Source organism: Mauremys mutica, chromosome 2 (assembly GCF_020497125.1).
Source record: "Mauremys mutica isolate MM-2020 ecotype Southern chromosome 2, ASM2049712v1, whole genome shotgun sequence".
NCBI lineage: Eukaryota > Metazoa > Chordata > Testudines > Geoemydidae > Mauremys > Mauremys mutica.
Genome location: NC_059073.1, coordinates 71,498,920 through 71,637,701, shown reverse-complemented (window position 1 = coordinate 71,637,701; position 138,782 = coordinate 71,498,920). Strand labels below are relative to the sequence as shown.

Below are 138,782 nucleotides of genomic sequence, written 5' to 3'. Positions count from 1 at the left end.
AAAATTGCTAAAACAGACAATAAAAGTACAACAAAAGTGCAACAGAGACATCTTATTGAGTAAGTTTCCGTATAGTGCTTGCCAGAGAAGCTCACACTATTGGAGAAATGCTTATCAAGCCTTTCACGAAAGATATTGTAACGTGTATGTTGAGCGAGCAGTCTGGTAAAAAAATTGATGCTATACAGTTGTCAAATAATACCGTTGCACGCCATATTAAAGATCTTGCCGATGACATAGAAAAAGAGCTAGTTTGCCAACTGAAAATTTGCCATGAGTATTCATTGCAGCTAGATGAGTCCAATGACGTTTCAGGACTTGCTGTGCTACTAGTATTTGTCTGATATAGATTTAATAATATTATTGAAGAGGACCTGCTCTTATGTGAATCTCGGCAAAGCAACACAACTGGAGAAGAAATAGTCAACTGCATCAACGATTTTATCAGAAAGCATGAAATTAGCTGGGGAAAATGTATTGATGTATGTACTGACGGTGCTCAAGCAATGATCGGGAAGATGAAGGGAGCTGTAATGCGAATCATAAGTGTGGTTCCAGAAAGCACTAAGAGCCATTGTGTTCTACACAGACAAGCACTTACAGTTAAAAAAAATACCAGCATATCTGAAAACTGTGCTTGATGAAGCAGTACAGATTATCAATTTTGTCAAATCTCGACCACTTCAATCCAGGTTATTTAAAATTTTGTGTGAGGAAATGGGTAGTCAGCACAAAGCACTTCTTTTACAGGAGTGGCTATCCAGAGGAAAAGTGCTTGTGAGGCTTTTTGAGCTTTGTAGTGAACTACTGGTATTCTTCACTTCAGATAATTCAGGATGAAAATTTAATGACTGTCTGACAAATTCCTCATGGCTAATGAGACTTGTGTATCTTGCAGATATTTTTGCAAAATTAAATGAAACTAATCTGTCGCTGCAAGGAAAGAATGTGACCATTTTTACTACATGGATAAAATTTCGTTGTTAAAAAACTGGAATTCTTCTGTAGAATTCTTCTGCATCTTCTGTAGAACAGAATAACTTCAACTGCTTCCCTACAGTACATGAACTTCTGACCGAAATAAATTCTACAGTCCACGAAGAAGTTTCCAGCACCATTTTACAGCACTTACGTGACTTGCAGGCCTCTTTTTTAGAATATTTTCCTACAACTACTGATGATAATGCTTGGGTTCAAAATCCGTTTGTAATTACAACCAGTTGGCTTTCCTGCGCATGATTGTGAAAGCCTAATTGACTTAATTTCTGAGTCTGATTTGAAACAAAAGTTTAAGGATCTTCCGCTGAATAATTTTTGGAGCAGCCTAATAGAAGAGTACCCTATTGTGGCTAAACGTGCAGTTCAAGTGCTCCTTCCTTTTGCTACAACTTATTTGTGTGAGATGGGATTTTCATATTATACTGCAACAAAAACCAAATATAGGAATAGACTTGATGCTGCGCCTGACATGAGGATTCAATTTTCCAGCATTATTCCTAATATTAAGCGAATTTGTGATAGAAAAATGCAGAAACACCAATCCCATTAAATCCAAATTTGTATTTCTGTTTATTAAAATAGATTTTCCTAGTAAAAATCTAATTTGTTTGGTGTTTGTGTATGTATAAAAACAGGTTTTTTTAAGTAGAACACTGTTTTTAATTTTGACTCTTGCACTTGATTTTTGTACTACTTTATACACGCTTTCCAGTTAGAAATTGTTAGTTCAAGTTATTTTAAATTTGTGTTTTTGCTTTGTTTTAAAAAATAAAATATATTTGAGCATAAATAACGCAATTTTTTATTTGAAAACCAAACAACTACAAAATAATATGTGTTCCGTAATAGACTAAAAAGTGTTCCGTGGACAAAAAAGTTTGGGAAACGCTGCCTTAGTGTATACATGGACACTGCCTTGCCCTAACTACACCAGCGTAAACCCATTGCCTCTCGTGGAGGTGGAGTTATTTTGTCATTTTGGTGGTGTAGTAGGGCACTTACATCAGTGGGAGCAACGCTGTAGTGTAGACACTGACATAATTAGGTTGATGTAAGCTGCCTTACATTGACCTAATTCTGTAGTATTGACCAAACCTGAGGCTGGAGCTTGTGTCCACACTAGTCTGGAAATTGCCAACCTTAGCTCTTGTGTAGACTGGCCACATGGTGTTTTAACTCTCCTCTTGTCCATAGCTGCATAGAGGGCCTTCTCTACACTACAAAGTTAGGTCGACACAAGGCATCTTACATCAACCTAGTTGTGCATGTACACTTAAATTGGTCTCCCTCCCACCCATGTAAGTGCCCCCTTACTCCAACATAGTAACAGCATCTCCCCAAGCAGCATAAAGCCACAATCAACGTACTTAGGTGGATGCAATGCAAGCATAGACACTGCGTTATTTATTTTGACTCTAAGGCCTTGGCTACACTGGAGAGAGTTGCAGCGCTGGTAGTTGCTTTACAGCGCTGCAACTTACTCCCCATCCACACTGGCAAGGCACATACAGCGCTGTATCTCCCTGGCTACAGCACTGGCTGTACTCCACATCGGCCTGGGGAATAACGACTGCAGCGCTGGTGCTGCAGCGCTGGAGTGCCAGTGTATACAGTGATTAATCTTACTACACTGTAACTGACCTCTGGAATTTTCCCATAATGCTTTTAACTAAAGAACTCTCTTTGTTTTGTTATGATGCCTCTCTTTGTTTTGTTTTGAGCTGCTTATCTAAAAAACAAACACAGCTACTGTTTGCTGTGAATGAGGCAGGCAGGGGGATGAATGTCCACAGCTAGTGTTTGCTTGAGGAGAGAAACAGCACGGCGGGGCGGGGGAGGGGCGAAAGGGAGTCCGTCGGAGCAGCTGCTTATCTGGTCTGAAGGCTATTTGCATTTAAGAGTGAATGAGGGGTGGGGGAAGTGGTCGGAATTTGCAAGGCAGGGAGCTGACACAGTGTCAGCTCCAAAAATCCACTCTCTCTCTCTCCCCCCAACCCCCTCTTTTGAAAAGCATGTTGCAGCCACTTGAACACTGGGATAGCTGCCCATAATGCACCACTCCCAACACCGCTGCAAATGCTGCAAATGTGGCCACACTGCAGCGCTTTCCCTACACAGCTGTACGAAGTCAGCTTTAACTTCCAGCGCTGTACAGCTGCAAGTATAGCCAAACCCTAACTGTTCTCTACAGCTTTCCCACAGTGCCTCACATGAACTGCTCTGGTCATCAATGTGAATTCCATTGCTCAGGGGTCATGGAGACCAGAATTACCCCTGCCTCTTTAAAGCTCCACAAATTTTTGAAAGTCCTTTTTCCTGATTGCCCAGCTTGGCAAGCGCACCTAGCAACTCTCCATTGTTGAGTGCAACTGCCCAGCTGATTATGCTGGCTACACACTCTAGTCACACTCATGTCTGGAGTAGACATGCGATGTTGGATTTTCTGGGCCTGTGGGGAGAGGAGGCTATGAAGGCACAGTTCCAAACCAGCCTAAAAATGTCAACATCTGTGAGCAGATTGTTCAGCAGATGCAGGTAAAGGGGTACAACAGGGACTAGCAGCAGTATCGCCAAAGAGCTGCAGCAGGCATACCAGAAGGCCAGGGAGGACAACAAATGGATGTGATACCAAGCTGCAGACCTGCCACTTTTACTACGTGTGTCGTGCTGCATGCTATACTCAGCAGAGACACCACCCCCAACCCTCACAGCAGCATGGATACCTCCAAGAAGCCTGAGTCACAGATGCCTGCTGTGAACAGGGAGGAGGAGGAGGTGGTAGTCAGGGCTGATGCAACCATTTAGGTGACCTAGGCGGTCACCTAGGGCACTAGGATTGGGGGGGGGCGGCATTTTCTTCGGCAGCGTCTGCAACGGCCGGATCTTCGGCTGCCCCAGTCGCCGCCGGCATTTAGGCAGAGGGAGCTGGGGCAGGGCAGCGTGGGGAGGACCACCTGCATCAAGTAAGGGGGGAGGCAGCATGCAGGGGAACTCCCCGCCCCAGCTCCTCCCTGCCCCACCTCCTCCCTGAGCATGCCGTAGCTGCTTCACTTCTCCCGCCTCCCAGGCTTGCGGCACCTAAGCTGATTGGCACCGCAAGCCTGGGAGGCGGGAGAAGTGAAGTAGTGACGGCGTGCTTGGGGAGGAGGCGAAGCAGGGGTGAGCTGCTTCACTTCTCCCGCCTCCCAGGCTTATGGTGCCAATCAGCTTAGGTGCTGCAAGCCTGGGAGGCGGGAGAAGTGAAGCAGCGATGGCGTGTTTGGGGTGCAGGAGGAGCAGGGGTAAGCTGGGGGGGTGTCTCAGGGCGGAGGGAGGGAGCTGCCGCTGGGGGGTGCCTCAGGGCGGGAGCTCGGGGATGGGGGAGGGCGCAAGGTGGAAGTTTCGCCTAGGGCACAAAACATCCTTGCACCGGCCCTGGTGGTAGTGGATGAGGGCAGTGATGAGCTGCCAAAATCTTAGGAACCGGTTCCCTACCAGGTCTTCGGCGGCACGGCTCCGGCGGGTGAAGGACCTGCCACCGAATACCTGGTAGGGAACCGCCGGTGAGTACACCTCCCGCCCATGTCCTGCCCCCCTCAGAAACTGCAACTCATACCCCACCTGCTCCTTGTCCCCTGACCACTCCTTCCTGAGACCCCCAACCCTAACTGCCCCCCAGGACTCCACCCCTTGCCCAACTCACCCTGCTCCCTGTCCCCTGACTGTCCCAACCCCATCCACCAACACCCCGACAGACCCCCAGAACTCCCACGCAGCGCCTACCCAACCCCCCACTTCCCCATCCCCTGACCGCTCCCCAAGAGCCTCTGCCCGATCGAACCCACCCCCACTCCCTGTCCCTGCCTTATCCAACCCCCCCAACCCTGGCCTCTTACCCCCACCGGGGCTGGAGCCGCGCCGCGCAGCTGGAGTCGGGGCTGGGGACTGGAGTCGGGGCCCGGCCCGAGCCAGAGCCGCGTGGCCGGAGCCAGAGTCGGGGCCTGGGCCGAGGCCCAGCCCGGCCCGGAGTTATGCCGCACGGCCGGAGTCTGGCCGGGCGGCGCCTAGAGCTCGCCTCGTGCCCCACCCCTACCTCAGTTCACCTGCAGGAAGCCCTGCTTCCTGTGAATCAACTGATTTGCGGGAAGCAGGGGAGGGGGAGGAGAAGCTGGGGGGAGCGTCAGGGGAGGAGGTGGAGCTAGTTGAGCTGGGGCCAGTGGCAGGGCAGGGAGCTGGCACAGATTTTGTTAAATTTAAAAGGCTTTTTAGAACCGGGACAACCGGTTCTAAAAAGGCTTCTAAATTTAACAACTGGTTCCTGCGAACCCGTGGGAACCGGCCCCAGCTCACCACTGGATGAGGGGAAGGAGAATGGGAGACAGGTGACCAGGGGATCCTGGTACACAGAAAGCCAGGATCTGTTCTTAACCCCACTGCAGTTTAGCCAGTTCACCGGTCAAGCCCAATGCAAGGGAAGGGTAAGTATGTAGATAGATTTTCAGTTACAGAGATAACATTCCCAAAGTAGCAGGATACATCTTTTGACCTTTTATTTTGCTAGAAAAGGTAGTGGTACATTCAAGAGAGGTAGAGTTGCTATCTGCTTCTCATTCCCTTGTAGGTTTCAGCATGGGGTGACCATGTGGAGAAAATATTGTGACATTGCACCCCTTATTCATCATGGGGGTATGAGTATGATACAATATGATTATGATGAGCCATGTGAGCTATCATTGGAAAAGTTGATTTGCTGAATATGATTGTCCTATTCATGTGCATGTATCATTTTTGTATCTGAAGTTATGAAGTTATTAATATTGACTATATGTATGTACTGTAACTCCTCACTTAAAGTCGTCCCGGTTAATGTTGTTTCGTTGTTACTTTGCTGATCAAATAGGGAACATGGTCATTTAAAGTTGTGCAATGCTCCCTTCTAATGTCGTTTGGCAGCCGCCTGCTTTGTCCACTGCTTGCAGGAAGAGCAGCCCGCTGCAGCTAGCTGGTGGGGGCTTGGAACCAGTGTGGACCAGCAGCCCCCCATCAGCTCCCCGATCCCCTAAGTTCCCTGTGCAGCAGCTGCCCAGCAAGCTATCAATTGCAGCTCTCCCTCCCCCCATTGCCATGTGCTGCTCCTGCCCTCTGCCTTGGAGCTGCTCCCCGAGACTCCTGCTTGCTGTGCAGGCAGGGGAAAGGAGGAAGAGGGGGGCTGTCAGGTGGCCCCCTCCCCTCTGCTCCTGCACCCTGATTACCCCATCTTCCGTAGAGAACGGGGGACACATGACAGGGCTCAGGACGGAGGGAGCTTGCTGGCAGCAGCTGCAGTCTCAGCAAGCTGATCTAATTAACAAGGCAGTGTACTTAAAGGGAAAATATCTCTCTAACACACACACACATAGTGTGTGTCTCTGTTTCTGTCTGCGATGCTGTCTCCCCTCTATCCATTCCTGCTGCCTTGTAGAGTGTGCGTTAACCCTTGAGGGCTCAGCCAATTGCTAATTCATCATTTAGCAGTAAGGCATTACCTGGGAAATATCCTACCCTCTGACTCCTCCACCTCAACCAAGCTTCACAATCATCATCACTGTGTACCAGAATTAAATTGTTTAAAACTTAGTGTGTGTGTGTGTGTGTGTGTATATATATATAAAATATAGTCTTTTGTCTGGTTACAAAAATTTCCCTGGAACCTAACCCTCTCATTTACATTAATTCTTATGGGGAAATTGGATTTGCTTAACATCGTTTTGCTTAAAGTCGCATTTTTCAGGAACTTAACTACAACGTTAAGTGAGGAGTTACTGTATCTGTATTTCAAGTGTGCTTACTCTGAGTAACACGCACAGCTAGCCTTTCAGGTACAACAATGAAGAAGCTAGAGAGTGTTGATGGCCCATCAGCAAAGACAATGGGCTATGGAAGTGTTTAGCCTTTCTGTAAACAGTTCAGCGAACCTATAAGTAACAGGGCCGCCCAGAGGATTCAGGGGGCCTGAGGTCTTCAGCGGCGGGGGGCCCCCGCTTTGGCGGTAATCGGCGGCAGGGGGTCCTTCTGCTCCGGGACCCGCCGCCGAAGTGCCCCGAAGACCTGCGGTGGGGGCCCCTCGCTGCCGAATTACCACCGAAGACCCGGCACTTCGGCAGCGGGTCCCACTTCAGCGGTAATTTAGTGGTGGGGGGTCCTTCCGCCCCAGGGCGGAAGGACCCCCCGCCGCCGAAGACCCGGAGCGGAAGAAGCTCCTGGGGCCCAGGCCCCGTGAGAGTTTTCCGGGGCCCCCAGAGCGAGTGAAGGACCCCGCTCCTGGGGCCCTGAAAAACTCTCGTGGGGGCCCTTGTGTGGCCTGGGGCAAATTGCCCCACTTGCCCCCCCCCCCGCTCCCCTCTGGGTGGCCCTGATAAGTAATGGCTGCTATGACTCAGCAAGAGCATATGACCAGACCCCATAACACTGAACTTCATTTTGGATACCTGTATTTTTTCACAAATTGTGCTGGGAACTGTTTTTGGAACAAAGGGTTCCCACCATATGTTAAAACTATATAAGGTAGGGTGTGAAATCATCTAGGGCAGTGATTCTCAAACTGTGGGTCAGGACTCCAAAGCGGGGTTAGGACCCCAAAGTGGGCTGACTTAGACGTGCTAGGGCCCAGGGCTGACACCCAAGCCCCACTGCCCGAGGCTGAAGCAGAAGCCCAAGGGCTTCAGCCTTGGGTGGCGGGACTCTAAACTAGTGTGCCTTTGTGTGAAGTGTCTGGGAGAAAATCTCAACTCTGTGAGCAAAGGCTGTTGCATATTCCTCTCCACATCCAGAGTGGGGTGAACTGAGTAGTACCCACAGATAACCCCCGCGATGTGCACTTAGTGTGGATGCAGCTTATATCTGCTGTGAGCTCCCTCATGTGAAATAAGCTGCCCTGCTAAAACTGCACTTTTTTGCCACTATATCTTTTTTGCCTATACGAGGGGCTCCTGCCAGCCCGGCTGAGTCGGTCAGAGATCGCACCCCTGACCAACGTGGGGATGCTGGCAGGAGTCTGTTGTGTCAGTCTGGCCTGAATGACCCTGAGCCGTGAATTGTGCATGCTGGGCTGTCAAACTGGCCCCTTTTGCAGTGTTAAGCTCACACTTAATATACACTATACTGAAATATATGGTAGGGGGTGGCTAATTGTTAGGATGATAGATACCGGCCCATTGTGAGTGTCTGGAGTCTTGCACCCCAGCATTAGGAAGCATTTGGATCCAGGACTTATGTCTTGGCAGAGTTCGGATCTGGACTGCCGCCAACCCAGAGGTTGTGAAAGTTTGGGGTTATACAGAGACCCAAAGGAATTGAGCCCAACTCTCCTGCCTCTTACCAGTGAATCGGTGGTGTCTTGTGGGTTTGTTGTGGGTCAGGAGTGGGCCTGCAGTGTGTCTGCCCAACCTCAGGAGGAGCAGAGGATCTCATGGAGTCAGCAGCCTCTTCCCACAGTTGCTATCTTAGTTATCAGACAGCAAGATGCCTAGACGTGAAACCTAGTGTCCCAGGGAGGCTGTGTGTGAAGCCATGGCAGACTTCACTCCAAGGCCTCTTAGGCATCATAACATGATAGCACCAGTTGGGAGCAACTGCCTGGAAATATCTGCTATTCGACATGACCCATGAGCCCTGGAGGTTTTTCACCGCCCTGAAGGTTTTTCGCCTTCCTCTGCAGCAGGGGGCACGGGTCACTTGCTGGAGGATTCTCGGCACCTTGAGGTCTTCAAACCACGATTTCAGGTCTTCAATAGCTCAAACATAGGTTAGGGGTTTGTTACAGGAGTGGGTGGGTGAGATTCTGTGGCCTGCATTGTGCAGGTCAGACTAGATGATGATAATGGTCCCTTCTGACGTTAAAGTCTATGAGTAATAAATTCATCCAGGTTGGGGTTTTGACCAGGGCAGGACGGTACTGCTCTGGGGTCTTAGGCTGGGAAACTGGTGGTTATTTTGGCTGTAGCCTCTCTCTTGTTGGTTCATGCAGTGGTTGACCAGAGCCTGCATGCAAGTGCAGCTGGGTGTGGCCCTGGGAGTGTAAAACTGGGAGCGGTCTGAAGTTTGTCACACGAACACAGTGTGAGAGGAAACCCATGCTAGTGAGTTGGAGGGTTCAGTGGTACCCCAGTTCCAGGTGGAATCCCAGGAGGAACCCATCACACATGTAAAAAGGCACTTTCCAAGACCATAAATCTTAATCTTGTCCAAGAAAAAGTTTGCATGGTGGTAAATTCCATGATCTGGGAACATACGACTAGTCAGAAGCAGATAACCTTCTCTCATGCACCTACAGAGGGGGCAGGACAGAGACTTTCTTTAAATCTCAGAAATAGCAGCAATTTAGGTTCATCAAACCAAAGACTCTAACCCTCTACCCTGAATCAACTCTGGTTCTTTGTTCCTCCTAGTAGCCACAATCCTCCCATGGGGGAAGGTGGGGTGAGTAGGTAGCTTGCTAATTTTTTACCTGCTGCACTTTCTCAGTAATTTCTGTAGTATGCTGTTTGTTAGTGGCTATATCTATTATACCTCAGGAGAGGCACTTTCAGTTTCATGTAACTCAAACACACCCTACAATCAAGGATTCTGCAGGGCTTGTGTCACTTTCAATCTGTTTATACTAGGTTAGCTAGTTCATTCAACAGAATTTAGGTTCTGTTTTTACTATACCATTTTATAATCTGTAAGAATGCTACTAATTAATATATTTTCCTTTGAAATCTCCTAGAATAGCAGCTGTAACAAATTTGGAAATGTAATTTTTAATAGAAAATATATAACTAGCTCTGGAAGGGCAACAATTTAATCATTACTTGCCATGCCATGATCATGTGTCCCACCCTTCCTTACTGCAGCAGCTAATGTCATGGATTCTCCATTGCAATGAATTGTGTGTGTGTGATGCAGCTGCTTTAGCATTTGGAAGTTGGTTTAAATTTAAACAGTGAATGTGTGTATAATCTTCTTGGCAACTATATAAAATAATAAATGAAGCCTTACTATTTGCTTTGATATGCTAGTAAATGACACAGCAGATTCACTTGTAAAGCTGAAGTACTGGGCAAGTTACCTGGTCATGTAGCTTTATTCCAGAGTACCTCTCTCCCTCTTTATTTTGAAATATTGGCTTCATATGCAGTTACTGTATATTGGATAGGAGTCAACAGTGTGCCCTTGTTGTCAAGAAGGCTAACGGGATTTTGGGCTGTATAAGTAGGGGCATTGCTGGCACATCGAGGGACGTGATCATTCCCCTCTATTCGGCATTGGTGAGGCCTCATCTGGAGTACTGTGTCCAGTTTTGGGCCCCACACTACAAGAAGGATGTGGAAAAATTAGAAGGAATCTAGCAAAAGGCAACAAAAAGGATTAGGGGGCTGGAGCACATGACTTATGAGGAAAGACTGAGGGAACTGGGATTGTTTAGTCTGCAGAAGAGAAGAATGAGGGGGGATTTGATTGCTGCTTTCAACTACCTGAAAGGGGGTTCCAAAGAGGATGGATTTAGACTGTTCTCAGTGGTAGCAGATGACAGAACAAGGAGTAATGGTCTCAAGTTGCAGTAGGGGAGGTTTAGGTTGGATATTAGGAAAAACTTTTTCACTAGGAGGGTGGTGAAGCACTGGAATGGGTTCCCTAGGGAGGTGGTGGAATCTCCTTCCTTAGAGATTTTTAAGATTGGGCTTGGCAAAGCCCTGGCTGGGATGATTTAGTTGGGGATTGGTCCTGGTTTGAGCAGGGGGTTGGAATAGATGACCTCCTGAGGTCCCTTCCAACACAGTCTATGATTATTTATTTTAAAGATTTTATGCCCTTCTAAAGAGGTTAAGAGCTGAGCACAATAAATGAGCAAGTGTGGTGGAAACAATGTGTTATATGAAAGATTATTTAAGAAAACAGCTGCTATAGGTATATTTTAGATTTGCTAGAAGGCCAATGTTAAAGTTTAATGAAAAGCTGCATTGAAATATCAGACAGTGTAGTCAAGAATTACAGTATACTTTTATGTTAGTACCTGTTAGTAAATATTAATACTTCTAGTTTTCCTTCTGTATTTGATTATTAATTTTTATATATAAATATAAAAACTATTCTTTAGAATCTTTATCCTCAACAAAGAGTATGTCTGAATTCTAGGGCCCAGACCACTGGTCCTTGACTGATAACTAACCCTATTCAGGAATTTATATTTTAACAATGTTGGATGCCTTCGTGTCTATACAACTCTAGATACTCTTGGAAATCATCTCCTTAATTTACAGATATACCCCTCTACCCCTATATAACATGACCCAATATAACACAGGTTCCCATACAATGTACTAAAGCTCTGACACACTGCTCTGAGCAGCGTGTTAAGGCTGCTGGGCCAGGCCGGTGCTGAGGGGTTGAATAAGGGGCAGAGGGTCTCGGGGGTGGTCAGGGACCCCCTCCTCCCAGGATCTGGGGGGCAGGAGCTGTGGGAGGACACTTTTGGGGGCCCCGCAGTCCCAGAGCGGCCTGGGGGATTAGCAGGGAGCTGGGAGCAGCCTGCTCTGCTTCCCTCGCTCCGGCCCCAGCCGTGTCGCTGGGGGGAGGGGGCTTGGGGGAAGGGATCCCCCCTGCAGTCACCAGCAGCGGCGGAAGCAGAGCAGCCCGGCCCCAGCCCGCTCCACTCCGCCAGCTCCCAGCCGCAGCGCTCCGCTTCCCGCCACCGCCGGTGAGTGCAGAGGGTGACCTTTCCCCAACCTCCCCACACTCACCGGCAGCGGGAAGTGGAGCAGCCCAGCCCCAGCCAGCTCCACTCTGCCAGTTCCCAGCCGTGGTGCTCCACTTCCCGCCAGGTAGGTGAGTGCAGGACCTTTCCTCAGCCGCCCCCCAGCAACATGGCTGGGGCCAGGGCAAGGAAAGCGGAGTGGGCTGGGGCCACGTCACTCCACTTCCCACCGCCAGTGAGTGCGGGGGGTGACCTTTCCCCAACCTCCCCGCACTCACCGGCAGCGGGAAGCGGAGCGCCATGGCTGGGAGGTGGCGGAGTAGAGCCGACTGGGGCCAGGCTGCTCCGCTTCCTGCTGCTGCCAGTGCATGCCTGTCAGGGGGCAGGACGAGTGGTGGATAGGGGTCAGAGCAATCAGGGGATGGGGGGTTGGGGTCCTGGGGGTGATTAGGGATGGGGGTCCCTGGAGGGGGCAGTCAGGGAACAAAGAAAGGGCAAAGCAAGTTTGATATAACATGGTCTCACCTATAACACGGTGAGATTTTTTTGTCTCCTGAGGACCACGTAATATCAGGGTAGAGGTGTACACACACACACACACACACACACACACACATAATGTTGACATAAGTATATACAGACTAATAAGGTATGATTGTTACAGCAGATGTTTCCTGTTGGGGAATCATCATAGAAGAATGATGGTGGGGTAAGGACCCATTGAGAGAGACTATATTGAATGGTTTGTTCTCCCAGCTGTAAATACTCATACCCCCTCACATAAATCAGATAAACTGAGAAAGTATCGAAATGACATCATAACATATGTTTCTGGGTGAATATTCTTGGCAACGAGTTTCTTTGGTCTGAAATCCTATATAATGATACTGATACGGGAACTTAGCTGAAGGAATGAAAACTGTGCAGCCCTTCCAGATGCAGGAGAACACCTATCAGGCTCTTAGTCTGACAACAAAGGGTGGTAATGTATCTCTTACTTTCTGTATGGTGCTGTACTAATCTGATTGATAATCTTAGATTAAATAATTCCAATTGAGCCTGTTATTTCTACAATCTTCAGTCATTAAGTGTTGTACATCTGAGTTAAATACATCACTAAACTTTAAGTATCAAATACAACAGAAAAACAGGAAGCCAGCACTGTGGCAAGTTGAAGACAGCTGAACACTTGGGTCGATGAGATTTTCAAAGCTTTTTAAAAACTGCAAGTCCAATATCCAATACTATACATGTATAACCTTTACTCTATAACTAACCTGGATGATGGATTAACATTTCCCCTACATAGACTACATTGAGGATGTCAGGGTTTAGAATCCTATTCAACTGACAAGTGATGCTTCTGTAATGCTTTTTTATAAGAGCACAAAACTAAGTGTTTAATCAATCTCAAGCTGCACCTTTTTTTTTTTTTTGCCATTACTAGACATAATATACCTACTCACATTTTTACAGAAATGGCATGATCACCCACTTCTGAATTATCATAAACTTACTGTAAATGGGACAGTAGAAGTCACATCTCTTCTCAAAGAAGGAATAGGCATATTGTCCAAGGAATTTTCCAAATGAACACTTTTTCTTTAGCTCCAGGAGACCCAGCAAGTCAATTTTTAAGGTAGAATTAATAGTTTTATCCCTGCCCCTCTTTACTTTTTCTTTTGTAACTGAATGAAGTATCACAACCACTTTTTGGATAATGAAGTACTCTAAAATTAGCTGACAGCTAACATCTGAAGGCTTAAAAATAATAAATATTAAAAAAAAAAAAAGACTTCATGTCAGAGATCATCTTCAGCGATTAGCCTTGCCTTTGAGGGTTACCCAAGGCAGTATTGCCTTTAGGGAAAGAGAAGATGTTGGGTCTCATTCAATACCTTTTTTAGATTTATTCTTAAATAGGAAGCTGAGAGACTTTGTTTTAAGAGGCAATTTAGTACTGAATGCTGGAAAGGGGTGTAACATCCACTACATACCCAAGTAGTGCTTTAAGCACAGTATTTGCATTCAGTACAACAGAGATCAGCACTTACATCTAAGTGTTGTAATTTAAAAAAAAAATTGTGTAAGCAATCTATATTCAAAGTTAAAAAATGTTTAAACACACATACAACTGTATTGTCACTGCTAGCTATTCCTACACTCATAGCTTCTATTGGGTATCTGAGTCCAAAAAGGCAGATTTGTCACATCCTAATGTTGAATGCTCCAAACAAAACAAAAACATTCCATACATTTTGAACTTTATCTTTTATTTTTTTCAGTTTGTCTCATCACAGCCTCCCTCCCTATGACTACCCAACTTTCCTTCATGTAATGCAGGGGTAGGCAACCTATGGCACTCACACTGCCTGGGTCCTGGCCACCGGTCCGGGGGACTCTGGATTTTAATTTAATTTTAAATGAAGCTTCTTAAGCATTTTAAAAACCTTATTTACTTTACATACAATAATAGTTTAGTTATATATTATAGACTTATAAACAGAGACCTTCTAAAAACGTTAAATATATTACTGGCAGGCAAAACCTTAAATTAAAGTGAATAAATGAAGACTCGGCACACCACTCCTGAAAGGTTGCCGACCCCTGATGTAATGTCTTATGATATAGTAATAACATGGTATGTACATCACTGAACAGTCAAAGACTAGAGCCAGCTGCTATGATCACATACAACCTCTTACTTTGCAGTTTTCTTTTCTTTTCTTTTTTTTTTTAAGTGAAAATACTAATTGCAACTGTTAAGGATGTTGAAAACTGTATTACTGAAAAAATGCCTGCCCTAAAGCAGAGAAGTGCCTGGAGAAAGTTGTGCCAATACAGCAGGTTGAGGAAGACAAGTTCTTGTTAGCTAGTCAAAAGCCAGACAGATAAGCAACATAATTCTCACGGCATTTAAAAAAATTACTTTGTTTCATTTTCTGTCAGTTTCCTTCCTGGGAGTGTGAAGATGAAAAAGTTAGATTATATCTCAGAACTAAAGTGACAGAAATATATAAGTTGTTGATGACTGACAGTTTTTCCTTCCAAGTAGAGGGAAACAGCAAATCCTTTGTCTGATGGGGAGTGCAAATTATACTTATTAAAAAAAAAATCCCCCACATCCTTGAAGTGACTGCTGTTACACACTGTTAATGAAAGCTGGCCTTCTAAAGACTATTACCACACAACTGTTATCTGAAAGTACTTTTTCCAAACACTGACTGTTTGAAGTTTATTTCACAATTATAGAAACAAAGATTTTTACACTTTCCCACTATAGAAGTCATTTCAACAAAACTCAAGGTTTACCACCATAAATGAGTAAACTAATCTTGATTTTTTATATTAAATAACATCCGCTTATATTCAACATAAAGGAAAGCGAAGCGTTAAAATGATTGTTTATAAAATTTAAGATACCCAGGCCTTAAACATATGGCTTCATTATCAACATTCTATACAATACGTTTTTAAAATTATATCCATTATGCATCAAGTAGCGCCTATATATAAAAGATGCATTTTAACAGTTTAATGAAGTGCAATACACTTCATAGAGAGAACACATTTAACAACTCTAATATACTAATTACAGTATATAGTATTTTTCAGCAATCCACTGTGTTGTAATCATACAATAATACTTACAAGGTCGGAGGTAAAGACCAAGTCTTCCAGCCCTCACTATGGCAATGTTCCCAGTGGAATCAATAGTTTTGCCTCAGTAATGGATGTAGGATTTGGCCAAAAATGCACAACCCAATTTGTGCTTATGAACAAACTGAATGTATTCAAATAGCAGGTCCAAGGCTTCCAGCTGAACACAACATTGAATACCAGTCAAATTTTTGGTTTGAACAAAAAAATTAGGCATGTGTTTGAAATTAATTCGTGTCCGGAAACTACATAACTAAAGTCATGGCAAAAATGTAGGTCTCTATTTCTTGGGGGTAAAATGCAGACAAGAAAAAACATTTTGTTTTCAGTAGCTTAGCAGTGTTTGTAGATGTCTTTCCTCTGTCTGGGTAAGAAGAATAAAATCTAAGGAAACAAAATGAATTCTAAGAACGTGCAGTACTGATTTCAAATGTGCAATCTTGATATTTACTATCCCATAGGTTTAACTTCTATCCCTTAGTAAAATAATGGAACAAATATTGAGAAAAATCACTTGTCTGGGTTCATATTCAACCTAGCACATATGCTAATCCTGGCAGGAATTCTGAGTAGCCATGTCTGCCAGTGAAGAGGCTCTGGCTGCAAAAACATCCACACAACCTCCCTTCAATCTGAGAGGGTACAAAGGTCCAGCACAGCCCAAGAAGCATGTTGCACTAACTGGGGAGATGTGTTGATTCAAAGGAATCCTTGAAGTAATTTCGAGCATCAAGCTCCTATTGATCCCCATTGCAACTTAGCAGTCCTCCTTGGTGGAAAAACCTGAAGGAAGGATCTCTTCCTGGAGCACAGTGGGCCAGACTGATGCAAGGTGTAATAGTTTACATTTATTTGCACCAGATTTGGTGAATCTAGCTCCTAAAGCAGTGGTCTCCAACCTTTTTATGCACAAGCTAACTTCTTGAGTTTAAGTGCAACCCAGGATCTAATCCGCCCCTTCCCCGAAGTCCCTCTCATTCCATCTCCACCTCCCTCCGTCGCTTGCTCTCTCGCACCTTCGCTCATTTTCACTAAATTGGGGCATGGGGTTGGGGTTCAGTAGGGGGTGTGGCTTTGGGCTGGGCCTGAGGGGTTCCGAGCGTAGGAGGGGGCTTTGGGCTGAGTCTGGGGCAGGGGGTGAGGAGTGCAGGAGAAGATATGTGGTGCTGGCTTCGGGAGGGGGCTCAGGGCTGGGGCAAGAGCTTGGGGTGCAGGAGGAGGTATGGGGTACTGGCTCTGGGAGCAGGGAGCAGGAGTTTGGGATGCAGAACAGGTTATGGGGTGCTGACTCTGGGAGAGCGCTTAGGGCTGGGGTGTGGGCTCCCGCCAGGCATCACTTACCTCAGGCGGCTCCCGATTGGTGGCGCAGTGGGGCTAAGGCAGGCTTCCTGCCTGCCCCAGCCCCACGCTGCTCCCGGAACATGCCCCTGTGGCCCCAGGGAGGGGAGGGTGGGGGTGCGCACATGGCTCCACGTGCTGCCCCTCTCTGCAGGCACTGCCCCTGCAGCTCTCATTGACCACAGTTCCCCATTCCCGGACAATGGGAGCTGTGGGGGTGGTGCTTGCAGGCAGGAGCAGCGCACGGAGATCCCTGCCCTCCCCTCAGCTGCGGGGGCATGCTGGCTGAATCCGGGAGCGGCATGGAGCCAGGGCAAGGAGGGAGCCTGCGTTAGCGGCAGCCCCACTCCACCACCAGACTTTCAACAGCCAGAGATCGCGATCAACTGGGAGAGTCTCCAGGATTGACCAGTTGATCGTGATCTACGGGTTGGTGTCCACTGCCCTAAATGGTAACAAGCAGCAGTGTAGCATTACTGCATAAAGATAAATCTGGTTAGATATGACTGGATATTTGGACAAAATTAGCACACAATGCAGTAGATCCAATATTAGTATTCAGTTTTAGTAGAGCATTTGATAGTGACAATGTGTTTTAATGGAAAATTAATTCAAGCTGACTTGTACACTTGAGGACAACAAACTGGCTACACATTGTAAACAAAAGTTAACAGTGGACCGTAATGTATAAAGTTGGGGAAAACACTGTGGGATACAACAGGGAACAGAGCTAAAACTAGTCTAATTTTAATATCTTTGTTAATGAAGTTAACAGCTACTAAACCAGAGGCACTGCAAGTGGTACAGGAAATAACAGGAAAGGACTTGGAGATTAGAAATGTGCACAGACAATTTTGGAAGAGACAAGTTTATACTGAGAAGAAATCATTCAACACACATGACAGAGAAAGGGTCAAGAAGCAGGAATAATGGAAGAACTAGGGATTACAGTGGTAAGCAAGCTAAATATGAGTTTGCAATGTGAAACGATTGTAAAAGGAGCAAATGCAGTTTTGGGATCATGTTTCTGAGCTAGGAAGTACAATATTACAATTTGGGGGAGACCAAAACAGGAATATTGTACTCTTCTGGGCACCACACTACCAGAAAGATGAATTGGAGGATGTCTAGAGAAGAATAGTTGGGGGAGGAAGAGTGACTTATGAGCAAGCATTAAAGTTAAAATATATGTATATATTGGCTAAGAAGGGGGCATGAGAGTCTCCAAATAGCTGAAGTGTGCAAACATTAAATGGAGAAATATCCTATTTAGTTTGATATGCTGAGAAGTATGTAGTTACTGGGGTGATGGGATGAAATTAAAAGGAAAATTCAGGCTATCTGGAAATAATTTCCCAAAATAAGATGTATTAGGTACCCCACAACATCAGACACTTAAAACTTGATTGAACAAAATACTATAAAGTAAGTTAGGAAGGAATCCTATATTGATCATCCATTTCATCTTTCTGCCAAAATTATCTCTTTCATCTCTAGTTTTCTATTTGCGGGACACCATTTCAGCATAGTTATTCTATTGCTGAACTTGTATCATCAGTTTCTATTATACCATGAATTCTCAAAATTGCAACTTCCATGAGATATAGAAGTCCTTCTGTTTCAAAGGTTTGACAGGACCCATTTTCATATTCCTAGAATATTCTAGGGCATGTGTGGAAAGTCATACATGTCATATTTTCTTTTTAGACAGAAGCTGACATCCCATGATGAACATGCAATCAAAGTAAAGAAAAAACAGTTGGCAGTTTCTCACTATAATGACTAAGTTATTACAATTCCATATTACATTCATACTGCAGCACTTAGGAAATAAAAAGTAGTTAATACCAGTGTTGTAGATGAGTCTGCAACAATACCCATAATTTGTGTGCAATATCTGCATTGCTTTTCCAGTTGATTATTCTGGAGCAAAGCAGAAAAATAAAACAAGACACTTGAATTGCCCATGTAAAATACATTGTCAATATTTCTAAAAAAATTTAGCAAGCTACACAAGACAAAACCCATGAGGGTTCCAGTGTGGGAAAAATATGCAACATGAAAACAAGAATTTTAAAATGGAAATGTTTTATGTATTTTTTTTTTTAAACCTCAGTTTCATGAGTCGGCATCTGAGATCAATTTACACTAATAAACGTGAGCTACCACCAAATTGTGATGAGTGGAAAACACAGGTCTAGTGACAAACAGCTGAGTCCCCTTAGTTTCTGTGATGCCAACCCATTTTTGGAGGGAGAGGGTGTATGAGATAGCAAGTGTTTTCTTTCCTGACACTATTTCTAAGGTTAAAAACTACACTGGAATAAATGCTATAACTAGTCTTATTGATATGTATTCATTTGTAGATAAGAGAACCACCCTTTTCACATGCAGTAGCAATGTTTAAACCATTAACATTTAAAGCTTTATCCTCACTAATACTCATTCCCCCATCACATGCCTCTTGTGTTTTACATGTTGCATATTTTATGTACAAGATATATATATCAGGATATCTTAATATACTTTCAACAAGTATTAGAAATACATCATATCCCAAGCATACCAATCTGGTCATGTTTAAACAGCTCATTTAACCAAAATGAGTTTAATTAGCCATATGACTGCTTTAAAAATGGTGCAATCAAATAAAAAACATCTTAAAATTGTATTCTCAGATACATTCTGACACACTATCTAGCTGTCTCATTCCCTATAATCCCACCAGTGTATGATTTACTTGAAAGATTACTGTTTCTTGTGAAATATACTACTTAGTCCTTGTACTTGGTATACATTTGCAACACAATAGGTGTAGAAATAATGCTTTTGAACTGGGCATGTGAAAAGATTAACACATTCTACCAAAGTTGATGCTGGTGTTTTTATACAGAAGGCATCTCAAATCTTGTCAATCAACTGGCGGTAGGTGTTTGTCAACGAACTGCTTTACATCCATCATCTCCTGTTCAAGAACAAAATTATGCATTAGACAAGTGTTCAACTAAGATATTTTTCAGCAATTAGCTATCTTACTAAATTAGTATTTCAATACTGCAGTTACTACAAGCAACTGAGCTACAAATTGAGCATATAATTAGATTTCTTATACCTCAATGTAATACTTATCCCTCTGCAGAATTCAACTAACTGGGACAGATTAGTTTATCAAGAGCATAATACTCTTTGAATTACTTTACTCAGAGGAGGCAAATAAAGAGTCAAGGACGAGAGAAAGCTCCTCTCTCCATAAAGTGCTGAGAGAATCTAGCTATCCAGTGTGGTTATAGAGATCCACGTGACCTGAAGAATGCCACACACTGTTACTCATTAATTAATCCACCATAACAAAGAGAACCTTGATTAGTGAAAGTTTCCATCATCGAGAGCTGAAATAATTAATATTGTGCTCCCCACTGGCCTGTTGGGGAGCTGTAGCAACCAGAGCCAGAGGGGCCAGAGAAGCAGCCCAGGGAACTGAAGGCAGAGCAGCAGCAGCAACTGTTTGGAGCAGTCCGGAGCTGGGTGTGGTGAGCAGCTGGGGAGGGTGAGGGGGACCCTGGGCAGAGTGCCCAGCACAGGGAGATGCCTCAGCCAAGAGGCTCCGCAGGCCAGACTTGGAGGGGGATCGTAACCCGGACAGGGTGGGGGCGACCCTGGGAAGAAGGGTCCTGCTGCTTAGAGCCTGAGAGCGTGTGGCCACCGCCAGAGCAAGTGTCCAACCCGCAGCATCCCTGCGGCACAGCCAGGGCCTGAGAAGGAGGCCTGGGACCTACAAGGAACAGACTGAACTGCCCTGACATTCCAGAGACACAGTTTGTGATGTTCCCTGCCACAGAGCGGGGTGATGTGTTTCTTTAACCTGTCCCATTTTTCCTTATTCTTTTTTTAAATTAATTGTTAAACAACTAGTATTTGCTTTAAATTGTATTAAATGATCAGTGGGTCAGGGAGGTGCCCAGTGCAGAGAGAGTACCCTGGAGTAGGGACACCCTAGCCCCTGTCCTAGGTGACCACAGAAGGGTTGGGGGTCGAGCCCCCCAGGAATCCTGGGCCCAGCCTTGTCAGGGTTACAAGGACTCTGCAAGACAGGAGAGTGGAAGGGGAGTCCTCAAGGGCAGGGAGGCCTCTGGGTAAAGGAAGTGGGAGCAAGGACTCGGATCCTTTCGCTAGCCCACCTCACCAGGGTAGTGCAGAAGCCAGAAAAGTTCTCCACAACAGCGGGACCATTTCCCCGCTTACATGAGTTTCTGTTGCTGGGAAGTAGGGCAGACTCCGTGACCTTGTGGCAGCTCTGCTTCTGCCACTGAGTCAAAAAAGAATTAGTAGTAGCCTGAACAGAGCAGTAAAAGCCTTTAGAAAGACTACCTCTTTTCTGCTTTTTTCATTTTTGTTTTGTAGTTAACATCTTTTGATTTATTACTCTTAATTCCTTCTATCCCTCCTACGCCAACTCCCTGAATGGAGGCCAGCAAGGTTTTTTCTCCCAGAATAATTAATACATAGTGTTTACATTGTGAGAATTCAAACCCCTCTTCCAATTCACTTGAAACAATGTAAACAAATATTCTGCAATCACTCTGGGAAGAAAAATCCTGCTCACCTGCAGGAAAGGAGAAGGAGGAAGAACTCAAAAAGGCCCATGAGGTTTTTGTTTTTTTTTTAAATCTTGACTGTAGGGAATTTAACAACTCATTTTGTTTCCTGTAGTTTTCATTTTTTTCCATTAAATGAAAAACAAGAGTATTTTAATAAATTCATTATAAGAACTGACTAGTGTGGACAATATTTTTGAAAGAAATTTATGTTAACTAATAAACAATCCTGGCCTCATGGTTTGTTCAGCCCAGGGTAATTATTAATTATAGCAGCATCCTCAAATTATTAGTCACTCAAAAACATTTGTTTTCCTTGAAAATGAGCATTGTGGTTCACCTTTTTTCCTGCTTTGAGGGAACATTTAAAGGAAGAATTCTCTGAAAACAATTCCTGTTTTCATTTAGAACATTACCTCAATACATGAGCTATGCATCATGCCCGAATAAGTCTTGAAGGTTACAGTGACTGGATTTATCAGACTCTTTAGCTTCTCAAAAGTGAGGGAACCAAACATCAGAGGAACCAAAGGGTCACAGTCCCCATGGCACTGAAGAATAGGAATATCTTTGTTTACACCACTGATAGCACCCTGTCCAAAAAATAAGGGGGGGGGGAGGGGCATGAAATTGCATAAGATTAGTTCATTCAAGGTAAAATGAGGCTATAGAACAAACAATATAATGATACTGAGCAGAGTTTGGACAGAAAAAAGAAACACTGAATGGTCTGCAAGTTCATGTTATTCTAAATTTTATATCTATTATCTACTATGTAATAAAATAGAATAATTACAAATATGTTAGTACTATTTTTAAATAATCATTTAATTGATTACAGAATTAGAATTCTTTTAAAGCACAATTTCTGGGAAAGTAAAACATCTTCTAGAACTCAAAGGCAGAAATTGTGTATAGAATAAGTTAATGGACTACAGGAAGAGAATGGGTGGTAAGGAAGTTCATTTCCTAGACGAACTTGGTTCTATCCTACAGGCTTAACTTATGACACTGGGAAAGTGATTTAAAATCAGAATTTTTGTAGGTGGCACTAACTGTGCATTCCTTATTTCCCAAGTGCCCACCTAGACACAACCAAGGACCAATTTTTAGAATTATAGAGTAGTCAACTGCCACTGAAATCGACAGCCACTGAGGATGTTCAGCAACTCTAGCAGCAATTGTCTGGAGGAATGAACACTGAGTTGGGAGTCAGGAGGTCTTGAGTTGTTCTGAATCTGCTGATTAGCCACTATGCAAGACCACACACAGTGAATATCTTTCTGTCTCAGTTTCCCATCTGTAAAATGGGGATAATACTGTATCTCACAAAGGAAGTAAGGTATATTTGTGAGGCACTCCGATACTACTGAGTGCTCAGCTTCCCCCTCCCCCCTTCAGGAAGTTGTTTACGATGGGTATTGTATGCACTAACACTGATAACACTATGACAACACCAAACTTTCCAGTCTATCTTTGAATTAATGTAATTACAACAGGGATAACGTATTCCATTTACACACTGCTTCCTCCATGCCCCCAAAATATTCTGTACTAGAAGGAATTCAAACAAAATACATACCACTTGAAATGTTTGCACAAAACTATTTTAGGCTATAAATACCGTTATTTGAAATGTAAATTAAGTAGTGAATTAAGTAACAGCTTTAAAAAGAATGTTTAGCAAAAATATTTAATATAAGCAAAACTAAATTGTTCTCAAATGCTGACATAGGGCAAGCATCTTCTGGATTGATACCAATATATCCGACGTATTATTACTCATTACCAATGCAATTTTGGCTCTTGAAGCTTAAACTAGTAGCCACCTCATCTGGTAAAGGTTATTTAAACATTCACATGCCATTCAATTTTTATAGACTAGAAGCATACTAAAGAGAATATCTCCTCTCCTGCCTGCCCCCATTCATAGACTCAGACTTTAAGGTCAGAAGGGACCATTATGGTAATCTAGTCTGACCTCCTGCACAATGCAGGCCACAGAATCTCACCCACCCACTCCTGTAACAAACCCCTAACCTATGTCTGAGTTACTGAAGTCCTCAAATTGTGGTTTGAAGACCTCAAGCTGCAGAGAATCCTCCAGCAAGTGACCTGTGCCCCATGCTGCAGAGAAAGGCGAAAAACCTCCAGGGCCTCTGCCAATCTGCCCTGGAGGAAAATTCCTTCCTGACCCCAAATATAGCCATGAGTTAAACCCTGAGCATGTGGGCAAGACTCACCAGCCAGCACCCACGAAAGAATTCTCTGTAGTAAGTCAGATCCCACCCCAATCTAACATCCCATCCAGACCACTGGCCATACTTACCTGCTGATAATCAAAGATCAATTGCCAAAATTAGGCTATCCCATCATACCATCCCCTCCATAAACTTATCAAGCTTAGTCTTGAAGCCAGATATGTCTTTTGCCCCCACTACTCCCCTTGGAAGGCTGTTCCAGAACTTCACTCCTCTAATGGTTAGAAACCTTCGTCTAATTTCAAGTCTAAACTTCCTAGTGTCCAGTTTATATCCATTTGTTCTTGTGTCCACATTGGTACTAAGCTTAAATAATTCCTCTCCCTCTCTAATATTTATCCCTCTGATATTTATAAAGAGCAATCATATCCCCTATAAACCTTTTGGTTAGGCTAAACAAACCAAGCTATTTGAGTCTCCTTTCATAAGATAGGTTTTCCATTCCTCGGATCATCCTAGCCCTTCTCTGTACCTGTTCCAGTTTGAATTCATCCTTCTTAAACATGGGAGACTAGAACTGCACACAGTATTTCAGATGAGGTCTTGCCAGTAACGGTACTAACACCTCCTTATCTTTGCTGGAAATACCTCGCCTGATGCATCCTAAAACCACATTAGCTTTTTTTAATGGCCATATCACATTGGCGGCTCATAGTCATCCTGTGATCAACCAATACTCCGAGGTCCTTCTCCTTCTCTGTTAATTCCAACTGATGTGTCCCCAATTTGTAACTAAAATTCTTGTTATTCATCCGTAAATGCATGATCTTGCACTTTTCACTATTAAATTTCATCCTATTACTATTACTCCAGTTTACAAGGTCATCCAGATCTTCCTGTATGATATCCCGGTCCTTCTCTGTGTTAGCAATACCTCCCAGCTTTGCGTCATCCGCAAACTTTATTAGCACATTCTCACTTCTTGTGCCAAGATCAGTAATAAAAAGATTAAACAAGATTGGTCCCAAAACTGATCCCTGAGGAACTCCACTGGTAACCTCCTTCCAGCCTGACAGTTCACCTTTCAATATGACCCATTGTAGTCTTCCCTTTAACCAGTTCCTTATCCACCTTTCAATTTTCATATTGATCCGCATCTTTTCCAATTTAACTAATAATTCCCCACGTGGAATCGTATCAAATGCCTTACTGAAATCGAGGTAAATTAGATCCACTGCGTTTCCTTTGTCTAAAAAATCTGTTACCCTCTCAAAGAAGGATATCAGGTTGGTTTGGCACGATGTACCTTTTGTAAAACCATGTTGTATTTTGTCCCAATTACCATTGACCTCAATGTCCTTAACTACTTTCTCCTTCAAAATTTTTTCCAAGACCTTACATACTACAGATGTCAAACTAACAGGCCTATAGTTACTCGGATCACTTTTTTTCCCTTTCTTAAGAATAGGAACTATGTTAGTAATTCTCCAGTCGTATGGTACAACCCCTGAGTTTACTGATTCATTAAAAATTCTTGCTACTGGGCTTGCAATTTCATGTGCCAGTTCCTTTAATATTCTTGGATGAAGATTATCTGGGCCCTCCGATTTTGTCCCATTAAGCTGTTTGAGTTTGGCTTCTACCGTGGATGTGGTAATATCTACCTCCATATCCTCATTCCCGTTTGTCATCCTACCATTATTCCTAAGCTCCTCATTAAAGACTGAGGCAAAGTATTTGTTTAGACATTGGGCCATGCCTAGATTATCCTTAACCTCCATTCCATCCTCAGTGTTTAGCAGTCCCACTTCTTATTTATATGGCTATAGAACCTTTTACTATTGGTTTTAATTCCCTTTGCAAGGTCCAACTCTACATAGCTTTTGGCCTTTCTCACTTTATCCCTACATATTCTGACCTCAATAAGGTAGCTTTCCTTGCTAATCCCTCCCATCTTCCACTCCTTGTAGGCTTTCTGCTTTTTCTTAATCACCTCTCTGAGATGCTTGCTCATCCAGCTTGGTCTACAACTCCTGCCTATGATTTTTTCCCCCTTTCTTGGGATGCAGGCTTCTGACAGTTTCTGCAACTTTGACTTGAAGTAATTCCAGGCCTTCTCCGCCTTTAGATCCACAAGTTCTTCAGTCCAACCCACTTCCCTAACTAATTTCCTTAATTCTTTAAAGTTAGCCCTTTTGAAATAAAAAACCCTAGTCCCAGATCTATTTTTGTTTATCTTCCATCTAGTCTATTCCAAGACTGCTACTGAGGTGACAGGAGATGGTAGTGGTATTTTTAATCCCAAAAAGTTGCAAGAGTTAGGGGAGGTGACCAGATATGTCAGCCAGCAAACACACAAAAATTTAACGAAGGAGTAAAGGAAACTGCTAAACAAAAGGACCCTTGAGGATGCATGTAAAATTTAACCCCCTGCTGGAATGGATGTTGGGTTAGCATGTTTGATGCACCAACAACTTCAGGAGAATGGAATCTCCCATATATCTGCTCCACAGCCATCTGGAGCACTGGAGCAGACGAGGTGGATAGAAAGATGGCTACATCATTGGTTCAATGGGTGGTGATCAATGGCTCCAGGTCTAGTTGGCAGCCGGTATCAAGCAGAGTGCCCCAAAGGTCGGTCCTGAGGCCGGTTTTGTTCAATATCTTTATTAATGATCTGGAGGATGGTGTGGACTGCACTCTCAGCAAATTTGCAGATGACACTAAACTGAGAGGAATGGTAAATACACTGGAGGGTAGGGATAGGATTCAGAGGGACCTAGACAAATCAGAGGACTGGGCCAAAAGAAATTTGATGAGGTTCAACAAGGACAAGTGCAGAATACTGCACTTAGAAAGGAAGAATCCCATGCACTACTACAGACTAGGGACCGAGTGGCTAGGCAGCAGTTCTGCAGAAAAGGACCTAGGGGTTACAGTGGACGAGAAGCTGGATATGAGTCAACACTGTGCTCTTGTTGCCAAGGCTAATGGCATTTTGGGCTGTATAAGTAGGAGCACTGCCAGCAGATTGAGGACATGATCATTCTCCTCTATTCAGCATTGGTGAGGCCTCATCTGGAGTACTGTATCCAGTTTTGGACCCCACACTACAAGAAAGATGTGGAAAAATTAGGAGTCCGGCGGAGGGCAACAAAAAGGATTAGGGGGCTGGGGCACATGATTTATGAGGAGAGGCTGAGGGAACTGGGATTATTTAGTTTGCAGAAGAGAATAATGAGTGGGGATTTGATAGCTGCTTTCAACTACCTGAAAGGGGGTTCCAAAGAGGATGGCTCTAGCCTTTTCTCAGTGGTAGCAGATGATAGAACAAGGAATAATGGTCTCAAGTTGCAGTGGGGGTGGTTTAGGTTGGATATTAGGAAAACACTTTCACTAAGAGGGTGGTGAAGCACTGGAATGGGTTACCTAGGGAGGTGGTGGAATCTCCTTTCTTAGAGGTTTTTAAGGTCAGGCTTGACAAAGCCCTGGCTGGGATGATTTAGTTGGGAATTGGTCCTGCTTTGAGCAGGGGGTTGGACTAGATGACCTCCTGAGGTCCCTTCGAATCCTATGATTGCTCATTTAATGTTGTAGTTATGTTCCTGAAAAATGTGAATTCATGCGAAACGATGTTAAGTGAATCCAATTTCCCTATAAGAATTAATGTAAATGGGGAGGGGGGGCTAGGTCCAAGGGAAAAAAATTTTGCCGGACAAAAGACATTATATACATGTACAGTATAAGTTTTAAACAATTTTAAACAAACAATTTAATATTGTACACAGCAATGAATGATTGCGAAGCTTGGTTGAGGTGGTGGAGTCAGAGAGTGGAATATTTCCCAGGGAATGCCTTGCTGCTAAATGATGAACTAGCACTCGGCTGAGCCCTCAAGGGTTAATACGCTGTTGTTAATGTAGCCTCACACTCTACAAGGCAACATGGACTGAGGCAAGAGGGCGGAAACACAAAAGATGCAGGGCAGTGGCTGCAAACACTTCCCTGCAAAAACTGAACATGATGATGAGCCCACGCTATCCAGCTGGAGCGCACCACTCCCTCCTCCTGACAGCACATGCAGGGCTGACTTTCCAAAGTGCTCTGTGTGTGTGTGCGCGCATGAGTGAGAGAGAGACAGAGAGAAAGAGAGAGACGTGCATTGCCCCTGTAAGTACACTGACCCCACTTCAAGTATGTTGCCCTTTTAAGCAGATCACCCAGTTCAGATGGGAAGCAACAGCTTCCAGCAAGCTCCCTCCTTTCTGTCCCAGAGCCCTGTCCCCACTCCTCCGCTTTGTGGAGACGGGTTGGGGGGGGGAGGGCAGAGGGACATCCTGATATCAGCACTTCTCTCCCCTCCTCCCCCAGCAAGCAGGAAGCTCCAGGGAGCAGCTCCAAGGAAGAGGGCAGGGCAGGAGCAGCACGACAGTGTGGGGAGGGACAGCTGAACTGCTGCTGGGCAGCTGCTGAGACACATACCTTACAGGGAATTTATGGGAGCTGAACGGGGAGGAGGGGGTTGCCAGACACCCTGCCCAGTTCTAATCCCCACAAGGAGGGGCTGTTCTTCCAGAGAATCCTGCAAGCAGTGGACAAAGCAGGCAGCTGCCAAATGACATTATAAGTGAGCATTGCGCAACTTTAAACAAGCATGTTCCCCAATTGTTCAGCGACATAACAACGAAACAACAACGTTAACCGGGACGACTAAGTGAGGAGTTACTGTACTATAGACCTTACAATGGCACTGCTGCAGCTGCACCACTGTAAGTAGCTGCTATATGCCGGCGGGAGAGCTCTCCCGCAGACATAGCGCTGTCCACACTGGCACTTTTATCTTAAACTTACATCAGTCAAGGGTGCATTTTTTCACACCCCTGAGACACAAAAGTTTTGCTGAAAAAAATGCTGGTGTAGACAAAACCTTAGTCTATGGACATATTTAAAGAATTGTTTACGTAATTACCGTACGTAATTTCTATCTAGTGGGGGATGGGGGTGGGAGGGGTTAGTCTGTGGCTACAGTGTAATGAAAGTGAAAAAATATGTTCCAATGTTCAACTTCAATTAGCTCACTGAAGACTGAGTTATGTTTAAGAAAGTAGTACAAATACCTGTGGAAAAGAGGTCCGTAGTGGAAGCCAACTACTGAGTGCTATGACTCCTGCTAATTTCTGATGTGTTGTAAGAGCTGAATACAATGACAAGGCACCTCCCTAATCAAGAAATGTAAAAACTATTACAATGGTAAAGTTAAACATTTAAATTAAATAGTTATCACCATTACTTCAGGATTTGTGGCCTCTTATATTTACAAACAATATTTTCCAATTTCAACTGATGGCTCTGAAAAGTACTTCTAAAAATAATCAGGTGACTCCATCCTTATTGTGTTTCAATTATTCTAGATCAAATCTGTTCAGTTTACAAGTAAAATGACAGCACTGTTCTGATAATTGCAAACTAAATCTGAAATCTTGTATTCTTCCTGATTTGTGGCAGCATCATTTTTGTTGTTGTTTTAAAAGGAGACTACAGAACAAATTTGTTTAATTCCCTTGATGATATGCAAGCCAAAAGAAAATTTCACTTCCCATGACGACAGTTCTCTCTTTCCTAGTCATTTGTCTGACCCAGCCACTTTAAAACCATATAATGCAATAAGGTACATGACAGTAGTTAACACTTTCATTCCTCTACCTGTTAGCATCTGAAGGCAAATGAAAAGGAAAAGCAGGATAGGAGCTTTGTTCACATTAGTTTTTGTATATTCTTATTAACCAGTTTATCACAGGACAACAAAAAGTCTACCGCAGACCTTTGACAACTCATTCAGGAAATAATAATTCCTTCCTTCTGAAGTTCAGATCTTCTATTAACTACATAAAATAGAGACTCAGATTAAAATTTATTTCTGGAAAAAAAAAAAGCAGATGCCTTACAGAATCAAAATGACATGGAAATTTTAGAACTAATCCCTGCAGTTACTATTCATCTTAAACTTAAATTATTTTAATATTACTTTAAATAGTAGTTTTGTAGTATGTAAACTCATTTTTCACTAAGTTGATTTTTAGAGTCGGAAAATAATTACTTTTGTGGCCTTTTGGAAGTAAGTAGAAACTAAAGGCCTTATTTTCAGAAATGACTACCACCATCTGCTCGTTAACAGGATTTCCCAGTTCCAAGGAGACAACTTCAACTTCCCTCCAACAAAGAAACTGAAACTCCCTTCCTGACAAGTACCTTACCTGAGAAAAGCCTCCCAAAATTATTCTGTTAGAAGGAATTCCATTCTTCACTTCCTGATCTATCAGTACTTTAACTGCAAGTCAAATGAAGTCCAGTAATTAATACATAGCAGTTCTGAGGGGAGTTCAGAAAAAGAGGTGGTATAAGGCAGTATTAATCTCCCCTGTGTCAAGGGAAAGCTGGCAGAAGGGAAGTTGATGGAGTATTGCCCAAGCAAAACACTCTGGACCAAAAGTTCAAGGTCAAGAATTCTGGTGCTATAGACACCAGCAGTTCATGCAAGGTCAGAAGTGCTGGTACCAAAATAGAAACTGTTGGGTCAGAGTCACATGAAAGTCCAAGTGCAGAATCGGTGGTGACCTTTGAGCATTTGGAGTCATAAGCATGCTTGTGTGGCTTCAGTGGGCTGTACTTTCTAGAAGGTTCCTAATTTAGTGGGCAATAGGCATGCATGTGGGAATACAAAGACTAATAAATGAGCCACTAAATTCACCCACACAATTTAAGAAACTTAAAATTATTTATTTAACAAAACAGACAATATACTATCAGCGACTTCACCATTTTAAATCATCATTTAATGTCAGTTTCTAACTTGGCTAATGAGAAAACAACTGAAAATGAAGTCGTTTCATATATGTACACATTTTATACATTATATCTATCATCTGGCAAAAACCCATTTAAAAAAATTGGAAGATACATTAAAAATACTCATAAATGTACCATGCTCTGCTGCCTGCTTGATCCCAGCTTCATCTTCCTGTGCGTCTGGAGAGAGTCCAATAATATCAAACCTTAAAAGAAAAAGAACACAATTATATAACGTTTTTTCACGAGGGAACTAACACACCTTTGTACACTGACATAACCATTCAAACAGTAATGAGAAGATTTACTAATGATCACTTTTTACACACATCATTTTATTATTCTACAGATTATTAAGAATAGGCTCAACCTTGTGTTAAGCTATAGGCTCAATCAGTTTACACCTTGTAAACAGTAGTTATACAAATACTCACATATCAGAGCCCAGAAATGACTGATCTTAAGAGTTTAAGCATATTTAATTTGATTTAATCTAATGGTTTATGGCACAAGGAATTAGATGCTCAACTATACAATTTTTATTTTAGTTGCTGCACTATATGGTAGAGCTGCACCTGTAATTTATACTAAACATATTGAGAAATCTTTTAGTGGGAATTAAAAAAAACCTTCAACTTCTCAACCAACTATAATCTCTTAAGAATTTTGCCCTCTTCTACCTTGTCAAAATAAAACAGTTCAGCATTTTGATATTTAAGAGGCAGGCAATATATTCTTTGTAATACTTTTGTCCAAATATTAGCAGGCATATGCTGAGAATTAAACAATTCTTTCAGCTAATATAGAAAAGCTAAAAAAAAATTGAAGAAAAAAATCAAGAGGGGGAAGATTTACATAACAATTCACATCCTCACTTTAAAGTAAAAAAATATGGGTTTCAATACGATTTTCTATTGGAGCTTCCATTCTAAAAGAAATCAGAAACCACTTTTTTAAACAGTTAATTGTCCACAAAACAATACCACCCATTACTAGTAGTAAATACACCTCTACCTCGATATAACACTGTCCTTGGGAGCCAAAAAAATCTTACCGCGTTATAGGTAAAACCGTGATATACTGAACTTGCTTTGATCCACCAAAGCGCGCAGCCCCGCCCCCCTGGAGCACTGCTTTACCGCGTTATATCCAAATTCGTATTATATTGGGTGGCATTATATTGAGGTAGCGGTGTAATAATTCCAGGGATTTTTGTTCCTGTTTTCACAACAAATAATTAAAGGAAAATTACTTACTTTTAGTAACTGGAGTATGAGCTGTGGTGTTTACATGTGTTCCATTTCTGATGTGTATGCACTCCATGTGCTGGAGGTTGGAACATTTTAATCAACAAAGTCCATTGGCGGCATCTACTCCTTTGATGACATCAAGCCCTGTCCCCTCTCCCCAGTACAGAAAGCAGGCAGAGCAAACAACCAAACCTCACTTCCCATGCCACTCTCAAGCCCAGGCTATAAGACTCAGCAGTAGTGGGGAAAGGAAGGTCGGTCATGGAACACACAAACACATCTCAAAGAACTCCGGTTACTAAAGGTAAGTAACTTTCCTTTATAGTTTGACTGCTTGTTTGTGTGTGTTCTACTTCTGGTGACTCCCAAACAGTATATAATAAATAAATTCTAGTGCTCTCCTCTAATAAAATAAAAACTGCAACATAGCCCTCTCAAATGGGGCATCTGAACAAGGTACCTGAATGAAAAAGTAATCACTAGGGAATGTATGTATAATATTCCAAATAGAAGCTCTACATATATCAGCTATGGGTATTCCCCCTAGAAGAGGCTCCAGAAGTGGTCTGTGGTAGAATATGAGCTAACATGACCTGAGTTCTAAATTGACCACCCCATAAAGTAACTTTATGCAGTGTCACACCCAATTAGAAATTCTCTGAGTTGAGACTGCCTGACCACTGAAGCTCTTGACAACAGACAGACAGATTATGGGAGTGCCTGAATGGTCTTGTTAGAGTTAAATAAAAGGAAAAAGCATAGAGGACATCCAAAATCTGGAACAGCCTTGCCCTTGGATGAGGCTTTGAGGACACAAATTAATGGACTTATTTAAATGAAAATTAAGGGATTACTCTGAGTAGAGATGTAGGGTGAGGCTAACGTGCAATTTTATCCCTGTGAGAAGTCATATACTGTGGTCCTGGCATGACAGCTTGCAATTCAGACCCTGAGTGTCAATGTGATTGCAAACAGAAATTCAGTCTTCAGACAAATGGAATAACGAGCACAAGGCTAATGGTTCAAATGGAGGATGGAACTGTTTTAATAAAAAGAAATCCCCTTAAACCTTTCACAAAAACTTTTAAACTGAAGGATGAACAAGCTGTATGGATTCTGATGGTGAATGCTGTGCTGAGATATCAGCCAAATGAACATGGAATAAACTTAACAACTAACCAGAGTTTAAGTATAACAGATACTCAAAGAGATGAGGGATTGATGTCTCTTGGAGAAAGATTATATTGGTAAACCCAGAATGAAAAACACCTCCATTTTGCAGTACAAGTTGTCCTCAGACTGCTTTCTGCTCTGAATCAATATGCTCTGTACATCAGCAGAACAATTATTCAACTCTGTTACCCGACAGTTCCCATTTTATGAAGTGTAGTGATGACACATCTGAATGAATAGTTGTCCTGTTGTTCTGGGTAATTAAGTCTGGTAGAAGAGGTAGAGATACTGAAGGTGTTACCAAGAGATTTCTTATTACCGTGAACCAGTACTGCCTGGGCAAATCTGGTGCTACTAAGATGAATGTGGCCTTGTTCTGTCTTCTTTAAACATAAGATCAGAGGATTTGCGGGATAAGCATATAACAGGCACTGAGTCCAAGGGATTCGGAAATTGTCTCCTTGAGATCGCAGACTGTCCTCCCTTGGAAGAAAACACTTTGCATTTCATGTTCTGTTCAGTTGCAGACAGATCCATAAGGGGAGCACCCCATTGATGACAGAATCCTTTATGAACCATAAGTGATTCTGAGAAAAATGCATATTTAGATATCTGTTGGCGTGTTGTGTAGGACTGGAAGATCAAGGTGCAGATAGCTATATATTTTGCCTTCAGATTCCATAGAAGGATTGCTTTCCTGCATGAGCACATTGATCTGGTTCCCCCTTGTTTATGTAAGAACTGACAACAATACCATGTTCTTTTTGTAAACTCTGAACTTTGTTATGAAATAGAAAGGACATGCAGACAAGCTGTGTCAGTCTGAGCTGTAGGGCACTTATATGAAGCCAACCCTCTCTGAGACCTCTGACCCTGTACTATCAAGTTGTCAAGATGGGCTCCCCAACCGAACAACAAAGCATCGGTCACTGTTGACTTTGTGAGAAGTGCTAGGGAGAACAAAATTCCTTTGCAGACCTGATGTGGATCTTTCAATAAGGGAGTTCAAAACTTCTTGAAGGATGCATACCCCTATATCTATTTTGTGAACAGCCAGGCAATAAGCTATCCCTAACCATCCCTGAAGACAATAAGGATGCAGTCTGCTGAATGGGGTCAGAATACATGAAGCTGTCTTTGGCTTTTAGGTCGCATGTCCTTGCTGTGGTACATGGATTGTTTCCCCACTTGGTTTATCCTCTCTAGTATGGTGTCAAACTTGGTCTGCAGCAGGTATGTGTAAGCCATCATGGAATCGATTAGCACCCCAATAAAGTCTACCTTTTGTGTTGGATTAAAAGAGACTTTCACATTCACACTCAACTCCACTGTGCACAACAGACATATGACATACTGAACACTGTTTATCTATCTGAAAACAATCCTCCTGCCAAACAATCATTAAGATATGGGTAAAAACATTTCTCTTTCTGCAATGTGCTGCTACCATGGCCAGACAATTTAGTGAAAGTTCTCGGGGCCTTAAACAAACCACAAGGCAGCATTTTGTACTGGTTATGTGTGTTGCCCACTACAAAGCACAGGTATTTCCTATGTGCTGGATGGAAATACGCATTTTGTAGGTCTACAGCTGCAAACCAATCTAGAAGATCTGGGGAAGGAAGTGTGAAGGACAGTGTTACCATTAGGAATTTGAACTGGCAAACAAAGAAATGCAGATCTCAGATCCAATGTTGGACACCAATCTCCCAATTTGAGGGGGACTAGAAAATATCACAAATAGAACCCTTTCCCCCCCCCAACTGTGGGCGGAAATCTCCTTTCTATCACAAAGAGCCAAAAGAAACAGACTCTGTTGTTGAAGGGCACTCATATGAGTGGAGTCCCTAAAAAGATATGGGGAAGATGAGTTGGGGATGGAAATGTCTTGGAATTGACTAGAGTAATCTTTGGAATTATTTCCAGTACTCCACCTGTCGCTGGTGATACTGTTCCATGTTCCCTAAAATATTGCAAACGGTACCCAAAGAGGTAGGGAAGGTATAAAGATCCTCTAAGATTGGTTGGCAGCTCTCGATATACACATCAAAAAGACTATTGAGCCAGCCTTCGCAGCATTTGAAGTCGATGAAGGTCTCTTTCTATGTATATATTGTTTCTTCTTAGAGAAATCTGATGTTCTCTTATAAAGATGATAGAGTAGTGGCAGTCTGTTTCACTTGAGTATGATATCAAGACTGCTTCTTGTAATGGGAAGAAAAAAGCAGCCAGACCCCTGGAGGTTAAGGCAGTTACCAGGACATTTTTCACTGAGGATTGTCCCAGACTGGGTGATTCTATATTCCACCTGCTTCAGAGACCGGCCTCCTATTTTTCTCAAAATAGAACAACTTCATCCTGTTGTCCTAGATGTAGCTGCCCTCTTGGCGAGGGTATTACAATCCTTATGTTTTTCTTTTACATATCTGGAACCTAAAAAGTAAAGACAACTTAAATGTGTGTCATGCATGAGCATACCAGCCCCACAGGGGGTTTCTGTCCTGACATAATATCAGATCCCCCTTTAAAGGGCAGAAAATAAATCTAAACAAAGCTAAAACTACTAAAAACACTACACTAAATACCTAGTCTAAATAACTATTTACACAATCCTAATAAAATAGGTGACTGATAAAGGGAGTGGGGACACTGCTATTTGGGTCCACCTCATAGCCAGGAGCAGCTGAAAGGAAATGAATGTCAGTTGCTTGTTCCACCCCCTTTCTACCCTCGGGGAGCAGGGCTCAAGGTCATCAAAGGAACAGGTACGACCAAAAGATAGAGCTGACTAAAGCATTCCCAGCTACAGCCAGGGGCGGCTCTAGAAAGTAGGCTGCCCCAAGCAGCGCGGTGCGCTGCGCCGCCCTTCCCCGGTCCCGCGGCGGGTCCCCTCTTCCCGCGGCTCCGGTTGAGCTCCCGCTGGCATGCCTGCGGCAGGTCCACCGGAGCCCGGGACGAGCGGACCTGCCGCAGTCATGCCTGCGGGAGCTCAACCGGAGCCGCGGGAAGAGGGGACCCGCCGCAGTCATACCTGCGGCAGGTCCGCTCGTCCCGGGCTCCGGTGGACCTGCCGCAGGCATGCCGGCGGGAGCTCAACCGGAGCCAAATGCCGCCCCCCCGGGAAAGGGCCGCCCCACGCGCCTGCTTGGCGCGCTGGGGTCTTGAGCCGCCCCTGGCTACAGCACATGCACACCAGAAGTGGAACATAAGTAAACAAGCACACAAAGAATACAAACTTTCAAGCAGATTGAAGACTATTATGTATATTATACATTTGAGGTTTTCAAATTTTAACAAGTTGCCTTTTCCCTGTCTGATGACTTCTCTTTCTTCTCAGAGCTAGTATTTCTTTTTTGCTTCTGATGAGACAGTTTGACACTATTAATGAGAAACCTGTTAGAACATTTGTTCTGCATTTACAGTTGATTAAAGCTAGCAATTCAAGCTCATCCTTAAGTCCAATCAATATAAACACTTCGGACTTTATATATGATTATTTCTAATTCAGAAAGTACTTACCAAGATGGCATGGCCATATTCATGTTCAGAGAAACTGGCATAACTGGCCTAGAAATTGAGAAATAATATTGGTATAATTTAATACAAAGGTTTGTTGACATAACACCACACAGATAACTATTTCTGCATCGCTGCAAGATTTCAGGTTAAGTTGTAAAGCTAGATGTTTCCTATATTTTCATCCCATTTTTAAAGCATGACCCGTGTCAGCTCTCTCATTTTTAAAACAGAAGGTAAACACGAGTGAGACCAATTTTGGTCTTTTAGCAGAACTACAATGGGTTTTGAGGCAGCAGATGAAAATAATTAGTTGACTTCCTTGAGAACAGAATGAAAGCCCTGAGAGACTATGAAAAGCACAGACAATAGAATCATATGAATGGTACAGAGAAAAATTGGCTACTTTTATTTACATGCTCTCATGAAAAGAATGGGCACGTAGAGCAGATATTCAGACGCCACAATGTCAAAGGACCTCAATTATTTGTACAAGTAACTATTGGCCTCTGCTCATTCAGACTTATGGGAGTCTAGCAAACAGCAGAAGCCCAAGAAAAGTGATTTAAAAGTTCTAATTAAATATATTCATAGATCCTTGCAAATGCGGATATCCACGAGATCATTTTTGTGGACTGGATGCGGATACAAATTTTGTATCTGTGCAGGGCTCTACAGATTTAGTATCCCAAAGCAAACATCAGATCTAGATCCAATTTGAGAGCAGTGATGTATAAAGGGATGTACAGAATTCCACACAGTAGCCCTGCTAGTAGTTTACGATGGAAACATTATGGAGGCACATCATTGATACTTTTGTCCTAAAATATTGAGTTTTAAGACCCTGAGGCACTCTCACCCTAGCTGAATCATAACAGGACTCATTGTACAACCTGTTCCACTTTGCAACTCCTAAAGTGGAAATGGCATTTTCTTTATGCTACAAGAAGTCTGACTTCCTAAAGTCTTCAGTTCTAGCTATCTATATCTATAGATATATCTATATCTATATATCTTAAAAAAAAAACTCAAAACCCCCTTTACATGGGGGGTGTTGAGCCTTGTTTCCTCCAGAAAATAATGAAGTTTTGGAAAGAACTATGAAATTGTCTGATTCACACAGAAATCTCCATTTTTTCTATATATTTGAAATGAATTTGTAAGAAGATTATCTCTGAAGAATATGGTGAAAATAGGATCAATTATTAAAACTCGTGCAACTCTCTCCTCACAGAGGTAGTCATGCTGTCTTTAGTAAAAGATTTTAAGGGCTCAAACATGAGTCCATCAGCTATGTTAATAACAAATTAAGATTCCATCAAGGAACTGGTTCTCTGATCCACTGGAAGAAGTTAGGATACCTGAAAGGTCTGGGCTGCAATAGTGCGACACCTGAGAGACAAGCTGAGATGGCAGGTAGATTCATTTACTTGAACACAAACTGATGGCCCTCCTCCAAGTGAAAAGTTCAGCAACAGCAAGGGAGCAGCTGCAATAGTCTGTTCCAAGAATACAATCCTTTTTGGTGCCAAGAAATTCTCCAGCCTCAATAGGTCAATAGATGCTTGATTATTACCAGGTTTTTTAGACACCTAGCAATCTCCAGCCATTGAACAAAGACATAGACCAAAGAGTACCTTAGAAGCCAAAATCAGCGTAACTATTAATGAAATTCTAGCACCAAAAAGCTCAATTCTTGGCCTCAATGAAATCTTCCACCTGTAAGAGTAAGCAAGCCACCAACCCCCATCTGGTACAGAATTCTCCAGTGCTGGGGTTGCATCTAACTTGCCTGGCAGCATACTCTCTTCCAGTGCAAGGGTAGATAGCCAGTCATAGGTCAGATCCAAGGATTGGATACTCAGAACTCATCAGCTAAGGCCCAGGGCCTCTGCTGCCAATTGGTGCAGGAATGATGTGTGAAGGTCCTACTTCCAAACAGTAGTATGAGGAATGGGCTTGCCCAGCCTAAAAGAGAGTTGGTGTGTATCTCCACCTCTGTTTACATGGAGAAGCACAATATACCAAGTTTAAATCCCATTCTTGATCAACTCCCTGGAAGCCTGTTTGGCTAACAGCAAAGCGCCCAGAAGAAAAAACTAACTATAATACAACACTAACACTAAAAATGAAGAGAGTCTTGGATCTGAAACCCAAAAGTCACTCTGGGCATGGAAAATAAAGTCCTTACATCTGAAACTGTCTAAAGACAGCAAGAAATTAAGGACACATACTCTTACAAACTTGGCTCCAAAAGTTCAATTTCACATGAAGTACTTATGATGTATTGGTTTCCATAAAGTTTCCAAAGCTAAGAACCACAAGAGGAGCATCCCATTGGCAATATGTAGAGGCCACCTCAAAAACCACCAGGGACACTGTTGAAATTGAAAGGCATCAAATTTAAAACTGAGGATGATGATACTGGTCAGATTTTAAAAAAAAAAAAAACCCCACACACTGCATAATTTAGCAGTGGACTTAATTGTCATAATGTGTCAAGGCCAAGTGCTGAATTAGGCATTTATAGGCATGAGAAAATACAGTTGTTTCAGACAGGTTATACAAGTGTTTGCAGAGGACAGACACCTATGTTTCAGGAAATAAGCCAGCTGCTAAAAAATGTGTGCGCGCAGAGATTACATCTTAATTGTCCATTATGTGGTTTCTTCCACATCCCTCTGAATAATGTGGTATTGGCAACTGTCAGACAGAAGAGGCTATTGTAGATAGCCCAATGATCTGATCTGATAAGATAATAAAAACTGCCATATATTTTATTGTAATTTTGGGTAAACTGATTCCCCCTCATCCAATTTTGCTCTTCTGTGCCGCGCTGCACCTCACCCTACCACATGGGATGCCTCTCAACTACTTTTGCCCTAATGAGGCAAGATGCTCTTCTTCCCAGGAAGAACATTTAAGTCATAGGATGGACAGACAATCTGAGTTTCTCTTAAAATAGACCAAGATTGGTCTTTTACTCACCCTGATTTTAAGTGTTAAAGAGATGCCAGCTATAGTTTTAATGCCAGGGTAGAGTCCTGTTACTCCTAAGCGAATTCATATGGCCTGCATTTTTTTTCCTGTGTCCCCCACAGAAAAACGCAAAATAATAATAATAATAATAATAATAATCTGCCAGGGGACACGTGCCTGTTCCCTGGCAGCCCAGGCAGGACATCTGAAGCAGTCTCAGAGATGGGGAGAGGGGCTGCGCATGCGTGCCTGTGTGGTTGATCACCACCATCGGGTGGGGGTGGTGGGGCTCGGCGTGCATGAATGCCAACAGCAACGGGGGGGGGGGGAGAGAAAGAGAGAGACTGTCCCTCTCTTGCCACTGCAGCTCGCTGGCATGGAAGGGTACAGCTTTTTATTATGCACGAGGCAGGCTAGAGGCAGAAATGTAGCAGCCTGCCTGTTAGTTAATTGATCTCATTCTCTGAAGCACAAATGTAGCAGCCTGTCTGTGTAGTAATGTTGTTAATGTTCCTATTGTTAGTTAACTGTTCCCATTCTCAGTCAATTCTCCTATGAGCATAAAACCTGTGAAAGTTTTAAGGCCCCTACATTGCCAGAGTGATATAAAGGAGCCTTATTATAAATGAAAGTGAGGGAATCCTCAGATAGGAAGATCTACGTGCTCTCTCACTTTTTTCCTGTGCTAAAGTGGCACAATGGGGTTAGATTACAGCTCAGGATTTATTTTATTTACCCATTTAAAAAAAAAAGGTTTTAAAGGCAAATAAAACATTTACCAAGCAGTCAATAAAATGTCTGGACAATCAGAACCAAGCACTTCCTAAAGTACCTAGCCAGGTCCAGGACAATGATTAGTACAGGAGTGGGCAAACTTTTTGGTCCCAGGGCCACATCTGGGTATGGAAATAGTATGGCAGGCCATGAATGCTCACAAAATTGGGGTTGGAGTGTGGGAGGGGGTAAGGGTCTGGCTGGGGGTGCAGGCTCTGGGGTGGGACCAGAAATGTGGAGTTCAGGGTGCAGGAGAGGGCTCCGGGCTGGGGGGGGTGAGGGGTACGGCTGGAGGTGTGAGCTTGGGGTGGGACTGGGGATGAGGGGTTTGGTGTGCAGGAGAGTGCTACTGGCTGGGACAGAGGGGTTGGAGGGTGGGAGGGAGATCAAGGCTGGGGCATGGGGGAGTGGCTCAGAGGTGCAGGCTCGGGGTGGCACTTACCTCAAGTGGCTCTCAGAAGCAGTGGCATATCCCCGCTCCAGCTCCTATTCAGAGGCATGGCCAGGTGGATCTGCTGCACGCTGCCCATCCTCAGGCACCACTCCTGGTGGTTCCTGGGCAATGGGAGCTGTGGGGGCGGCGCTTGGAGCAGGGCAGTGTGCGGAGCCCCCTGGCTGCCCCTACATGTAGGACCCAGAGAGGGGACATGCCACTGCTTCTGGGAGACACGCAGAGCAGACCCCAACCCTGCTCCCTGGCTGGAGCGGGGCAAGCCTCAGACCCTGCTCCCCAGTGAGAGTTTGAAGGCTGGATTAAAACAGCTAGCAGGCCCGTAGTTTGTCCACTCCTGGATTAACAAAACTGTATGAATCGTGTGAAAGTCTGAGCAATTTAAAATGACATTCCACGTTTTTGTTTGGGTTTTTTGGGCAGTTTGGTGTTCTGTAATGTAATTTAAATGAAAATCCAGGATTAGAACTGGAATGAAGGCTATTAGTTACCAAGTGTTTGTAACTTAACTTTCATGTGTTTAGGAAATGCTGAATAGTTAGTGACTTTTTTCTGTATTGTAGTTTAAGTAAATTATAAAAAAAATTGAAACTGGTTTGATTATATTGCATTATTTTGACAAATAAAATATGCAGAATTTTGCAGAATTTTATAGTGCAGAATCCCCACAGGAGTACCTGATGCTTGTTATCAAGTATTTTAGTTGTCTTTTAATGCAAGTTAGCTGCTAGAAATAAGTAGGAGCGTCAGCTTTGTATGACTGCCATCTCTACAGACTCCCCAAAAAGGGCTTTGCAGAACACAGCAGTGGCCCACAGACCAACGTTTGAGAACCTTTATACTAACTACATGAATAACCAACAGTGTGCATTTTGTATTACAAAGGAATGCATACAATTCAGAGATAAGTAAATATCAATTCTTACAATTAGCTTCTCAAATATTCATGCTGAGTAAAACTTGGCCATTTGAAAGCTTGCAGAAAGCAGAGACTTACAAAAACTGTCAAATTGAAGTTAGTTGTTGAATTTGAGCAATTTTCCAATAATTTTCCATTTATTCACTCAGATTAAGTTATTTTCAACAAAGCAAAATATGAATCAAAACTTGGTGTGCTTAAGTAATTCGTATCAATACTTCTTAAAAAAATTAATAAGCATATATCTGCACTTTGCCAGCAAGCAGATATCACTTCGGTTGACTACTGGCTGAGTACCCATAAATCTCACTGACTTCATCTTCTCACTTTGTCTAGTGGCCTTACAAAATATAATCTACATAGTAGCCTTGCATTAGAAAATAGTGAAAAACCAGAAACAACATAGGTATTTTCAAGATGCTCACTCTATAATATGGTAACACCCTCTTAAACAGGAATGTCTGATTAATATATATTATTCCTGCATAATGTCTTGAAACAAAAGCTAACTGTTGTAATGATTGTTTTGTTTCTGATATTTACATGGCAAAGTAACTGTAAATTTGTTAAAACTTCCTAAATAAATAGTAAACAAAAAAATAAGTGAAAAAGACAAAAAAAAAGTTATATACTTACGCATGTGGGCAAATATATTTTACATGTGGACTTCTGATACCTGCAAATGCTTCTGCCCAGCCATGTCTGTTGGAGAAAAGTATGTTAAATAGCATTTTCATGTGCTAGTTTAATTCTGTTAACTTTAATAGTTAAGCACTGTTGCCATAATAATGCTAAAATAAGAGGGAGTGTCATGTCATTACAGGTGACATTTCTAAAAGAACCTAAAACAAAATGCATTACCAACGTTAAAACTGAAGTCCTTCCTTTATAACAAGTAGCAAACCCATCTAAAGAAAACTAGTTTCTTGTCCAACAGTAGTTTCTCTAAGAAAGCATCGGCTATAAGCCTGTCAATTATACATTTACTGTGTCAATCTATTCAAAGACACACAGACAAGGTCACAAATTCAATTGTTTTCAAACTTTTCTGAATATTGCTAAAAAAACCACTATGCTGCATAAAAACAACACTAAAAAACACTTAACAACTGTGATTCTCCAAGATGTTTTGTGCTCTCATTCATGGTGTGGCTGAATCTCTTGCAAAAGAATTCCAAAACTTCAAAAGCAGCATCAAAGAAGGGCACATATGTGACTCCTGCATGTCCTTGCACCCCCTCTTCCAAGGACATGAAGGCACCATGACTCTGGTCACCCCCTCAGGTCTTTCTCACCACCCAGAGTCTCACAATGTGTCTGAGCTGCAGGAATGGAGGATGGATCGAGGGATTCACATGCACAGAACATCTAGAAGAATCACAGTTACTATTAGTTAAGTAACAATTCTTTCTTCGAGTTCCTATGCACATGGCTTCCACTCATGATTATTAACAAGCAATTCAGTGACCAAGGGGGTGGGAGCTAGGAGTTCATCTGAATAGACTGTAGGACTCATCTTCCCCTTGTGTATCCACTCTGGAAGTGGATACCAAGTAGTAATTACTAGCATACATATGCAAGTTGTTCGGCAATTTTTCACAATTGGTATCCTACTAAAGCACACTTTAGAGGCAGGTTGTATGGAATGAAGACAGTTTGGACATGTCATACTTTCTCATTCCCCAGCATTCTGCACTATGAAGTAGTGCTGAAAGTACGCAGCTCTGATAAATCAATATCAGTGATTGTGGTGGCAGATGTGAATACAAATATTCAAACTCTTTAGGGGAAATCTGATACTTTCGTTCAGCTCTTTGAGGTTGCTGACATAGATTATGGAGTCGTCCATAATTCCTTTGCAGGTTACAGAATTCCCTCATTAATAGGAAGGGCTATTCTGTCCTGAGTCGCAGTTTGCAAAATATCAAACCGTTTACCTGCCTTGTCTTGAACCATTTCCAATGGAATATTATTCCTGAGGGAATTCTACACCAAAAAATTAAAAATTCTACACACATTTTAAAATTCTGTAAATTTTATTTGTCAATAAATAAATGTCGCTCCAGCATGGCAGTGGGGAGCACAGGTCACTGGCTGCATTGGGAGATCACTCTGAAGCCCCCACCTCCTGCAGTACAGGGACTTGGCTGTGAGGCTGCACCTGATCCTGAAACAGTGCAAGGGCTGGGCATGACCCAGAAACACCTCAGGGCCCTGCCCCTCTGTGCCAGGCACACCAGGTGTGGCTGGGCAAGCTCAACTCAGCAGGATCCAAGTGTGGAGGAGCTTATTGTCGGGGGGTCCAGGTGTGGGGTGAGAGGTTTCTGTATGGGGCAATCTGAGTGCAGGCAGCTCAGATCTGGATACACAGGGGCTCGTTGGGGGGTTCTGGGTGCAGGGGCAATAGGACTCTGCAGGGGATTCAGGTGATGGTGGTTGGGTTCAGCAGGGGGGGTCCAGGTGTGGGGGCTCAGTGAAGGGGTCTGGGTGCTGTGGTGGGGATCCAGGTGCAGCTGGTTGGGGCTCATTGGAGTGGGGGTCTGGTCAGAGGGGTCCAAGTGTAGGGGAGATGGGCTTGTCAGAGTGCGGGTTTGATAGGCCTGCTTAACGGGGGAACCCCAGCTGCTGCCAAGGGGGGGAGCCTAAAAAGCACTGTTGCTTCCCCCTGCGATTCCTCTATCCCCTTTTCTTCTTCAACCCCCTCCCCTCCCCCCAACATTCCACTCCCCCTGCCCTATTTCACCCCCCTTCCCTCATTTCCCCCATCCCCACCACAGGCACTCACTGTTCCACAGAAAATAGTAAGGCTCCCAACACACAAAAGGGGAACACAACTGGAACTAGGACCCAGGATGCTGCATTCAGCTGCAGAGTCAGGGTAGCCAGAGACCTCTGAGCTGGGCAGCTCTGTGTTTGCAGAAATGAGGGAGGGGCGGGGGTGAGAGCAGTGGCATGTAACCCTGTGTGCCCCCCATGCCTCGCCTCTGTTTGGGGGGCAATCCTCCCAAAAACTGCACACATGGTCCAACCTCACCCCACCCCCCTGTGGCTTCCCTGCTGTTCTCTGCAAGGAAAAGCAGGAAATCTGCAGGGGGGGGCTCTTTTTCTGTGAGCACACAGTCCCGCAGAATCCCCCTAGGAGTAGAATGTGTAGAAAGTTTGCCATTCTTTAGAGAAGTTCCTGATATACTTTAAAAGTCATCCCTCATTAAGGGTATGGAAGTTTCATCTGGGGAATGAGGAGAGAAAGCACTGGATGAAAGTTCATCTTACACCTCTTCATCCTCTTCCCCAGAGACACTGTGTTGAGGTTCTGATATTAGGATGACTTTGTCACACCCTGACAGTTCATCTGAGGAGTCTGAATGGAATCTCTGATGAAAGCAGAAAAATGGTTGGTCGGTTCTGAATGCTGAAACCAGCGGGGCCAATACATCCAAGCCTGAAATCCATAAGGATGGTAGTTGTCCAAGGAAAAAAACAATCTTAGGTCTTGAGATAAAGCCCTGAAAGTGACATCCTTAGCATAGTTCTTTTTATAGTGTGACTTCTGAATCAAGATGGAGTAGGCAAGAGTGGCCAAAGGTCTGGTGACTGACCCCTGCTAGTTACCTGAGAAGATGATCCTGATGAGAATGAAGAATCCTCAGAAGGAATGACAGAGACTGACAGCTATACTGACATTTGTGAAGCAGACTGCCCATCATGTTTTTGTATAGAGGAGCTCAGTGAAATGTTTACGACTGGCACCCTGGATTGCTCTAATGGCGATTTAGATTTAGCTGAAAAAGGACAATAGTGCAGTAAAGGAGACTGAAGTGCAGGAGTTATCCTGATGTCTGCTGCTTTTCTTAAAAAGAGTGCTGGAGAGGTTCCCGGAGCCTCACTTGCTCAGTACTGTAACTGCCCTCTGCCCCTTATAGAATCAAAGAATATCAGGGTTGGAAGGCACATCAGGTCGTCATCTAGTCCATCCCCCTGCTCAGAAGGAAGTGCTCTCTCTCAATGCCACCAAGACTGAACTTTCTGGTCCTGTCTGAAGACTGAGGAAGCAGGCTGCTGGTGTTCTGGTGCCCTGGTGCAGGAGCATCTAACCATGCTGGGGTAGGTTTAGATTGCTTCCACATTATCGTGGAAGCCCACACCAAGGAAGTTTTCAGTGACCCCTTAAGATTTTGGGCTGAAGGAGAGGCAGATCCTTTTGGTACCATGCTCTTCCTGTGAGGATTTTCTCCCTGCCACATTCAGCAGCTCCTTTGATGCATGGAATTCTGCCCTCCTCTTTTGTTGTACCAGGAAAGATGACATCTTCCTTGTGGGAGATCTTAGAGTGGCCTTTAACTCCATGAGCAGCAGGGACACTGCTCCAACAGACAAGCCCGAGAGCACTTAAAAGAGCAGTGCCTGCTAGGGGTATGGAGATCAGTTACCTCCCTAGTTTGGGGGGCGTTTACAGGCTGGGTCCCAGAAAGTGCACCCAAGGATCCCTGAAGCTGCTGCAGTTCAGAGGTCTCCTTGATTTCTCCATGAGGAACAGCCTCAGTCTATATTCCCTAGATTTATGAGTGTGTTTTTAAAAGTCCTATAAATAGCACACTTTGATGGAAAATGAGCTTCTCCTAAGCAAAATAGGCAGAGGTCATGTATATCTGTGAGAAGAACAACTCTCTAACCCGCACTGACTTAAATCCTGGTAAATGGGGATCTGGCATATGTCTGTACTGGAACCCTATCTAAAATGCTTTTAAAAAAAAACTAGCTAACAAATGAAACTGACTATCCTCAGTCAATTTAATCTGTCAGCCTCCTATCAGGAACAGACTAACAAATGAAATTGACTGACTAATGTAATTAGCTAAATTAGTAACAAACAAGGAAACTAAATTACCATACACTAAGAAACAGTAACTAGCTAAAGCAGATGCTACTCTGGTCTGACTCTCCGCCAAAGGGCAGTTAGAAGGAGCTGAGTGGGAGCAGGGATATGCTGCCCTTTATGAAAGGTGCATGCACAACCCCTGCTGGACACTGCTATTGAAGTTCCTGAACTCCTGTGCAAAGGACACAATCACACCATATATGGAAGCCACATGAACAGTAACTTGAAGTAGCTAGGAGATTTGAAACTCCTACTGTTTCCCAAGATTTCCCAACTCCTACTGTTGTTTCTATAGATGTATATGTCTACATACAGTGGATGATACCAGACACCTAAGGATGCAGTAACTCAAAACAAAAACAAGTAGATTAAAGATTAATTTCCTTGCATTCAAATAATCCAAATATCTTTCCCCTCAACACCTCCACACAATGAGGGTCAGTGAAAAATTAGAGTAATTCTACATTTTAAATTGGCATATCAAATACAAAATTCAGTTTTTGATGAGTTGCATGTTGTTCAGCATACTGAACCCAGCACTGAGTTTCAGAGCTTTCTTATTCCTCCAGCTATCACAAACCCTGAGGATGGCATGGACATTGTAGGCTCATGTAGTAAGCCCAGCGCTCATTAGCACAAGTCCTGCAATGTTAAATTTAATAAAACTAACCCCAAGGGAGGTGAAAATATAATCAGATAGAAGCTCAATACCTGTGAAAGTAAAAATAATTAAACAATGGAAAGGTTTTGATAAGGGAAGAAAGTAAAGTCCCTCTATGAAGCAGTGTGGTTTATTTTGTAACATGACAGATAAAACCTCCTATCAATCAATCATTCTCCATTGGTAACTTGGTCAGTCAGTAAACTGCAGAATGCTGGCCTGGCTGCTTGCAAAACAGAACACAAGATTTTTAAGAGTTGAGTCTACAAAGACTTATTCATGCAAGTAGTAGTCTTAGTGAAGTCAGAACAACATGTCTCAGTATGGCTTTGCATGACTGGACTCTTGGTGGCGAAGGAGGCAAAAAGTAGTATTATTTACCTGTAACTAGTTCTTTGAGGTGTACATACCACCTCAGCACTTAAGTCTAAGTGCTAAAGGCAGCACTTAAGGCTGCCTTTGAACTAACCTACCCTAAAAAGGGCACCATCTTAAAATGCATCATCCCATACGCATCAAAACATGTATGTTCCACCACTATTATTTTCTGATTTGTTATAACATTCACAGTAATTTACAAGGTAAAAATCAAGTAACGTGTTGGTGGTGAAAAGGTTTTTTGAAGCAGAAAGTATATTTTTGTTGTTGCAGATAGTAACCAAAGCTAGGAGTGCTGTTTATTAACACTTAAATTTCAAAGGTCAGTTTCAATAAAAAAAAAAAAAATCCTATCCAGCTTCAATGCGAAGATTTTTTTTCAGGGTTCCTATGACCTACACGAGGCACAGAAGTTAGAGAGAAATTTAATTGACTACAACCATTGCAAAGTTATTATCCAGTTACAAGAGACTTCTAATCAGTATGTAAAAGTCTGTATAACAGAGATGAACAAATTCTACTCAACTCTTAAGGCAATTTGTTTTCAAATGCCTAATTGCTCCATTTAAAAAAAAAAAAAAAAAAAAAAAAAAGTAATGTTTCAGAGCATGCTTAACATACTGAATAAGTGACCCTGATATATATATATAAAAGAAACCAGTCACTGCTGGAAGCAGCTTTTTCATGCATGGGGAAAATTGTAGAGTTGTCATGCTTTAAATATGCTGCTCATACTATAATTCTAAACGTATATATTATATATATTAAATCTATGAATACTAAAGATTTTTTTTTTAATCAGCAATCAATTTTCCCTGAAAGATCTTAACATTTAAGCAGATGAGTACAAGTTCGTTAAATTGGCTGGGATAGGAAAAATTAAAAACAACATGATTTTTATTTTTAAAACAAGTAAAAAATGAGTTATTAATGTAGGGCCTGATCAGGCAGCTATGTAAATTGATAGATTCCCACTGACTTCATCGGGCTTTGTATCAGGCCTATAGAATACATAATGGTACTTCTAACTGGAAGAAAAAGCTTTATTGAAATGATCTAAATAAAAGTTCATATTGGAAAACAGAAGACTAAGGGGGGATATGATAGAGGTATATAAAATCATGAGAGGTGTAGAGAAAGTGAACAAGGAAAAGTTATTTACTTGTTCCCATAATATAAAAACTAGGGGCCATCAAATAAAATGAATGGGCAGCAGGTTTAGAACAAATAAAAGGAAGTTCTTCTTACACAGCGCACAGTCAACTTGTGGAATTCCTTGCCTGAGGAGGTTGTGAAGGCTAGGACTACAACAAGGTTTAAAAGAGAACTAGATAAATTCATGGAGGTTAAGTCCATTAATGGCTATTAGCCAGGATGGGTAAGGAATGGTGTCCCTAGCCTCTGTTTGTCAGAGGCTGGAGATGGATGGCAGGAGAGAGATCACTTGATCATTACCAGTTGGGTTCACTCCTTCTGGGGCACCTGGCATTGGCCACTGTCAGTAGACAGGATACTGGGCTGGTTGGACCTTTGGTCTGACCCAGTATAGCCGTCCTTATGTTCTGAAGCCTTAACCCTCTCAAAAGCCCTAATCCATTAGGGTTGTGCATGTGTTCATTTGAGGAACTGAACATTTGATGGAAGATCACATAAGTAAAAGCCTCAAGTCTCCTCTATTCCTTCCACCTAATCAGACTCCATACTATAGGCTCCAAAGTCTAAGTCTACTTAAGCTTGAATTAACATTTAGTTACTACTTTCTTCTTACTGTATTGAACCCCTTATTTTGGAAACTAGCAGTTCTAACAAGTCAAAAAGAAACTGTGTCTGAAGAGAACTAATTAAGCAAGGATTCTGAGATTCTTTCCAACTGGGCATCAGAACTACCAAGTTGAAAAAGAAGCATTGCATAAATAGACAGGTGTATATTGAAATCTTTATAGCAGCTGTGTATATTTCTTTTGCTCCAATTATGAAAGACAGGAACCTGACTACTGACTGCCTGTGACAAACATATAACAAAAATAAAAGAGCTGCAAGTCCCCAGAAAAACTCCAGTCTGAAACCTATGAGACATTTTGGAAACAAGTGAGGATGTACTGAACATAGTCTAATGTAGCTTCAATACAGTCTGGAAATCAAAATACAACACCAAAACCAAATTTAAGATTTAGCAGAGCTGCACACTTTCAAATTTACTCTATAGTACATAATGCTGGGTAGAGCCTTGCGTGGACACAAATTTATATCCACGAATGCAGATACCCATGGATCTAAATCGTGATCCGTGGAACCGCAGGGCTCTCCCAGGAACCACAGTGACAAAAGGAACAGAATGTGGGGCCACCATCCCAGGAGCCAGCACGCCACATCAGCAGCTCCTCCAGTGTGTTTGTACTGCCCACAGCCCCACCCCTGTCCCTTCCACACAGCTGTCTGCATCTCCTGTTTAGGTGCATGCATGCCGCTTGAACACAAGAGTGCGACCAGGGACAGCTGCCAGTGAGTTGGGTGCCTGCCCCAGTAGGCAAGGCTGGGGGTGGTACAGCCGCGCTGGAGGACCTGCCAGCATGGGGTGCTGGCTCCAAGGAGCAGCAGCCCCATGTTCTGCTCCTTTTGCCACTGCGGTTCCCAGGATAGTCCTGTGGTTCCGCAGATACCAACTTGCATCTACGGATATAAATTTGTATCCACGCAGGGCTCTAATCTGGAGGAATGACGAAGTACAACATGTCCAAACGGTCTTCATTCCATACAACCTGCCTCAGAAAAATCCTCCGTATCTTTTGGCCCAGAACAATCTCAAACCAAGACCTATTCATACAATGCAGCCAAGAAAATATGAGTACCGTCATTATCAGGAGGCCTTGGAGATGGATTGGCCATCACCAGAATAGCACTAAGATGGACACCTGAAGGCAAGCAAAAATGAGGCCACCCGAAAACAACATGATGAAGAGCTGTGGAAGCTGAAAAACCTGGGCACAGCTGGGGAACCATTGAAAGACTTGCCAGAAACAGACAGGAGTGGAGGAGCTTTGTCACTGCCCTAAACACCAGAGGTGCAATGAGTACTAACTAACTAAACATATCTTCACTCAATAAGTAAAAGGTAATAACAGGGTTTGTTTGAAAAGTATGAAGTCTTTAGAAGAGAAACTCAATCTTTTTCTTCCCCAGGACCATAAAACCACCCAGTTTCTTTCAATGACTCACTTCAAATCCTATTATCCTTCCTTAAGCATTTGGTGTCAAGAAAAGGAGTGGAAGAACCAGACAATTAATAGGTAACACTAACTATAACACTTACCATAAAACATTAACCATATGACCATACTCACTATAAATAGGGATCTACTTAAATCACAGAGAAATCACATTTTTTTGCAGGTTGGTCACAGCATATATAGCAAATTTTGCAGATGTGTATTGTCACCCTTACTTCTGCACTGCTGCTGCTGGCACTGCCTTTAGAGCTGGGTGCCCTGCCAGCAGCCACCGCTCTCCACTATGCCTTCAGAGCTGGGTGACTCAGGGTATGGCTACATTTGCAACTGTACAGCACTGAGAGTTAAACTTGTCTTCATACAGCTGAGTAGGGAAAGTGCTGCAGTCTGTCCACACTGACAGCTGCCAGTGCACTGTCGTGGCCACGTTTGCAGCGACATTGGGAGCAGTGCATTATGGGCAGCTAACCCAGCATTCAAGTGGCTGCAATGTGCTTTTCAAAAGGGGGGGGGGTGGAGTGGAGCGTGGTGGGAGAGCGAGTGAATTTTTGGAGTGCCAATACTGTGTCAGCACTCTGCCTTGCAAGTTCTGACCCCCATCCCTCCTCCACCCCTCTCTCACCCACTGAAAGCAAACAGCAGCTGTTTGGTTTTTTCTCACAGACCAGATAAGCAGCGAAACTGACCCCCAAGCGCTGCCTCTCTCTTCAAACAAACATTAGCTGTGGGCATTCCAAAGGGAGCCCCCCTGCCTGCCTCTACTCATTCACAGCAAACAGTAGCTGTGTTTGGTTTTTTGAAAAGCAGCTCCCAGAGCATCCGGAGTTCACAACAAAACAAAGAGTGGCATCACAACAAAACAAGGAACCTTCACTTAAAAGGATTATGGGGAGTTTCCGGAGGTCAATCACTGCGTAATAAGGTTACTCCCCTTATTATAATAAGGTTTACACTGGAGCACCAGCGTCTCAGCCACTCCGCACCAGCTGTTAATCCTCTCAGGGAGGTGGAGTACATGCAGTGCTGTAGCCACTGAGATACAGTGCTGTATGTGGCTTGCCAGTGTGGATGGGGAGTGAGTTACAGCGCTGTGGACTGCTTTATTGTGCCGTAACTCTCAAGTGTAGCCAAGGCCTAAGCATATGCTTAAATTTTTTCCATGAATGAGGCTTATGCGTGAATATCAAGTTGAATTTAGAATAATTAAAAATGGGCATTCCTGCTTCCCCCACACAAACTTTTTAGGGAAGAATGGGAACAAGACAGCTAGTTCAACTCAATGATTACTCACAGAAGTAGGTAATATGTTTTTAGTAGGCTTTAACTGATTTAGTTTTTGTATTACATTAAAACCACTTAAAGAGACAGAAAGGTATTTTGGCTTGTAGTTTTTGTGGGAGTTTTTAAAAACTAGCATGGCCACCTCTTCAGCATTTGTCATAAACTCTGCAACTAGTGCCAGTGTAATTTCAACTGAGTTTCAAACACTCGTGTCTTACAACCCAGAAATCTCAAACTGTAAGATAAGTTTGAGACAGATCAGTAAACCATTATACCTACCCAGTATCTCCCAATCCATGAAGAAATATGACCTAAAATTTAAAAAAATGCAAGAGTTAAAAATAGTTGTTTCATGTCTAATTCCCTTGTTTGTTTTTTCTTTAAGGAAAAAAACAGCTGTGACACATTCATAGATTCTAAGGCCAAAAGAGATCATTATGAGTCTGGTCACCTGTACAGCACAGGCCACAGAACTTCCCCAAAATAATTCCTAGAGCATATTTGATTAGAAAAACATCTTATCTTGATTTTTAAATGGGCAGTGCCACCATGACCCTTGGTAAATTATTACAAAACTGCATACTATAAAATCTGTGCAATACCAAGCACAAGCATTATTTTGAGTAAAAGTTTCTCCAAGCCCTAATAAAATCCCTCACTGCATTTTTATCCCATATTTCCTTCCCTAAAAGCATTTCCCGGCAACTTAGTTTATTAGGTTACTGCCATAAGCACCAAGTTAGACCAAAGAAGTCATTTTGCTTCTGCTAGTCATCTCTCTCTCATTTTGGAGGTAAGGTTTGTGGCAGATCTTGATGGCTTGCTCATTCTTTTCACTAAAGGGGGTAACTCCAGATATTGTCTAGCAAATTCGTTATATTTGCTTTCTTGCAAAACATGAAATGTATTAAAAGAAACAGCAACTAGGGACATTTGTCAGTCAAATGACATCAACGACCTTCATCTCATCCAACATCTGAAGCTAATTCCACTAAATGAAACATTAACCAAAAGAAACAAACAAACACACACCAGTGCCTAACACCGCACAGCTGGCAAGGTAAGGCGGCAGGGAGAGAGCCCCTCATATCACTGCACGTGGGTAGCACTTCCCCGCACCCCGCCGCAGAAGACAAGCAGGACGGGGCAGCAGCAGGGCCGGCGAAGACACCTCACCAAGCGCACCTCCCCACGCGCCTGCCAGCTGCCGCGGCCAGGACGGTGCGGTTTGCCGCGGAACGCCGCGCGTGGAGGGGCCGATCTCCGCCGCTCCCCCGGGGCAGAAGCCCGGCTGGCGGGGGGTAGGGGGGGCGCTCACGGCAACACCCCGCCGGTGCAAGTCAGGGGCGCGGCCCGGCTTCCCGAGGCGGGCAGGGACAGGGAACCGGAGCACGAGGAGCGCGCACCCGGGCCCGGGCGGGTACAGCGGGGCACAGAGACCCGCAGGCCAGAGCGCACCGCGCGCGCCTCGCCCCCAGGACGGAGCCGCTCAACCCCTGCTCCCCCGGGCCGCCAGGCCCGGACTCACCGCGGCGGTTGCCTTCCTGGCGGCCGGGACGATGGCGGGGAGCGGCGCGGACATGTTGTTGCCGCACATACACCGGGCTCCGGGGCGGCCAGCGGGACACACTGGCCGGGAGGAGGGGCTGGCACCGGGCCAAGGGGAGGGGCGGCAGCAGGGAGCAAAACGCGGCGAGTAACAGTAAGAGTCGGAGGGGTCGGGCTTGTGTCACCAACCCCTTCCCCCGTATCCCCCATGCGCAGGCACGCGCATGGAGCGGCTACACAGCGGCCGTTAGAGGGCGCGGGGCAGGCATCAGTAGCCTCTTCAAGACACGCCCATCGCTGCTCGCCAGCCCTATTGGCTCTCAGGCGCAGAGGCTCCTCCATCTCCGATTGGACTCTACTCTTGTCATTTAGTGCCCTGACGGCGGCGGGGGGGGGGGAGAGGGGGGAGTGAGATTCATGCCAGGACGCGTGCGCTAAGGAGTTTTTCTGCTGACATGTGAGAAGTGACAGTCTCAGGGGCCTGAGCCTGCCCCTCGGGCCTCTGTCGGGGGGGGGATTCTGAGCCTAAAAAATAAAAATTCTGCAAATTTTATTTGTCAAAATAATGCAGTGTAAGCTCTTGTTTTCGTAAGTTATTTAAACTACAATAGAGAAAAAGACTCAATAACTATTCAGAATTTACTAAACACATGAAAGTTAAGTTACAAACACTAACTAATACCCTGCATTCCAGTCCTAATCCTGGCTTTTCATTTAAATTACATTACAGAACACCAAAGAGCAAAAAAAAAAAAAAAAAAAGTAGAATGTCATTTTAAATTGCTCAGACTTTTACACATGAAAGCATAGGCAGCGCATGAACCCCTGGCTGGGGGAGGCTAGCCCCCAGCCCCACCCCTTCCACCTGAGGTCCCACTCCCCCACCGGAGTCCAGAGCCACCCCATGAAGCACTGGCCTAGTCCCATAACTAGAGCCCCCACCCCTCAGCCCCAAAGGAATGCCAGGAGGGCGGGTGACATGCAGCCCCAGCTCCGGAGCGCAAGAAGGTGGGTGGCCCCAGCCTCCCCAGCTCAGGGGGGAAGGTGGCCGCAGGCTGCAGCCTCCCCAGCTCCGGAGCGCGGGAAGGTGGGGGGTGCGCAGCCCCGGCCCCAGCGGAGCATTGGGGGACTGGAGCCGCACACAGCAAGTAAAACAGCTGGTGGGGCGGGCTCTGGGGTGGGGCCCAGGATGAGTGGTTTGGGCTGCAGGAGGGGGCTCCAGGTTGTGGCCAAGGGGGTCAGAGTGCAGGAGGGGGCTCCAGGCTGGGGCAGGGGGTTGGGATGTGGGAGCGGGTGCTGGCTCTGGCTGAGGGTGTGGGCTCTGAGGTGGGGCTGGGGATGAGGGGCTTGGGGTGTAGGAGGGGGCTTAGGGCTTGTGCAGAGGAAGGGGTGTGGGCTCCAGTAGGGAGTTTGGATGTGGGTGGGGGCTCAGGGCTGGGGTGGGGAGTGTTGGAGGAGGTGAGGGCTCCCTCTGGGGGTGTGGACTCGGGGGTGGGGCTGGTGATGAAGGGTTTGGGGTGTGGGAAGGGGCTCAGGGTTGGGGTGAGAAGTGTAGGAGGAGGTGAGGACTCCAGCTGAGGGTGCTGACTCTGGGGTGGGGTTGGGGATGAGGGATTTGGGGTGCAGGAGGTGGCTGTGGGCTGGGGCCGTGGGGTTCTGAGTGTGGGAGGGGGCTCAGGCCTGGGGCAGGGGTTTGGGGTGTGGGCTCCGGCTGAGGGTGTGGGCTCTGGGGTGGGGCTGAGGATGAGGTGTTTGGGGTGCAGGAGGGGCTCGGGTAGGGGATGTGGGTTCTGGGAGGGAGTTTGAGTGCAGGAAGGGGTTCAGGACTGGGGCAGGGGGTTGGGGTGTGGGCTCTGGGAGGGAGTTTGGGTGTGGGAGGAGGTTCCAACCTGGGGCAGGGGGTTGGGGTGCAAGAGGGGGTTCGCGGTGCAAGCTCCAGCCAGGCAGCATTTACCTCCAGCGGCTCCCAGAAGCATCCAGCATATCTGGCTCCTAGGCAGAGGGGCGGGGGGCTCTTCACGCTGCCCAGGCCTGCAGGTTCCACCATCTGCAGCTCCTATTGGCCATGGTTCTCCCATGACTGCTCCTGCGCCTAAGAGCCACGCAGAGCCAGGGAGCCTGCCTTAGCCCCGCTGCACCGCCACCTGGACTTTTAGTGGCTCGGTCAGCAGTGCTGACCAGAGCTGCCAGGGTCCCTTTTCAACTGGGTATTACAGTCGAAAACCGGATACCTGGCAACCCTAGCTGAGCAACATGTTGCCATCTCTGGACTGGGTACTACAAGCGTGTGGCTCATGCCTGGGGCTCCACCCTGGCACCTGAGTGACACCTAGACACTTGTGAGCACCCTTAATCCCAAGTCCTCAATGGGGATGGTGGGTCTGAGCCTCACCATGCGCATGAGCTTGTGGCAGGAGCACTGCCAGGTACAGCAGAAATGGTCAGGTCTGTCATGTGAAAAGTGTTCAGCTTGGTTCTTTTACAGCAATGGCCAGAAATTACACTGTTTCTGACTGGCTAAAGGCTATTTGAAGTTTTAGTCATTGTTTCCAGAGCCTCCCTTCTACTTAGGATGCATCTGTACTATTAAAAAAAGATGTGTTTTTTCCACCTGTTCAATAACAAATGGTAACCAACAGGATGTAAAATCCTAGTGAAGACAAGGCAGTATGTAATTTTTACACATTAGCAGATTGAGATAAAGGGAGCCTCAGGTTTACTTGGACCAGCAACATGAAAACTACAAACTGCCTTGATTTCCACTAGAATTTTACCTGGTGTTAGTTACCATATGCTAGCTAACGTAGCATGAACATACCTTTTATCCTAATGAAGACAGGTTGGGAATCAATGTATTAAGGAATAGAAACAGACACACACTCCCTATATATCTTCAGTGCTGCTGTATTTTCCTGTTAAATGGCACATGCTGCAGAATTGTTAAGTCAATAGGTTTCCTGTGACTTGGGTGGCTCTGCACACCTTGACCTTTAAAAATGGAAAAAGTGTAGCAACTGCATTCCAAATAGGGAGCAAAGAATTGAAAAGCATTTTAGTTCCATTTGATATCTCACACTTTTATTCTAAAACCTAGACATGTTTGTGTTTTGAATGTTTTGATAAAACTCCCAGTAAAGTTATATTATTAGAATTATTTACAGCTTGTTTTAAATTATAAAAAATAACCATAGAATTTCTAAATGGGTAGCATGGGAAATGGAGAACTTAACAAAAAAAAATCAATAAAAGCCAATCTATTTGTTCTCTGTAATGATATTCAGATGTCCCTTGTAGCCTTCTTAGCTGAATTAAAGAAATCCTTTGGCACAGACTCAAAAAATTAATGCTCCCTATTCGTCTTGATATCTGTTATGCCATTCAGGCTTTTTATTCTGAAATTACTAGATTAGGGGTTCTCAAACTTCACTGCACCGTGACCCACTTCTGACAACAAAAATTACTTCATAACCCCAGGAGGGGGGATCGAAGCCTGAGCCTGCCCGAGCTCCACCGCTCCAAGTGGGAGGGACAAAGCTCAAGCATCACTGCTCTGGGCAGGGGGGGGCACAGCTGAAGCTCAAGAGCTTTAGGCAGCCCCAGGCAGGGGGCCTGCAACCTGAGCCGTGCTGCCCTCGGGCTTTGGCTTCGGCCCTGGGCAGTGGGGCTCGGGCTTCAGCCCCGGGTTGCAGCAAGTCTAAGCCAGCCCTGGCGACTCCATTCAAAGGGGTTGCGACCCACTTTGGGGTCCTGACTCACAGTTTGAGAACCACTGTACTAGAGCATTCCTGACCATTCTGAACATTTGTACTAGCTCTGTATAAATATGGCAAACATTACTATCAATGTGAAACAGTTTGCTCTTTTTTCTTCTGATCAGTAAATTCGGAAAAAATAGTATGTGATCATGTAATTAAAGACTGTGTCATAATGCAGATGCACATGGCTGGGGGCAAATTAACATTGCACAGGCTGCCTTAATTCTGGCATTTCCTAATTTTGGAGTGCTCGATTCTCCAACCATAATGTTCTTTTAGCAAAGTTCGTTGTGTGTAATTTCCTAGATTTTTAAAAAGGAAACTGATCTTCCTTCACACACCTCCCTCCCAAAATTGCATCATGTGTTAGCATATTGACACCCATATGAGTTATCAGTAGTCGGGCTGAAACCTTTAGATCCACCACAGAGATTTATGCCACTTGGGGCTTGTGTACTCTAGAAACACAAGAGAGGCACAGCTGCAGCTGTGCTGCTGTAGCACTTCAGCGTAGACGCTTGCTACAGTAACGAGGGGTTCTTTCATAAGCGTAGTTAATCCATCTCCTCCAGAGGCAGTAGGTAGGTCAACAGAAGAATTCTTCCATTGACCTAGCACTATCTACACTGGGGGTTAGGTTGTGTTAGCTATGTTAGCCATGTGGGTTTTTCACACCCTTGAGCCATGTAGCTGGGTCAGCTTAACTTTTGAGTATAGACCAGACCTTGAGCTAACTGAGTAACTGATGTCAGCCTGTTTTCCTATATGTGAACCAGCATTAGAAGGGGATGGGACACTTTTGCCAATAGGTTTCACAGATATTTGCTGACAACAGAGGAATGGTTAGACTCAGGAATCTTGGGATCCCTTTTAGGCTCTGGAGGGAGGTGTGCTGTAGTGGGCACAGACCTTTCTGTCCATTTCTCCCCAAGCCTGACCTATCCCTTCTGCCCCATCCTCTCCAGTTTGTTCCTGTCCTAATCCTCACTCTGTTCCTCATCTCAGTTCCATTCTCCTCACCTAGCCAGTCCCATTCTTCACTCCTGTAGCTTCTTAATCCAGACTTTGCTTCCTTGGCCAGAAAGTCCTAGTATCATCCTTCCAGCCTCTGGGTCCCAGTTACATTCTCCTCCCCTGCTCCGCTAGCCTCTTTCCCCAGCCAGTTCCACTCTCTACCCAGCTCCCAGAGCGAGTCTCTTTCCCTAGCCATTCCCATTTCCAGCTACTTGTTCCCAATCTCCGTGTCCAACCAGTCCCAGTCTTCTTGCCCAGCCAAAGCCAGTCTCTTTGCACCCCAACTCTCAGTTTCCTTCTCTCACTGCCCTGGCTGGGAGCAGCCCACAGCTGCAATTGCAATGAAAGCCCTGCACAGATCCAGGATGGAATATGCCCAGTGTGGTCAGAATGTTTAGGGAAGTTAGCTGCTACAGTCCAAGTCTCTGCTGAGAAAGTAGGAATTGTTATTTTTCAAAGGTAACTGTGCCAAATTTGGGCAGATTTTCACAGGGACAGCAAAAGGTGCATCCCTGACACAAAGGCCATCCCTCTGCCAAATTTCAAGCCCCAGCTCCAAACATGGGGATGATAGAGCTTTTCAAAGATAAGGTGGCCAGAATTTTTAACAGGGACAAAACAAACATATTTTCCCCTAGATTAGTTCTCAGAAACAGATAAGCCATTTTGGCTGGGGAAAAAAAATCAGTCAGAGGCAGACATTCAGCATGGAAAATTTCAGCCCAAATAGTTAAGTTTTGCAAAGTTCTAAGCAAGTGAAAATAGGGTCTTGTAATGGGAAGTTTAGGGTAACCCTGGCAAGAGGCAGAGCTATTAGCCAGTATGTAATTTCTCAGTGGTAGCCTCTATAACAACCCCCTTATCTTCCCTCAATTAATCCTACTGTCATAAACAGATAGTTAAGGGTTAAGGTCTCTTTTACCTGTAAAGGGTTAACATGCAGTACCTGATGACCACCTGACCAGAGGACCAATCAGGGACAAGATAATTTCAAATCTCTGTGGAGGGAAGCCTTTGTCTGTCTTCTTTGTGTAAGTGTTCGTGCTCTCTTTGGATCTAAGAGAGGCCAGTCATGTCTCCAAGTTCTCCTGGAGTAGTTCCTACTATCCAATAGTGAGTATTAATTAGAAAGGCGGATTAGTCTTATAATTTCATTTTTACATTTGCAATTGTGTGTTTGCTGAAGGAAATTCTTTATTTCTGTTTGCTGTTACTTTGCTTTTACTGAGAAAGAAAGGAGGGGGGGATTCTCTCCAGAGATTAATAAATTTAGACCCTGTGTATTGTTCCATCTTGGATTACAGAGACAAGTTACTTTCTTTTCATTCTTTAATAAATCTTTTCTGTTAAGAACTTGGTTGATCTTTCCTTGGGTGGATTCTCAGGGAAAGGGGAGGAGGGAGGCATCCCTCTGTAGTTGGATCCCGGTATCTCTCCTAGGAAAAGGGAGGGGGGAGGAAGCAGGGGGGAATGGTTTATTTCTCCTAGGTGTAAGAACTCCATGGATTTGGGGCTCTTGGGATCCCCAAGGATTTTGGGGAAGGACTGTGTCCCAATACACGTACATTATTGGGTGGTGGCAGCTTTTACCAGATCTAAACTAGGATTTAAGTTTAGAAGGATCCATGCAGGTCCCCACCTTGTGAACCCAACAGCTCCAAGTGGGGGTGAGACCTATGACACCTACACAGTGCTTCTCTTCTGGAAGAAAATAATTTCCAGTTGACCCATCATGCTGGCTGTAATTCTATTCTCTGGTTATAGAGTAGGCACAATTTCATTAGGTAAAGTAAATTACATGATCAAGGAGCACAACAGCGTAAGGAAAGTATTGTAATAATAATGCACAACATTTCCACAAGAATAGTAGAACAAGGGAAAGGGGTTCTGCAGCTCCAGGGCATGTGAGCCACCACTGCCCCTCCTGGAGCAGGCTCAGGATCCTGCGCCCCGGCGGCAGCTCACATGCCCGGGAGACGCAGAGCCCGAGCGCGGTGAGGGGGGAGCTGGGGGTGCATGGGGGCCGCCACCCACATGCATCCGCTGCAGCCTGCAGGAGCTCCTGGGTGGGGGGCACCGGGCCGCAGCCCAGGCAGGCATACCCCCTGGCTCCCCCCTCACCGCACTCGGGTTCTGCAGCTCCTGGGCGTGTGAGCCACCACTGACCCTCCCAGAGCAGGCTCAGGGCCCCGCGCCCTGGTGGCGGCTCACATGCCCGGGAGCCACAGAGCCCGAGCACGGCGAGGGGTGAAGCTGGGGGGCTCACAGGGGCTGGCACCCACCACGGCCACCCAGAGGATTCAGGGGGCCTGGGGCAAAGCAATTTTGGGGGCCCCTTCCATAAAAAAAAGTTGCAATACTATAGTAACAAGTATTTTGAAATGTAAAAAATAACCAGTGAACTACATTCAAAAATTAATTTTTAATAATTTGAAAATACACAAAATACATTATTTAAAAACATTAAATGCTTTAATGGTATGTACACATTTGCAATTACATGATGCTTCTTATGAAATCGTTTTTTTACAAATTGTTCTGAACATTAATTATACAGCTGCAAATTTTTTCCTCGCTTTCATTTTTGCGAACTCATTAATAATGTCATCAAAACTTATGTCTTTGGCTATTTCATATTCTATGCTCAAAGTGAGCAAATGGTTCAGCCTTTCTTCGCCGGTGGCTGAATGCAAATGATTTTTAATCAATGTTAGCTTACTAAATGCACGCTCTCCTGATGCTACCGACACTGGCAACACTGTTAGTAGGTGTAAACAAATACAAATCTGTGGAAACACATTTTCCAACCCTTTTTTGAAGAGAGCATTAAGAAGTGTAAGTGCAGAGGTTATATGTCCATCAACTCTCAAGTTGGAATCTTCCTTTATTTTGTAAAAGATTCAAAGTTCCTCTTTAAGATCTTCTCTCTGGAGGTTTTTTGGATATTCTGTGGCCAAAGTGTCAACAAAATTTTCTATAGAAGATTCATCCACTTAATCTGGCGGACACAAAATGGGTGAAAATAAATTTGCGACTTCAGCCATTCTTTCGCCAAGACCTCCTAGGTCTGATAGAAGCAAATCCATTGTCAAGAAGAACACCTGTACTTTGAATATTGGGAGAGTCAAACATATAGTCTGCATCCCCTGTGTCGTTAAAGAATCGCTTGTTCTTCTGGATCCTTGAGTCACATTTCATTTTTGGGTCAATCCCGAGGCTTGAAGTGACTTGTTTGGCTTCTTCAAAAAAAATTGGCCAAGAATCTTTCATTGTTTGAATTTTCTTGACTGGGTTGCTCATGTGTTTAGCTCCCTCTTCCATTGTTAATTTGGCGCTTTGTAGGACCTTGTTCTTATCATCAATACCAGGGCCGGCTCCAGACCCCAGCGCGCCAAGCAGGCGCGTGGGGCGGCGTTGTCGGGGCAGGGCGGCATTTGGCTCTGGCGGACCTCCCGCAGTCATGCCTGCGGATGCTCCACCGGAGCCGCGGGACCACCGCACCCGCCGCAGACACTTCTGCCCCGGCCGCGGGACCAGGGAAGGGCGGCGCAGGGCGGCGTAATTTATAGAGCCGCCCCTGATCAATACACTGAAGCACTTTAAACCATATTGTAGTAGGAAGTACAAATTGAAATGACTTAAGCCTCTTATTCAAACAGTCAACGTCTGCCTAGATTTTGGGAGGTAAATGAAGTTGCTCTTCCATTTTAATTAAACTTTCCAGCACACCTGTGTGATTTTTGATTAGGGGGCAACCAGCATCAACTCTTGCACTCCACCTAGTTTTAGATACAGAGTGAAGAGATATACTCGCAGTGGTATGCAAAATTTTCCATCTCGCAGGGCTAAGTGCAACTTTATAGACTTTCTGAACATTTCCAAAATATGTTTTTACCTCTACACTGGTTTCCATAGCATGGGTGCCAGAGAGGTTCAGCGTGTGAGCGCTGCATGGAGAAAAATAGGCTTGAGCATTTTCTTCCAAAATTCTTGTCTTTAATCCTTGAAATTTCCCTAACATGTTAGAGGCCCTCTGCACCAAGATAGTTCTAAGTCACATTCTTTTAAAAACCTCTTTATCTGTTCTGCTATAGGTGCACCAGTCTTCTTTTCAAAATCTTCTAGTTTAACAAATCTTTCATGCACGTCCCAATTTCTGTTTTTTTGCATCACATATCTGAGAATAAAAACTAACTGCTTTGTATGTGAAACATCAGGTGTACCATAAACAACAATGCTGAAATATCGGGCTTTTCTTACCTCTTCAAGAATAGAGTTTAAAATTTTCTCCCCACACAGTTTCAAAACCTTATTCTGACTACGCCATGACAGGTAGTGAGCCTGCATTCTTCGACCAGACTCTCTGCACTGAATTACGATCTCTAGATGTTGTTTCACCTCAGTATTGTACCTGCCCACAAGCTTCAGTGTTGACAAGAAAAGCCCACAGTCGTCATAATCAACAGTAGAATGGCTACCATGAAATGGCAGATTATTCTTTTCTAGGAAAAGAATTACGTCAACAACAGCAGTTAATATTTTACGCCATTTTTCCTCCTCCTGTTTAATACCATGCTGTAATGCTGCATCAAGGCCTCTTTTATCACTGAGTGTCTGAAATAATTCCTTCCACTTAATGTAATTGCTCAAATGTAAAGCGTTTTCTTCATGACTCTTGATTTTCTCGTAAATCTTTTTCCAATTATCGGCAATTCCACCTTCGACAAATTTTGAATGATGTAATTGGTTAGTTTGAGTTTCACTTCTGTAGAGACTGCAGGGAAAACAAAATATTGCTGCAGCATCTTTACTCCACACCATCTAGTCTCTTTCAATACATTCACCATTACTCAGATGTTTAAAAAAAAGTTATTGGCAATTTCCTGCCAAAAGAATCACGAGGAAAGTTTTTGGGATTATGTGGTGGACCCTTCAATACAATAAGATCTCTTTTCTTTATATCTATGTACTTCCAAGAGGCTGGGTCATTACTGCACAACTCTTCTTCGTCATTCCCATCTACAGCAGCAGGACTAGTCGACTGCACCAGTTTCTCAGTTATAGCAGTGTTACCGCTGTGTTCTCCATTGTCTGTCCAAAGAGGCTGGATTTCCTTCTCTTCCTCCGCAACAACCATAACATTGTTTTCTGAATGTGGTAATATTTTGGATTCCTCACACACCGCCTTTTGTTTTTCTCTTACAACACCACTTTCACTTCCCACCTCTGAAGATCCTTGAATGTCAGCATTGCTCAACTCAGTCAACTGACTTGACTTGGATTGTGCCTGAAGAAATTTGTGAATAGTTATTTTTTCCTTTTCTTCTTGCATCTGTCTAGCTTTCTTCTGCTTTCTCTTCTCCAATTGTGAAAGATACGTACGTTTCATTTTTCTAACCCCTACGATCATTGACTATGTGATGATACCTGCAAACAAATTAATTCCCTTGGTATCTTTCATTTTGTTAGATAGTGTGATGCTGTACCCCATAATGCTTTATGGGAATATGACATAACTGGAATATGATCTACTGAATCTATCTATGCTATATGTGCTACGTAACATATCTATATAAAGGTTATGATCTACTGAATCTATTAATCTTATCTGCATGCATATATCATTTTTGTATTCGAAGTTATAAATATTGGCTGTGTACTAGCTTGATTTCTAAATAACCTTAGTAGAGCATTTGGTCAGTTCCTGGAGAAAGGAATGTTGACATTAAGTACCTAATAAAGAGACACTTAAATGACAATGAATCTTGGAATGCTCCAATCCACATAAGAAGTCTACTTGAGGACGGTTCAAGGTAGCATGTAACCAATGGATGCTACCTGTAAAAACTGTGAGTTATGCATGGACATGTGACTTGCCCAGGTAACTCCTAAACACTATCTTGGAGCTGGGCTGTGCATGGGAGTGAGGAGGGAGCCTCCACCCACAAGAAAAAGTCTATTTAAACTCCTGGGAGACCCCTCCATGGGGGTCTTCAGCTGGCTAAAGAGAGAGCCTCTCTACCCCCCACGATACTTGAAAGAAACTGGAACAAAGGACAGTGTACAAGGAGTGTGAGTGATTGCTGGACCCAGGCTAAAAGGAGATTAGTCTGTAAAAGGGAGCATTCTGGAACTGGTGAGGATCTTATCTGTATTCAGTTTGATTAGACATAGATTTGTGCATTTTATTTTATTTGGCTTGGTGACTTACTTTGTTCTGTCTGTTACTACTTGGAACCACTTAAATCCTACTTTCTGTATTTAATAAAATCACTTTTTACTTATTAATTAACTCAGAGTATGTATTAATACCTGGGGGAGCAAACAACTGTGCATATCTCTCTAGCAGTGTTATCGAGTGCGAACAGTTTGAGTTTACACTGTATAAGCTTTATACAGGGTAAAACGGATTTGAGTTTAGACCCCATTGGGAGTTGGGCATCTGAGTATTAAAAACAGGAACACTTCTGTTAGCTGCTTTCAGGTAAAGCTGCAGCTTTGGGGCAAGTAATTCAGACCCTGGGTCCTTGTTGGAGCAGATGGAAGTGTCTGGCTCAGCACCAAAGGGTGCTGGTGTCCTGAGCTGGCAGGGAAAGCAGGGGTAGAAGTAGTCTGGGCACATCAGGTGGTAGCTCCCAGGGGGTTTCTGTGATCCAAACCGTCACAGGTAGTTAATTAAAAAATTCCTTATGTACCCTGTGTGTTGCAGAACAATTTGAGCTGCAACAATAATTAAAATAGACGTTGAAGTACCTGTCACGACCATCGTGCACAGGAGGGAGAATATCTTGCAAAATGTATGCTCTAAATTTTACTTTATATCACTTTGTTACGCTTTGGCAACATCAAGAAGTATTGCCAACATAGGCGTGCATAGCACATTTCATTAGGGTGTGTACCCAGGGAATTTATTTTTTTTAAAAGGTGAACATTTATTGAATACTCAGTCATAAAGGACATTATTTTTATTAATCAAACGAACTAAAAAAACTAAAATTTAACTAAACTTTTTTTTAAATTAACAACTAAACTTTACTTAAAAAATGAGACATGAAATACCAATTTTTTTTTTGCTGTAGTGATAACCAGGTGTATACAAAGATACAGTTAATTTTCATAATCTTTATCTTTAACCAGATAATGAGCTAACCCAAATTGACCAAAACAGATTAAGGTTTCTTCATCTTCCTGTCCTAGAGAATGAGACGTCGCTCACCAGGTATTATGGACTTAAATTCCTCAATCACATCATTGTAATTAACTGACGAAGCCAATTCTTGTTCAATATACAAAATCACGAGTGAGTCGAGGCGCTGTTGGGACATTGTACTTCTTAGTTTGTTTTTTACATGTGCTAGTTTCGAATAGGCTCTTTCTCATGAACAGCTTATCTGCTCCTTTTCTTAGCTTAACAACGAACCGATCCATATTTTTAAATTAAAAGGGAGTATCATACGATTGAATTAAAACATAAAGCCATGGGCTTGTTATGCTATTTCAGTAGAGTACATGCAACAGAGATTACAAACACTGTAAACATGCCTGACGCGGCCGCTTATATAGGTCAAAGAATTTTCTAGAATAGTAGTCGAAGGGGAGGGGAGGACCAATGGTAATGCGGCGCCGCAGTAGTGGGGACACATGCTGCGAGCGAAGGCGGGCTTCTATATAGAGCGTATCATACGATTAAATTAAAACGCAAAGCCACTTTTTTTCCAGACATTAGGGCAGGCATGGGCAAACTTTTTGGCCCAAGGGCCACATCAAGGTTCCAAAATTGTATGAAGGGCCAGGTAGGGAAGGCTGTGCCTCCCTAAATGGCCTGGTCCTGCCCCCTATCTGACCTGAACCCACTTCCTGCCCCCGACTGCCCCCATCAGAATCCCCGACCCATCCTGCTCCTTGTCCCTTAACCACCCCCCCCGAGACCTCCCCAACCACCACCCCAGGACCCCGCACCACTCCCCTCCTGCTCCCTGTCCCCTGACTGCCCCGACCCCTATCCACTCCCCCGCCGAGTCCTGACAGAGCCCTGAAATGCCCATGATCCAACCCCCGTTCCCTGACCCCTGACTGCCCCTGGAACCTCTGCCCCATCCAACTCCCCCTGCTCCCTGTCCCCTGACTGTTCCCGAGACTCCCTGCCCCTTATCCAACCCCCTGGCCCCTTACCATGTTGCTTACCCCCACTGCCCCCCTCTCCCGGAGCCTCAGCAAGCCACATCCAGGAGCGGCCCTGGACAGTGCTGCAGCGGCATGGCTCTGGCGGGACCTGAGCTCCTGCCACTCGACCTGCCGGAGCATGCAGCTCTGAGCAGGAGCAGCCCAGGTCCCACCGGAGCCACGCCGCTGCAGCGCTGTCCAGGGCCACTCCTGGACGTGGCACGCTAAAGCGACAGGGGATGGGGGAAGGCGGAGGCAGGGGCGAGCCTCATTCTCCTGGGGCCAATTGCCTCATTCTCGTGGGAGCCTCATTCTCGTGCGCCCCCCCCCCCCCGCGGGCATCCCTGGCACCCGCATGCATCCACTGCAGCCTGCAGGAGCCCCCAGTGGGGCCCTGGGCCGCAGCCTAGGCAGGAGGGGCGGGGGTGCAGCTGCTCCCCGGTAGCAGTGCTGCCACCTATGCAAGGCTGCTGCCCCTGTGTCCCGTGCTGGCTTCCCCGCTTACCACAGTCGGGCTCTGTGGCCCCTGGGCATGTGTGGCTCCTCCCTGCTGTAGCGGCCCAAGCCTGGCAAAGCCAGTGAGTGGACTCAGGGCAAGGGCCGCCAGGGTGGGGAGGGCTCGTGGGGGGGCTGTGCACACTCCAAGGAAGTTCACATGGCGGGGGAGGCGGGCTCTTGGTCTGGGGAGCAACCCCTGGGCATGACTGGCCCCTGGGGCCTATAAAGGCTCATTGGGATTTGCCCCTCAATGAACCGATGTGAAAGGGGGGGGGGGCGCAAGGTGAAAGTTTTGCCTCGGGCACAAAATATCCTTGCACCAGCCCTGCCCGCCCCCAGGAGTTTACAATCCAAGTATAAGACAAGAGACACCACACGGGTACAGACAGAGGGGGGAGTGCCAGGAAACACGGTCTGCCAGCACGCCAGGCGGCGGGTAAACTCCCGTGTGTTCGCTGTTTTATCCGTAGTATCCCAGGAAAGGGGCACAGACACAACCCACACAACCCAGGGACACGCGCTACGTAACCCGGCCACATTGTCTCACCGCCCCGCCCGCCCGCCGGGCCCCCCCGACACAGCCGCGTCGCGACAGTTGGGAAGGGGGAGGGGGTTCCGGCGGCCGTAAAGCGACGCGCTGCTTAGCCTCGCACGCTGCTGGCTGCTGGCGGCTGCCTTTGCCCTTGCAGGCCGGGGGCGTGCGGCAGCGGCAGCGAGCGGCCATGGCAGCCGCGTCGCGGGGCGGCGGCGGCGGGGGGCCCAAGGCGCTGGAGCTACTCCGGGCCCTGCCCAGGGTCAGCCTGGTTAACCTGAGACCCAACCCCGGCGCCAAGAAATCGGTGAGTGCCGGGCGCAGGGACCCGGAGCGGGCTCGGCCCGGGCCTTGGCTCTCCGATAAGGGGCTGGGCCCGCTCCCCCCAGGTACCCAGGCGGCCTCAGCTGCTCAGCACTGACCCCCGGTTGTTGCAGGATCCGCGCCAGCCTGGGCCAGCTCCTTAGCCCCGAGACCGAGCGTCTCTTGCGTTTGCAGGCTGGTCCCGAAGCCCTTTCGGTGCCGGGGAGCCTTGGCGGTTAAAAACCACGAAGCTGGCTTAGAACATTATGGCTTCTTTTGGCCTTTAGGGTTCGTGCCTTTTTGGGTCCTCTCTCCCCAGCGATGAGACTGTGTATTCGCCCCAGTGAAAGCTGAAATTCTTCTGTATTGGCTTGACTCCAGGATGTAGAATGCGAACAGATAAATGTTTAAGATGCTAAAGACGTCTGCTGGTACAGCTTCACACTCCTGACCAATAGAGTTATGCCAACAGACGTCTGTAATGTAGACGTAACCATCTGTCTCGGTTTGAGAAAATTGTCCACTTGAAACTGCATCACCAGTGGAAACTTTAATGTAGATATTTTCCTCGACTGCAGTATGCCCACATCAGAGGGTTTGGATTGATTGAACTACCTCAATGTAGTTGCATTGGTGCAGCCTTTTGAAACCTTTCCTAATGAGGATGGGCACAAAAGCCTCAATCCTGAAATTGGATCTTTGTGGGTGAACCCCTTTAACTTTTATGGGGTTGCACCTGGGGATCCATTTGTTTGGATCCAATTGCAGGATTTGAGACGAGCGCTTTAAAATAAAATTTATAATAAGAGCTGCACTATTAACTTGACTGTTCCCTCTTGTCTCCCCACCTGTTCTGTTAGTGCCCCTTAATTGTGTGTATAGGGGGGATGGCTTACAAGAAGCTAAAGTAGGAAGTGTAAAATGTTGGTAGTTCATGTCTTTGAAAATGTCAGATTCACAGTTCTCAAATGGTTAGGGATTGAGTCATATGAAACAGATCTAAAGCCCCAACCCCGCAGAATGTTCTGTGCAGGAGTCCAATTATGCAGAGTAGCTGATTTTTACAGTACCTAATGTTATGCCATCTAAACTTATTGAATAAAATTAATGTGAAAATACCAACTGCATCATTTAATGGTATCTTATTTAAATTGCTACTATCCTGACTACTATTCACATTATTAATACATTAAAATAGCCTGAATTAACTAATAGACACCACATAAAAATAGCCAAATGTTAAAATAAAGGGGTTTTATGTGGTTCCCCGTGTAACAGATGCAAACTGAGAACACAATGAAAGGTAGTAAGAGAATGTGAAATACCAATACCTATGGTAAATGAGCTTCTATTTTATAAATAGCATTTCTGGTGTAAATAACTCCAATATTAATAAACAATGAACAGCAAGTCAGCGACACAAGGGAAAATAAGGTTTAAAATGAGTGACATTCCTTATGATGTGCAGTTAATGAGATTATTCTGTGAAGTATAGGGTAATTATTCTTTTACACTATATATTAAAAACCTTGCTTTTAAAATAATCCTACAAAGTCAATCAGGCCATGTCTGTACAACACGTCAGTTCATGGCGAGCTGTGGGGTAAATGTACAGCCCTCCACCCTTCTGTGCACTAACTGTCTTTGTAGAACCTGCTGCTGCACACTAAAAGTTCCTTCACCCAAACAGCAGTGAAAACTACAAACTCTTGAACCAGTCTGATTCCATCCAGTCACATTCATGCTAATACATATATACAAAATGATTTTCTTCTCTTTAACCTCTTATTTTATTGTGAGATGGAATCTCCTCTTGCTCAACTTCCAAATAGAATTATCCTCACTCTGGCTTGGTCTACAGTACAGAGTTAGGGGCAGGATGAAATTGACAAGAAAACCAGCTCCCCAGCTGGGCTGCTGCTGGATCTCCACTCCAAGTTAGGCTGTCCCTTGGGTTCCCTGCTGCACCCTCGGGGTCCTGGCTCCCCACTCTCCTTCGGGAGAATGGTAGCCAACCAGACTCCGGGCGTGGATCACCCTGCTGGAAGCAAGAAGTCCTGGGTGGTTGTCCCCTTCCTTCCCAAGGGGGAGCTGTGCAAAGCTGAGAGCCCCGGCCCACACTGTCCCTCTTCAGTTGGTGGAAATGGTCTTGGTGAGGACATGCACCACTGACAGAAGGAGGGTAGTGTGGACATCAGCAATTGCAGTAATTACTGTGGTGGCTTCAAGTTGACCTAACATAGGTCAATTTAAGATTGTAGTGTAGACATGCCCTAAGTGGGTGGGAAATCTCAGTAGCTTATCATTCAGGAGAAAGTATCTAACGCTCAGACCTACAATAATACCTAATCTTTTTTTATATAACACTTTTCATTTGTTGATTTCAAAATGCTTTGCAATCTTTTGAATGTATTTATCCTCATAATACCTCTGAGAGATAGGGAAGTACTATTATCCTCATTTTACAGAGAGGGAAACTGAGACACAGAAAGGCTAAGTGATTTTCCTAAGGTCACACAGGAAGTCTGTGGTGGAGCAAGGAATTGAAGTTGGGTCTCCCAAGTCCTAGACTAGTGCCATAACCACTTAACCATCCTTGCTTGCTAACAAAATGTTAAAGGTGAGAGGAAAATATAGTACTATATGGCTACACTACAGAACTTACAGCGCTGCTAGTGCAGATGCTCTAAGCTGATGGGTGAGAGGTCTTCCGTCAACTTAATTACTTCAGCTCTCCCACATACATAGCACTAGCCACACTGGCACTTTGGCTGGTGTAACTTACGTTGCTTGTGGGGTGTATGTGTGGCTTACTTACACCCCTGGGTGACATAGCTTATACCAGGGGTCAGCAACCTTTCAGAAGTGGTGTGCCGAGTCTTCATTTATTCACTCTAATTTAAGGTTTCACGTGCCAGTAATACGTTTTAATGTTTTTAGAAGATCTTTTTTTCTAAGTCTATAATATATAACTAAACTATTGTTGTATGTAAAGTAAATAAGGTTTTTTAAATGTTTAAGAAGCTTCATTTCAAATTAAATTAAAATGCAGAGCCCCTCAGACCAGTGGCCAGGACCCAGGCAGTGTGAGTGCCACTGAAAATCAGCTTGTGTGCTGCCTTCGGCACCTGTGCCATAGGTTGCCTACCCCTGACTTATACCAATGTAAGCTGCAGTGTTTACATATTCTTACTCTCGCTTTGCACATATCCATGTAGACTTTCAAACCATTTGATTAACTATCTAGAATCACATTTTGTTTAATATTCTCTCCTTTAGTTAGAGAAGTAGAAATGCTTAACTTTTCTCACCAGTCTCATCCAGTTCATTGGAGAACAGTCTTATATTTCCTCAGAATGTACATTGCCAGAGCTTATGTATCCATAGTGTAATTAACTGAATTTATGAATTATTGCTTTCAAGGAAAAAAGACGTGGCCGTGGAAGACATGGAGGAAAGAAAAGTGGTCGAGGTCATAAAGGACAAAGACAAAGAGGAAATCGCCCCCGATTGGGCTTTGAGGGTGGCCAGACGCCATTTTACTTGATTATTCCAAAATATGGGTATAATGAAGGACACAGGTAAGTTTGCTTTCTAGATTTATTTCAAGTGGAATGTCATTTGCTTTTACCTTTCTTCTGAAGTGGCAGTCAAAATCTAATTTTGTGGACGCAGCCTGAACATATGAGACAGTCTCCCCTTTCAGTTAGTCATCTGTTTTCCCCCAAATTTCCCCACCCTCCTCTTCCCCTTGTCACTTTCTGTAACTTTCAATCCATTAGTCTCCCTCACTTCTCTGTCACCTGAACCACTCTTCCCTTCATTTTCTACTCTCCATATTGATGACTCCCTGGTTACAGCCTTCTACCCTCTTTTCCACACTTGACTGCTTTGTCTGTTTCTATCTTTCATCTGTATCTCATAGACTCATAGACTTTAAGGTCAGAAGGGACCATTATGATCATCTAATCTAACCTCCTGCACAACGCAGGCCACAGAATCTCACCCTGCCCCATCACTCCTCCTGCTCAGCTCTTGCTCTCTCTCCACCTTTATTATCTCCATTTGTGCACTCACTTGCCTTAATCTGAAGCCTATTGAAAGACTCCCAGGGACCCTCATGGGATTTGGATCAACCCCATTGGGTTCAACATCTCTACAAGATCACCTGCTCTTCCTTCAGCTCTTGGCCAACCAATCCTACTTACTCACTTCCACACCTCTAATCATGGTAACTTTTTTCCATTTTTGATGATAAACTCAAAGGGGTATAGTGGCTCCAGGGACCTTGAGAGATCATCTAGTCAAGCCCTGTGCTGAGGCAGGATCAAATATATCTAGACCATACTTGACAGGTGTTTGTCCAGTCTGTTCTTAAAAACCTCCAGTGATGGTGATTCTACAACTTCCCTAGGAACCCTGTTTCAGTGCTTAACTATCCTTACAGTTGGAAAAGCTTTTATGAGTAGCTAACCTAAATCTCCCTTGCTACAGATTAAGCCCGTTACTTCTTGTCGTACTATCAGTAGACATGGAGGACAATTGAGTATCATCCTCTTTATAACAGCCCTTAATGTATTTGAGAGCTGTTATCTGGTACCCCCTCGTTCTTCTATTCTCAGGACTAAACATGCCAAAGTGTTGGCTTTTTAAAAAAAACTTTTCCCCATAGATTCAGGTTGTCTAAATCTTTTTTTCATTTTTATAGCTCTCCTCTGGGCTCTGTCCAGTTTGTTCACATCTTTCTTGAAGTGTGGCATCCAAAACTACCCACGTTACTGCAGGTGAGGCCACATCAGAGCCAAGTAGAACAGAACAATTACCTCATGTATCTTACATAGTACACTCCCATTAATGCACCCCAGAGCGCTATTAAGCTTTTTCGCAACTGCATCTCATTGTTGGCTCATATTCAATTTGTGATTCACTCTAGCCCCCAGAACCTTTTCAGCAGTACTTCCATCTAGCTGGTTCTTCCCCATTTTGCAGTTAATGCATTTGTTTTTTAGTTCTGAAATACAGAACTTTGGACTTGTCTTTATTGAATTTCATTTTGTTGCTTTCAGACCAATTCTCCAACTTAACAAGGTCCTTTTGAATTCTAGTCCTGTCCTCCAGAGTGCTTGCAACCACTCCCAGCTTTGTGTCATCTGAAAATTTTATAAACATACTCCCCACTCCATTGTCCAAGTCATTAATTAAAATATCAAACAATACTGCACCCAGGATAGACCCTGTGAGACCCACTAGATCCACACTGCCACTTCCCCCAGTTTCACAGTGAACTATTGATAACTACTCTTTGAGTACAGTCTTTGAACCAGTTATGCACCCACCTTATTGTAACTCAATCTACACCACATTTCCTTAATTTGCTTATGTCATGTGAGACTGTGTCAAAAGCTTTACTGAAATCTAGATAAATCACATCTGTAGCTTCCTCCCTATGTAATAGGCTAGTAACCCTCTCAAAGAAGGAAATTTGGTTGGTTTGGCATGGTTTGTTCTTAAAAGATCCCTGATGGCTATTTATTTATAACCCTGCTATCCTATAGGTACCTACACATTGTTTAATAATTGATTCCAGTATCTTTCCAGGCATCAAAGAGGCTGACTGATCTATAATTCCCCAGCTCCTCTTTTTTTTTTTTTTTTTAAATTCCTCTCCTTTTTTTTAAGATACGTACTATGTTTGCCCTTTTCCAGCCCTTGGGGACCTCATGAGTTCTCAAAGATAATTGGTAATGGTTCTGAGGTTCCTTCAGTTAGTTCCTTAAGTACCGAGGATGAATTTCATCAGTCTCTGCTGACTTGAATACATCTACTTTACCTAAATATTCTTTAACCTGTTCTTTATCTACTTTAGCTTGTCCTCCTTCCCCCCCCCTTGTTAATATTGTGTTGAGTATCTGATCACCATTGACCTTTTCAGTGAAGATTGAAGCGAAATAGTCATTAAACTCCTCAGCCTTCTTGATGTCCTCTGTTGTTAGCTCTCCTTGCCTGTTAAGTAGTGGACCTACTGGTTCCTTTCTGTTTGTCTTGCTCCTAATGAATTGATACAACTTTTTATTGCCTTTTATGTCCTTGGCTTGGGGTAACTCATTTTGTGTCTTGGGCTATGTCTACACTAGCAGTTTTGTCAATAAAACTTCTGTCGGTCAGTAGTGTGAAAAAACACCCCCTGACCAACGTAAGTTTAATTAACAAAAGCACTAGTGTGGACAGCGCTATGCCAGCGAGAGAGACTCTCCTGCTGACAAAGGCCTTGGCTACACTTACGAGTTACAGCGCAGTAAAGCAGCCCCGGGCACCCTAGTTCACTCCTCGTCCATACTGGCAAGGCACGTAGAGCACTCTGACTCCACAGCTACAGTGCTGCTGGTACTCCACCTCGGCAAGTGGAATAACGTTTGCTGTGCCCTGCTGGAGCGCCGCGGTGCCAGTGTGAACAAGGTATTGCGTTACTGCGCTGTGATCAGCCTCCGGAAACGTCCCATAATCCCCTTAAATCAAGTGGCCACTCTTGTCATTGTTGTGAAATCGGCTGCAGGAATGCGGAAATGCCCTTTCAAAGCTCCCTTTCGGAGAAGCCAGAGCTGCTTCATCTCCGAAAAAAGCAAACATTTACTGTTTGCCTTGAGTGAGTGAGAGAGAGAGGCAGGTGGGGAGGGAGAGGGGGGTCTGAACATACAAGACAGCATGCTGACACACTCTCAGCACCCCAAAAACCCACTCTCTCTCCCCCCACATACACACAACACACTCCCTGTCACACTCCACACACACCCCCATTTAAAAAGCATGTTGCAGTCACTTGCATTGTGGGATAGCTGATCATAATGCACCGCTCCCAATGATACTGCAAGCGCTGCAAATGTGGCCATGCCAGTGCGCTTGAAGCTGTCGGTGTTGACAGACTGCAACTCTTTCCCTACTGCGCTCTACGAAGGGGGGTTTAACTCTCAGCGCTCTACATCTGCAAGTATAGCCATGCCCATAGCTACCACTGTTCGTAGGGGGGTGGTTTAATTGTGGGGGAGGGATATCTCAGTGGTTTGAGCATTGGCCTGCTAAACCCAGGGTCGTAAGTACAATCCTTGAGGGGGCCATTTAGGGATCTGGGGTGAAAATCTGTCAGGGACAACACTTGGTCCTGCTGTGAAGGCAGGGGACTGGGCTGAATAACCTTTTATGAGATAGAGCTTTCCTGTCAGGTATCTCCTGTTGACAGAGTGGCTTCATGGGAAACCTTGCAGCAGCATAGCTACAGCTGTGCCGCTGTAAGGTCTGTAGTGTAGACATAGCCTTAGCCTTTCTAATTTTGTCCATTCACATTTGCACTATTCTTTTTTACTCATCCTTAGCAATGTTCAGAACCATTGTCCTTGTTGACTTCTGCACCCTTCTGACTGCCCATAGTCTTGCTAACTTCCTTAACAGCAAAATTCACTGGATTCAGCTGAAGTGTTCTGCTCCATACTTTTTTCATTTTATCTTGCACCCTGTGCTCTGCCTATGCATCCTGCTTTGCTTCCTCCTCCCATTGGAATTTGTGTGCCTTTTCCATAACTGTCCTTGCTTTTGGAACACCCTTCCTCTTCCAGTGGGGCAATTGTCCTCAAACTCTACAGATACTTTTTCATAATCCACATCTGTCAGTCATTGATCTGCACATCACTGCTATCTGTTTAGCTCCAGTTAAAAATAAATCAGAACTTACAGGTTTCATGCACAATATGAAAACCATGTTTCTCCTTGTCTGTCTTCATTTCTTGTGTAATTTAGTGTGCACGCTGTTTGAGTCCGTGACTTTCTTTTAATTCTGTAAAAGGTAATGCAAATTTATGGCTCTAATATTCGTAACAGTGGCAAACATATACCACAGTTTTAGCCATTAAGGGCCATGTGATATATTGCATGTGTTTAACTCGTTCACCCTTGAGCTGTTTCTAATCTATGCTTGTGTATAAAGTCTTACTAAATATGTAGTTTGGTGGTTTTTTTGTTTTTTTTTTTAATACTGATTTTGGTGAATATTCATGTATATGTTTCTGTTCTGTGGAATGAAGTGTAGGTAGCAGACTTGTTTTCATTACTAAAGGTTTTCTGTGTATATGCCTAATAACTAAGTGAATTTAATATGTGGTTAGTAGTGACATTTGATTAGCATTAGGAAAACTTTTTTTAAGCAAGTTGCTTTCTTAATTTTTATTTCCAAATAGTCATCTCCCCCACCTTAACTTACCTTACCATGAAAGTGGATGAGCAGCACTTTCCACAGGTGTTAGACAGGGACTTCCTGAATCAGCAATCCAAAACAGGGAATGCTGAAGAACATCTGAAAACTAGGAGTTTCTCATTAATGTTAAATGTATCTAGTAAACTGCCTTTTTAATGAAAAATGATCCAGTCTTCTACAGTGACAGAAGTTTCACAGTAACTTGTGTTGTACAGTAAAACAATAGCAAAGTAAATTAGCAATGTGGTAAAAGAGCCTGTTGTAACTCTACAACTGTTCCAAGAAACGCATCCTGTACTTAGAAATATAAATTTTGCCAGAATATAGGTAAATGGCCTCTTTGTAGCTGTGGTTAAAATACATTTACCTCACCTGTGAATATACTCTAACCAAAAGGTATTTTGGAATCTTGTGTAAATGTTGATATTTGCCTAAATCCAAGCCCAACCTCTTGGAAAATGTCTGTCCAGTTTATTCTCACATGTTAACAAAGGCCAAACACAGTTAAGTGTTTGTATGTGTTTATGGGAGATATACTTACTGTGCATATGTAATCAAACAAAATTTCCATCCCATATTTACAGTATTCTTCCTATTCTTAATCTCTGTTTTGGTCCCCGTGTATAAAAACGAGTGAAAATACTTCCAGGGCTTGAAAAATGTATGCCGGTTAGCGGAAGTCACAGCCTACTAGCCATAGAGAAAAATATTTGTGCCACTAAAAGAGTTGTATATTATAAATACTTTGCTTCATTTAATTGTAATACTCAGCTTTCTATTTCATTTGGTTGTTAGAAATATAACTTTCTACTATGACTGATCAAATAGCCAAATATATTATTTAATGAATTTCACAGGTATTTAAATACATCCATTCCAGTATCTGACTAATAATACAACTCACTGGATAACAGAGACAAGGATTTGAATAACGTATTTGAAAACTTGATTTTCACCTGTGATTCAGCCAGCCTGCTTATACTTTTCCCCTTTTTAGCCCCATTCCTTTTTTTAAGCTGATGGCTCTTGGCTGCAATCTTCCTGCTCCCCTTGAGTGCGTGGAGGGTAGACTTGGCAAGCTGGTCAGTTGATTAGTTATATAATGTCAGTGGTCTGATTAACTGACTACCTATTATTTGACTTGCCAAATATTCCAGCAAGAATGCCCTGATATAGTGGCTGGCCTACTTCTTTGTGTCATGGTGCTATTCTTCAACTTTTTTGAATTTCATTACATTGTGCTTCACATTTTTATGAATAAAAATAACTGAGTTAAGTAAGTTAGGGTTTTTTTGGGGGGGGGGTAATTAGGTATATGTATTTATCTAAGGCTAAGCTTATTGGAGACCACAAAGTCTTACTCCTTTGTTACTGTTGTTACGGTAAATTAGTGCTTTAAAATATTTGACCTTTTTAAAATATATATTATTTGACTAATCAAATGCCCAACCATATGGGGGAGTGGATATTTACTCGGTATTTCCTTACCTTGCAGGGTGATATGAGAGAGAAATCATTAATATTTGTGAGGTGCTTGCTTACAATAAGCACAATAGAAAAGCAATTAAATAAAATTGTCAACTAGACATAAGGTGAGGAAGAGCTCACATTGGAGTAGAATACTGAGGATTCTTTGCATATGCTTGTATGTCATTGAGTCAGATTCTCATGTGTCAACAAGGCTGCTGAGTTAAACTCATAGGAGAAGTTGTTGTCTAAAATCTTCTTAACTTGCCAAAGAGCATTCAAACTTTCTGATTTCCTCTTCAGAATAACACTTAGCCTCTCCCTCTAGAACCCAGACAGTCTGGGCGAATTAAGCTGACCAGCTGCTGGGGATGTTACTTTGATGTGAATTGAACCCAGTGATAGCCAGTTATAGTGTTGGTTTCCTATTTTATAAAAGGGGAATAAAATGTACTTATGGATGGGCCTATTCTTAAACAAAATTACTTGGAACATTTAGGAAAGGATGGAAAACAGAAAAAAGTATTGTATCGTTCATTTGTCTCTTAACCCACTAAACCTGGAAGCTTGTTTCACTCTGACTATACTTAATTTCAGGTTCATATTTTGAAATCCTAAACTTCTTTGCTCTTCTTTGCCTTTTCTCCAGCCGCAGGCGTCAGTATCATCCCCTCAGTCTTCAAAAGCTGCAATACCTTATTGACTTGGGGAGAGTGGATCCCACTCAACCGATCGATTTAACCCAGCTCACCAATGCCAGAGGTGTTACAATACAGCCACTCAAAAGGGATTATGGTGTCCAACTAGTGGACGAGGTATGTCTGAAATACATTATTAGTCTACCGGTAGTGTAAAGCCTCCATTTTTTGTTTGGTTTCCCCTCCCTCCCTCTCTCCTGGAAGCATGACTACTTTTCTAAGCCGCAGTTTTATGTATCCAAATAGAAGACTAATTAAATTTGTCATGCTAAATCCACTAGAGGGCACTATATATTCATGAAAAGGTGGACAGTGTGTTATGATTTGCAAGCTGTTGTTTTTTCATTTTGGAATAGTAGTTAAAATTGTTAAATCATGTAATAGAATATTGTAGAATTGTTACCCAGCTTAGTTTTTGTATTTCACATTTGATACTCTGTAGAGATGGATAAATATAGCTAACAAAATATTCAATTTATGTTTAACTAATCTAAGCACATGCTGTAACTTGCAGGGTGCCGATATCTTTTCAGCAAAAGTAAATATTGAAGTACAGATGGCATCTGAGCTAGCCATTGCTGCAATTGAAAAAAATGGTGGTGTTATTACAACAGGCTTCTATGATCCACGGAGTTTGGGTAAGAATTTCCCCTCATCTCCCCACTTCTTTTCTTTGGTGGAATGGAGTTGGTTTTTTAAAATCTAAATCCTAAATGTAGACAGCACTGGAAAGAGTCAATCATTCGTTCTTTTTGAAGATCCAGTAGGAGCTCTGTTAAATCAATGCAGCCTAATAGAGATCTGCTAGACAATTATCCTCCCTCAAAAGCAGTACTTGCTCAGTTTTCCATTATTTACTGTTTGCTTATCAGCCCTACCCAGTTAGTGATGCTATATAAATTATTCTGTTTAGGGAAAAAACTACATTTAAGGTGTTTGCAGATTTGGAGTGCAAGGTTGCTTTTAGGTGGGGGTCGGGAGGAACATGTTAAACTAGCTGAGTTCTGCAGGTTTGTTTATTTTTACAATTGTATCTGATGAACATTATGTCCATTATTAGATGTAGGGAAAATATTGACAGTGAAAGTTGAAGTGCTTGAACGCTTTTTTTAAACATTCATAACAATGCAAAAAATAACTGAGTTAAGTAACTTGGGGGTTTTTTTTTTGGTTTTTTTTTGTACTTAGGCATATGTATTTATCTAAGGCTAAGCTTATTGGAGACCACAAAGTCTTGCTCCTTTGTTACTGTTGTTATGGTAAATTAGTGCTTTAAAGTATTTGACCATATTCCTGGCACTCCTCTTCTAGGAAAACAGTCCATGGGGCAGAGGCGGGCAAAAGAGCCAATTTAAAGCAAAATACAGATTTGAAATATATTTTTTTAAATCGTGGAAGTGATTTGTTTTGGTTTTTTTTGAAATAGCTATTTTGTTTAAAGGCGATTCCATGCTCCTCAAATTTTGTTTTCCTAATAAAATGGCTATCACTTTTTTTACAAAGTTTCATTGAAGAGTGTGGTTTCTGCTTGGCTTGAGTCTGTATCTTGCCCAACATTCACATGTACAATCTGCCGTATTAATGGTGGTTGCATGCATGAACTGGAGGCCAAACATGATCCTTATTAGGGCAGTACATTTGAGAGAGTTCTCCATGAGCTGAAAATAAACAGCTCCGATATATGAAGTGGTGTTGTAGCTGTGTCGGTCCCAGGATATTAGAAAGACAAGGTGGGGAGGTAATGTCTTTTATTGTACCAACTTCTGTTGATCATCCACCATGTCTCTCTAGCCCTGATATAACAGTCCTAACCTACAAGCAAGGCCTTTAAGTACATGGTAATCTTACAGTTTACATTACTGTACCATATCTTTCTTTCCAAAGCAGGCGTGCTATACAGTAACTCCTCACTTAAAGTCGTCCCAGTTAACGTTGTTCCATTGTTACGTTGCTGATCAATTAGGGAACATGCTCGTTTAAAGTTGTGCAGCGCTCCCTGCTAACATCGTTTGGCAGCCGCCTACTTTGTCCACTGCTTGCAGGAAGAGCAGCCTGCAAGGAAGAGCTAGCTGGTGGGGGCTTGGAACCAGGGTGGACCGGCAGCCCCCCATCAGCCAGGGCCGCCCAGAGGATTCCGGGGGCCCGGGGTCTTTGGCGGCGGGGGGGGCCCTTCTGTTCCGGGACCCGCCGCCGAAGTGCCCCGAAGACCCGCGGCGGGAGCCCCCCGCCACCGAATTACCGCCGAAGCGGGACCCGCCGCTGAAGTGCAGCCCGGTCTTCGGCGGTAATTCGGCGGGGGGGGGGGTGTCCCCGCCGCGGGTCTTCGGGGCACTTCGGCGGCGGGTCCCGGAACGGAAGGGGCCCCCCGCTGCCGAAGACCGGCGGCGGGTCCCGCTTCCCCTCAGCCCCAGCCTCTTACCCCCGGCTCCCTCCTCACCCTGAGTCTCAGCACCTCGCCGGAACAGCCGCAGCGTGTGGCCGGCGGGGCCTGAGCCCCGTCCCGCTCAGAGCCGCGTGGTGAGGGGGCGGGGCTGGGAGCTCCATGCCGAGCGGAGGGAGCTGAGCTCAGCCCGGAGCTCGCAGCCCCGCCCCCTCACCACGCGGCTCTGAGCGGGGTGGGGCTCAGGGGCCCCGGCGGAGACTTGGCGCTTGATGCGCTGAGGCTCCAGGAGAGGGGCGGAGGCGGGAGCCTCCGCTGTTCTCTTGGGAGCCCCTGCGGAGCCCGGGGCAAATTGCCCCCTTTGCCCCCCCCTCTGGGCGGCCCTGCCATCAGCTCCCTGCTCCCCTAAGTTCTGTGTTCTCCACCGCCCTACAGGCTATCAATCAGCAGTTCAGCTGTCTCTCCCCCACTGCCATGTGCTGCTCCTGCCCTCTGCCTTGGAGCTGCTCCCAGTCTCCTGCTTGCTGTACAGGGGTGGTGAAGAGGGAGGCTAACGTCAGGGTGTCCCCCTCCCTCCTGCTCCTGCACCCCACTTACCCCTTCTCCATATAGAGCAGGGAGAGGACACGGATGGAGAGAGACAGAGAGTGCCTGGGGCAGCAGCTGCTGTCTCAACTTCCTGATCCACTTAAAAAGACAGTGCATTTAAGAGTGGGTCAGCTTACTTAAAGGGGCAGTGTGCCCCTCTCTCTCCCTCCCTCCCTCCCACACACAAGGTGTGTGTGTCTGTCTCTGCTATGCTGTCTCCCCTCCCATGTGTTTGTGCTGCCTTGTGTGAGAGGCTACATTAACAACAATGTGTTAACCCTTGAGGATTCAGCCAAGTGCTAGTTCATCATTTAGCAGCCAGGCATTCCCTGGGAAATACCCCACCTTCTTCCACCCTCTAACTTCACCACCTCAACTAAGCTTCACAATCATCATAGCTGTGAACAGTATTAAAATGTATACTGTGTGTATATTTATATAGGTTATTGTCTGATTGAAAAAAAAATTCCCTGGAACCTAACCCCCCCCATTTACATTAATTCTTATGGGGAAATTGGATTCACTTAACATCGTTCCGCTTAAAGTCGCATTTTTTAGGAACATAACTACAACGTTAAGCAAGGAGTTACTGTACATATTTATTTAAAACATTTTTCTTAAAACAGTGGTTATGCAGATGGTTTTAAATCGGGACTATAAGTCAGTTTTTCCTTTTAAACAATATTTTTAACTGATTTCATTTGGTTTATTGCATTTGTATAATTTAATTGATGTCTGGTATCCCAGAACAAGAAAATATGGAGAGATTTGTCTCTAGTTTTCCTCCTTTCCTCTGCATGAGTTTGTGGCAGTTAAATAATCTAGCAAGAGACTTCAGGTATATGGTGTACTTGTCTTTTGAGGAAAGGAGGCATCATCTAATGCTATATTGAACCCTGATTATGAAGTACTATTACCTACTTCTTTCTTTCTCTCCTTTGCTTGCCTGTAGAGATTTTGTGCAAGCCAATACCTTTCTTTCTGCGTGGCCAGCCTATTCCAAAGCGAATGCTTCCACCTGAAGATCTGGTCCGTTACTACACAGATGCCAGGAATCGTGGGTATCTAGCTGATCCATCAAATATTCCAGAAGCCAGGCTTGAACTCGCCAAGAAATATGGTTATGTTTTGCCAGACATAAGTAAAGATGAACTTTTCCAAATGCTAAGAACACGTAAGGACCCTAGACAGATTTTCTTTGGTCTTGCTCCAGGTTGGGTGGTAAACATGAGTGAAAAGAAAATCCTGAAACCAACAGATGAGAGGTTGCTAAGATACTACAGCTCATGAATTCTGAGACAACTGCAGATGTACAGGAAACATCTGGATATGAAATAATGGATTAGAAGTGAGGTTTTTTTTAAAACACATTCTTATTGTACTAGTCAAAACATTAATATACATTTGTGACTGGGTAATGCTACAGGTACATCTCTTTTCTATATTGAGTCATAATACCGTGTAGTGAATAAAGAATAAAATACACATTCTGACACATTTTTTCTCTTGCTGTCATTTACTATTTGTTTCGTTGATTAAAAATATTCTGATGCTGATCTTATTCTAGAGAATGCTAGTCAAAGGAATAGGTTGTAGCAATAATTTTAGCTTTCACTTATTCCTCAATCCCAATTTTTAACCTTGACTTTCAACTAACATTTTAAGGCTTCTAAAAAAAAAGGGGGGGGGGGGGTGTGAAATGCATCTTGCTGTAAAGACATTTCAGAATTCTTAGTGTTTTAATCAGTGTGTTATGCAAAACTGAATCCTTAACACCTTTGTGAGAAAGATCAGTATTATTCCCATTGTACAGCTAGTGTTTCTGAAGCACTGAGAGATTAACTAACTTTCCCAAGGCCATAGTGGTGACTTAATTGGTCAGTGGCAGATATGGGATTAGAACATGAGCAATTGACTATTGATTTAATCAGATGTCTAAAACCAGTTTAGACACACATTTGTGTCTAATCAGGATTTTTGAATTAAACTAAAATACTATGAATAGAAAATCCAGGCACAAGTAAAAATATATACAAAAACCAATATCAGCAAATGTTGCTATAATAGCCATTGACTGTATATCAGATGCATATGTATTAAAATTAGAGTTTAAGGATGGTATAGCAGATGGGACACTGAAGTAGGACTGTATTTCTAGCTCAGCCACAAACATAATATACAACTCGGGGCAAACCAGTTAATCTGCCCTGTGCCGCAATTCCTCATATCTAAAATGGGAATAATTCTTTCTGATTTCCCAAGGGTAGTGTTAGTATAAACACCAGTAATGATTGTGAGATACTTGGATACTAGGGTGATGAGGGCCATCAGGACCTAAAATAGAAGAGCGAGAGATGGTATCAGAAGTTGCAGAAATTCAAGTGTTGAACAGATAGCATGAAATATTTGTCTTCCTACTTTACTCTGAAGTTTCACTATTTTACTAGGTGATTTTACATTCTTCCCCCACACCCTTCCTCCCCAACATGGGGTAGCTGAAAACTATAATTAAAACTGAAGCTAACTAGCTAGTTAAGAAATGGAATTTTCATCCGATGGGGAAACCCATATCTGATCAAGTATCAGAGGGGTAGCCGTGTTAGTCTGGTTCTGTAGAAGCAGCAAAGAATCCTGTGGCACCTTATAGACTAACAGACGTTTTGCAGCATGAGCTTTCGTGGGTGAATACCCACTTCTTCGGATGCAAGTAGTGGAAATTTCCAGGGGCAGGTTTATATATGCAAGCAAGAAGCAAGCTAGAGATATCTCTAGCTTGCTTCTTGCTTGCATATATAAACCTGCCCCTGGAAATTTCCACTACTTGCATCCGAAGAAGTGGGTATTCACCCACGAAAGCTCATGCTGCAAAACGTCTGTTAGTCTATAAGGTGCCACAGGATTCTTTGCTGCTTCTACATATTTGATCACTCTTTCTTGTCCTGAATTGGGACAAAAAGACAAAATATCAAACGATTGTGCTATGAAAATTTTTGATGAACTTTTTTTTGGCCAAGATTAATGTTAAATGACAGAATTGTACAAGTCAGAGTGGGAACAGCATCACAAACCTACGCTTTTATAAATGGAAATCTACAAGGGAATACTATTAGCCCTACTTTGTTTTCCATTACAATAATTTTCCATTAGGAAAGCTGAAAAACTTCAACAAAACCAAAAATTTTCTTGGTGTAGTTGTCAAAAAAAAACAAACAAACCTATTTTCATTTTCCAACAGAAATGTTTGTGTGAAAATCTTTTATCAGCTCTACCTTAAACACTATATACAAATATGAGGTAATATTTCTATCTGGATGCAAAGCACTAGGAATCCAGGACACTGGGCATAATTTCTGAACACACAACATATTCTGAGGACTCCACGCTCCCTACCCTTTGCTCAGGAGAGGTGAGCAAAGTAGTACAGTGAAGCAGTTGGGACCTAAGTTCATCAATAAAGGCTTGATCCAACTTCCACTAAGTTGATGGAAAGATTCTCATCTATTATAATGTAAGTTGGATAATGCCCTAAATAGGGAGAAGCTGTTGGATATCTCTGCAGAGAAGAAAAGGAAACATGCCAGAAAGAAAGTCTGGAAGACCAAGAGACAGGAGTGCTGGAACAATTTTTATAGTGGGGGTATTGAGAGCCATTGAACCAAACTGTAAACCCTGTATATGATGGAAACCACTTCAAACCAGGGGGTGTGGCAGCACCCCTAGTTCCAACACCCTATGCCAAGAGATATATGAACAACATCCCTCTTTCCCAATCTAATTTTCAGGTGCCTGTGGGAATCCTCAGTATAGACTCCTGTAGCTATCAAACCATCCCTTATCCTGGGACAAGCTTCTGATTGCCAAAACCCTCCTGTGTTCCCCCAGTCCAATCCCATAGGTTCCAAGCCCCTGCTGTATGCTTTAGAAAAGGTTCTTTTCTCACCTTCCTCACCCCCACCCCACCCCCCAATATCCCCTTTTTTCAGAGTGGAGAGATGGATGAAACTTGGTTTTTATCAACCCAGCTTTTTGGGCTACTCAATTAATAGGATCAGGTCAAGTCACAAACTAAATGAGAAAAACCTTTTTCACACCTTCCCCACACTCCCAGTGAAATCTCACTGATTTTGACAAAATCTCTGGTGGAATCAAGTTGACATTACCAAACTAACCTACAGGTTTCCATTGTCCCTGCTCAATGTGCATTAGATGCTAAGAAATAACTGATTGCCCCAACCCCCAGTTTGTTAAAAGAAGCTGGAATATTCCAAAACACTGATGTAAAACTGGAACATGAATAGCAGGAATTGGGTCTCAATGCCGTTAAAGTGAGCATTTTTATAAGGTGCACAACTTTTTTGGCATGTTCTTAAAAGTAATCCCTGGATCCAAAAAACATAGCTTCTGGTGTTAACTTGAATGTGGAGTAAATAAATTTCTCATTTTAGAGGTATCCTGTTCTGCATCCTGATGATTGTTGGTTTGGAAACTTAAATGATAAGTGACACCTTTTTTATTGTTACTACAATACTAGTTGCTCCATTTTGGGGGAGGGAAGGCACAGTGGGGAGAGAATATTTATTGCCTTCCCTTATTTGTGCCATAATGTTTCTGTTTTTATGAATCAATTCACAATTGTACTTTTGTGGAGGTGGTGGTACTCAACAGGAAAACTACTTAACTGGAAGCAAAGAAGGAAGTTAGTCATTTTAGTGAAGACCAGAGTGTTTATGTATCATTGTGTATTTTAAAAGTGACTTTATTTTAACTTTAGCTTTTTGTAATAAGATGAACAAGTTGCTCCTGGTAAGTGATTTTTTTTTTTTTAAACTCACTGTCTGATACAGACACACATACTACAATTGTAGCAGATTTCTAAATGGCCTTCAGGTGAAGGGGTAACTTGGATAAAATGATAACAGGGAAAGAATGAAAACAGGAAACAGATGTCTGGTGACGTATAGTGATTGGATAGCACTTATTCAGTGAACATCGTCTTAGTCACAAGGCAGCTGTATCCTGGTCTTGATATTATAATGCTGCAAATACTTTGGAGCCAAAACAGCCACGTTCCACAAAATCCGGTCATTCTAACTTAAAAAATTGATCTTCTATCGACTTATACTTGGAGGGGGCAGAGAGGGCTGTAAATTGTCTTATTTAAAATATGCACTGCTGGTCTTTCTGTTTTCAGTAACTAGTATTTAATAGCAGTGGTTCCTATTTTATTTACTAACTAAAGAGTGACAAGGCTATAAAGGAATTCCCGTTCATAATTTTATCTCATCAGAAGCACAAGTCTCCTGGCAACATAGTATAGACTTATCAAAAGCACAAGTGAGTTATCAACAAATAAATAAATCCGTAACAAACTGCTCTGCAATGGAATGTCTTCAATATGCTGATCAAGTTCTCTTGCAAAACCAGCATTGGCATGTATGGCCATTATATTTACTTATGTTAAGAATGTGCACATGTTTTTACATTCATAAGATAAATGATTGCATTGGGTTTCCTGTTTTGTTAGGCTTTTTCATACGCAACAGTGTTTTGCAGGGCAAGTGTATTGACTCTGCCTTAGCAGGAAAGGCATTTATCAGGTAGCCCCAGAATAAAACAATTTTATTTGTGCCGTGAAGTGTTGAGGGTAACATTTTATTCCTGTATACTTCCTTGAAAAAGCTAGTCTCTGACAAAATACTGAAATCAAAATGACTTCTGAACAAATATGTACTCACTTTCCACTTCTGAAGCATCTGGTTCTTGTGAGATAAGATGGATTTCACTTTGTTGTTAACATTAGTCAATTAATACTATACCTACTGTGGACTGTAAGTGAAGCTGTAACTCAAATGGGCCTCTTCCTCTTTTGTGCATTTGTACAGTTAAGATAATTGCTTCAGACTCAGAAGGGTGTTTACGAGGCTTTATTGGTTTGATTGCGCAATCCTTATGTTTTGCAACAAAAAATACGATTGGTATGCAGTGCTTTTAAGAAGTGGGTATAGATGTGTAAATGAATAGACTAATCCTGAATCTTCACTGGCCATATGCCAATATTGTCAATTGATATTCAAGCGACAGGAAGTTATACAAAAGTGATCAGTTAAGACCATAATTTCCCATTGCTACTTAATTTTCTTTGCCGTAGTTAAAACTTAAATATGTAAAATTATAGATCAACCCAAGTGCTAATGCAAAGTGAAGTCTGAACTATCAAGTGCTCAAAAGTTGGGATATCCCACAAATTAAGGTTGTCCCTGCAATGTTAAATTGGAGATGTTACACATCCTGTATGTACTGGACATTTAACAGCATTAATATAGTAAACATTTACATTTAAGAAAAAACCAAATGCTGTGTGTGAAATGGCTAACCTTTGTATTGCAGACCCAGCTTTAGCATTGTCCCAAGGTTGAAATATCACTTAATGTTGCATTAATACTAATCTCTCATTTTAATTTACCCTGTTGTGTTTTATATGGAGCTATATTCTTTACACAATTCCTTGATCCTTGCCCAGTGTTAAAGGTTTCTTGCCCCAGTTGCTGTCTTCCGTGGAGACTCTAAACTTTCTAAACTCAATTAGCTCCTGACACTAGTGCCCAAGTAGGGGCTTCATAGCTGACCCTTGTGCAATAATCCATAGACCTTTCACGTTTTCCCCTTTGAATAGGGCATCCTTAACTCTATTCTGGGTGGCTGCATTGATTTTTAGGGCAGCCCTAAAACTCAGGTTACCACCTGGAGGACAATGTCTGCCTGACACTGCAACTGCCCATTCAGGAGTATCTTCCTTCCTTACCTCTCTAGTAGTGGTTGTGGTTTTTTTGGAGCATCTTCATGCCAAAGTGTGTGGTGCTGGTGATAGGGGTCTGTGTGTGTGTTTTTAAATATCCCGCATGCATTGGCAAGGTTATTTGTGCATCTGGCTGTTCGGAGTGCCTCTAGGGCAGGTACAAGTTCCAGCTATTCATAGATAACCATATGGTTATGTTTTTCATGACTGAGTTGTTTGGGGTGGTTTATGTATTGCTGTTAAGTCTTCTAGTTATTATTATTCTTATGGATTTCAGGGTGCATGCTGACAACTGCTTGGATGGACCCTCACAGGGTAATGGGCTTTGGGTTTACTGAGGATCAAGGGGAGCTCTAGAGGGGTGAGCATAAGACTTGACATGATAATTTTTGCATCTGGTTTGTATAGTTAAAGTTCATCCAAGATTTCTGTTTTAAAAGTTGACCTTCGTAAGTCTTCCAAAACTGACATGCTTAGTTGTAATTTTGTATGCCTGAAGAGGTTGTGGGATAAAGTTAGTGACCCAAATTTCAAAGGAATCATTTGAGCTAGATGTTGCAGAGATATAAGCAAAGGCTGATTAAGATTTATTGGTGGTCGGAGCACAAACATTTGGGTGCCCACAGCCTGGGTGCATAGGGGGTACAATAACTGGGGAGTCAAGGGGGTCATGGCCCCCCACTTTTTAACATGGCCCCAGTAGCTTTGGGCAGGCATGGAGCGATGGCCTGGGCATAATTTGGATGGGGTGAGGGAGGCGTTTCTTCCTCCACCCAACCCCCAAACTACAGGCCTTGGGCAGAGGCAAAGGAGGAGCAGTGCTGCACATGGTTGCTGCCTCAGGCAGGTTATCGGTAACAAGAGGGACCCAATGGGGACAGCCTGGCAGTGGGACCCAGATGCAGGCATTGAGTGAACCTGGGTGGAGTGGGGCAGCTGCTGAGGCCAGGCCAGTAGCAGCGGGAGCTACTCCGGAGGAGCCTTTCCTGCCTAGCTCCTCACTGCTTGTGATCTTCCTGGGGCTCCCCAGAGCCTCTCAGCTGGAACAGGGCCTCCTCTCCCCACAGAGCGTGACTGCAGGCCCTGGGGAGAGAGCAGGAGGCCGGACCAGAGCAGTGGTTTGCCCCGGGAAGTGGGGATGCAGGCTGGGGGCTGCTCTTAGGCACCCTGGTCCCTGCCCAGAGCAGGCAGAGGTTCTGGGGCTCCTCACAGCAGCCTCGGCTCCCTGGACGGCTCTTATCATGGCCCAGCTCTGGCTTTCGGGCTGGCCAGGGAATGGGGCCTGAGGGGGAAGAGGAGGAACAGGGGTCAGGGCCACAGTTCCAGCACCAGTTGCCCCCACCCCCACACTTCTACCCAGGTTCCAGTGCTCTTGCAGGGGCCCCCAAATTGGCTGGGGCCCCTGGGCATGAGCCCAGGGGGCCCATTGTAGCAGGGTGGTCTCCTGCTCCTGGCCTGAAAGGGTTAACAGCCCAGGGAGAGGGCTGTGGCAGGGGAAAGCTGGGCTGATTGGGGTAAGCAGCCTCAGCTGGGGGCCATGCCCCAATCAGGGTCTAGAAGGCCCTATAAAGGGCAGTCAAGCCAGGTGCTGACACAGTCTCTCTCTGCTTTCAGAGAGAGAGGGGCCTGGCTGCTGGGAAGTTCAGAGTGAGGCAGGGCTGGGGGGGAAAGGCCAGATGGGCTGGGAAAGGCTCCAGAGGCTGGAGAGCTAATTCCCTGAGATGACCAGCAGGAGGTGCTGCTGGGTGAGTCCGCATGTTTACACCCGAGCATTAATCCACCACCAGATATAAGCTCCTTTCTCCTCTCCCTGCACCAAATAGCAACTTCTAGAAAAGTTTCTGGGTGTATTTTTTTGCACAGAGGAAGAGATCAAACTATAGCTGTGATGTGGGTCAAAATGGCCTCTATTTTTACCGAAGGTAGTACATGACACCCACTGAGTGTTTGGGGAACCCAAACAGAGTAAGTAGTATTTAAGAACATGTTCACTTCTCTGCTTGTGTAGACATGCAGTGTCTAATTATTACAGTGTGCATGAACCAATAAAGAATAAAACCCATGAGAGGAGTTCCATGCAGCCACTTCATGCTTGGCTGGCTAGCTCAGGACAATGTGCTGATGCCATTGCCCTTGTGAAACCCTACTCCCCTGACACTTCTAGCCCAGACTTTTGTACATCTGTGCAAGAAAGATTTAATAACTTGTAATGCTTGCAGTAAGTTGTCTGTTTTAGTACAATGTGTTTATTTTATGAAGATATTTACTGGGAACACAGCAGAATAATCAACAGCTGATCTAACCAAAATTTGTTATATTGTGTAAGGGGGAGCAAGAGACAGGACTTTTTGTGGGTGGGTCAGTCAGGGGGGAGACAGGGAGAGTGGGTTGTGGCTGTGGAAGAGACAAAACATGAGGAGAGGTGGTAGGCAAATCTTTAATTGTTTCAGAAAACCTTTATATTTGCTTAGCCCAGAGAGAAGGCAGACAAGTGACTACTTCCTGATCTTGGGGTGGGTAGATGTGGTGTTTCTAAAGAAACATAGTGCAGAGGTTTGGATCAGACAGTGCAGGTACCTTGACCTCTGAGGGAAAATTAATGCATGCCTGCCACACGTGTGGATTCTGGGCAATTCCTGGATCGCAAGCTTGCAGAAATTTGCAGGAGAGCATGGAGTACACTTACAGTACACACTGACATGGGGATTGCTGACTACGGGCTGATTCAGGTGGAGAGAGGTGGCCTGCATTTAGGGTGACCAGATGTCCCGATTTTATAGGGACAGTCTGGATTTTTGGGTCTTTTTCTTATATAGGATCCTATTACCCCCCTCTCCCCTGTCTTGATTTTTCACATTTGCTGTCTGGTCACCCTACCTGCATTGGCATCATGTTTGCCCACTCATCAGCATCTAACCAGTGACTTAAGAGCCTGCGATCTACTGGATGATATAGTGATTCAGTTGGGTAGTAATGGGTATGGGCTTTATTCCTGGTGTACACCTCACACAATGTATGAGAGCAGCTTTGGATGGCATCAGAGATGTGTGTCCAAGAGCTGTGACAATTTTCCCTGATTTAGCTGAACATCTGAATAATTGCTACAGCAACAATATGGAAGCTAATCTAAGTGTTGGAAGATTGTTAATCAGGAAATTGGAGGGTTGTTACAAGCAGTGACACTTCACTGTTTCTCAGAGATGGATTATACCTATCTGACAAGGGTCAGAGGATCTTTCTCTCAAAATACAAAACTGTCAGTATTTTGGAACAGAAACCCAGTCTGATTTCTCTTGCTGGCCCTGCCACACTCCAACTATTCTGAACCATGACCATGACCAGCATTCTGTTGTAACATAGTAGTCCTTCACTCTGGGTCCTGCATGTGAATTGTTATAGAAGTGGGGTGGGGAAGAAACATTTGTGTACCAGGGAGTGAAGACTTACGGTAGATGCATTCACTGTTTGGGGGATGGGGGCTGATACAGTAGTGGGGAGAACACTAAGCTGAGCAAAACTCAAAACGTCTGAAAACCATGAAATGCACAACCCCTGTGTCCTTAACTCTGCCCTCTTTCAACACTGCCCTAATATGTTCCATTACCACACACACACTTCCTCTGCTAACCCCCAGGTGCTGAAATGTACAAGTTCCTCACCTCCTTTTACAATCTATTCACTTCACCCACAAGATTCCATCAAACACTATTAAAGGGGGATTAAAAAAAAAAGTTGCTCATGCCACCTTCCCTCTACCCTCTGTGACCAGTGCTTCAATATGCACTTAGCGCATATTCACATGGGCCCTTGACACTACAAAATGCAGGCGGTTCCAGAGTCTGGTGGATGCTCACACAGCCATCTCCCCAGAAATAATACCACATGGGGAATTTAAGAACCACTTCACCCTTTTACAACTCCCTTATACTTGCTCACAGGATATCATATCACCCTGTGCGTTCACTTAACCATCATTAAAGCATTAGAATCCTCTCGTGTTCCACCTCACTGCTGACACTATCCTTTGTAGTAAAGCCCTATTCCCTTCTACTGACATAACCCATACAATTCTACAAAGAAATGATACAGAAATTTCCCTGGGTCAGATTGGCAGAGAACCTGGAGGGGAATTCACCTTCCTCTGCAGCATAAGTCACTTGTAGGTTTAAAGTAGTGTAAATGGTGGATCTCTGTAACTTGAAGTCTTTAAATCATGATTTGAGGACTTCCATAACTCAGCCAGATGTTATGAGTCTATTACAGGAGTGGGTGGGTGTGGTTCTCTGTCCTGCAATGTGCAGGAGGTCACTAGATGATCATAATGGTCCTCCTGGCCTTAAAATCTGAGCATCAGAGGGGTAGCCGTGTTAGTCTGTATCCACAAAAACAACAAGGAGTCTAGTGGCACCTTAAAGACTAACAGATTTATTTGGGCATAAGCTTTCGTGGGTAAAAAACCCACTTCTTCAGATGCATGGAGACAGATGCCCAAATAAATGTTAGTCTTTAAGGTGCCGCTGGACTCCTCGTTGTTTTTCTTAAAATTTGAGTCTGTCCTAAACGTACACATGCACCTCTTCCCTTTCCTCACGCACAAGATGGTGCTGATCTCTCATAATAATTAGGGCTGTCAAGCGATTAAAATTAATTGCGATTAATTGTGAGATTAAAAAAATTAATTGTGCGATTAATTGCACTGTTAATATACCATTTATTTAAATATTTTTGGATATTTTCTACTTTTTTCAAATATTGATTTCAATTACAACAATACAAAGTGTATAGTGCTCACTTTATATTTATTTTTTTATTACAAGCATTTGCACTGATAAAAACCAAAAGAAATAGTATTTTTCAATTCACCTAATACAAGTACAAGCAATCTCTTTATTATGAAAGTTGAATTCGCAAATGTAGAATTATGTACTGAAAAAAACTGCATTAAAAATAAAACACTGTAAAATTTTAGAGCCTGCAAGTCCATTCGGTCCTACTTCAGCCAATCGCTAAGACAAACAAGCTTGGTTACAATTTGCAGGAGATAATGCTGCCCATGACTTGTTTACAATGTCACCTGAAAGTGAGAACAGGTGTTCTCATGGCACTGTTGTAGCTGACGCCGCAAGATATTTACGTGCCAGAGGCGCTAAAGATTCATATGTCACTTCATGCTTCAACCACCATTCCAGGGGACATGCGTCCATGCTGATGACAGGTTCTGCTCGATAACGATCCAAAGCAGAGCGGACGGACGCATGTTCATTTTCATCATCTGAGTCAGATGCCACCAGCAGAAGGTTGATTTTCTTTTTTGGTGGTTTGGGTTCTGTAGTTTCCGCATTTGAGTGTTGCTCTTTTAAGTCTTTTGAAAGCATGCTCCACACCTCATCCCTCTCAGATTTTGGATGGCACTTCAGATTCTTAAACTTGGGGTTGAGTGCTGTAGCCACTTTTAGAAATCTCACATTGGTACCTTCTTTGCGTTTTTTCAAATCTACTTTGAAAGTGTTCTTGAAATGAACGTGTGCTGGGTCATCATCCGCGACTGCTATGACATGAAATACATGGCAGAATGCAGGTAAAATAGAGCAGGAGATATACAGTTCTCCCCCAAGGAGTTTAGTCACGAATGTAACTTAATGCATTTTTTAAAATGAGCATTAGCAGCATCGAAGCATGTCTTCTAGAATGGTGGCCAAAGAATGAAGAGGCATATGAATGTTTAGCATATCTAACACATAAATACCTTGCAATGCCAGCTACAAAGGTGCCATGTGAACGCCTTTTCTCACTTTCAGGTGACATTGTAAACAAGAAGTGGGCAGCATTATCTCCTGTAAATTGTAACCAAACTTGTTTGTCTGAGTGATTGGCTGAAGTAGGGTTAAGTGGACTTGTAGGCTCTAATGTTTTACATTGTTTTATTTATGAATGCAGTTATTTTTTTACATAATTCTACATTTGTAAGTTCAACTTTCATGATAAAGAGATTGCTTGTACTTGTATTAGATGAATGAAAAATATTATTTCTTTTGTTTTTTACAGTGCAAATATTTGTAATAAAAATAAATACAAAGTGATCACTGTACACTTTGTATTCTGTGTTGTAACTGAAATCAATATATTTGAAAATGTAGAAAACATCCGAAAATATTTAATAAATTTCAATTGGTATTCAGTTGGTATTCTATTAACAGTGCGATTAATCGTGATTAATTTTTTAAATCGCAATTGAATTTTTTTTAGTTAAATCGCATGAGTTAACTGCGATTGTTAGCCCTAATAATAATCAACTCTGTCACAAATCTCAAAGTAATCCACAGATTTTGCAAACACACCTCTACCACACACAGCCAACTATGCCTCCACCGTTCAGGACCAGCTACACCTGACCCATACCACTCATTTTACCTGGAGAACATGCAGATAATAAAACCTCTGTGCCTTGCTAAATATATAACAAAGACAATTCTGCATTGAAATAATTATGTATATTGGATATTAAAGGTACAGATGCATCTTCCCTTTACTCACACACCTCTTGAGGTGCAAAATATAGCTCTCATATTAGTTCTGTCACGCACCTCAGACTTAGCCACACATCAGATTGCCACGTTTTTCCCTAAGCAGGCCCAACCACTGACTTCACCATTCAGTATAGGGACACCTAACACATTGATTGACTGTATGCAAATAATTCCCATGGGTTACTGTTAGCTCCAGGGGAACAGAGGGAAGATGGTGTGGGCAACTTCCCTCTCCTCCCATAGTATTTGATGGAATCCTTTGGGTGAGGTGAATGGATTGTAAAGGTAGGTGAAGAACGTATAGATGTCAGCACCTGTGGGGTTGGCAGAGTAAAGGTGTGTGCATTAATGGGGTGCATTGGGGCATGCTGAAAGAGGGCAGAGTTAAGGTTGCACGGGTTGTGCATTTCTTGGTTTTCAGAAGTTGGAGTTTTGAATACTGACTAAGGAATGGAACACCACAACCAGGAGCTGGCCTAACTCAGTATGCTGCAAGGGGATGACATACTTCCAACCAACCAACCTTTATGTCCTTGGAAACCATAGATCTAAGATTCATTCTGGTTTCCTCATTGGTGCTGTAGAGTCTATGATCTCATCCAACAAGGATGTCAATTAGCTCATGGCTATTTTCAACTGTTATGAGGTTCACAACTTCCTTACTTTCTACTGGACAGAGAGTTGAAGCACATCACAGACTGGATAGCAAATATCTGGAGTACTGCTCTGGAGTATGATCATCTTCAGTAAAAATGTTCATGTGATTACCTCAGTCACTTCTTCTGAACAAAACGTTGTTAATTTGTTCCTCTGTCCTTTATGTTAGGCACCATAAGAAACTCTCATTGAACTCTCTCAGGTAATGTATTGTCCAATTAATTCAAACTTCCTCATGTCTCCTGCGTAGTTTCTTCCTTTAATTGCTGTGACAAGCTTGTGCACTATGGATAAGAGCAGTTCTGGGCTGATCTCTCTAGGCTTTTCAACTCAGAGCTGACTACAGGCTTCCAATTCCACATCTCCCTCAGTTGGCTGAGTTCAGCCTGTTTTCAGGTGCTCCTTAGTATTCTGGGACCCTTGAATCCCACCACCTTATTCATCTTGGTGGCTTAATATAAGTGGTGCAATAGGTGAATCAATTATTTATCCATCTTTCTCTGGTGATATTTAAACAGCACCAATCACCATATTATGTAGTCTGAGTTGAGGTCTTCTATTGGAATTGATACTGCTCTGGTCAGTCATTAATGGTTCCCTGTTGGTTTTAGGTGAGGCTTAGCTGGCCTGAGGAAAACTGCTGCTGTCCATGACTTTTAGGACCTGCTAAGTAACTGCTAAACTTGACCTACTTTTTCATGAAAGGCTCCTGCCCTTGTAAATGGCCTTTTTGAGCTCTCAAACCCCATAGTCAGAGGTCTTGGAATGTTGAGGGGTCCAGTGACTGAGCTGTATTTTGCTGGATGCACCTAGACTGCCATCATCTGGTTGTCTGAAGCTGAGCAACTTTCCTCTGTGAGCTGCCAGTTCAGCCTCCAGGACTAGGTGCAGGATGGCATCTTCTCATTTCTCCTTGCTGTCATCATCACCACCACTCTGAAAAGTTACAACAGCAGCATCTCTCTAGTGGGTGGAAGAAGAGCAATATGACACCCATCCTCTGGTAGCTATAGTTGCCCATATAAGGCAAAGAGGAAGAATGTAGTTTTGCACCAGTAGAGGGAGAATGAGAATTGGGCCAAAAGGGAGCCTAACTGAGAGAAGGGAAAAGAGGGATTATAGAACATGGCAAGGCAGCATGAGAACAGAATAAAGGGATCATGGAGTGGTGGGGAGAGAAACAAGAGGGTGGAAATAGAATGAGGATGACTATGAAGGATGGAAGGCAAAGAATGAAGAAGAAAGATGTTACACTCCAGGAATTTGCAAGAGAATAATACCTAGCTCTTCTAGTGGTTTTCATAAGCAGATCTCAAAGTGTTGTATAAAGGAAGTTGGTATCATTATTCCCATTTTGCAGAGAGGAAACAGAGGCAAAGTCACTTCCCCAGTGTCACCTAGCAGGGCAGTGGCAATGCTTAGGAACAGAACCCAGGTCTCCTGAATCCCAGTCCAGTGCGCTATTTAATAGGGGAAGGGGTGGAAAGAGGAAAATGAGATGTGGAGAAAGCATCAAGTGAGTCTGAGGTGGAAGGAGAATGAATGGGATAAAAAAAATGTGAAGAAACAAGAAAAGAAACGAAGTTAACATTATATTATACTCATCTGTTTTCCTTTATTTCCCAGGCAGACATCCTCAGCATCAACAACATTTCAGGGAAAGGCGTGGCTAATGTGCACTTTTCTGTATTTAGCAGTGACTACTAGTCTGGATTACATAGTTCAGTAAGTGGACGGGGGAAAAACAGAGCTCTCAGAACTGTACATGACTCCAGTGGATGACAGAGAGGTGTCTGTGATCACTGTGCTGTGGGAGGGGGCGAAGTCAGGGAAATGAGCAGCTCTATGGCATTGTCCACCCACTCCAACCCTGCAGGATTCTGGCAGGGACACGATAAGATTCCTTTTACATTACTTGAATAAATGGTTTGTATTAACCCAGCAAGCCACTGAATGCCAATAATGGTTTACACAAATACTGTTTGGAAAAAATACTTAAATAGAAACTAGGAAAAAATATATCTCAAAGCACTTTTAAAAATAGCTATTAGCATTGTTCAACACAGTCTGAGATACACAGCAAAAGCCAAGATTGTGCAGTACAATTCTGTTGAGCTTTAAAAGGGTAGCACATAGTGGATAACTACAATAATATAATAGGATTTTTTTTAAAAGGACACAAGTCAAACAATGAGGTTGTAGAACCTCCAAGAACTTCTGTTAACAAGGGATTAAGGCCCAGCTCCTCAAAGGTATGTAGGTACCCACCTCTCATTGAAATGAATGGAAATTAGGCATCTAAATACTATTTTGAGGAGCTGGGCCTAGGTACTTACCTCTCATTAGATAGCATATGTCACTGTGATGGGGTGTACACCCCACACTGGCAGAGAAAGGGTTAAAAGGAGTCCATGGGCTTAATTAATTCATCAGGTTACACCTGGTGGGTGTGTAGACTACATATGGGATCAGATCCACCTGTGGAATAGCTGTGTCTTTTTCATGAAGGAATGAGTTCAGAACAGTGAAGAGAGATGCAGGTAGCTGGAGACCCAGGAGAGAAGGGGGCTGGTGCTCTCTCTTCTGAGAGGGAGAAACCACAGAGAAGCTGCAGGAGTAGAGTTGGCTCTTGGGGTGGGCTATGAAATAGAGGTAAGACTCCAGGGAGATGACTGATAGTCTGTGTTCTGCAGAGGAAGGGAGAACTGGGGAGGCCCCAGGATGGATTAAATGCCCAAGCCCAGGCATGAGGGGACACAAGTTGTTTTTGAATTTGATTGAGATGCCTGGGAGAAGGCCTGCAGTCAACAGTCTGACAGAAGCATGGAATGGAAAGCGGAAGCCCTTGAGAGGCAGAAGACATCCTGTTGATGATTAGTGTGTACTGTCCATTACTCATTTGGGACACTCATATTCCAGAAGGGGGGGACAGAACGTGACCAGGCTGGAAGCCCAAGTCACAAGAAGTGGACTGTCAGTCAGCCTGACTGACATTTGGCAGAGGTTACTGAGAAGGCTCCTGCAATGCCACACCCAGCCACAAGAAGGGCATGCCAGTTGGTGAGTCTTTCTTCTACAGGCACCTTTAGGAACACAATGCACAAAGTAACTGGATGATGAAACTTTGTTTTTAGTGGGATATACATACAGATAGTGTTAAGAACATAAGCAATAGGATCTCTTTAAAGAAAAATTTCAAAAACTGTAAATATATGAACAATTTTAGACAATAGTTCTCTAGGGCTGCTTTATTTTAAAATTATTCATTTTCTTTTGGTTACTACACTATTGCTGACCACAAATGTTCAAAAATAATGACTCAGACGACAAAGCCAGACGATTTAAAAAATAAATATTGGGTTCTTTTTATTACCTTCTAGTTTTCTACCCTTTAGGGGTCACATTTCTAAGCTTTTCTCCACAACCCAGAGGGCTAGAAAATTACTTTTTAAAAAAAGCAAAAGTGAAGATTCTCGCATGATGGCATGTCTCCAGGAGCTGAGGCTTTAGGAAAAACACCAAATACTGTAAGTCATAATAAAATTCAGAAGGTTGGCAATAATCACACACTGGCAATATCCTCTGATTTTTCTGGCTGTTACTCCCTATTTCATTGTTTCAGAATGTAACTTCTGATCAGTCTCAACTTTTCACTTCTAATAACCCCCTTCCCCACTGTGACCAGAAAATGCAGCCCCTAAGTTTTGTTTTAATAGAGATTCCAAGCTGAGTTTTGCAAATTTTACATTACACAGTGCAAATTCAGTGCAGACAGCTCCACAGTAATTTATGTAACCATCTGATGCAAAAAAACAAAGGCACATGGCTCAATGCACTCATATGAATTGTGGAGAATCACATTTCTGCTTGCCCAGCCTGTTTCCCACAGGTATGGGAAAGGCTGACACCTAGTGACCAAATGAATTTATTCCTAAGAAGAGGAGCTCTGTGCAGGGGTGCTGGAACTTGGAGTGCTGGGGGTGCAGCAACTCCCCCTGGCTTGAAGTGGTTTCCATCATATACTGAGTTTACAGTTTTGTTCAATGGCTTTAAACACCCCCACACTAAAAAACTGTTCCAACACCACTGGCTCTGTGGAAGCTCAAAAGCCTGTCTCTTTCAGAGAAGTCGGTCCAATGAAAGATATTACCTCACCCACCTTGTCTCTATATTCCTAATGGAATTCTTCTGGTTCAGTGAGAATGTTTGTTTTTTACAATAGCCCTAAGGATTTAAGCCTCACACTGAAGTCTTCATTTAATTCTGTGAATCACAATTGTCAACACATACTCTGGGTCTTTGTTTTAGATAGTTTAAAGGTCCAGTTAAAATACTTTTGGATACTTGTTCAAACAACAGAGCATAACTATTGTGGTGTATCATCTCCTTGGGGCTCAAAGTGAGTCATCAGGGAGAGGTTAAGGAACAGGGAAATGTAACCACCGAGGCAGAGACATGACAAATGGGGAATAGACAGAGATCAATTTCCCCCATGTTAACTCCTTCAGCATGCTCAGAAACACTGAAAAATATACACTCTAGTCAGAGGTTGAACCCAAGCCCTCTCATCGGGTTTGTATTCCTAGACACTTTACTCCTGATTAAATAGTATCTCCTGTGTTTTTCTTTATTTACTTCAAAAATAAATAAAATGGTTCAGTCCATTAAAAGTTATTTTTAAAAGGCCTATAATTCATGTGTAACATTATATGCAAACTAGCAAGCCTTTATTTGTACATATGAGGACTGAACCTGTAAAAATCTGAGAGGCTTGACTAGACATTTGGGGGCAAACCCACAATGGCTGTAAACTGTCATAGCCCTATGATGCTATGACAACTTATACCAGTTGAGGAGCTGCCCCTTGAATATGTAATTGCTCAACCGCAGTCACATAATTGCCTGGAATTTCCTGTGCATACACCTTGGAACTCCTTTTTTAAAACATTGGGCCTCCAGTCCACAAGCCGACTTCAATGAGGTGCCAGGTGGGCATGGAGCAGGAGACATGAGAAACTTTACAAGTAATAGTTACTCTTTATTCCACTAAAGTTGCTCCTTTAGTGTTAAAAGAAAGCAACACTTTATGTGATTCTTTACTTTTGTTGCATTACTGCCAGAAGTTGACTAATTTTGAAACTGCCTGATTTCATCCCTGCACAAAACTGTTTGATTAAACCCACAGAATAGCTAGAATGGAAAGATCACTTTACCAGAGTCAGAACCACAACAAAATTTAGAATCTAAAGTGGAGTACACTTGAATTTACACAGTAGAGTGATACTGAAGATATCATTGTCTTCACTGATGAAGGGGATAAGAATGACTGACTTCATTCTTAAACAGTTTTTGATAAGCATTTAATTTAAAAATATTACTACAAGTGGGAAAACTACCAAAGGGGAGAAAATGCAGAGGTCTTATACGAATAAAAAAACCCATTGGCAGAATACTTCTGAGATTATCTAGTCAGTGGGGTTAGAAAATTACTCCTCTTCCCAATTCAACTATCCAGAGTAATTAATGGAGCACCACTACCAGGAGCTGGCCTATAAGACCCCTTCATTTGAGATTCTCGTTGGACACAACTTAACTTTAGTCATCAGAACCCATTCAGTAGATCATCTCTGACTAAGCCCTCCCACACTAATTTTTGGCCATACCTGAAACCATTAGACTGGATACCATCCTCTTTTCTAGCTGCACAAGTACAGTACACCCAGTGAGAGCCCTTGACCCAGTGACCACAGAAAGACCACATACCTCCCCAACCATAGTCACGCTCTAGCACGGGATAGAATTTTTGTATATGTACCTGTTGACCACAACTGATACAGAGAACATGAGAGCTTGGTGGTTGCTCCTAATCTGAGTAAGCATCTTTGAAAGCAGATGGAGTCCCAGCCTTCTTTTGAAGGGGGTATACTCACTGGCTATAGTTCAAAATTACCCCTTCCTGGGCTTTGATTTTCAGTGATTCAAATAACAATAATAGAACATAAACTTCAGCCTAAGCTTTTGCCCCAAACTTGGACGCTCTGAGAGTTATCCTGCAGGATCTCTTCTGTTTTTGCTTCTACTTGCCTTAGAGAGGGAGGGTCTCACCCTACTTCTACTCTTGCTGGAGTTAACAAAATACACCTGCCTCTGTGACTTATCAGTAAACCAGGAGGCAAACTTGCTAAACAGAAGGAACAGGAGAACCATGAAGCAATTTGTGTTTCACTTCTGAAGAAAGGGGTGGGCTGGTCCGTCACCCACTTCCCAACATCTTTTCTGCACTTAAGAGTAAGTCTAGTTTGGTGGACTAAACAGCAGAGGAGGGTGGACCAGATGGCTTTCTCTTGAGGAGTTTACGAAGAACTAGCTATCTTCCACAGATGACGAAGGTTGAGAATGGCAAGAAGTAAGGATAGAGCTGTATAGTGGGAGTTTCCAATTTATGGTTGTGTTTGTAAATAATGTGAAACCATGCTGCTTATAGTCAATATGAGAAACCTCTCTCTGAACTCTAACAAATGAAACCCAATGACATTGTTTCAGAGGTAATTTGTATATAAAAAGTTTGATAGTTTGGCAGACAGATTGCAGTACTTTCTTTGAAATAAACTTCTGTCAAATTACACTGGAGGAGACATGCATACAAATTATACATAGCAGGAATTATGGGTCAAGTGTTGAAAAAACATCTGTACATCATGATCTCAAAAGAGAAAATGTTTTCAAATTGGAAAAAAATACATTAAGAACACTAGGGGGAGATGTTATGCCAGGCTTTCTATTTCATCCATAAAGTCTGGAATTGTTGTTCTTACCCTTTAGCTACGCTGGTAAGCATTTATTTTAGTTTTTGATGCAGTATTTAACCTAATTAAAAATTGCTATGAATTTGAAAAACACTAAAATATGTTGCAGGTCTAGTTCAAACAAAACAAAAACTACCCAAAAACTATTTTTCAGCAAACATCTTTTAACAATAGATTTGGAAATACCCCTGCCCAAAAATGGCTTTTTGATTAACAATGACAGTTTAAAATTTTCAGTCAGGCATGGAGATGAATAAGGAAAATAAACTTTCTGGGAGAGGTTCTAACATAGAATACTGAATAAATGGGAATTGAACTGCAGTAAACTACCACTGTATTTCCTTGTGTTAAGCATTGTAATCACTAGGATATCTGAACAGTCAAAAATGATAAGATGGCTACTTTAATTACAATGAACTAATTAAATGGTGAATGAACCTTTTTACTCCTTAGAAAAAAATACTATTAAGATAATACACCAAGGCCCTTAGTAAAGATGCATTTACTTTCTCTTCTTTTTATAGATCATATGATGCAGGAAATCATTTTATCAACCTTGTCTAAGGGGACTCCACAGTTGACAACTGGTTTTGGGCCAGATTAGGCCACCTTTATTCTTGTTTAGTACATTAGTCCACAAATAGTCCCACTGAGGCTTCTTGCAAAGTAAATTTACTGCTCATTGGGAGTAAAGATGGCACAAGTTAGCCTTTCATTTGTATGTGTAGTTCTGGAGGGAGTCAGCTGTATGTCATTGATTCATTACCTAACAAAATCCAGAATGATTCTTAACTACAATGTACTGGCTGAGACCCAGTCTCCCAGGTGAGAATGAAATACCCAACCACCTTGAGTATAGGACAAACAGATGATGGGTATAGAGTAATCAGACAATGTGATCCAAATGGTACACAGCAGAATGACATTTGCATGTTCGTTTCCACCACTGAAAACTTAAGAGGAAACACTTCACTGACACTTGACAAGAAGAGGTAGTACGAGGAGATCACTGTGAAGGAAAAATATGTAACTCTGCTATCTTTTTTTCCCTTTCCACCCCAAAATCAATTAAGTGTCATGGGCCACTATGCTGCCTGGTCCCGTATGCTGCACAGCCATTTCCATGATCTCCAGTGGCACAACTGTTTGTGGCTGTACTTATCTAGCACATAAGTATTTTACCTGTCTATTTACTAGGTTGGACAGTTTTTAGAAGAGTCTTATCCATACTTCCATTACATAAAAGATAGTGAGGCGTCTGCTCACTCTTTATAATACATCACAGCAGAGATGGGACTGGGTTGTGAAGACCGTTTCTAAATCTGAACTTTCTCCAAGCTTGATGAGCGATGAATTTGGGCTTTTGCTTTGAATCCATTAAAAAGATATGCTCAATCTAGTTCTAGTTCTAGTTCTTTTTTTGGGGTGGAGGTCTAGAGGATTTGGATTTTGCATTCTGGATGGTGGTCAACGTTAGTCAGCTTTACTACCTCTCTGAAAACCGCATACTGCGACACGTATATTAGAAGAGAAGTGTGCCATACATGTTTTCCATTTTCTTTGAGAAAGTACAGCAAGGTCCTCAAAATTCCCTTCCCGAACCACCTTCACCATTGGCAGCTCTAGGAGATATTCTGACTATGTCCTGAATTGTAGGCAAGTCTAATGGAGAACAACGACTTTGTGCAAGAGCTGATCACAGCTGGCATCTCAGTTTTTGGTTCAATTAAGTGTTTTCTGTGATACTTACAGGCCTTTGATCAAAGAAACCTTCCACTGATAACAGAGTCAGGTAGTTTACTAACTTTGAAAAGAGAGTTCCAGAGCAAGATCTGTATTAGATTTTGTTCTCACTTTTGTTTGTATGCCTAGAGATACCATAATAGGTGCTGAGTGTCCATTGCATGGACAAATATAGACTTGTTCTACTTCTGGCTGATGAGTAAAAGCACTTGATGGCCTAAGATGCTCTCTTTCAAAATTGTGCATGCAATGCTGTGCACTTTCTGACAATGTTTGGTTTGGAGCTGGGCAATAGAAGTATGCTCTGACTAACCTATACTAGACACTGTGACTGCATGTTTACTGCATGGGATCTTGATTTTTCCCTAAGCTTGATTTAGACTTTTCAGAAGAAATTATTTTAGGGTATTTTGGAAATGTAAGGTTGTATTCTCATATCAGGAGGCAGGAATTCTTCCTTCAAACTAGTGAGGACTAGACTGATTAGTTTGACTGACTTGAAAAGGAGAAAGCTGCTGGGGAGCTCAAGGCCTGCTTATGCCTTCTGAATGGGAGAGAGAACCTATCTTATAGCAATGCAGGGAAGGCCTAGATGACCCCAGTGGTCCCTTCCAGCCTTAGGAATCTAAAATCTGGACTGAAACAAATAGCACAGGTAGGACTCATTTATTTCTTACCAATAGTGCATACCCCAAACCATCATGAACAGCAACATCAGCAAAAAACTGACTTGCCATTAAATACACCCAAAGGGCCAGATTGTCCACAGCCCATGTCTAGCTTTGGGGGGCAAACATGGGAGGGCACAAGGATCTGCCCAACTGCAATCTCTGTGATCCCCTTTATGCCAGCCCAGCTGCAGACTAGAGCTTCTAGTTACATAAAAGAGAGTATGGAGGGGTGGAAGAAAGTAGGGCTATGAGCATGCCACCACTTCCTTTCTTTGCTGGACAGCAGAACTAGCTGGGCATGGAAAGGAGTAGGCACTACACTCTCTCAGAGGGTGGCATAAATTGCTTTCTATTGCAGCGCATTAAATTGAGATTAAGGCGATACTATGGATTTATACCATTGTCGGTGAAATCATTATCTCCCTGCAAAGGGCCATGCAGTTCTATTAGACTACACTTAAATGTTCAATAAGACTGAAGAAAACAACCCCTCAAACTCACCCAATATTGCTGAGTTCTGCCTGGTTTCTAGTCAGGGTTTCATGTGTGTGGATTTAAAAACCCATAAATCAGCAGAGGTTCATTTGAAAAATGGTCCAAGTTTGAAGAAAAGTTCCCAGATATCAGTGAGCCTGGCCTCAGTTGAGTTCTCTCAGCTCAGTTCCAGTATGGTCAAGGAAGATCAATATCTGCTCAGAGAATTGAGCAAAAGGATTTCATTGACTTCATCATATCACATAATAATAAATCCATGCTATATGGAAACAGATGGAGACCCATAACAAAAATACTAGTGTAAATTAAATGATTAATGGATGGAAATCTCTCATTGAAAAATGTCTCCTGTAACCTAAGGAAAATCTTGGCTGAAGCAACCTTCTGGCTTCTTCTTTGTTTCCGGATCATATGAATTGGCAGAGAATGTCCTAATCTTTGTTCCTACCACCCAATTTGACAACCTGTCCGGAGTCAGAATAACCCTGGCCTCACAGTTTTGCCTAGAGTCTCCTGCTGAGTGTAAAATATGGCTGTTCTGTAATTTGAATAGAGTTTTTTAAATGTCATGAGATGTCACGGTCCATAGAAAGGGAATACAGTGTTCTGCTTGCTGTGAAACAGAAAAAAGCCAACCAAACTGGTTCCTTCCTCCTAAGTACATAGTAACCAATGCACAGTTAAGTCAGAGAGAGAAACTTAAAAATCTCATCTTAGTCACAAAGAATATTCTTGACAGATGGGTTTATTCTCCCCTCAGTATGTGCATGTTACTCCCACTACTCTGAGTTTGGTTAATACACTGATGGGAGAATAGCCTACAACTTCAGTGCAAGGTTAATTGGTTATAGCATCTACCTTGCTGTATTTCTTTGTACTGAACGCTCCAAAGATGTTATACACCTCTGTTGTAGAAATCATGCTGTCCACAAGTTCTCTGAAGTGTTTTGAAAAACTTTATGTGGGAACTTGAAGAGAAGCAACCCATTTCTTTTTTGAAACAAAAGCAAAGCTATTTCCTATAACTTTGGCATAGCTATGGGACTTGACTCCTAGAGAGTGCTGGCTCCACAGGGTCACATACCTAAGCATGAAAATAGAGAGGTCAGAGTGGGCTGGTCAATGACAAAGGGATGATGACATAATTGAGAATGAAATACGGTAGCACTTTGCTGATGGCAAATGCGTGCAGCGTCACTCAACCCTAATGCTGCTGTGTGTTCCTACATATTTCCTGTTTTTTCAGGCCCCAGGGCTAGTAGCCATGGTGCCAGAATGAATGTGTGTGAGAGAGCTATGCATGCACCACGGTGGTTTGGGTGACTAGCTACAGCGATAGGCACCTGAATAACATCTCAGCTAGAGAATGATTATGCATTTTCAGGATGGAAATATCACGGGATAGATTCTGGGCCTGGCCCAGCAGCACAAAGGGGGCTGGAAAGATGACTTAACCAGGAGTCCCTCAGAGTGGGGAATCTCCAGCTGGTGATCAGCTCTACATTTTGCTTGGGGTCCAGTGGCACCCTGTCAGTCCTGGGTATCAGAGGAGATCAAAGGTGCCTTAAAACAACCTTTTTCCCCCTGTCCTGGACTATACCAAGCTGAGCTTGGACACAGCCAAGATTCTGGGCCCATAGGTTAATTTTGCTGTCCAATAACTTTGATTCCCACACAGAGGTTCGACTGTGTTGCCTTTTGCTAGTTGGGAATGACACTAGTCAATATCTCCAGTCCCAGAAACAACCCTAGGAACCTCCATCTTGCAGTGCCCAGTTATGCCCGCTGGACGCTGCAAGCTTATATGAGTTAGTCAATTTAACAAAGAAATTGATATGTACCAGGCTTGTTATCCCAAGAGGTGTCTGTCATGCTTCAAACCAAACGTACTGCTTCAGGCAGAATAAACAAATTTATCAACTACAAAAGATAGATTTTAAGTGATTATAAGTCAAAACATAAGTCAGATTTGGTCAAATGAAATAAAAGCAAAACACATTGTAAGCTGATCTTAACACTTTCAATGCCCTTACAAACTTAGATGCTTCTCACCACAGGCTGGCTGGTTGCTCTTCAGCCAGTCTCTCCCCTCTGATCAGTGCTTCAGTCATTTGGTGTGGTGTCTGTAGATGTAGGTGGAAGAGAGATAGAGCATGGCAAACGTCTCTCCCTTTTATCATGTCCTTTCTTCCCTCTTGGCTTTGTCCCCCCCCCTTCAGAGTCAGGTGAGCATTATCTGATTGCAGTTCCAAACTGAGCAAAGGAAGAGGGGTGACTCATTCAAGAGTCTAACAGATCCTTTTGTTGTTGCCTAGGCCAGTGTCCTTTGTTCTTGTGAGGCTGGGCTGGGTTTGTCCCAGATGTGCCCTGATGAGGTGTGAACTGCCTCTCTGTTCTTGGAGAGTTTTTGCATGGACTTGCTTTAAGCTATGAGGATACATTTTCAGCCTTATAACTATATACATGAAATTATAACCTATAACCTTACTATAACAACCATGCTCAGTGCATCATGAGCCTGAGTTGCAGAGACAGAGGCTGCAGGGTGTGAGAATGAGAGATGGGAAAGGGTGTCAGATCCAGCAGACGTATTCCCCAGAGCAGCTAGGAGGGGGTGCCATAGTGGTGAGTGGACCCCATAACAAGCCTATTATATGGGGGTGATGTGAGAGCCACTGTTTGAGTCTTCAAACCAAGTATCTTGTCTCAGCTGGCCCTGAATAAAACTCTAGCCCTTCATTTCCAGGAAAATTCATAGATATGCAAGGAAACTTTGTACAGTGTTCCCAATACAGGACCTAGGCAAAATGGGTGACACCCTAATAACTCTGTGTCCTTTGTACCCATAGCTAATAGTAAACATAAGGTCTGATTAATCCTTAAATGTAAGTTTTCTTGCTTTTACTGTCTCTTCAGTCAATGTTTGTTTTAATGTCATAGCTGGTATGTGAATTCTTCTATTTCTCAGGAAGATTATTAATATAACTGCAGCTGAGCGACAACTTCACTTTTCAGGGTGATTAAATTCTTATAAATGGTTGTAGTTTGTTTCCTGAGCCATTCTGTGTCAAGATGACAAGTTGCTTATTGGTGTAGGAAATCTACACAGCAACACTGAGAATGTTTATTGTGGAAAGGGAACTTTTGCCCTGTGAAGTCACCTCCTACTAGTCACCAGTAGGTTTCTGATATTCTATCACAGGAAATTCCTGGTGGTCCACAAAAGCGGTCCCCTGAGTGCAGCTGCTGTGGGGGGTGGGGGGAAAGTGCTGCACTAAACTGCCAGGTCTGAGGCTCAATGTCCAGTGTGGAACCTAGCACCTGTGCCCTGCAAAATGCAAACTGTGTGCTCTTCAGACAATGTTAAAATGAGCTATACAGGGAGCAAAGGTCAAGTGAGTCTTATTGTACTGCATTTTATGCAAACAAAAAAATGCATTGGAGGATGTGCTTTGTATTCTAACAAGGTACTGTAAGATTATATTTAGGCTTCATGGCTTTGAAGCCCATGGTAACACCACTGTATAATCACAGCTCTTGATGTTAATGAGGAAGTTATAAGGCACTCCATCTAACCAAACAGTGTAGGAAGAATTAGAATTAGAAACCTCTTAAGAGGGCACATGACAGCTTTAAAGGCCTAGGGGCTTAGTTGGATTAGACCATTAGCCTCATTTTCAATACCTGAATATTTCTGCAAAGAAATGAAAAATATCAGATTAGCAATAATTCCTCTCCCCTCAAGTCTCTTTCACATGCTTGTCATCTCCCTGGTAGGTTTCCCAGTGAACTCCCCTCACCTCCACCCCATTGTCCTCTGCATACCTGCCATGGTTTTATACACCATCAGGATAGTTAGTCTTCTGAGGACAGTTGGATGAACCTCTTTCTTGAGGGTGTAATTCTGCAGAGCAGTGAGCCTCTGCTGAGAGGTTATGAGCATCTTTGATTTCCATCAAAGTGAATTGGTAGGGAGTATGCAGAGGATCTTGCATGAGGCACGTAGCACTTCACAGGATCATGCCCTTGTTGACTAAAAGTTAGCTGCTGGCTGCTGAGTACCATGAGGCTCTTCTTCCCTTTTAGGGCCTGAGTATGGTGCCTCTGCAGCACTCCAACCCCTGCTGATTCAGGGAGTGAAAGACTATGTCTAACAATAGACAACAGCTTTCCAGAGCACTAAAATTCAGCAACCATGCAGGGTCTGCAATTTGATTTTTAACTTGAAAGCACTGATACCTTTATTAGATGTGGAGTCTGCATAAAATAAGAATTGTCTCAAATTTAGCCAATCCCTTTGTAGTGCCCCCTCTCCACCCAGTTCCATTCTTTAATGCTAATCTGCTTACAGATTTTGATGGACAGGTCTGGGTTCTTCTGGATCCCCACCATCCACTCAGCAGGGTGTATCTTCTTTATTTTTCCCTATGAATTTATTTGGCGGTGCCTCCACCCCCCTTGCTTCTTCCTGGCAGGGTCACCAGGGCAGCTTGGGAGGAAAATTCTAACCACAGGGTAAACCCCACTTACTTGCCAGATAGTTGGAGATTCCCAAGAAATAACACAAATACATACAATATATTCAACCCAGTAATTATATTAAACAGGAGACAAATATAAGAGGGTAAAACACTATTCTTAGGGTCACTGGTGCCCATGCTGCTAATACCTGTGACTTTCCCCAGTCATGTGACCTAATGAAGCAAATGTAAGATCAGTGTCCCGTTGGTACACATACTTTGTTGGGGCTCTCGATGATCTATGACCACGATATCTTCTCTGCAGTGGTTTAGCAGTGTGGCTGACTGGGTTCAGTACAGCCCAAAGGAATCACAAGTGGGAGGAGGTCCCTCCACAGGTTTAATACGCAGCAGGTTATAAAATCTCCACATCTTACTCCCTGGCTTGAGGACACAGTTCAAGGAGTAGGGAGTCCCCAAAACAAGTTCCCTGACTGACTAACTGAAGGATGGTGCACTCACAAACTCCAGGATTTCCCCTCACCACAAAGGGGTGCAGGGCTCAAGGTGCAGATTACACAAGTCCAGACACACTCCCAGCAGGCAGCAGCCTTGGACTAGCAGTCAGAGCAGAGCTGACCATGTGGTGACTGGTCTCACCTAGGGAGCTGGAGGGCTAACTCAGCCTGGCTGGGGAAGTTTCCCAGCAAAACTCTACAAACTGGGAGTCATCAGTGCAGAAGGAAAAGCCTAAGGGCTTTCAGGTCACTAGAGGCCAGTTCTCAGTGGAAACCCTGCATGCAGGCCTGGGACTCACCAGCTCCCCACACTGCGAGTCCTGCCCTTGCCCTGGCTGGCTCCAGTCTCTCAAAAAATGGCTTCTCCCTTCCTGAGCAGGGCTGGAAAGGCATCTCACTCCCTATTGGTTGCTGGACAGACTCTGAGTCTGCCTTGGCTCCCCCTCCCTACCAGGGACAGTGTGCCTCTCCCTGAGCTGCCAGCAGACAGAGCCCCAGGAGTCCAGGTAATCTCCTTGGGGGTTACACCTATAACATAAATACAAACCAAAATTTCTTCTTATGGTTGAAAAAGTTTGACCTTTTTCTGTCCCTCTTGGTTTTTACAAAAATGTTCAGATTATTTTCATGTTATTTTGGATTGAGATAAAACCTCAAAATAGAGTGATTCTTGCAAAAGGCCCATGTGATGGGGGTGTCCAAACCCTGCACTTAGCAGGAAGGGGTTATTAGGAGCCTTTGTGCTCCATGAAAGCTGCCCCACTTCACCTGGGAGACGTGTCAAGTCCGGAGGGAAGGGCTCAAAGGGGAAAAGCCCAGCTCAGCATAGGGCTGATGAGGAAACATTGTGCTGGCCCCTTAAAAGAAGGCCTGGCTAGGATTAGGGCCTGTCCTGGGGCTCCCTGAAAGAAAGACTGGCTGGGACCAGAGGCTAACCCAAGATTACTAGACACCAGAGCCTAGCTAGGCCTGGCATGGGACTTTTACAAGTGCCTTGTTCCCTGGGACTAAGGTGTTTTTTCTTTTGGGATCTGCAGAGTGCCCATGGGTGGAAAGGCCTAGAGGCAGGCCACAGTAGGAGGTAGCACAGGGAGGAAATGGTGGGTCTGAGCAGACAGACCTTCGCTCTTTATTACAGGGTCCCTGGGCTGGAGCCCAGAATAGTGAGAAGGCCTGGGTCCTCTACCAGCCCATTGACAAAGGTAACACCAAGTCCCCATAGATAAGAGCTGGAAAGGGCTATTAAGTCTGAAGTCAGGCTGAAGACCTGGTGGGAAGCTGCTGAACTATAATAGCACTTTGTCTACCCAAGAAGGACTGGGACCATATGTCACCCAGCCCGAGGGCTGAGACACAAAAGTAGACCACCACAGGACTGCAGCAGCTGTCAGCATGAGGGGTACCTGAGGAGACCCTGCTACACCGTGGCCTGCCATGAAGGACTGTGCTGCCTAGTAAGTCGCTTTATCACAGCTTTTTTTGTGAGATGTTGAGTTTGATTTTTCTGCTTTGCTATTCTGCAACCTCTCAATGAAGGGAAGGTCTGGAAGTGGGAAAATTACTCTGTGGATGGCATGAGTGGTCATAAGCATTGTGTTACCTTGCAGCATGTTAATGTGAGCCTGCAGCTCTAGAAGGGAAAGTTCCATTTTCAAAAATGACTGGTGCCTGTGTCATTTTTCAAAGGGTGACTTAGGCTCCTAAATCATGTAGGCACTTGAAAATTTTACCCCTTATTTGAAGAGTGGCAAATGTAAGGCGGCAGCAGCAGCTGATTCAGCATCCTGCAGTCTCAGCCAAGCCACAATCTACCTCTCCCCTTCCCTCCTCACATACAACTTCCAGGAAAACTTGCAAAAGAAAAGGCATATTAGGGTAGGAGGAGACCTGCATTAAGTTTTTGCACCTCCTATTCAACACAATGCCATACAATATACAGGATGCAAGTATCCCAAGGCACCATACACAATACAACCCAACAAAAGCACCAAAAAAAAAAAAAAAAAAGCTACCACAGCAAAGCTATAAACCAAAACAAACGGAAAACTCTTTAAAAAAATGCTATGTAGGGGAGTGTCCTGAGAGAAGTCTTCTTTGTGGAAGGGGTGGTATGGAGATGAGCAGGGATCGTAAGCACTTCAGAACAGGAGCTATTTTCTATTATTGTATTGAACCCATTGGGCTGGAACCTCACATCAGCCAAGAAGTGTGTCGTGCTGTTGAGGAGTTGGAAACAAAGGTGATCTTTGTGCTGCCCTCAATTCTCTATCTAATCTGCTATGGGCTGGCTCCTCAGTGCAGATTAGAGCAACCTGAAGGCTTTCTCCACCTCCAAGAGGCTATTAAGGCTGCTTGGAAATGACTGAGTCTTGGCCCCCCTATTCCTCAGCCAACCCCCCTCTGTGCTAGCAGCTGGGAGAGGAGTGTGTCTGCTGGGAGCTATTATGGCAACTCTATACCACCTGAGGATCCCCTGCTTAGACAGAACAGTGCACCAATGGTGTGGTGTGGTGCAAGGAGGCTGGAACAGCCCCTGTGATCAAGGCCATTGTCAGCATTAAATAAATATACAAAAGCCTGATCAAAGCTTTCTTTCCCTTCGTTTATGTATTTCACTGCATTTCCATTAGAGGGTTTTTTTTAAGGTGACCTATCTGGAGCAGAACCCTGCCTGCATTCTGTCCCTCATATAATTTACTGGCAACAGCACTCAAGAAATACAGGCGGCCTGTCTAACCGGCATAAACACCATGTTGGGAGCAGTTAGATGATCTTAAAACTTGACTGGAGAAGTTAAATAGTGGCAGCTTAAGGAAGGGTTTATATATGAACAAGAGCAAAAACAACCCAGCAAAGTAGTAGGTGAAGTCTTTAATTGGACTCATTAGATATTTTTTTTTTAAAGGACCAACTTTTGAGAATCTCTCTCTTTCATCAGGTCATGGCAAAACAGAGGAAGGGCCACTATAAAATAACTTTGCAGGGTGTTGGTTTGAGTTTCAAAATTAAATGAGACCATAAAGAAGTAACAAGGAAAAGTTGGGGTGGGAGGGAAGTTACGGAGTCCTACTTCTCCTTTGGTGTATGTGCAATGGACTACAAACCAGAATTTCTACAGTGGGATATTCAGAGTCATGTAGTCAGAGCTGTGACTGTCTGTAGTGCAGGAGTTGCAGGTGGCAAATCTGGTCATTTTAAGAAGCCTAAGGTGCCTCATTCTGAACCTAATATAGGGGGTATGTAGGAGCATTGGAAGTTTACGCTACATACCAAATTCAGTCCTAGTCTCACTTTATTGAAATCTATGGATTTACACTAAGTATTTGATCTATCAGGGGTAATTGTAATGACATGAACAAAAAAAGCTGTCATAAGGTGACATGCTATGGGACGGGACAGAAGAAATACAAAATGATCTCTGGGTTCTGTTGGTCAAGGGATCTATTTCACCAAAGGGCAGCATACTGAAATGTATATTTGTACCATCCCCTGTTAGCTTGTGCTAATCAAATAGCAGTTCAGCCATATCTGGATTAAGGCAAGGCCTATTTTTGTCTGTCCAAGTTTAAGGGTAAGGACAAGTATTTTTGGAATATTATTTGCATAAAAATGAAAGCCCAAATCATAGCATGTGGTTTGCATCACATGAATAATATGAAATTACTGCAAAAAACAGTGTATGGAATCCAAATTGGTCTTCAGGCTTCTCTGTTGGCAGCATGGTATTTTCTATGCACAGATAAACTAGTGGCTACTGCAGAGCTCAAACAATCAACAACAATACATGGAAATTAATAAATGTATTTATTGGGAGAGGTCACCAGTGAAACAGGAAAATCAGTCTCCCAGCTTCCAAGAGAAGTGTTCAAAGATCAGCTCCTTTAGTTCAAGCCAGTAGAATTGTTCATTTCCCTGCCCCCCAGTAACAAAGAAAGGTAGTTCATGTTGCTATTTAGGTCAACAGTATTAACTATTAAATACACCTGTCTTGTAACTTGCTGCTTCTATGGTTGAATGTTGCAGCTACAGCAGTGTCAAATCCATCCATAATGTGGTGTAGGCATTTGTGATGTGTTCATCATTAATATCTTGGCACCACCATTTTTTTTTCTGAAGGGAAACTGCACTAAAGCTATATTGTATGCATGTGTCATTTCACCCCATTACAGAATAACAGTTGGAAGGAAAGTACAGTACCTACCAGTAATTTTGCCATCATTCTTACACAGCTGAAGCTGCTTGCAGTGAGTTGGATTTAGTGAAGCTCTGTTGGTAGTAGAGAAGATCCTGAACTAAAACACCACAGGTGAAATCTTGGCTCCAGATTGAAGTTCAGTGGGATCAGGATTACACTACAGATCTGATCTTAGTGGAAGTTTGGATCTGGAGCCAAACTTTATGGCTGTTTCCATTTCTATAGTAGACTAAACTAAACTAAGCACCCAGATCTGATAGTGGGCTCCCACTAACTGTAGACAAGTTTGGGTCCAAATCAGAATTGTGCATTTTTTGCCCATCTGTGATGGGATGTGTATCCCACACAGGTGATGAAAGGGTTAACATAGGCCTTAGAGACCAGTTAACCTACCTGGCTGCCCCTGCGGGGAGAGGGGGCAGGCATAATTAAAAATGCAGCCTGGCTGGGGAGCAGCTGGGTTATGTTATAAAGGAAGAAATCTGCTAGACTACAAGGGGGTTGCAAGGAGAGAAGGTAAAAACTCTGCAATCACTCTCTTAGAACTGAAGTGAGAGATCTGTGAGGAACAGGCAGGCTCCTGCAGGGGGAGGAAAAAGTCCAGGGAAGATACAGGATTGGAGCAAGCCTGTGACTGACTCTAACATAAGGGTGGGAACTAGACCTAGGGGGAGGAGCCCTGGGAGGTGGTGATTGTTACAAAGAGCTCAGGGAGGAGTTGTGGGAAAAGGCCCAAGGAAAGTCTAATGGTAGGAAGGACTCCAGGGAAGCAGCAGCCAGGTGTCTGACGGAACAGACCTTGGCTGCTAATCCTAAGGTCCTGGGACTGGAACCCAGTATAGAGGGTGGGCTTGGGTTCCCCTTGAAGAACGTGGTGTGAAGCCCCCTTTGTCGCAACAGGATAAGAATGATTTAAACTCCTGAGAAAAGTGACCCCAACAAAATGGAGAGGCATAGAAGTATCCAATATGGTTCCCTTGTTTTTATTAACTTCAGGTGGCTTAAGCATAGCAACGGGGTATCTAAAATAATCAATTTGTTGTGATATAATAACTCGTTGTGCAAAGTTGTTTTCTTAATTTCCTGAAAAGGGATACTGCTTTCATTGGGTTCTTTTAAAACTTTTTGCTGGATGGTTGAGCTGTACAATTTTACTAAACTAATCATTAATTACTTAAGTTTAAACCTTTAAAGATTTCTACTGGAAGTATATTAAAAGAGCCACCACAGCATTTTATCAGTACAATGAACCAAAATAATGAGCAGAGACTCTAAACTGGCTCTTTAGTCTTAGGTTACTGACTTATTCAAAGGTGAGCAGGACACAGGTCAAATCTGGGCCTGTCAAACTTGACAGTCTTAAAAACAAGTAACCTTACAAATGAGGAGGGCATGATTAGTAAAATGTATTTTTCCCTGCTGGGTGGTCCTATAATAACCAATCGAGGGTTGTCAAGTTCCTTTGTCTTTTCAGCACTTGTGTGCATGTCGAATCATCCTTTTGCTCCATTCTTGGATATTTGAGTAGCTTGTCTGTTCATAAGGATGAAGAAGATAAGCAGAGTGTGGTGACTGCACAGTGCACATGTGTATCCTTGTGGACCAAACAGAACTGGGAGGTTTAGTCTAAAATGTACTGACTTTGATAGTGTCTTTTTATTAAAAGAGAAAAAATGTTGGACTCCCTACAATGACTCCTCCATTTACTAGCTTGAGAATCAAAAGCCTCCTGATTGCACTTGAATCTAGAGTTTCTCATGTAATCGTACAATACTGCCTGTAACTCCCACCAAGATATCAAATATGCGTTCATGGCTCAGTGATTTTCAAACCATGATCTGTGGTCTGTAAACAGTTTGATAACCAAGCAACAGGGACCACAGGGTGAGGAGGAAAGTGATCAGTACAAGGATTGCTCTCACATAGTGGTCCATAGAATGAAAAAGTTGTAGCTATCCATTGAGCTATTTTACCTCTGTCTGAGGGTTTAAGACTTAATAGCACTAACATGCCAGGTCAAAATCTAGAAGTTAACTTCATGTACATTATCAGAGGGGTAGCCGTGTTAGTCTGGATCTGTAAAAGCAGCAAAGAGTCCTGTAGCACCTTATAGACTAACAGACATATTGGAGCATGAGCTTTCGTGGGTGAATACCCATGCATCCGACGAAGTGGGTATTCACCCACGAAAGCTCATGCTCCAATATGTCTGTTAGTCTATAAGGTGCCACAGGACTCTTTGCTGCTTTCTTGTACATTATTATTAATTATTTGTATTGTCATAGCCCACTAGAGCAGTGGTTTTCAGACTGTGAGTCGCAACACAGTACTGGGTTGCGGAATGTAAGGCACTGGGTTGCAGCGGCTCTCGTCAGCATGTTAAAAGTCCCATCGGCGGTGCTGCCCGGCTAAGGCAGGCTAGTCCCTACCTGTTCTGACACCGTGCTGCACTCCAGAAGCAGGAACTGGCCAATGGGAGCTGGGGGTGGGCAGTGCCTGCGGGCGAGAGCCGCGCAGAGCCACTTGCGTGCCTCCACCTAGGAGCCGGACCTGCTGCTGGCTGCTTCCGGGGTGCAGCACTGTCCGCAGTGCCAGGACAGGCAGAAAGTCTGCCTTAGCACCCTGTTCTGCCGCTGACCAGGAACCGCCCAAGGTAAGCTACGCAACTTCAGCTATATGAATAACATGAACTTGTGCCCCAATCCCCTGCCCCAACCCTGAGCCCCTTCCTGCACCCCAAACCCCTCATTCTCAGCCCCACCCAAGAGCCTGCACCCCCAGCCCAGAGCCCTGACCCCCTCCCGCACCCCAGCCCGCCATAACCCCCTCCTATATCCATAACCCCTCATTCCTGGCCTCACCCTGCAGCCCTCACCCCTACATCCCAACCCTCTGCCTAGCTGTGAGCCCCACCAACACTCCAAACCCCTCATCCCCAGCCCCGTTGAGTTGTGGGCATCAACAACTTCCTCAAAAAAAAGTTTGAAAAACACTGTAGTAGAGTGCTCCCTCAACCGGCTTGTGAGTCAGTCTGTATCAATTCAAGCAATGTAGTCTAGGTGCAATTGTATCAATTTTTCTGTGAACTGGAATTCAAGGTAAACACTTAGGAGAAATCCCAGGACAGCTCAGCGTTACAGTATCAACTACACACTCATGCAGTCTCAGATACAATAGTACTAAGGCTGAAAGAAGGAAGCTTGTGTCTGAATTAGTACAAGAAGCTTTTCAGCACAGGGAATTAACAGAGACAATTTATTTCCCTAAAATGGTTTGTTTCCTGACTAATGTCCTGACACACTGCTCTGAAAATACACCATTCTGTGGCTTACTGTACCCCAAGGGATTTCTGAATCTCTCCCATTACTGCTTCAGCACTGAGGGCATGTCGACACTTACCTCCGGAGTGATTGATCCAGCAGCGGTCAATTTATCACATCTAGTGAAGACGCGATAAATCAACTGCCAACCGCTCTCCCATCGACTCCGGTACTCCACAGGAGTGAGAGGCGCAGGCGGATTCGACGGGGGAGCGTCAGCAGTCAACTTACCACAGTGAAGACACCGCGCTGAGTAGCTCTAAGTATGTTGACTTCAGCTACGTTGTTCATATAGCTGAAGTTGCGTAACTTAGATTGCCCCCCAGCCCCAGTGTAGACCAGGCCTCAGTTATTGCCAGCAGTGTCAACAATAGTTGGAGACTGCGTTTAAACTGAGTGCCAGCTTTTTACCACTGTGTTTTCTAACTTGTTTAGACCAGGTCTAGCTGACAGGGCAGTGAAAATGCTGGCAGCCTGGCCAGACCAACACTCCAGCCATTGCTAGCACTGGTGATACTATCCTGGTGCTGGAGCAACAGTGGGTGAATTTCTTCTATGCAAAAATGATTGAATGATGTTTGGGTTTCTAAAAGGCTTAGTTAAAACGTTAATTTAATGAATGTACATTAGTTGACCTTTTTCCATTAATGCATTGTAACCGATCCTGCTGCAGGCTGTCCCTTTGAGTATGGTGGTACACCTGCCATTATGTGTCTGACAGTGAGCTAGGTGTCCCCAAGCATGGGGTACAAGTGCTGTCGTTGCTCCAAGCACTAGGTTCTTCAGGGTCTAGCTCCTGGTGGGTTCCTAAAAAACAAATGCACACTTCAGATAATGCTTCTTTACTAGAGCTGCCAGAAACAAACAGTAAAATTATCCTGGGCACAGCATCTTTAACAATTCCCAGCTACAAGAGAGAAACAACACTTCCTAAGTGCAAGCCAGTATGAAGGTAATCTGGTCTCATTGTGACCCCTTTGTTCTGCTTGCAGCCATTAGCGGTCCCCTCCCAACAACAGGGTGTTTTTTGGCCCACTTTCCAGGTCCTCCAGACCCAGCTTTCCTGGTGCCAGCTCCCCAGTAATCCTTCCTAGGCTTCAGGCTCCAGCCTGCTGCTTTCTCTCTCACAGCCAGGTCCCCTCTGACCTCAGGTGGTTCTTTCCTTTCCTGTGCCAGAAGGATTTACAGATCCCTTTGCTGGCTGGATGTTAAACTGAATGGTAACAGTTGAGCCAGCAGGTTGATGGCCATAAAATGCTTTGTTTTACCTGTACTTTAAAACGGATGGTATTTGTGAAGAGCTGACAATGTGTGTGGTGATCTACCAAACAGAGAGGGAGACCTAGTCTCTGTTCTGTGGAGCTGACAGTCCTCAGTCTACACCATGTGCTAATAGTTACATTCTGAAATGGGTTGAAAGTAGTGAGAGTGTGTAGTTGAAAGTGTGCCCCATAGAATTAAAAAATAAAACAAACAAAAAATAAACCCAAAAAAGTTTTCCAAGGCCCGGCCCTATGGACAACCTGTACGTGGAGAACTTGCAGGAACTGGCTCTAAAATTTACATCTCTGGTAATCTAAATTGAATTTGTATGTGTGAATTGTGTTGAAAGATAGCCAGCTGTCTGACATGCATGCACAGATTCTGGACTCTGTGTGGGGAAAAATTGCTGCAGGTGCAAATATAGGGTGAGATACCACCTGGCCTTTAGGCACGAGTGCTGTGGGGGAATGTCTTTACTCCACTCCCACCCTCCAGTTTGTTCAGACCACATAAAAGCCAAGCACAGTTGCAGTCCCTGTGCTCAAAAGATACAAGAGTTGTTTCATCCCTGTTCCTCTGAGTGTGCATGGCATGCCAAAGTGAGAGATTCATCTGTGGAGAAGAACTGATGCATAGCGGGAAGTAGTGATGTAGGGGTGTGTTTCCAATGTGTACTGAAAAGCTCAGAGAGGCATTCTACCCTTGGTCCTCCCCAGGGAAGTGTACTTCTGTACATTACCCACTTCCTCTTGGCAATATGTAACAGGCATGAAGTGGCCTTTTAAATACCCAGCTGAGACTCCTCTGAAAACATAGCCCAGTGTTTGCGACCAATGGAACATCTTATTACAATATTATTTATATCTTGTGGTAGTGCCTTGAATCCCTAATTGTGGACCAGGACCCCAAACACAGAACAAAAGTTATATTGCACTCATCACCATATTATCTGAACACTTTTCAGTAGTGCATGAGGCAACATGACTAACATCTGTGTGGTTTTTTTTCTCATCCTTCCGCCAGTGGGAGAAGTGTGTGCCATAGAATGTCTTGTTTGGATAGGTTTTCTTTATATGTACACACACACGCTAGCTGTTACTATGTGTTGGTGCTAGAGAAGGCAAGGTCAAAGAAATGCACCTTGCATTTAAGCAGAAGTGATGAGGGCTGTGATAGTCCTTAGTTCCTGTCATTCCACCATCTCCAACTCCCAAGAAAGCTCAGTCTCCCTGTAACGGTGGGCACTCACCCCTGGAGCATCCCCGGTGTCCTAGTGTGGAACTACAATTATGTCTCTGCTTCAGCCTCCTCTAGTGGGCTTTCAAAAAGCTCAGTGAGGCTTGTATACAGTGAATGATGTCCCATCAGGGGTCTCGTTTATTTGATCAACCACCAAACATTACATGGAAACTAGTCACTTTCTGCTGTAAGATCCTATGGTGGGGCGACGACTCACAGGCACGGCCCCTCCTGCTGGTCATCTTCGGAATTAGCTCTTTCCAGTCTGGAGCGCCCACTGCAGGCTAATGACTCACCTGCCGCTGGCCCTGTGACCCTCCCAGCCCCCGCCGCCCTTTGCCCAGGGGTTCTGCCCACCACAGCTACCCACTGTCTCTGGGTCTCCTCTCCCAGAGGAACCCCCAACCCCCTATCCCCACCTTGCCTCACTGCCAGTCATCTAGCCCCTGCTCCCTGGGGCAGATTGCAGTTTGTAAACCACTCATTAGCAAGGGGGGGTTGGACCAGCTACCTCTGCCTAGATCTGGGCTACCCCTCTGCAGCCCCAGTACCCTCTGTAGGCCCTTAACTTGGCCTGCAGCCTGAGGCTTTGCTAGGCTGGAGCTCCCCAGCTCCCTCTGCCCTTCCCCAACACTGCTCCACCCTAGGTACCCTCCTCAGCTTCCCAGGCAGCCAGGTCCTGCTCTCTCTGAGAAGCTAGAGAGAGTGTGTCCCAGGCTCTGGCCCTCAGCCCTCCTATAGGGCCAGCCGTGGCCTGATTGGGGCGTGACCTCACCTGTGGCTACTTCCCCCCCAATCAGCCTAGCTTTTCCAGCCACAACCCTCTCCAGGGCTGCTTTAACCCCTTCAGGGCTGGAGTGGGGTGACCACTCCGCTACATACCCTCCTCCTCAAGAATGCATGGGGAGGGGAAATCCCTATCACCCCAGCATCCCTCGCAGCTGGGCCTGCAGGTAATCCTTCTCCTGCCACAGGCTCTCCACTATATGGAGCCACCTGCTTCCCTCTACCAATGTCTGGGCCCCACTGTAGCCCTCTCAGCTCCTGTGTGGTTTCCCCTCTCTGTTTAAGATCCCACCGTAGCCTTCCTGGATCCCATGTGGGTTCCCTGGTTCAGCTGGGGCCTTCTTGCCCCAGACAGTTCTGGGTTCGGGGCTCCAGCCTGTCCTCCAACCTGGTCAGGCTCAGGCTGGGCCCCTTGTTCAGCGCTCCCCCTCCTTCTCAGGGGGAAGTGCCTTTTTACATGGCCCCTAGGGTGGCAGTGGAAGCACCCCCTGCGCCTTCCCTTTGTCATGGCCCTCCCATGGTTTATACGTGGCTTAGCCCTCACTTCAGGGCTAGCCTGGGCCCTGCAAGTCCCTGAGGGCACTCCCTCCGTAGGTGCCCAGGCTCCTTGCAGGCCCAACAACTTTGGAGCCCCTCCTGCTGACTTCACAGGGGGCGCTCTCCCTGTTCCTGGTTTTTCTGGGTGGGGCCTGTGCTCTGTCCCAGTAGGGACACCTCCTTTTACAATGTCCCAGTCGCCCACAAGCGAAACAGTTTTTAGGCCCTTCCTACCTGGAGAGCTTCATAGTCTCTCTTCTCTGGAGCTTTCTTTCTTTGGGTTCTGGAGGCTGTTCCTCTCACTAGGAGCTTCTGCTCCCCAGGAAGACACCAGTGGGAGTAGCTCCTTGCTCAAGTCCCCTGAGGGGCTCTCTCCCCAGAAGCTTCCTCTCTGTGTTCTGCCTGAGCCCTAATACCCCTTTTAAAAGCCCATGGTGTTCCTTACCTAAAAAACTACTGCCCAGTTACTTAGCCAATTAACTATTCACAGGTGGATCTGCATTGGCTCATTCTCCCTAGCCGAGCATGTCACAGGGAGGCTGGGTGTCTGGGCCAGCCCCCGTGGTGCTCCTGCATGAACAAGCACTACTCTTACTGGAGAGAGTTTCATTGTGCCAGAAGAGCAAAGTTGGGGACCATGATCCTCATCATGGAGCTTTACTCGATGTCTTAGGTATCCTGGGCCCAGGCCATTGAACACTTTTAAGATAAGGACCAAGACCTTGAGGACCAATTCCATATTCTATGTCACACTAGTGAAGAGAGCAGAGAACTTGTCTGATGAACTGACGATAGACTGTGTTGCTGAGGAGATTCACTGCAGTGTTCTGTACTAGTTGGAATTTCATAAGGGCTGAAGTTTTCATGCCCAGGTGTATAGCATTGCAGTAGTCCAGATGGTGACAAAGGCATGAATAACAGAGGCCAGATCATCATCCACCAAGGTAGGGTGGAAGCTACTAGCCAACTGGAGAGGATAGAATAGAATATCAGGGTTGGAAGGGATCTCAGGAGGTCATCTAGTCCAACCCCCTGCTCAAAGCAGGACCAATTCCCAACTAAATCATCCCAGCCAGGGCTTTGTCAAGCTTGACCTTAAAAACCTCTAAGGAAGTTGCAAAAAGTGTACAATCTAAGTATAAGATAAAAGACAGGCAGATATAGACAGCTGGCCGAGCACAAGGAAATAATGGAACTGTATTGGTCAGAGGCAGGGCCGGCTCCAGACCCCAGCGCGCCAAGCAGGCGCGTGGGGCGGCATTGTCCTGGCAGGGCGGCATTCGGCTCCAGCGGACCTTCCGCAGTCATGCCTGCGGGAGGTCCACCGGAGCCCCGGGACTAGCGGACCTGCCGCAGGCATGACTGCGGAGGGTCCCCTCTTCCCGCGGCTCCGCTTGAGCTCCCGCAGGCATGACTGCGGATGCTCCACCGGAGCCGCGGGACCACGGGACCGTCCGCAGGCACTTCTGCCCCGGCCGCGGGACCGGGGAAGGGCGGCGCGAGCGGCGCAGCGCGTCGCCTTGCTTGGGGCGGTGAAATTTCTAGAGCCGCCCCTGGTCAGAGGTACCGTCACATCTTTGTGCAGAAGATTGGTGGTAGTGGAAAGCTTCCTGTCTTGAATGTAAGTAACCAGAGGTTCAAAATTTCCAGCTAATCTCTTCTAAGGAAGGATGGGCCAGTGGCTTGGGTGCTAACTTGGGTTTCAGGAGAACAGGCTTCAGTCCTAGACTCCTGTGTGACCTTGTTCGCAAAATCTCTTTGTACTTCAGCTCCTAATCTATAGAACGGGGTTAATAGCACTTCACAGGGGAGTGTGAGGACAACATTTAAAAAAGTCTGAGGCACTCAGATATCATGGCGATGGGGAGCCAGATAAGTATCCAAGGCTGCTAAAATGCAGACATTTTTGCTCACAAAGTTGTGCTCTCTGATCTCTACCTTATTCAGCTCATAAATGTGCAGAACAGTCAAATGAGTACTTAAAACTGCATTAACCTACCAGGATTCCAATAAACCCCCATTAAGAGATTACATACATAGCTGGGGAAATAATCATCCCCATTTGTTTCCCTTAGAGCCATATCTGCTGGTAGGGCAAGTACTAGCCAGAATAGATTAGCGGCTGAGTCATAAAGTCACTATCTTGTAATTCTAAACATGCCTTATCAGGTGATTCAGAAAAAAATTAGAAACAGACTATAAATAATAATTGAATGAAATGTTTGACCACAGGTATCATGAAGGTGAAAAGTATTTCATAAATCCTGGAGAGAGGCAAGGGTCATCTCCTGTGTAGCCACCTAATGTGGGTCTCTATAGGAAGGAAGGTGCTTAGCTGGAGTGGAGCTAAGAAGATCGGTATGCTGAGAATGTCTGAATGTAATCCAAGTATAACCCAAGATTAGTTGATTGATTACTACTGAGAAGCAGGTGTGGAGTTTCTGCCTTTTGTCTCTCTTCATCCAAACATTTTAAATACTCATCTTGATTAGAGATGGGACCAAACTATAACTCCGAATATCAACAAACTTGGGACTTTTTAGAGGGTTGGGTACAAAACCTAGATCCCAATTGCATAACGGGACCTTCTCCTTACATTAGCTTGGTTCACAACCCTCTATTCAAACATCCCAGTATTTGTGGGTTCTCAAAACCTAGACCTGAATTGGGATTGAAATTTGAGGATAAGAGCCTCTCATTATATTAGGCTGGATCAGAACCGCAATGGGAAGAACCAATATTTGTGGGTCTACAAAACCCAGATCCAAATTTTGTAACTTAGTTTGGGCCTACCTCCAGTCTTAAGCAGTGCTTGTATTTCCAACTTAAACGTAAGCTAACAAATCCACTTCTCTTTCTACTTTACTATTGCCGCACATATGGCACGTAGGATGTCATCCTGTTTTAAGACTCTCTGATAGCAGATCACTTGGGCTTCTACTTAGAAACAGTAAACAATGCAATGGTCTTCTTTATTGCTGCTATAGTGATGTTTATTCTTGCTGGTAACAAAGAGACATTTCACTATTACAAGTTTTTACACCATTCTAGAATTCATCTCTCTTAAAGCTACACTGTGGAACTGAATTCTTTGCAGTTTTGTATGTTGATAATTAACCTATAGAATTCAGTGGCTAAGAGTAACAAAATCTCTCTTGTAACCTTACATTACACCAAAGTAGGCTAGTCTATTTTTAAGACATTTCTTCAGGTTGTGGCTTATAAGCTTAATGTTTACATGGTAGCAAAAAAACCAAACAACTAAAATCTATCTACTGGTGTTTGAACAGTGTTCATTGTATGTTGCTGTATCAGTTACAAAATGATCTCATCTAACAAAAATGCCATTTATGAAGATAGGAATTCTTTACATCCAATCCAAGGGAGAGCGGAAGAAAACTTTTGGCACATCTTTACAACCCAATTGACCAGGACGGCTTACAACTATCTGGGTCTGGTTCAGTGAAAGGTGACCGACAAAGCAGAAAAAAATTGGAGGTGTTCTGTTTTTAAAGTGTAGAAAAAAAGACCTGACATTTTTTCTCATGTACATTTTCCTCCCCTCTGCTTGTTTTTCATATTGAAGACAAGACCTGATCTTCTAATCGGAGTCTTGCAGGAACCAGTGAAGCAATGCCACATAAGAGTGAAAGTTGAGCAGCTGAAGGGAAAGGAGTTCTAGAATCACTATTTGAAATTTTTTTGGGGTGTGTTGACTGTTTGTTGGTTTGTTAAAATCTGTGTAACTTAAATAGGTAATGACTATTCTGAAGAAAGGATGTCAGATGTAACATCCCTGTCTCCTCTATTAAAGGGTAAAAGCACAAATACACATTCTCTGTTGGAGTGGCACAGCATCAAACTCCTGGCCTGGGGGAGAAGGGGAGGGGGTTAAAGAGGTCTTAAGCAATTTTGTGCCCTAATAATATTCGGCTGATCTGTGGCCCCAGGGGTAATTCAGACACTTGTGGGGAACCTATGACAGCATTGCCTGGAACTTCTGTAGCACTTTTGTGCTGTGACCTCTGCCTCCACTGTGCACTTCCTGCCCTCCTACAGCATGTCTGGTATACTATGGCTTGCCAGGAGGTCTTCAGAAGGTAGCCTTATGATTGCTGGACTCATTTCTTGTCCTGGGGAGATCCAGGCCTTCAGAGCCCCTTTATGCTGCTCTATCTTAGATTTCACTAATTATTTAGTTTAAACTCCTCAGGCACTAACACACCCTTAACATGGAGTCACAGTACTTCAGGATGTCTTGCCACCCAGGTAAGCACACCTTTGTGATATGGTCCCTTACATCACAAATCACAGTAGTATTCAGGTTACTTTCAGCCCTAATGGGCCAGTCACCCGATGTCAATTGCACTTCAGATCTCATACCAGTGACAAAACTTGTAGCCAATCTTGTAACTAACTATTGTGATAAAGTTCCTCCTCTATCTTGGTGGGTCCTGTGCTTATTGGCAGATTTGTTCACCTTGGAAATTCACCATATGGGTCTAGGAACAGCCCAGAGACCTTCCCCTCTGGTAGAACCCACAGTTCAGGTCAGTTCCTCCTGTGTCTGATCAGGAGTTGGGAGGTTTGGGGGGAACCCAGGCCTGCCCTCTACTCTGGGTTCTAGCCCAGGGCCCTGTGGACTGCAGCTGCCCAGAGTGCCTCCTGGAACAGCTGCGCAACAGCTACAACTCCCTGGGCTACTTCCCCATGGCCTCCTCCCAACACCTTCTTTATCCTCACCAGACAACCTTTCTCCTGGTGTCTGATAATGCTTGTACTCCTCAATCCTCCAGCAATACACCATCCCATTCTCAGTTCCTAGTGCCTCTTGCTCCCAGCTCCTCACATGCACGCTATAAACTGCAGTGAGGTCCTTTTTAAACTCAGGTGCCCTGATTAGCCAGCCTGTCCTAATTGATTCTATCAGTTTCTTCTCAATTGGCTCCAGGTGTCCTAATTAGCCTGCCTGCCTTAATTGGTTCCAGCAAGTTCCTGCTTGTTCTAGAACTGCCCCTGTTATCTTACCCAGGGAACAAGGGTGCTCCTTTTCTTTCCCTTCCCTTGGCTTTCTCCTCCCTCCCTGCTGCATTCAGCTGGTGGGCCCCCTTTTCCTCTGCCTTGTCCACTGCCCTGTTCTTGCAGCTGCTTGCCCCCTTTCCCTTTCCCACCTGTCCCCCGTCTACTGACCTGTTTGCTCTGCTTTGCCCTGTTTTGTTTTTTGGTCTTGATTAGTTTGTTTGCCCTGCCCTTGTCCCGTAGTGCAGGTGTGGTTGCCAGCCCCATTTCCCCCTCTTTGGTTTGGTTGGTTTTGAACCCACCCTGTTTTTCGTTCCATGCCTGAGGCACAGCTGATTTGGCCTCCCCTTCATTCTGCCCACTTGCTTCTTGCCCTCCCTCCTGGTCTGCCCTTATTGCCTGCGTGCCCATGTTCCGCTGTTGGCATTTGGGATTCCTTTCTCACCTCCCCCTTCCCCCCCATTGATTCCTTCACTGATGCACACTCCCCCATGATGTCTTGGTTCTCCCTTCCTTTCCTTAGTGCAGCTGGGGGAGCCGGTTTTCCTCATCTGGTGCTGGCAGTTGTATCTCTTGTCTCTCTGTCCTTTTCTGTGGGTGCCCCTCCACCCTGCTTTCAGCCTAGAGGGTGGGGTGTGGTAGCTGTTTTCCCTCCTCCCTTCCCTTCCCCTTGCCCTTTATTTCCCCCGTTTCCTTTCCCCGCCCTACTGGCTGTCCAACTCCTTCCTTTCCTGTGGTGGGTGGTTCGGGGGGGTGGGACTTCCCTGGCTGCCCGTGCAGGTCCCTTTCCCTCCCTTGTGATGGCAGCCTCGACTGCCACTGCCAGGTTACCTGTCAGCGCTGTTACTGAGGCACTGGTGGCGGTGGGAATGGATAGAGACTCCTGAGACTCTGTTGCTGCCGCTGCGACTTCTGAGACCGCTCCCTCAGCCGGTGGGAAGGGCCTGGGGACGAAAAAGGGCAAGGGCCCTGCCCAGAAGGCGAAACCTCCTGTGGCCATGAATCCCTCTTCTGCTGCAGCCCTGTCAATGGCCTCAGCCTCCCCTTCTCCCTTACCCATTGTTCCTTCCACCAGACCTGGGGTGCCACTTCCTCAGCCCCCAGAGCGTACGCCCAGGTGGCTGCTGCCCCTCTGCTTGCCGCCTTGCTGTCTGCTCTAGCCGCCTCCCGGAATACCATTCCCGGTGGCCGGGGCCCCTTTCCCACCCTCACCAGGTAGCACGGGGTGCGTTGCCTCCTGGTGTCAGCCTCGCTCCACAAAGAAACCTACGTGCGGGCGTTGGCGGTGGGGCCCATGACCGTGGTGGCGGCCTCAAAGATGTTTGGGAAGCTGGTGTTCTTCCTGGCATCAGGGGCTGCTGACCAGGAGGTGGTGGAGAGGGGCTTGGCGGTGAGTGGCATTCATGTCCCCCTTGAGCCTTTGGGGGACCTGGGCGTAAGGGTGGTGGTCTCCTCTGTTCCTCCCTTCCTCCCCAATGCTGCCCTTTTGCCATTCCTCCCCACCCTGGGGAGGCCTCTGTCCGTCCTCAGCTCCCTTCTGTTGGGCTGTAAGGATCTCGCCCTCTGCCATGTTTTGTTGTTCCACCGGCAGGTGCAAGTTCAAGTGCCACCGACGGCATGTGATGGTGGGGCTCTGGAGGGATCCTTTCTGGTGCCCCATCGAGGGGCCCAGTACCAGGTTTACTATTCCTCGGCGGAGGCCCGGTGCTTCCTCTGCCAGGTGACGGGACGCGTCCAGAGGGACTGCCCCCTGGCCTGGCTCGGAGAGGCATCTGGGACCCCCGATACCCAAAAGGGCATCGGCTTGACCATCGCTGGCAGTTCTGATTGCCCGGACCCTGGGGTTGCCCCTCCTCCATCTGTGACCACTGTCAACTCCATTCGGGTCTCGGGCGTGGCCCCCCCCAATGTGCCCAGCTGAGCGTGCAGGCCCTGCCGCTGTGGTGGGTGATAGACCAGGGCCCACAGAGGAGGGGGTGACAGGGCCGGTGGTGGGACTTGAGTAGGGCTTGCCTCAGGAGGAGTTTGTCCCTTTCCCTGCTGTCCTTCCCTCCTCTTCCCTTACCCTCCCGTCAATGCCCTCACTCCCCGGCTCTGACCTGGCTGGCCAGCCCCTCTCTTTGGGGCGCTGGGAGCTCGTGCAAGGGAGGTGCTGAAAGCGGGGAGCATGGGCCGAGCACCCCCCATTGGCAAGGAGGAAGGAACCCCCTGTAAAACTATGAAGGGGGCCGCTGGTGCTGGGCTTTCTGTTGACTCCCCTGCTGATATTCATCGTTTGGAGTCGGCCGAGGTCGCTGCAGCCGTGGACATGGATAGTACCGGCTCTCCTATGGAGGCCCTCCCTGAGGGGGTTACGGAAGGTGTCCCTCCTGCTGCTTTGTCATCTGTAGGCGCTGAAGTGCCTACTGCCCTGGCTGCTGTTGAGGGGGACCTCGTAGAGGCGGGTAGGGATTTTACCTCTATTTTTGATGAGATCGAGGCCCTAGGTTTGACTCCCACCACCGAGTGGGTGGATGCCCCCCATTAGAGGGCCTTGGCAAGGGTGATTGTTATCTGCTGCCCCCCTCTCCCGCCTTGGGTGGATGCCCCTGTTTTGGCCACTGCACCGCCCCAAGACCTGACCATCTGTTTGGCCGAGATTGGTAATCCAGCTAACACCGCTGTGCCCAGTGCGGTGATGACTGATGCCGAGCAGCCAGGCTCTGAGCCTACGGGTGCTCTACCCTATGAGTCGGGGCTGCAGGCCCCCCCCCAGTGCTCCAATCGTGGGAGCCTCGTTCAGTGGGGCACCTGAGCCTGGCACTGTGGGGGCGCCCCGATCCCCTGCTGCCCCTTGGCCCACTGTATCAGGTTGAGAGACACTGTGTCCCAGTGGCTCTGCCACTCAGGCCCCTGATTTTATCCTCCTTCCCTGCCCTGACTCTGTTCTTGTCCTAGATTTGTGTCCTATCCCTGACCCCGTTCTTGTCTCTGTTCCTGTCCCTAACTGTTATTCCTTCCCTCCTCCTGTTGCTGCTGCCCCTGGGGTTGCCTCATTTTCTTTTTGAGGGCCCCTGGGAAGCGATTTTTGTTTTCCCCTCTCCTGGCCCATCCGGGGCTGCAGTTCTCCCTCCGCCAATGTCCCTAGGGCTGAGTGCTGAGTCAGGCGTCACGGTGCCGGAGGGATGGGTGCCACAGCAGGGATCTGATCCCTGCTTTCCCATCTCAATAGGCCATGGGAATGAGATCTTCAGTGAATGACTAAGGTCTTTTCTATGTACACATTGTACCACTTTAACTACACTGGTAGTTAAGAGTTAGTGTTATAATCTCCCTAGTGTGGATACAGCTACACCAGTATAAAAGTGCTTATACTAGCATAAGCAGCAAAGAATCCTGTGGCACCTTATAGACTAACAGACGTTTTGCAGCATGAGCTTTCGTGGGTGAATACCCACTTCTTCGGATGTCTTGCATCCGAAGAAGTGGGTATTCACCCACGAAAGCTCATGCTGCAAAACGTCTGTTAGTCTATAAGGTGCCACAGGATTCTTTGCTGCTTCTACAGAACCAGACTAACACGGCTACCCCTCTGATACTATACTAGCATAGCTTATTCTTGCGTGGGAAGTGGAATGAGCTATATCAGTATATATATATATACCGATATAGCTCCATCTACACACGTAGTTATACAGAGCGGGGTGAAAGTAAGGCGGTACAGGCCGGTATGGCATACCGGTAAAAAGTAGCCACCAGTACTGGCCCGTACCGCTGACCTTAAAGCTCTGTCGCGGCAGCGCTTTAAGGACCCTGCTTAAAGTGCTGCTGCTGCAGCGCTTTAACATCACTGCCCCTTTTGCACCCCCCACATCGGCGGCCCTACCGGCAGGGCCCCCAATGTGGGGGTGCAAAAGGGGCAAAAATGGCTGCGGCAAAGGACCCTGCTTAAAGCACTGCCGTGGCAGTGCTTTAATGTCATTGCCCCTTTTTCCCTCCCCCCACCCCCCTTGGCCTCTGATTTGGGGGGGGGTGAGCAAAAGAAGTAGCTGCCCTGGGGCCCCGATTTAAAAGGGCCCGGGGCTCTGGCCACCGCTGCCACTACTGCAGCAGTGGTGGCCAGAGCCCCAGGCCCTTTAAATTGCTGCTGGAGCCCTGAGCAGCACAGGTCAGGGCTGGCTGAGGATGCTGACCCCAGCCCCACCCCTTCTGCCCAAGGCCCCACCCATTCTGGGGGGGCCAGAGGTGGCCCCGTACTGGTAAGAGTTCAATTTTACTTTCACCCCTGGTACAGATATAATTATTTTGATTAAAAATCACATCCCTGCCCTAACCAACATAGTTATGCCAGTATAAAAGCTGTATGTAGTCCAGGCCTGAGTGTATAAAAGAGAAAAGCAGAAGTGTGTGTGTGTTTGTTTTTTAAGGTACAGAGAGTACAGAGTTTCATCAACTACTTCTGTTTCTTACAAGCAGTAGTAAGACTGCAGTGAAGTTTCACAAGTTAAATTTTCAATCAATTAGGGTGACCAGATGACAAACATGAAATATCGGGACGTGGGGGGGAGCAAAAAAAAAAAAGCCAGAGCGCCCCGTCTCCACCCAACTCTCAGCTCTGACCCCCAATACACTCCCAGCTCCCCCATCCCCTCGCTCCTGGGCCCCGAGCTGTGCAGCCGAGCCACGCTCCGGACCCCTCTTGCAGCTCCCGGCCCAGCCGCTCCCGGGCTTCATTGCACCAGCCCCACAGCAGAGGCTGCTCCACTCTGCCCCGCCTGGGACACTCGCCCCGGGCAGCCCCGCTCCGGCTGCAGGGAACTCGGGGACCCGGGCAGGGGGCGAACCAGGCAGCCGGGCCCGGCCCCTCCTGGCAGGAACGTGTCTGCCCCACACGTGTCTCTGCCCCCTGCCTGCTCTGCGCTGCCCTGCAGGCTGCAGGGCTGGAGCAGCCTCCGTGCTGCACTCCCAGCCCCGGCCATGGCCCGTGTGCAAACCTGGGAGGGAGGAGGAATGCTGCATGCTTGGGGAAGAGGCGGGGCCAGGGCGGGGAGTTGGGGAGGGATCCAGTGGGGCAGTGAGGGGCAGGGTTGGGGTGGGTCCAGGGTCCAATGGGGGAAGAAGGGGGATGGTCGGGGGAAGTGGGGGGTGAAAGCCCCTCCAGGCTCCGTCTATGCACCGGAGCGGAGGGCAAAATTGCTTGTTTGTCCCGCGTCCCGACCGAACATCGGTCGGGACGCGGGACAAACAAGCAAATATCGGGACAGTCCCGATAAAATCGGGACGTCTGGTCACCCTACAATCACTAGTTCTTTAGAACACAGTAGAAAACAGACATTTGATATTTGGATGCTTGTTTAACAACACAAACAATTTTCTTTAACAATTCTATTTTTGCTGGGTTTTTTTAAAAATACTTCCAGAACTAGGTATTTATTTTTACTTCAACTTCCTTCTTAAGAGACACTTCCATGAAGTTTACCAGTGATAATCTATTGAAGAGGCACATGATAGAACACTAAATCTTCAGAAACAAACGATATCCATGCCACTTCCCTTTTTTACCATCATTTGGTCTTTCAGTTTATTATATGTGGTATTTGCATAATCTTAGTTGTGCTCCCTGAACTCAATGGTAAAAGTCCTATTGACTTCAGTGAGAGCAGATTTAGGATAATGCTCAACAGTTTTGAAAATCCCACCATATGTGTCTGGATTTGCACATCTGATTGTTCTATCTGTTTAATTTAAGGCCAGATCCTGCATGCTGCTGAGTGCCCTCAGCACCAGCTCAGTCTGTTTCTTGTATATAGATTCTTCCCTCCCCAGCCCACTCCTTATTTTGAGTTCAGAACCAATAAATGGGAAAAATTCTATGCAGAAAAGGAATTAGTAGCTTGTAGAATTCACTGCCTTGGGTGGTTATAAAATCCAATACTGTGGTTGTAACTTTTAAAAATGCTGGACAATTAAATGAACATTAATAATATCTGAGATAACACTAATCCAGTCTCCTGTTGCCCTCGGGACATAAACTGCTCACTTGTGGTATCAAGAACACTTTTTCCAGGTACAGAATTGCACTGCATAATTCCAGAATTCTGTAGCACAAATAAGTACATTGAGGAGGGGAAAGAGGGTTCATCTTACTCTGAATCATCCTTTATTGACATCGAACTGAAGCAGGACTCCTGGGTCAATGAACTGATGATCTGTCTTTACAGGAAAAAGCCCAAGTTCCTAAACAAAAATGCCATTTCTTTGTTAAAATTTCAAAAAAAAAATCTCGTTATTATCCCTTTGAATCTGAGCCAGTGATCTCTACCCTTTTCAGTCTGCAGCTATACTACCTCATCCCAGACAAGTAGGGTTGGCCCGCCTGGAAAATAGAGGGTGCTGCAGCAAATGCTGTTGGTCATGGGTGGTGGGTATCAAAGGCAGGGAAGGCAGAGCGTCCCCAAACAGCCTTGCGTGGCCATGCCCATGTTCCACGCCCTGATCCTTTCCTGCTTCCTGGCACTGTGCTGCGGGGGTCTCTCCTCCCCGTGGCTTGGGCCCCAGGCTGGGGCTGGGGCTAATGGAGGCCGGCCTGCATTCTGGGGTTGTGGGGGGTGCCATGCCGCCCACCCACCGGGTGCTCGGGCTGGGGGAGAGAGGCATGCTGCCCACCTAGCGTGCTGGGGGGGTGCTTCAACCACCCAGCGCTCTGGGGTGTGCCACCTGCTCACCTGCCTTGCCTTCCGGGGTTGTGGGGGGCAGACTACCTGCCCAGCATGCTGGGGGAAGTGGGGTGCTCGGGCAGCCCAGAGCTGGCAGTTATGCAGGCGTGGGGGGACTGTGGGCTTTGGCAGGAGAGGCAGGGCCTCGGGCAGAAGGAGCGGGGTGGGCCAGGAACTAAACTTCCCAAGCCTGGGGTTTGTCCGCCACCCATGCTGTTGGTGATTCAGTACAGTAGGTACAAGTCCACACTCTGAGTCAATACTGAACCAATGTTCTACCACAGGGGTAGGCAAACTTTTTGGCCGAGGGCCACATCGGGGTCGTGCAACTGTATGGAGGGCCGGGTAGGGAAGGCTGTGCCTCCCCAAACAGCCTGGCCTCCGCCCCTATCCATCCCCTCCCACTTCCCACCCCCTGACTGCCCCCCTTAGAATCCCCAACCCATCCACCCCCCCGCTCCTTGTCCCCTGACCGCCCCCTTCTGGGACCCCCACCCCCCATCCAACTCCCCTGCTCCCTGTCCCTGACTGCCCCAACACCCCTATCCACACCCTGACAGCCCCCCTGGGACATCCACCCCCTATTCAACCGCCCTCTGCTCCTTGTCCCCTGACCACCCCCTCCTGGGCCCCCCGGCCCCTAACTGCCCCCCGGGATCCCACCCCCCTTATCCAGCCGCCCCCCGCTACCTGTCCTCTGACTGCCCTCCTGATCCCTATCCACATCCCTGCCCCATGACAGGCCCACTGGGACTCCCACTCCCAACCCCACTTTTCTCCATCCCCTGACCGCCCCCCCCCCAGAACCTCCGCCCCCTCCAACCACCCCCTCCTCCCTGACTGCCCCCTAGGATCCCCTGCTCCCTTATCCAACCCCCCCTGCTCCCCATCCCCTTACCAGCAGCAGGAGCTTGCAGCCGTGATACCCGGCCAGAGCCAGCTGCGCTCCCTACGCTGACCAATGGGAGCAGTGGGCCAGAGCGCAGCCCGCGCAGCGGCATGGCTACGGGGGAGGGACCGGGGACTAGGCTCCCCAGCCGGGAACTCAAGGGCCAGGCAGGTCAGTCCCGCGGGCCGCATGTGGCCCACGGGCCATAGTTTGCTCACGTATGTTCTACCATGATGATGTGGGGCAATGGGCTGCTGGATGGAGGAGCCATCTTTTAGATGAGAAAAAGAGAGAACTGATAATGAAAGACCCCATGATGCTTTTTCACAAGAACTCAGGTGTAAACCTCAGTGTCCTGACCAAATTCCAACATGAGTAATTACATTCTGCAGACTTCAGTCTTCTCTACAGTTCCCTTGGCTCTGGTATTTTTCTTTGCCAGTTCTCCTCAGCTGCCGAGTAGACTGCTGTGAGTTGTTAAGCAGCTATGGTGTTCTGTGCCTGAAGGCATGTCTGGACTACTGCAGCTATACTACTGTAGTGCCATAGTTTAGATCAGTGGTCTCCAACCTTTTTATGCCCAAGATCACTTTTTTAATTTAAGGGCAACTCAGGATCTACTCTGCCCCTTCCCTGAGGCCCCGCCTTGCTCACTCCATCCCCTCCTCTCTCTATCACTCGCTCTCCCCCACCCTCACTCACTTTCACCAGGCTGGGGCAAGGAGTTGGGGTTCGGGAAGGGATGCAGGCTCTGGGCTGGGGCCAAGGGGTTCACAGTGTGGGAGGGGGCTCTGGGCTGAGCCTGGGGCAGGAGGTTGGGGTGAAAGCTCTGGGAGGGAGTTTGGGTGCAGGAGGGGGCTCCGGGCTGGGGCAGAGTGTTGAGTTGCAGGGTGCTGGCTCTGGGAGGGGGTTCAGGGCTGGGGATTGGGGTGCAGGAAGGGGTTTGGGGTGCTGGCTCTGGGAGGTGGGGCAGGGCTGGGGCAGGGGCTTGGGGTGCAGGAGGGGATATGGGGTGCTGGGTCTAGGAGGGGGCTCAGGGCTGGAGGTTGGGGGTGTGGCCTCCCACTAGGCGGCACTTACCGCGGGCGGCTCCCGGTCGGCGGTGCTGTGGTGCAGCGAGGCTAAGGCAGGTTCCCTGCCTGCCCTAGCCCCACGACACTCCTGGAAGGGGCCAATGCACCCCTGCTGCCCTGGGAGGGGGGAGGGGCGGGAGACATGTGGCTCTGCATGCTGCCCTTCTCTGCAGGCACCGCTCCCCAGCTCCCATTTGCCACAGTTCCCTGTTCCCGGCCAATAGGAGCTGCGGGGGTGGTGCTTGCAGGCAGGAGCAGGGCACCGAGACCCCCCTGTGCTCCCCGCTCCTGGGGCCATGCTGGCCTCTTCCGGGAGCAGCATGGGGCCAGAGCAGGCACGGAGCCTGCCTTAGCAGCAGCCCTGCTGCACCCCTGGAGATCACGATTGACTGGGAGAGTCTCCAGAATTGACCAGTCAATTGTGATTGACCGGATGGTGACCACTGGTTTAGTTCAGGGGCCTGCACATCATATGGCCTGCGGGCCGCATGTGGCCCATGTGGGCTCACTGCGTCGCCTGCGGGGGGTGAGTAGGCAAGCGGCAGGGTGGGGCAAGCCAACGGCCGACTGTCTGGCCGGCGGGTGGGTGGGGTGGTGAAGAGGCCAGTGGCAGGCTGGGGAGTGAGGGTGAGCCAGCAGCAGGGGGCAGGGGCAGTGGCAGAAGGTAAGAGGCCAGCGGCGGGCAGGCAGATGAGCTGGTGGCAGTGGCAGCGGGTGTGTGTGTGTGAGTAGCGAGCCGGGGCGGGAGGAGATGAGGAGGTGAGCGGGCAGGCAGTGGCGGGGGGGCGGGGGCAGGTGAGCTGGCGGCAGGGGAAGGGGAGCTGAGGAAGCGAGTGAGTGGGCAGTGGTGGGGGAGGAGGGGAGGAGGCGAGTAGGCAAGCGGGGGGGCTGAGGAGGCGAGCGGGCGGGCAGTGGTGGGGGAGGGCTGAGGAGGCAAGTGGGTGGTGGGGGGTGAGGAGGCGAGCCGGGAGGGGTGGGGGGATGACGAGCCAAGCGGGTGGGCAGTGGCAGGGGGCCTTTATACTTGGGGGGGGGGGGTGAGGAGGCAAGCGGTGAGTCGGTGGCTGACCTATTCTACTGATCTTGTCTCTCATAAAAATTGGTCCTTTTTGCTGCTTTTCTCTGGGCTGAGGGTTGTCCCAATGCTGCAAAGAGGATGTTCCTAAAGGAAGGTGTTTGCTTCTAACCCCTCTGCTCTTCTCTAGTCAGCCCGCTTGACAAGTTTAGTTGCCCTTGGTCTGGCTCCCATCCCCTCTCCAAGAGTTGCAGCTGTCTAGAGATGCTGCCTTCCTCATTCACACCTCATTCATTCAACAGGGGAATGGATTACAAAGTGGAGGGAAGATCTTATTCTACTTCTAGCAAAAATACTTTTTTTTTTTTTTTACCTTAGGGGCCCGCTATAACATATTACCAAGGTTCAGTACTGCTGTTTTGGCAGGGCAGCGCTGGGGAAGGAGGGTTTGTTTCGGCGGGCAGCACTGTGGCGGGGGGAGGTGTTGTTTCTGCAGGGATGGGCGGCGCTGTGGTAGGGGGATCGGTGTTTCGGGAGGGCTGGGCGGCGCTGCGGGGGGGGGGGGGTGTTTCAGGGGGGCTGGTGGGTTTCGGCCCTCAGCTGTTTTCTTTGGAGTTATATGGTCCTTGCTGCTTTACGAGTTGTGCAGGCCTGGTTTAGATGCTTCCTACATTGAGAAAGAGTTTTTTCCCCATCAAACTAGGTAATCAACCTCTCCTAGTGGCAATATTAAATCAGTGAAAGAATTCTTCTGTTGACCAAGCTGTGTCTACACCAGGGTAAGGTTGTGAATTTTTCACACCCCTGAGTACCCCCAGCCCTGTTCCACCCCAAGCCCAGCTCTGGCCCCAGCCCCAGCCCTGCTCTGCCCTCGTTTCCTCTCTACTCCAGGCCAGCCCTGCCTCTAGCCCCAGCAACTCCCCCATCCCCCGTTCCACCCTCAGCTCCGCAATCAGCCCAAGCTCTTCTGCTGAGCCAACTGTGCAGTAATGGGAGGGGGCAGGGACAGATTCCATTCCTGGTAATGGGGGGACGACAGGAATGTTTGGGCCCCACTGTGCTAGAAGTTCCTGGTCCCTCAGAATTTCCAGGCCAGGTGAGAAACTGGATTTGCAGTTCTGTCTTCAGACACTAGATGCTGATGTTGAGTGCAGTTCAGACTGCCACCAGCAGAGGCCGCTGGTCTGGTCTGTGCCTTATCTCTTGTGCTGGTTGTGCAGAGAGGGAAAGAAGCAGTTTATGGGGGAGGGGGAGCTGGCGCCTGCAGAGGCAGGTCCTACTCACCCCTTTATTCCTTGTATAGTGCTGCAATGGGTAGCAGCAAAGGTGAGTGGTGAGGGCAAAAGGACCCCAAGATCATGTGCCCTGCCATCTCCAGCGCAATTGCCTTTCCTCCTCCTCCACTCTTGCTGGGATCCACTACAAGGGCAGGGGAATGGAAAAGGAACAGTGTTCGGGCGAGGCAGTTGGCCAAGGGCAGACACAGAAGCAGGGGAGGTAGCTGGGAAGAGAGCAGGGGCAGTCCCTAGGGTTGGGGAGAGGAAGTTGGCAGGTGCAAAGAGGCGCTGGGGAAGCATCCTGCCCATCAGGATGTAAAGGAAGGAGCTTCTCCCTTAGGGTTGCCAGGTGTCCAGTTTTCGACCGGAATGCCTGTCAAACAGGACCCTGGCGGCTTCGGTTAGCACCACTGACCGGGCCATTAAAAGTCTGGTTGGCAGTGCAGGCAGGCTCCCTACCTGGCTCGCGTGGCTCCGGGAAGCTGCTGACATCTCCCTCTGGCTCCTAGGCAGAGGGATGGCCATGGGGGCTATGCGTACTGCCCCCGCCCCCAGTGCCAGATCAGTAGCTTCCGTTGGCCAGGAATCGCGGCCAATGGGAGCTGAGGGGGTGGTACCTGCAGGGGTGAGCAGCGTGCAGAGCCACGTGGTCATGCCTCGGCCTAGGAGCCGGAGGGAGATGTCGGCAGCTTCCCAGGAGCCACCTGAGGTAAGCTCCGCTCACAGCCTGCTCCCCAAACCCCCTCCCATACCTCAGCCCCCAGCTCTGAGCCCCCTCCTGCAACCTAAACCCCAGCCCCACTCCAGAGCCCACACCCCGCACCCTCTCCCATACCCCAACCCCCTGCCCCAGTCTGGAGCCCTCACCTGCATCCCAAACCCCGCATCTCCAGCCCCACCCCAGAGCCTGACCCCCAGCCAGAGCCCTCACCCCCCATGCCCCAACCCCTGCCCCAGCCTTGATCTCCCTCCCACACCCTGAATCCCTCATTTCTGGCCACACCCTGGAGCCCGCACCCCCAGCCCAGAGCCCATATCTCCTCCTGCATCCCAACCCCCAACCCCAGCCCAGTGAAAATGAGTGAGTGAGCGAGGGTGGGGGAGAGTGAGCGATGGAGGGAGGAAGATGGAGTGACTGGGAGGGGGGAATCCTTGGAGAGGGGGCAGGGTGGGGCTGGGGGCAGAGCAAGGATGTTCAGTTTTCTGCAAATAGAAAGTTGGCAACTGTATTCCCACTCCTCTTTGTATGTGTATGCAGGTTCCCTCCTGAAATGCACACGTGCAAAAAGGGGCAGATCCCCCCTGAGAGCTCACAATCAGAAAGTAGACCCCAAGGAAATGTTTAAAGTCAAATCAAATCTCATGACTGTTCAGCTAAACTCAGGATTTTTTGTGTCTGTTTTTTGTGTGATTATTTTTGAATTTATAGGGTTCGCAGTACTGCTATGTAAGTAAGAGAATGATACAATGGATTTAAAATAATCAAAAAGAGAGTCTCCATAACTGTGTGTATTCTCTCTTTTACTCTGGTGTAACTCAATTGAGTTCATCATAATTTACATCCTGACAAAGTGAGAGGAGAATTGGGTCAACTGTTTCTATATTGCTGATAGTTACGTAATATGGCTGAAGAACCTTTCGTTTGGCAATTGTACGGCGGATAGTACACTTTTAACCATAACTCCCCAGAAGGGGGTCTGCACTATTCCCATTATTACTTGTCTTTATCCAGTTCAAGTTCATGGTGATAAATCTTGCTTATAAGGCACTTACAAAGATGGGTGTGGTGTGCT

At 45.1% G+C, this 138,782-nt stretch overlaps 2 protein-coding genes across 2 annotated transcripts; one reads left to right on the top strand and one right to left on the bottom strand.

Annotated features, from left to right (window-relative positions):
- Positions 1–17,270: 17,270 nt before the first annotated feature.
- LYPLA1 (lysophospholipase 1) lies at positions 17,271–53,652 on the bottom strand. The gene is made up of 9 exons (XM_045004811.1): positions 53,349–53,652; positions 52,100–52,131; positions 42,031–42,096; positions 36,275–36,322; positions 30,468–30,538; positions 29,741–29,814; positions 28,604–28,705; positions 21,702–21,878; positions 17,271–19,655 (listed from the first exon to the last, which is right to left on the bottom strand). The coding sequence occupies exons 1-9, from the start codon at positions 53,415–53,417 to the stop codon at positions 19,602–19,604; spliced, it is 693 nt and encodes a 230-aa protein (XP_044860746.1). The 5' UTR covers positions 53,418–53,652; the 3' UTR covers positions 17,271–19,601.
- A 13,773-nt stretch (positions 53,653–67,425) lies between these two features.
- MRPL15 (mitochondrial ribosomal protein L15) lies at positions 67,426–82,503 on the top strand. The gene is made up of 5 exons (XM_045003078.1): positions 67,426–67,637; positions 71,057–71,214; positions 77,992–78,157; positions 78,555–78,678; positions 81,961–82,503. Exons 1-5 carry the CDS (start codon positions 67,521–67,523, stop codon positions 82,296–82,298), a joined length of 903 nt encoding a protein of 300 aa, XP_044859013.1. The 5' UTR covers positions 67,426–67,520; the 3' UTR covers positions 82,299–82,503.
- The last annotated feature ends 56,279 nt before the right edge of the window (positions 82,504–138,782 follow it).

Bases quoted from the DNA above. Each gene is read 5' to 3' on its own strand.
- LYPLA1 (XM_045004811.1), bottom strand. From the start codon at position 53,417: ATGTGCGGCAACAACATGTCCGCGCCGCTCCCCGCCATCGTCCCGGCC. The intron at 52,132-53,348 runs GTGAGTCCGGGC...TTTAAATTTTAG, and splicing joins CCAGGAAGGCAACCGCCGCG to GTCATATTTCTTCATGGATT. The intron at 28,706-29,740 runs GTAAGGTACTTG...TTTCTTGATTAG, and splicing joins TTTTGGGAGGCTTTTCTCAG to GGAGGTGCCTTGTCATTGTA.
- MRPL15 (XM_045003078.1), top strand. From the start codon at position 67,521: ATGGCAGCCGCGTCGCGGGGCGGCGGCGGCGGGGGGCCCAAGGCGCTG. The intron at 71,215-77,991 runs GTAAGTTTGCTT...CCTTTTCTCCAG, and splicing joins GGGTATAATGAAGGACACAG to CCGCAGGCGTCAGTATCATC. The intron at 78,158-78,554 runs GTATGTCTGAAA...TGTAACTTGCAG, and splicing joins GTGTCCAACTAGTGGACGAG to GGTGCCGATATCTTTTCAGC.